Below are 144,179 nucleotides of genomic sequence, written 5' to 3'. Positions count from 1 at the left end.
CAGTAATTTGTGAGATTTTGCCTAAGAACATGTTCTTAAGTAATGATCTTCATAAACAAAATATCACAGAGAGAAAAGATTTCCTTAAATGGTGTAAATACATGCAGTGTCAGTGAAGCAGTGTGGTTCAGTCTCTGAAATCCTTTGAATATTCTTCCCAAAGTTATGTTTCTCCACAGAAACAAAGGCAAACTGTGTCAGAAAATATTTAGAGGTGAAATTCTGTGTATTAGTGTTCTAGGAACCACTTTTGATCCCCAATTAGCCAGAGCCAGTAATAAAAATCAATTTGTTATGTAGGGGTTCATAGTTAAAATGGAAAAGAAGATCTCATTGAACTAAGATTAGGAAGTAATTCTTCCCAAGCAAATTACTTAATGGATTTTCTTTTACCTTTAATTTCCTTCACTTAAGAATGAGTAACAGTATAAGCTATACAGAAAGGCAGTTCACATTCCAGATTCCACTTTTAGATAGGCGTGAAGATTTCAAATACTTTTTTTCAATAAAGCAGCCCAGTCACTGGAAAAAAATTAAATTGAAATATATCTGCCTGTATCAACTCACTACCAACTTATGGTCCATTCAGGGCCAAATAAATCATTAAGGAGCACTCAAGATGCAGCCCTATAAATAACTTTGTTATATGGTAGAATTTATACTTCATTGAACATGATTCTGACTCTGTATCAATAATAATATCTGTAATTATTTCAAGATATCTTAATGTCTTGGCTTTTCTAAAAAGGATTAAAGATTTTTGTGATTTAGGACCTCAAAACATTTTATGGATGCCAAATTCTTTTCTGTTTCTTCACCCATATCTTCCTTTTAGTCAGCACTGCATATCTGAAATGTTAAAATAAATTCTCAGTTGGCCTAACTTCCTCTGGGTTTTTTTTTCCCCTCATGTACCCTTCATGCCATAGCCAGATTAATTTTCCTAAAACACCATTAGATAGAGCAAGGCAAAAGTCCTTACCTTGTGCCTGATATTCTCTAGTCTGATTTTGTCTCTTATAGTTTGTTTTCCACTCCCTACTTTCCATCTCTGTGGGTCTCCTAATGTACCTCAGTCTACCTTGCATATATTACTCATACTCCTGAATTTATCTAAAGGTCATCCTATTCTCTTTCAAGTTCATCTTACCTCTATGAATTGCTTTTGATCCAACTCAAACTGATAAACAAAATGTTGGGTGCAATTTTTCCTGTTCTTAAATTATACCAAAGGCCTAAAGCTGAGAACATTAAGTGCAAAGTAGCCCACCTCTAACTTTCAGAAGCCCTTAAGCCAGCTACCTCCCTGAAGGGCTTGCTAAAGAAGCCAGAACCAGACCTACTGTAACCACCTCTTCACACTGAGTTGATAGAAGAATAGGACTGAAAGGGAGAGAGTTGCCTGCATTTGGAGGAGCACAGTGCTCTTGACCAACATTTGAATACCAATATTAATACATTTCACCTACTGAAAAGTTATGGGATCTGGTCAAGATTCTTTAAGGGAATTGCTAACCATGAATAAAGGAGATGAGAGAGCAGTTACTAGGAAAAAAGGTTATTTATTTATACCCCAATGAAATGAGGCTTCTAAAAACCCAATTTCATATACAAAAAAGGAACTTCTTGGTTTAATTTTTCAAGTTATTTATTTATTGTTTTACATGTGCCAAGCACTATTCCAGGCACAAAAAAAAAAAAAAAATAACAGCTTTGAAAATATTAAGCAAGGTCCCTGCTCTCTAAGAACTTGTAACAGTCTGGGAGTGGCACTCTGTCCACTAGCTCTAAGCACAATGCTCAACTCAATGTCATCAGAAATTGTTTTCTGTATCTTTTCAGGTTTTTCCCTTTTGTATAGACCTAATAAATGGGCAGACTCTTCCATCTTGAAGGCAATGTGATCACCATTGTAGCATTTCTAATAGGAAGAGAATCTGGTTTTTGTAGTCATTCTAACAGAATGTCAGACTATCTCAATGATGGCTTAGGTCAGGTGCACATCTCTAAACCTTAATGGTAAGGTCTCAGTTATTGGTGAGGCCATGATATTTGTGCAGGTTGGTCACTACAAGAGGATAAGCAGGGGTTGAAATCCAGTGTGGAGAATACTTACCAAGCCCCTGCCTGGTGCACAACTATGTCTGCAGGAAAGGGGGCCTTTTTCTAATTCACACTGAGACACTACAGTGGTCTTGGTCATGTGCTTACCCTAGAGCAAATGTCAGATGGGGTATTCTCCACATAAACCAAATGGTCTGGTAGGGGAAGGACACTTGGGGGTGTCATTGCCATAAGAAAGAAAGAAGGATGCTGGGCAGGCAAAAACAAAAGCTATGTACTTTGTTCCTTTAAAACATAGCAAGGCAAGGTGGTAGAGTGGAGAATACTTAAAGTTGGCATCAAAAGGACTGGGTTCTAGGGAGTGCCTGGGTGGCTCAGTCAGTTGAGTGTCCAACTTCAGCTCAAGTCATGATCTCATCGTTCATGGGTTTGAGCCCTGCATCAGGCTCTGTGTGAAAGCTCAGAGCCTGGAGGCTGCTTCAGATTCTGTGTCTCCATGTCTCTCTGCCCCTCCCCTGCTTGTTCTCACCCCCACCCCAAAATATTTTTAAAAATTTTTTTAAAAAGAAGGATGGGTTCTAATCCTGGTTCTGGAAGCCATGAGACATTGGGCAAATCATTTAAACAGTTCCCACAAAGTTTGTTTCCTTTCTTAGAGAAAATTATTGTTCTGCCTCCCTCACAGACTCATTGATAGGGAAAAAATAGGATATTGTATGAGGCTATGGTTTGGACACTTTAAGTTTCCTGCACTTAGAAAGCACTTTTTAAAAAAATTATTGCTGTTGTTGTTGTTGTTATTTGTTATATCCTCCCAGTCAGTACCTTTCCCAGTGCCCTTACACAATGAAGGTGCCAAATCGGTCTTTTTTAATTGGCTGATCCATGGTATGCAAACTCACATTACTCTGATCCTTTTCCAAAATTCTGTAAAAGCAAAATGTTTTGGCAAACTGTTTATTCAACATTAAATTCAACAATTCCAGGAACATATGAAGCAAGCTGCTTTTTGACTTCATTATTCAGGTCATTATTTAAATACTGCTTCCTCAGGGAAAACTTCATGGACCATCCTTAGCTGCCCAGTCAGAGCAGGGCCTACAAGGTATTTCACAACACTGAACACAATTTTAGTCCAACAGTTACATGTGAAACCCTTTGTTTAATGTCTGTATTCCTCAACTGGCTGCGAACTCCATTGTGTAGGCACTAGAGGTGTATTGTTTGCTGTTGCATCCCAGTGAACATGGTACATAGTAGGAAATTAAGAAATACTTGTTTAATGAGTGAGTAAATTTGTGGGATTAAGTGGTAACAAGGTCAAGTGGACTAGGAAACAGGCATATAATTCCCCTTTTCTATTTTCCTAATGTCTTTTTCTAAGCTCTCCAGTGACCATATCCTCATGACTTCTGGAACTTCTACTAAGTAGAGAAAGAATGGGTAGTTACCAAAACATGTCCATTTAAGGACACAATTGATGACAATTTAAAATAAAACCCATTCACTGTGACCTATGTAAGCTACATACAGGACAAACATATTATAGCAATTTCAAGGCCCTGGTAATCATTAATTTATTCTAGAATAATAGTTATAAATTTATACACATGTAAACCCTGGTATGTACTGATATTTTTATCTGCCTGAAAACCATGATAGAGCTAGGCAGTCTGTTCCTGGAAGTGTATACATTACTCCCAGCCAGAAATTTGATTGGAGTGGTTTAGAGCAGAGAAGGAGACTTTAGAGACAAATTATTCCTTCTTCTTACCCCCTCCAACCCGAATTTCATTTACATAATGTAGCTCTTAGTACAAATGAAATGAGTCAGCATCAGGGAAGACAAACTGAAATATGACTTCCACACCAAAGGCAATTATTTTTATTTCTGTCAGTTTCAGTGATAAGTGATCTTCTAAGTAATAGAGAATTTTAAAAATAGAGGTCATTGTCCAGTTAGGTTAAAAATATCTGCTGTGTGCAGGATTTTAGTTTTTTTTTTAATTGTGGCAAAATATGCATAATATAAAATTGACCACCTTAACCATTTTAAGGGTAAAGTTCAGTAGTGTTAAGTACATTCACACTGTTGTACAACCAATCTCCAAACTCTTCATCTTACAAAATTGAAATTCTATATACATTAAACAATAACTCCCTTTCCCCCACTCCTCTTATTCCCTAGCAACCATCATTTTACTTTCTGTATGAATTTGACTACACACCTCATTGAGTTTCCAGAATCATACAGTATTTGTCTTTGTGACAAGTACCCCCAAGGCCCCAGCCCCAGTACAGGCCATGCCTATTACTGAAGGGGCTTAGAGCGGGAGACCCTGCTCTTTCATTCTGTTCCAACTCCAGCAACCTGGAATGGAGGTGGAAGCCACAGCTGGTTCTGAAATTCTCTACATCACCCTCCTCTTTTCAAGATTTAATTCCCTGTGAGGGCTGGGTTGGAATCCAGGAAAAGCAGAGGCCTTTTTATATAATTGACTTTCCACCTTGTGGTGGGAAGCCTTCTCTCTTCCTGCATTGGCATGGTGCATGGTTATCCTTGGCCATTTTTAGCACCAGGCTGATCTTCCAAGGACTCAGAGAGGAGCACCCATAGCTCCCTTTGGCCCTTCTGGCTCTGTCTGTCTTCATACCCTCTGTAGGAGGGATGACTTTTACTCACCCAGTGGCCTCAGAGGCAACTCCCAGCTCCTGTCCTCCCTTTTCCCCAACCTCGTAGCTGCTTCTTATCGAACCGCTTATGATAATGACCCCCCCAAAGGCTGAGGGGGCTGCAGTGAGGTATCCCCGTCATTTTTTTCAGGCTTACCACATTGCTGATCCTTCTCATGCACTGTCCTAGTCTGTTCCAGAAACTTCCAAATATGGTGTAGTCAGTGGTCTCTACATTCACATATACCCCCAAACTCAAGGGGAACAGGAGAGGGATACCTATCAGGATCTCTCAGTGACTCTCCTTAGGTACCCTGCTACAGTGATAGCATTGGGAAAATTCTTCAGGTCCCCAGATGGTAAGTAAGGAAGTGGTATTCCTTTTTGCCTGCCTTTGAAGCCTCCCCCAACTTTCCTCCTCATACTTTCCTCCACTACCTGCTTTGAGTTTCCCCGCCTGAGGATGGGAGGTGGGGGAACTCAAGGCAGGTGGTAGAGGGAAATATAGGGAGGGAAGAAAGTAATATCTCCTCTGGAATTTACAACCAATCACCTGTCTCTTTTTTTCTTTCTCTGCCTTCTCCTCCTTCCTCTTCCTCCTCCTCCTTCTTCCTGTCTTCCCCTTCTCTTTCTCTCCCCCTCCCCAACCTCCCCCTCTTCACTCTCCTCCTCTTCCTTTTCCTTCTTTCTCTTCCTCCTCTTCCTCTTCTTCTTCTCCTCCTCCTCCTACTTCTTCTTTTCCTCTTCCTCCTCCTTCCTCCTCTTCTTCGTCTTCTTCTTCCTCCTTCCCCTCCCCCTCTTCCTCCTCTTCCAGACATGAGACTCCAGATGCAAGGCTAGATCCCACAACTCTGGGATCATGACCTGAGCCAAAATCAAGAGTCAGACACTGAACCAACTGAATCACTGATGCGCCCTGACTTCTTCTTCTTCTTCTTTTTTTTTAATAGAGTGGATGAGGAGGGTAGGGACAGCAGGCTGGGAGTTAGAGTTCAGGGTGCAGGGCCTGTTAGGCTGCCCCTTTGTAACCCTTAATGGCTTTTGTGGCAGAAACTTCCAGTTGCCCATGCAATAGCATTCTCCCTTCTTTCTTGAAAAGAAAGAAAGATCCTATATTATTGGAGATGGCCAAGTGCCCAGATAAAAGAATTACATTTTCCAGCTCCACTGAAGATAAGGAAGGCTCAAAATAAGTATGCAGAAGTTGTATAGCTTTAGTAAAAACATGATAAATAGACATGATTTGGCTTGGAGGTGTGAGCTTTGCTCTCTTCCCCCTTTTCCTTCCTTCTTCCTGGAACACACATACAATGGCTGGAGCTCCAGGCAGCAAGGGTAGAAGGTACATACTAACATTGGAAAACCCAACCTCAATGGGCAGTTGTTCAGAGGAAATTAGATAGCCAATGCAATGTGACTAATATAGGACCTGGCACAGAGTAGATATTTAATGGATGGTCCCTGGTATTAACTGATAAACCTGGGGGAGATCTCAGGAGAGTTCTTATGCCTTTGACCTGTCCCTTCTCCTCCACATTTTTATAAGTTATTGGAAGGGAAAAGGATCTATGAGCCAAATCAAGTTTTGCAACTGGCTTCTTGAGTGAATTTTTCCTTGTTGGGAAAATGAAAAAGAAAACAAAAATCCTACCACAAAGCATGAGCATTATACTGGAATTGCATTTATCTTAATATGTTGTCACTCTCGGGGCACCTGGGTGGCTTAGTCGGTTAAGCGTCCGACTTTCGCTTAGGTCATGATCTCGCGGTTCGTGGGTTCGGGCCCCGCGTCGGGCTCTGTGCTGGCTGCCAGCTCAGGGCCTGGAGCGTGTTTCAGTCTGTGACTCCCTCTCTCTCTGACCCTCCCCTGCTCACGCTGTCTCTCTCTCTCTCTCCTAGAAATACATAAAACATTAAAAAAAATATATGTTGTCACTCTCTATTGTTGACATGTGATACTAATATTCCATTTATGGTAATGACAGAGTTTCTCTTTCAAATAAATTCATTGAAGTGTTAAATAGCAAGTGAAAAACTGGGCAAGAGACTTGAACACATACTTCAAAATAAAGGATATCCAGGTGGCCAATAAGTGTAAGAAAATATGTTAAACATTGTTACTCATCATGGAAATATACTCTATGAAAGATCTACTACATACAAGTCTGAATTATGCAGCATAATCTTTTTAAAAACTAACAATATCAAGTGTCGGTGAGGATATAGAGCAACTCACGTACTATTTTGGAAAATGTAAATTGGTAAAAAAACACTTTGGAAAAAGTATGACACTTTCAACCCAAAAGTGAACAGATGTATTCTTCATGACACAAAAATTCTAGTCTTAGGTATATACCCAATTGATGCACTTATACACAAAAACATGTGCACAAGAATGTTCAAGGTAGCATTTTTCATAATCACTCCCAAACGGAAGCAACCAAATGTCTATTCAACAATACAGTGGATAAAGTGGCACAGTTATACAACAGGATACTATAGAAGAATGAAGACAAACGAACTACAGTTACACTCTGCAACTTGGTCGAATCTTACAAACATAATGTTGATCCAAAGACACCAGATGCCAAAGAATATGTACTGCAAGATTTCACTTATATAAAGTCCAAAACAAACATAACTGTGGTGCCTGGCTGCCTGTCAGAAGAGCATGCAACTCTTCATTTTGGGATTGTGAGTTTGAGCACCTGGGCAGAGAGATTATTTTTAAAAATGAACATAAAAAAGTTATAGATGTTAAGAACGTTACTAGCTCTGAAAGAAGAGGGAATACTAATTGAGATGGATTCCTGGGAACTGACAGAGATCTCTTGACTGGGTTCTGGTTACATTGTGTTTTGTGTACTTTTCCATGTATATGTTCATTTCCAATAAAAAGATTTAAAAAGAGAGAACTGGCATTAAGAAAAATATTTCTCAATAAGGTAGTGTATGGAATTGACAAAATTCACAAAGGCAGTATGTGAATAAATTATGTTTGAGAATTAAGGGATTGGATGATTCATGTATCTTTATAATTTGAAGACTCAGTGAAGTAGTGAATTGGTTGATTTCTGCCTGGTTGACACAGGCAGGAACTACTGTGTAGCTGGTGAATAAAAATAAAGAGAGAGAGGGGCGCCTCGGTGGCTTAGTTGGTTAAGCGTCCGACTTTCGCTTAGGTCATGATCTCGCGGTTTGTGGGTTCGAGCCCTGCTTTTGGCTCTGTGCTGACTGCCTGCTCTGAGCCTGGAGCCTGTTTCAGTCTGTGACTCCCTCTCTCTCTGACCCTCCCCTGCTCACGCTGTGTCTCTCTCCTCTCCTAAAAAAAAAAATAAAAATAAAAATAAAAATAGAGAGAGAGAAGGGAAGGTAGTACTGATGAGTAGCTAAGAGCATGAGCTTTGTAGTTAAAATGCTTGGTTTGGAATTCTTTTTTATTTTTTAAAAAAAAATTTTAAGTGTGCTCTTTGCCCAATATGGGGCTTGAACTCATAACCTCATGATCAAGAGTTGCATGCCCTACTGACCAAACCAGCCAGGTACCCCTCATTTGGAATTCTTGCATCACTGCCTGTTGGATCTGTGACTTTAGGCAAGTTACTTAACCTCTCTCTACTCAATTTCCACATCTTTAAAATGGGAATAATGATGGCACCTATTTCCATGCTGCTCTCCTAGCTTCTGATGATGGCTGGACATCCTTTGCCTTCCTTGGCTTATAGCTGTATCACTCAAATCTCTGCCTCCTCCTCCACATGGTGGTCTTCCTCTGTGTGTCTGTTTTTGGTTTTCATATGGGCACTAGTCATATTGGATTAGGGGCCCCCTAGTGACCTCATCTTAATTGATTATATCTGCAGCGACCCTATTTCCAAATAAAGTGACATCACTGCATCTTAGGTTAGTACTTCCACATATCTTTGTGGGTGACACAATGCATAACATGTAGAAAAATAGAAAAAATAATATGATAAATACCCATATGACTACACCTAGATTCAGTAATTGTTAATATTTTGCCACTCTTTCTTCATGTATCCCCTCAGATTAACATTATTCTCCTGCCTAACCACACTGCCATTCTGTGCCAGTAAAATTAACAATAATTCCCTAATATCAACTAATGAACAGTTGCAGTAGACTGCATTATTGTTCAAAATTACTTATGTTCCTATTTCCTGTGGGAAGATAATACATCCCTGCCCTGCAATCTTTGCACTTGACTATTGTTATACTGCTTTAGCAAATGTAATGTGAGCAGCAAGATGTTCCCTATGGTACAAAAGCCTTTTAAAGCATTGCCTGAGTTTTGGAATAAGAAGACACATAAATCAGAACATCTACCTGGAGCATAGCAGTAGCCAAGCCAGGAATCTATGAGTGACTTGAGCAAGAAATAAATATTTGTTTTGTAAGCCACTAAAATTTAGAGCTGTTTTTGATTGCATGTTTTCCCAGTGAATTTAGAACTACTTTTTAATATTTCTCGGGCCAGTATACATTCCAGGTTTTCACATTGTATATCACTTTTATGTTTCTTAAATCCCTTCTATTCTGAAACAGTGTCCTACCTTTCCCCATCCTTCCTTTCGTTTTTTCTTTTTTTCTTCTTCATGAAATTTATCTTTTTAAGAAGTCAGGTCAGTAATCTTATATAAGATTCTACATTGCGAATTTGTGTGATTATTTTCTCCTGGTGTGTTTTAACCTATTTCTCTAAGTACTTCCTGATCTTGGTTCCAAATTGACATCACCTTGTAATATTATTATACCAGTGTGTATGTATATCCATACCACAAATGGTAGCCATCATGTCTTCTAATGCTCACAATAACTTTAGAGGGTAGCAAGGGAGGAATTGGTGTCTTGAGGGAATCTGAGAAAAAAAGTAACTTATGTTAGGCATATAGTCAGTAGTGGCAGAGCCAGGGCATAAGTCCATTGACATTCACATCCTTCCTTTCTTCATGCTGCCTTGAAACAGTTTGAGAGATTAAATACAGATGTTGATGTTTTTATCTACCCGTGGATGGATATACAAGAAACTAGCAACAGCCATTGTCTGAAGTATAGAGTTAGAAGTCAGTGAGAGGCTTTTACCATATATTCTTTTATATTATTTGAAGAATTTTCTTGAGAATTAAAACATAATGTAAATATGTACTGAATTCAAAAGAGTTTTATAAGTTATAAAGCATCATAAAAAATATTAGGGTTTAATGTTACTATTACCTACCAGCAACAAGAAATAAAAAGTTGGGTCTTTGTGAAAAAGTTGAGTAAATTAATTTAGTAGGCCCATGTGTTAGAATAAGAGCCTATTTTTCTTTTTTAAAATCACCCTTTCGAATATTTGATGACATTGGAATATGCTCAAGGTTTAAGTGGAAAAATACAAAAACTGCATAGGTGTATGATTACAATTGTGTGTTCCCTGTGTACAAATACAAACACAAAGAGAAAAGTGCCTGGAAGAAACCATCCACAATGCTTTGAAGGGAGAGGGGATAAAGGAAGTATCAATTTTCTTATATTTTTCGTATATTCCGCATTTCCTGAAAGTTAATAAATGTTATTTAGAAAGAAAAAATCAAACTAAACCTTCAAACTTGGTCAGAAAGTAATTTTTTACAACCTCGTGAGAGTGACTTACTGCACGACGGAGGAGAAAACCTGACAGCCTTGTGTAGCGTTAAAGTGCTAAAGGAACGGCTGAACGCGTCTCCACGCCCGGAAGTGGACTGAGAACTACAAGGAGAGGCGAGAGAGATACCGACCTCCACTACGGCTAGAGCGGCCAGTAAGAGACACGGGAACTTCCGGTCCGAGGCTTTCTAGGTCCTTCACCTTCCGCGGCGCGAATGTGGTCTTCTTGCAACGTGAAAGTTCGCGATTGCTGGGCCGTCACTTCCGTTACTCTGAGACGGTGCTTGAAATTGGGTGCGGCCATGGCAAAGAGCAAGTTCGAGTACGTGCGGGACTTCGAGGCTGACGACACCTGCCTGGCTCACTGCTGGGTGGTGGTGCGGCTGGACGGCAGGAATTTCCATCGGTGAGCGAGTTTGGACCAGGGCAGCAAGGTGTCCCAGGGCTTCCGGGGAATGGAACGCCGCTGTTGGCGGCCCGCTCTTGGTCACCGGGTAACGCGACAGCCAATGAGCGCGCGGCTTTGAGCCTCGCTCTGCGCGCCGGATACCGTCTGCTTGAACGCTGTCTGGTCTGAGTTAAACGGAGGCCGATTGCCCTCGTGATGAGCAGCTGGGCCCGTGAGCCCAGACCTGTTAGCAGGGACTTGGTGGAAAAAGTCAGTCCCTGGTGCAGTATTTCAGCTCTTCAACCAGTTGCCCGGCTATTTAGTTATCTTTGAGGGCAGACTGTTTAGAGACCTGTTGAGGTCTTGCTGTGGGCAGTACTTTACAATATGTTCTTTGATTATCAGTAACTGGCCGTATTGACTGGACCCGGGGAGGACAAATAAAAAAGGGAGAAATGTAACAGACAGATGCGGAATATAATTCTTAAAAAATGCTGCTTTAATAATGATTCTTATAACTTTTATTGAGCATTTCCAAGGAGCCCGGCATAGTTATGTGTTACCTACCTCTAACCTTCACAACAGTCCTATGAAATAAGTATACTTTATCTCCATTTCGCAGAACAGGGAATGGGAAACTTAGCAATTATGCCCCTTTTTCTCAGTTGGTCAGGGCGAGAAAAAATTAGACTTTTTAAATAAGTCAGGTTGTAAGCTCTCTTCCATTCATGCCCCCTTCCCTCTGTAAAGGTTTGCTGAGAAGCACAACTTTGCAAAACCTAATGACAGCCGTGCTCTCCACCTGATGACCAAATGTGCCCAGACTGTAATGACAGAACTGGAGGATATTGTGATTGCATATGGACAAAGTGATGAGTACAGCTTTGTGTTCAAGCGGAAAAGCAACTGGTTTAAAAGAAGAGCCAGGTAATTCCATGGCCTAGCTCCTTGAGAATATTTCCTGTCAGCATTTGGTTTTTGCTTTTTTTAATTGCTGACTTACAGACTGCAGATGGAATATTGCAACTGCAGAATGTATGTTTCCTGTTTAGACTGTTGTACTTGTGTCTTTTATTTGAGCATCACATAAGCTTCTTTATCTAACTCTTTCTCCTCCATTCCTCATCACCATAGCTTCTAGTTAGATCTGGCCCTGAACATTAAGACTAGAAACAGAGACCAGTAGAATATAATAATATTAATGATTCTTACCTTGACTTTAGCCAAAAACAGTCTATATGTGCTTTACAATATGTGCTTTACAATATTGCTTAAATTTTTAATTAAGAAGGACCTCAAAATAGACAAATTTGATATTTCATTTGGCAGTATATTGAAACTCTCAAAAGAAACAAAGCATATAATGAATTGGTATGGTTCTCTTCCTTCCAAGACCAAAACACACACACACACACAACACACACACACACACACACACACACACACACACACACGCACCTCCTGAACCATAAATTCACATAACATCTTACATAGAAAAATTTAGCATTAGTAAGTTACTTATTGGACTGGAAAGAGAGGTGGGCTGGTTTGTTTTTCTTGGCCCAGCACATTTTATCTCTTGTGTGCTGGACAGTTTGTATAATCATCTCTTTTATCTCTTGCTGGACAGTTTGTATAATCACTCTGTTGCACACACAGGCTCTATCATGGTTTTGAATTAATATGATGTATTTTCTTTTTTGTTCCACCCAATGTGCCTTACTTCTGCAAGTAAGTTCATGACCCACGTGGCTTCCCAGTTTGCCTCCAGCTATGTGTTTTATTGGCGAGATTTCTTTGAGGACCAGCCCCTTCTGTATCCCCCAGGCTTTGATGGAAGAGTCATAGTGTATCCTAACAACCAGACCTTAAAGGACTACCTCAGTTGGCGGCAAGCAGATTGTAAGTGAAACCAAATAGATTTAGTTAAACCACTAGTTGTTCCATACATTAGAGGTGCTGATTTGATACAGGTTTGGCACATGTGTATTTTGTTTAGAATGCAGTATTTCATATTTTTTAATTGGTTGCAAACAGTTAGGACTTTTTGGGGACATAACATAGGGAGATTTATGTAAATATTCCCTATTTCCAGGGAAAAATCAGAAGACCTGGCAATACTAGGTCTCCATTCCCACTTAGTATTAGACATAACCTATGCAGTGACTGCTGCCTTTATACACACACACACACACACACACACACACACACACACACAGAAGCCAATGTGCCATGATCTGTACCATTCTCTCTTGTTCCCCATGGGTCACCCACTCTGCATTTATGTTCATGGTGGCCTCATTGGGTGTTTGAATTGTGACCCCTGCCTTACAAAACTATGATGACATGTTTGTGTGACTTATTCATTTGGTGTATCTTGATTTTGCCAGAAGAACTGGAAAAGAGCTGGGAATAATCTAAATCAAATAACTTTGGAAGTATTCCTAAGTTTAATGTGTAAGTTAATTGGTTTATATAAAGCATAACTGAAATGAGAGAATAAAACTTTTAGGTAACAAGTTTGTTTATACTTGACCACTTCCCCCCATCTTTCCAGTGTATGGTTCCCGGCAAATCACTGAATGTCTCTGAGATCTCTCTTCTTTTGTGGGGAGAGGTGGAATTCTAATGTTCTCCGAAGCGCGAGTATTGCGTAAAGATTATATCTGTATAAACAGTGCAACTCTGTTCTTCTCACAGGTCACGTCAATAATCTGTATAATACAGTTTTCTGGGCACTTGTACAACAGTCTGGACTGACACCAGTACAAGCCCAAGAAAGATTACAGGTATAAGGTCTTAACTGCATTAATACTTACCTGGGGGCGGTTTTCTGTACACTCTCCCATGACATTTTGCATTCTTTTAAAGCTGTCTTTACTGCTTTGTTTTGAAAGGATATAAAGATTATACTAGTAGCAGCCTGTGACCCTGAGCCTCAGTGTCCTCAGCTGGAAAATGGAATTGGTGACACTGGCTCTACATTCCCACGTGGTAGTGCGTGGCTGGGGCTGCATATTAGTGGCCTTCTTTAGACAGCACGTGCTCTTTGTCATCAGCCCACTTGGCATCTTTATCATCGTCATTCCCTGCTGGGAGCATGTATTGTTAAGAGTATAGGCTCTGAGAGTCAAATAATTCTACCTAGGGACTTCTGTTTAATTTTATCTCTCTGCCACAGTTCTTTATAGGTGAAATGTAAAAAATAACAGTTCCTACCACATAGGTTTATTGTGAGTATTAAATGGCATGAAGCACATAAAACCTAATAAACACTGGTGTTCATCATTAGATGACAGTGCTGCTTGTAGGATGACTGACTCTGAAATCAGGTGATGTGTTGTTATGCCTCTTAATACAATGCCTGGTACATTATAATTACACAATAAATGGTTGTCATTAACAGAGAAGGTGAAAATTTACAGAGAGCAATACTTGGCATATTGGTGGATCTATCCAGAGTTTGGAAGAGCTGAGTTTAGATTTCGATTCTTCTTGTAAGAATAAAAGCAGCTTTTGGCCTTAGGCAATTTATATAATCTTCCTAAGCTTCAGAGTTCTGTTCTCTAAAATGGAGATGGTAATGAGGGTCAAATAAGATAACATACATAATGCACATAGTACAGAATAGTACTGTTAGTATTAGTTCCTGTCACCCCATCCCAGCTGTGACTTCTGAAGCCTGTTGTTTGCTGCAGAAAACAGTTTCATGAATTTATACATCTAAAGAAGATTTAAACTGCTCTTAACAGTTGAAACTCATTAGTATCTATAAGATGTTTGGTAAAACCCTTCCACTTTCTTGTTTGTGGGAACTTAGAGGATGGAATGGGTAGGTAGTGTTAGGGCAGAGAGCAGATGTAAAAATATTTTTCTGTCTTTTTATTTTCTCAGGGAACTCTTGCAGCAGACAAGAATGAGATTTTGTTTTCTGAATTCAACATCAACTACAATAATGAGCCGCTGATGTACAGGAAAGGGACTGTGTTGATATGGCAGAAGGTAAGGCTGTTGTGTCCAAATTAAAATGCAGGTCAGAAAGAAGAGAGTCTCTGCCCGTCCCAAACTTTGTGTCACCTACCCCCTGTATGAAGATGTGACTCCATTGATTAACATGAATTAGGTCTTTTTTAAAATGAGATGCTATATATTATTTTGGATGCTAATTTTATCTGTTAGTGCTCTTTGTTGTCTGGAATTTCTCTTTATAAGTAGAATCACAGATTTTGGAATTAGTTCATTTATTTTTCTGTGTCGTAAGCTCTCCAAATCAAATAAAACCCCATAACAAGGTACACTGCAGACAGAAGGATTTTTGCATTCATAGAACATTTAAAAAATACTTTCTTCCACACTGGATAATATCATTAAATGGTCCATCCATCCCTTGACAGCTGTAATATGAGGCATAGGGAAACGTTGTATGTAAGGGTTCTGCCACTTGCAGAATGTTTTTGAGATTCCCCAGATATTCATACTTACCTTAATATCCTATGCCTTTACCTAAATTCCTAATTTTACCAATATTTTCTCTCTGTACTGGCTTCTGAGCATAATGATTTCTCTAAATTTATTTCCTTCCATTTAGTTTTCTTTCCTTTTTTTAATGAATGTTTTCAGGTGTTAAGGGATACCTTAAGAATTAGTCCTCCCCACTGGCAGCTTCAGCTTATTAGTATTTTAAAAGCACATTTGCTCTTTAGCACAGACTTGGATACTTCTTCGTGCAGATGAGAGTAGCAAAAAAGTACCTCTAATTCTATAGTTACTGCTAATAAGGAACATGGAATCACTCCTTTGTTCCTAAGATCTCCCTTCAGAATATAGCAACTTTTTAAAAGTTTTTAATTATAAACAAATTCATGCATGTTGAGATACATGTGTATTTGTATATCTACCTGAAAAATATTTGTCAGAAGTATATAAAATAAAAAAGTCAACTTCCCACATATCCCCCTCTACTCTCCCAAACCCAGTTAACAGTGTTAATGTTTTAACTTTCACGTGTAGGTGGGTGAAGTCATAACAAAAGAAGTCAAGCTGCCAGCAGAAATAGAAGGAAAAAAGATGGCAGTGACTCGGACCCGGATTAAGCCAGTGCCTTTATATTGCGACATTATTGGGGATGCTTTCTGGAAGGAACATCCAGAGATCCTAGATGAAGACAGATGATCTTTGCTTCTCAGTCCTGGCATGCTTAACCATGCAAGCCTCCCTAAGTTTCCTGGCCATAGGTGGCCCTAAGATCCTTACTACCAAGAACAGTGTGCCAGGAATGACGTGACTGGTTGGAAAGGAACCAGGAAAAGAAGGGATGGATGGGGGTGGTTATCTTGTTCTGCTTTAAGTAGAACATTTTTTTGCAGTATTGGAACATGGTTCCTTCTGTGGGAAAAAAAAAAAAAAGTCCTATTTTTATAAAGCAAGAACTGTTTTATGCTTTGCCGAATGAATCATTTTTACATTGTGGCATAAATCTTATAAAAAACTTGTCCACCTCTTTCCACCTATGGTAGAAGATGAACCCAAAATTTACTCGCAGCCACCTGTTCTTAACTACAGAATCCACTGACCTTGAAAGTCTCACCTTTCCTCCCCATGTACTTTGACCTGGAGATAAGTAATGGGTTGATAGCTGCAGATGCCTCTGAATTCAGGAATTCCAGGGAGGATGAGGGTTGTGTGTCAGTTTCCAAGCTGCCAACTTTGGCTGAACAAATGAGTAGTAGTTGGGATGTCTTTATGTAAACATTCCATAGATTGATTTTGAGGAGTTGTCAGCATGAGCGTCGTCTCGCCAGGGCTATTTCCAAGGTCACTGACCTCTTTCTAAGAAGAAAGGGAATTATATGTATATATGAAAAAAAGAAAATGTGTGAGAATAAATGAACAAGAAGGGAGAAGCATTTACTCTCATCTTTTCTAGATAACTTCAGTTTTAAAAGCCCCCTTCCCATTGGATTCCTGAAAAGGATTCTCGTGTAGCCTCTGTGTAATCAGAACACTGGCATTTGAATTGGCAGAGTGGTCAGCACTTCCCTTGGGGTCACAAGTGGCATGTGTCAGAAGACACCTAATAGTTCCACCTCCAGAAGGGCCAGTGGAGATGGGGGAGGAAGAGCAGAGGGCAGCAGCAGTAACTGCAAACACCACCACTAGCGAGGGACCCCTCAAGTGGGGATAGATGGTGAGAGAACCCCGTTGCCTGTTGTCCTGGTTTCGTATATCAGAGGAAGATTATTTGGCTCTAGAGAGAACTCAGCGGCAGCCTACATTTTAGTGCCTGGTCTTGCACTGCAGACTACAGCCACGAAGAAGATGTATTTTTGAAGGCAACGGCTGGTCTCCTCCTCCACTAATTGATACTCCATCTGTCGGAATCCTTTTTTTCCCTTCCTGTACTCACTGCGCAGGAGGAGATATGGTGCATGTTTGGTAATTGATAAAATCTCTGAGAAATAAAGGTTTCAACTCGGCCTAAGTTTCCATTTATTTTTCTCAATAAAATGCAGTGTATGAATCCAGCTTTTGAATATATGTGTCTTTACATAAGCCAGGTAAGCATACCTTCATCGTAGCAGTGGTTCAGACTTCTCCATACAAAAATTTACTTGGAATGCCTGTTTAAGTTCCTCTTCCGGCCCCTCCACTCCCCATGAAGCTTTGAGGTTTGCTCATCTGATTTTTAACCCCAAAGGCTTCTGATGCCTGTGGTGGGTGATCTGTGGCACTTTGGGCAGTAAGGCCCTCAGGATACTGTGATAGGTCAAGTCAGGCAATAAGGTGATGTAACATCTGACTGGCAAATGTAGCAAAGGTAAGTGATAAGTAGGCATGAAAGTACACACCTTCAGGAGAAAACCACCCAAAGAAATGTGCTTCCTGTGGGTGCTATGTGATACTACAAAGGCTTGATTTTGTCACAATTTAGAGGGACGAGCATTTATTTATTGAATTAGCAGCAGTTTACAGCTTTGTTTTTTGTTCTTGGCAAGATGTTTTGAGCAAAGGTATGTATGGTTCATATTCCTGCCATAACCAAACCTGTAGTGCTGCTGGGAGTGCCCTCTGATGGTTTTTCTTTGTTGCCACAAGTGTTTATTCAGCATATATTTCACAGTTGTATGTTAGTTTTCATTTTGCTCTCTAAGGTAGAGAATGTATTCTCTTGGCCTTTGCAAAGCTTAAAGAAATGTTAAGATACACAAAAACAGCTAGTATAGAATTAACACTAGTTGATAGTAGGAAAGTGATTTGTGTGGCCTGTAGGTAACTAGAAACACCTTGGCTGTGCTGGATGAGAGGGTAACACCTGGCCTGTGTAGACTATCACTTTATTTTTTAAATATTTATTTTGAAAGAGCAAGCCTAAATGGGGGAGGGGTAGAGAGAATCCCAAGCAGGCTCTGTGCTAACAGCGGGACTTTGTCTTACTGTGAGATCCTGACACTTAACCCACTAAGCCACCCAGGTGCCCCTAGACTATCATTTAATAGCAAAGTAAATGTTTTTGCTGAACAGAGGCTATAAAAACTGAAGGTTGTTAGACGGGTTTTGGGTGGGGAGTGGGCTAAATGGGCAAGGGGCATTAAGGAGGACACTTGGGATAAGCACCTGGTGTTATATGTAAGTGATGAATCACTAAATTCTATTCTTGAAATTATTACACTATATATTAACTAGCTTGGATGTAAATTAAAAGTAATGAGATAACAAGTACACCCAGGTCTTGGAAATCTTCCATCTTCCTGTCATCCAACAGCTGGATCCTGGTTTCCTCCACTTGCCTAAATAATGCTTAGAAAATCAGTGATGTAATGAAATTTTTTTTAATATTAAGGTGTCTCAAGTGTTAGTGCAATTACTTTTTGCACAGGGTTTAGGAAATGAGGACTGGGATCCATCCATCCTTCATAGCTTCGTTCCAACTGAACCAATACTAGCTGACATAAAGCATTTATATGCTCTCTATGCAGTATCTCTTCATTCTTAGGACAATTCTGTGGGTTAGGTACTAGTTCTATTATATTTCAGGTGAGAATGTTAAGACCCAAAGAAGCTAAATAACTTGAGTCCACGTATGGTAGCCCCCAGTAAGATTCAGCATGCAAAATGGGACTGATTGCCGTCTTCCAGCCTCTTCCCACCAGCTCAAGCTAGGAGCGTACTACAGCTCCTGAGAACAGAGAAACGCCTAGTGAAGCTTGTTAAAATGCTGGTACCAGGATCCACCCCCAGGGAATCTGGAGTATTAATAAACATCCTAAGTGATAATGATATAAATGGGGAAACACTGCATTCAAGCAGATCAACCTGTTAGCCGAGCGCTGAGGCGGTGGCCGGCCCCGCGGCACTGAGAGCAGACAGACACTGCCCTCCAGCGGCCGCGCCGGCGCAGTGCAACCCCAGGCCGCGGCTGCGCAGTGCCGCCCTCTGGCGGCCCCGCTCCTTCTTCCCATCGGCCTCGGCTTGCGGGCCTTTCAAACATGGAGGAGCGGGAGCGGGGGGCGAGGTCGGCTCGCGCCGGGAGCCCGGCGCGCCCGCCCAGCCCGCGGCTGGATGTCAGCTCTGACAGCTTCGACCCGCTGCTGGCCCTGTATGCGCCCCGCCTGCCGCCCATACCCTACCCCAACGCGCCCTGCTTCAACAACCTGGCCGAGTACGAGAGCTTCCTCAGGACCGGGGTCCGGGGCGGCGGGCGCGGGCGGGCGCGGGGCGCGGCCGCAGGCTCAGGGGTCCCCGCCGCCTCTGCCGGGCCCTCGGCCAGAGCCCGCCGCCGCCTGGACGCCCCGGCCCCAGACCCCGAGCGCATCCAGCGCCTCCGTCGCCTCATGGTGGCCAAAGAGGAAGGGGACGGGGCCGCCGGGGCGCGCCGGCGGGGTCCGGGTCGGAGCAGGAAGGCGCCGCGCAACGTGCTCACGCGAATGCCCTGTGAGTCCGGCGGGCGCGGGCGGGGCGGGGCGGGGCGGGCGCGGAGGGCCAGGCCGGCCGCCCGGAAGGTGGCGGCCGAGGGGGCGTTTGCAGGGTGCTAGGGGCTTGGCGCTGGTCTGCTCGCGTTAGGCGGAGGGTCTTGGTGAAGGGTGCAGAGATCAGCGGCGACCGTGAGGGGCTCTCCTTGAATAGTGTGGGCAGTGGGGGCGTGGGGAAGGTCTTCTGGAGCACTGAAGGGTGAGGGAGAGCGACGGGGGGAGAGTGGTGAGGCCGTAGAGGTAACAGGGAGCCGTGGGAGGGTCCCCGCGGGTAACGGGTGTAGGTCCGCAGAGATAATGGGGTCCATGCAAGTGGCTGCAGAGGTGATGAGGAGCCTGCAACCGGGGTCTACGACCGCGAGAGTGATGGGCATCTGGAAGGGGGCTGGGGCCTGGAAACGGGACATCACAGGGAGGAGCTGCAAGGTGATAAGAGGTCTTAGGGACCACAGCCAGAGGGGAGGGGCCCAGCCAGTTTTAAGGAAGGGAGACTGGTGCGTGGGGCTGGGGATGATGGGATGGAGTGTGGGGAGATCTGTTTGTGCAGGTAAAACAGGGGACATAATTTCATAACCCCTGCACATTAAGTGACAGCTCCTTCTGGTGTTGTAGGAGAAAGCTGTGCCGTCTTGATATACATATGCTCGCATTACCAGATCACAAGTGCTGGAATGCAGCAGGCACAAATGCCACCAAAATACAGACAGTTTCCCAGCCCTCCTGCCAGGATGGGTGCAGGACTGTGTCTGTCAGGCTCACATTACCATATGCGCAGGTTATTTTAAGTTCTGAAGGTGTGAATGGCACAAGGGAATCTCTTGGAGCCTAATCGATCCTTAGAGATCTGTAAACAGCAAAGTTGCTAAGGTGGGAGTTAGGTCTTAGACAAATGGAATAAAAACAGCCCAGGGTAATGTCTTTTGTCATCTGGCAAGCAGTTCTGACATCTGCCAGTGAAGACAATGACCTAGTTAGCCATTCAGAGCATCTGTATCTTCATCACTAAACTGTAACATTATTAAATCACTGGCCTTGGAATGGAGGGTTGTGTTAAGCAAGTTGTGTCATTCCTAGAAATGTGTTTATAAAGAGAAACGTCCTGAAAAGCTGTGTGCTGTGAGACGTGTCACTGTCAGATCATTTACTCTGGCAGTGCCAGAGCAGTCTTCACAAGCCAGGGTGCACTCCAGCTTGCTTCCCCAACAAGAACACAAAGATAGAGTGTGCACGTTGCTAAAATAAGAGTAGTTGGGGACTTTATTTTGGCTGGACTTTTTACCACTATCAGATCTTTGAAATGCACTCCAAGTCTCAGATTGTAACATTTATTTCCATTTTGCCAGTTGTCGCTTTGCTACTGATAATGTCAAGGGAAAGACATATTTCTTTTCTTTTCTTTTTTTCTTTTTGAGAGAGAGAGAGAGACAGCATGAGCAGGGGAGGGTCAGAGAGAGAGGGAGACACAGAATCCGAAGCAGGCTCCAGGCTCCGAGCTAGCTGTCAGCACAGAGCCTGATGTGGGGCTCGAACCCACGAACCATGAGATCATGACCCGAGCCGAAGTCGGACGCTCAACCAACTGAGCCACCCGGGTGCCCCAAAAGACATATTTCTATGTGGTGAGTGGTTTTGGCTTTACCTATGGAGTACTCTGTTATATTAAGAGGACAGAGCCTGAAAACCAGCTTTGTTGACTTTCCACGATTAAATATATGCTTGGAATCAAGATCTCAGCATGTGCCATAGGCACTGAACATTTTTATCATACCACTGGAGATGGTTGGGTGTACGTGGTAGAGATGGGTAGACATCACAAAGAACTGGTGAGCTTCAGAAAGCAAGAAGAGTACAGAGTGAAGGTTAAGTTTATTCAGAAAGAGTTCCTATAAAAGGTTGACTTCAGGTCTTGAAATTAATCTAAAGAAAGGCATGCTTGAGGATGACAGTAATTATTTAAAAGTTAGCCACCTGGGTGGCTCAGTCGGTTAAGCGTCTGACTTCGGCTCAGGTCACCATCTAATGGTTCACAAGTTCAAGTCCCGTGTCGGGTTCTGTGCTGAGCGCTTGGAGCCTGGAGCTTGCTTTGGATTCTGTGTCTCCCTCTCTCTCTGCCCCTTCCCTGTTTCTACACTTACTTTCTCTCTCTGAAATAAATAAACATTAAAAAATATTTAAAGTTAGGCTATTGAAGTATAATTTTTATATAGCAAAATTCACCCTTTTAAAGTGAGTTTTGACAAATGTGTAGTCATGAATCACTATCACAGTAAGGATATAGAACAAATCCATCATCCCAAACAGTTCCCTCATGCCTTTTTTAAGTCAAGAGAGAATTTTATTGCTAATTATGGCTACAATTATTTAGTGGTTAAGTGCTATACACTTTACCAAACCTTTTAGATGCATTGTATCTTATTTGCCCTTAGATACTACTTTACAAATGCAGCCTTTGAGTATAACTGCTTGCCCAGGATCACATAGCTAGTATACAGCTGGTTTGTCCAACTCCAGGGCCTAGGTACCAGGGCCATTATGCTAATCTCAAGTGAGGGAAGACGGGAGTACATTGTCATGTTTCCTTGCTTCATTTGGTGGGTGAAGAAAGAGCACCATGTAAGTGAGGCAGACAGTATATGTCTAGAGCAGTGAGAACTGAATTTGGGTGCAGGGAAGGATTTATTGAAACATTTTGAGGACCAAAGAGTTTCCCTTTGACTTTGTTATGATAGGTAGTGGAAACCATGGTGTATATTCTTAAGTACACACTTTTAGGGCAATGTTTCTAATAGCTTAATTTCTAGTAGTAAAATGTATTTGGTAGGGGGCAGTGTATAGACCACAGACGCCAGGGTTCAACTGCTGGCTTTTTTAGTTTTGAACACTAGCTCCTTCACTTTCTAGCTGTTTTATGGTAGGCAAGTCACTTAAACTTGGGGGCCTCAGTTTCATCATCTGTAAAGGGAGGAGAGTAATAGTATCTACCTGTAGTTGTTAGATTTAAATTAGCTAATCCATTCAAAGCCTTTACAACAGTAGCACATAGGGAATTTCTCAGTGATTGTTAAATATCCCTGTGATTATTGTAGGTTGTAGTGGTGGTTATTATTGTTTGAGACTGTCTTAATTAAAAGCTCCAGGTCAGGATATATATATAACCTGCCTGTATTGAGTTTTGGCTCAGCTGTTAGTACTAGGTAAGTAACCTTGAGAAAATAATTTAAAGTAACATTTCTGAACTTAATTTTTCTCATCTAGAAAGTAGGGCAAAATAATAGTGTCTGTGTGTTAAAGTTGTGAGGATTAAATAAAATAACATATGTAAAGCTAAACTTACGTATCCCAGGGCCTGGCTCATAGGGAGTGCTCAGTAATTGGTGATAATGATGGTGACAGTGAGGATGGGAGCGAGGGGACCTAGGAGACTGTTGTAGTGAACCAACCACCCCATAAGGCTCTGGGTTGTATTGGTTGTGGGGAGAGAAAGGAAAGAGCAAGTCTTAGTTATTGAGAATCCATTGTCTGAACTTAATGTGGCCACAAGTAGGGAGAAGAATGGAGTTAAATGGTGGAGGCCTAAGAATAGTGGCAATGAAAAAGGTGATCTGGAAGAATAACTTCAAAGATAAGGCATATCTTTTTTTGTTGTTGTATTAAATTTTAGAAGCCTGGTTCATATTTGGAGTTTGTCATAGAGACTTCTGGGAAGAGATTCAGAATGTGCGTTCCGATTCAGAATTTTTGCCTTGGCAGTTTGCTCTGATAGGTGGTGCTAGTGTTGTATTTTTGATCACACAAGGAGTGAAGTGCTCCCTGGAATTATACCTTATTAATAAATCTTTGGAAGAAAAAAAATCAAGGGAAATGTACAGATATGAGAGTTGAAAGCCCTGAGTTTGTCATTTGTTTAGCTAGAATAAGAAACTGTTTTTAAGCTATGTGCTTGTCTTTTTTCTCTGTTGTGGGGGTTCAGGGGTAGAAGTCATACCTCTATTTTTTTACAAGTTAGAAAAACAATGGGCTTTCCACTGTTTGTGGAAACACATATGGGGATGGGGGGAAGCAGTGAATGTGTATAGGCAAAGAAACTAATCCAGGTTTCTAAAAAGTTGAATTACAGACACGTATTCCTGAAAGTTAACAGGTCAAACCTCGTCTTATGAATGAGGAAAGTCAGACTTGCGGAGAAGAAGTTACTCAGACATTCAAAGAATTTTAAAATATTGCTGGAGGTAGGGTAGATGATGAAGGTCAGACCAAGCTTCTCACATTCCTTTCCAGAGCCTCTGTCTCTGGCACATTGCCTTCAACTGTGCCTTCTTGCTGAATGTTCAATCTGACGTAAGCTCCTACTTCTCATTTGCTAGGTCACTTTCTTCAGAGTATTTTCTTTTATTAATTTATCACTGCTAGGGTGTATAAGCTCACCCAGAGTGAGGGATAAGGAAGTCAAGAGTAACCAGCTTAGTTGTCCCAACCGAAGGACAGGACTCTTGTTCTCTTTCATACCACTAGAAACAAAACAGAGATTTTTTTGTTGTTATTGTTTACTATTGATGGCAAGAATCAATCTCCAAAGAATTATGCCTTGCACACTTGGGAGGGAAAGACTGAGACTATATGCAAGTATGAGTGTAAGTGTGTGTGTGAACATGTGGTTTTCTTTTGGGAGGTTTTGTATAGTATAGCCATCATATTTTGAAGGCTAAGTTAACATGAGGTAATAAAAATAAAATTCATCCCTGTTCCCAGGCTCTGAAAAAAAGAATCCATCATTGTAAAAGCTGCAATTTATAGTCCCAGCATTCTTCCCGTGAATCGTCAGTCTCTCGTTACGTGGTGCTTATCCGCAGTGTCCTAGGAGCCTGCTGCCCAGCAGGTGCCTTTCTAGCAACAAGGCTTGGAATCCAACCAGGTCTCTTCCATCTAGTGTAAAGATCATGTCCATTGGAACACCAGTGGCCCCAGAGAGCTTGGGCTTGGAATATGTCAGATGGGAGGCCAAAAGTCCGTTCTTTCTTTAGAGGACTGCACATGCCTAAGGGCAGATGTGTTACATGGTTTGTTTCCTTTAAACATATGAACAAGGCTTTTGGCTTTTTGAAGAGTCAAGCTGGATATGTGGTTAATCAGAATTATCTTTTAAAAAGTTGTATTAACCAGGCACAGAACTGAGAAGAATTTCATTGCTGATATGTACATTTCATGTGGGATTTTTTTTCCTCCAAAAAACTTTTTAAAATAATGGTGCATCTCAGAATCAACGACATCACAGAACATAGAATATACAATTGGTGAAATATTTGGGTGACAGCCGTATGTGTGTCTTTCCCCACGCTGGTGCAGTGTCATCTTACTTCAGTGTGTTGCCTGTACTAGCCGCACTGCCCAGTGGGTCTTCTTGTTTCCCCAGTGAGGTTGCCACTGCACCATGTGGCCCGGTGTTGCTGGGGATGGTTGGGGGTCTTGGTTGTTAATTCTGGGAATGAAAGCAGACATTTACGGTATGCTGTCTGTTCTTGTCTTGTTTCAGTGCACGAAGGCAGCCCTCTGGGTGAGCTCCATCGTTGTATCCGGGAGGGGGTGAAGGTGAACGTTCACATCCGCACTTTCAAGGGTCTTCGGGGCGTCTGTACAGGCTTTCTCGTCGCATTTGACAAGTTCTGGAATATGGTAATTAAATCTTTTATATGTCTAGGGGCACCTGGGTGGCTCAGCCCGACTTCGGCACAGGTCATGATCTCACTGTTCGTGGGTTCAAGCCCCACGTCGGGCTCTGTGCTAACAGCTCAGAGCCTGGAGCCTGTTTTGTACTCTGTATCTCCCTCTCTCTCTGACCCTCCCCTGCTCACGCTGTCTCTCTCACTCTCTCAGAAATATATAAAAAAATGTAAAAAGAAAAAAAAATCTTTTATATGTCTAAATGACCTGAGTAATTTCATTTAGGAAAACCTATAGATTAACTTCCTAAAAGAACTAGAATTTTTGCGTTCTCTTGACCAACAACAGAAAAGTTCTTTTTATTGCCTCCTTTTCTTTAAAGCATTGGCTTTCAGCCAGGGCAATTAAAACAATTTTTTTAATGGTTATTTATTTTTGAGAGATAGTATGAGTAGGGGAGGGGCAGAGAGAGGGCGACAGAGGATCTGAAGTGGGCTCTGTGCTGACAGCAGTGTCTGGGGACATTTTTTTAATTGTCACAACTGTGGCATGGAGTATTAGTGGTATCTAATGGGTAGCAGCCAGAGGTGCTACAGCACATCCTACAATACACAAAAGAGCCCCCCAGCAACAGAGAATTATCTGATCCAAAATGTCATTAGTGCTATGGTTAAGAAATCCAGCCTTAAGAAATAATTATTTATTTTATCTGTTTAGTAATTCTATATCAATTTTCTACTAACATTCTTTCATTCATTTAAAAATATTTATTGATTTCCCACTTTGGCTGGTACTTTACCCCAGTGCTAGGTACAGAAATTTCAGAAAGGAACTTACCCTTGGTAGCGTTTGGGAAGATAGATAATGATAGAGGGGAAGCAGACATACTAATAAGCAAGGCACTTCGCATGGTATTTCCTTATGAAGGAGTACATGCGCCCCGACACTCCTAGAGGCTTACTGTCTGTTTACTAGACATTTGTAGGAGTGAAGAGATAGATTATGGCACAATTATAATATGACGCAATTAAAATAGGAACCATCAGGCTTTCTGGTGTTTCTTTTTCATGTGGTCTTCTGTCTCTAACTTTTCTTTTTCCTGCGTTTTATACTCCTCCATGCAGTCTCCTGGATGAGTGTAATAGTTGCTATTTATTAAGCACTTCCTATTTGCTCAATAGTATACTAAGGGTTTATAATATAGTATCTCAATGAACAAGGTCTGTTCCTGTTCCATTTTACAAATGAAGAAATTGAGGCTAGAGGTATTGAATGATTGGCCCAGATGACACTGTTAGTAAGTGGAAGTACTAGTACTTTATCTCAGGTCTTTCTGACTCCTAAGACCATCTTTTCAACCACTGTGGAATCAGAAGACCTGGATTTGAATCCTAGCTTTATCAATTGGTAGCTCTGTGACTCTAGGCAAGATGGTTTCTCTGAGGCCCACTTTTCTTATCTCTAAAATGTAGGAAAAATTACTATTATAATTTTACCTTCGAAGAAAAAGTTTTTAAGAGAACATCTTTCATGACAGGCATGATAATAATACTGTCAGCTTATATTTGTAGGGTGAGTCACACTTTTCGAACTGATTTCTCATACCTGAGCTCATTTGACCCTAAATAGCTGTCCTCTGAGGCCTATCACTCAGAAACAAGAATTCCCCAGCAGTTCTGTATGGAACCCTGGTTAATACCTGTTCATTGCTGTTGTAAGACCTAAATCTGAGGAAAGGAAAGAAGCAATAGAATAGTGTTTCTCAAAGTGTGATCTAAGGGCATCCGACATCAGAATCATGGGATTTCTGGTTAAAACAGAAAGTTCCTTGGCTTCATCCCAGACCTGCTGAATCAGAATATCTAGGAAGGGGCCTTGGATTTATATTTTAATAAGCTTCCTAGATATATGTGTGCACTGAAATTTAAGAACCCCTACCATGCATTAGTAAAGGCCCCTTACCAGAGAAGAAACCTATCTTATATGGTGGTAGCAGCTTGGAAATCTTACTCAGAAGGCTCCAGGTATTACCATTTTTTTTTTTTCTGCCCAAGAGCTCAGTCACTTGTTATGTTTATTTCTGGTAAATTAGATGTTTAATCTGCTTTTTAAAATGTTTTCCTAGAAGCTGTAAAAATAATATTTTTAATCCTGCCTTATCTTTTTCCCCTTTGGGCTGTTTCTCTAGGCACTTACCGATGTGGATGAGACCTACCGAAAACCTGTTCTAGGCAAAGCGTATGAACGGGATTCTTCATTGACTCTCACTAGGGTAGGCAGTTTACTCTGACTTCTGAGTGCCCAGGAGGCTTTCCATCTTACACATTGAGATCACTGAGCCCGGTGACCAGGTTTTCCTGGGGGGACACTGCTCAGTTGCTTTCCATACTATATGCCTGGACCAGGGTCTTCATTAGTCTCTTCTCACACATGCAGCTCATCACAAATAAGTCCGTGCTTCTGGCCTGCACCTTATTTGAGTCACAAGTTGCCTCTTATAAGAGTTATAAGACTTATAATAGACTTATAAAAGAATTATAATAAGTCTTTCCATTTTATATCACAGGAAAAAGCAGGCACATTTTCTCTAGACATATTTATTCATTTATCTGAATTATGGGTAAACACAGAAAACTCATTGCTTTTTAAAAACTGCAAAGCAGAGTCCATAAAACCTAATTAAGGAATATGGTGCTTTTTCTATTAATTATTAAAAGAAGGATGTTGAAGGCTACAGAGAAGGCTGATATTTATCATTACTTTCCTTCTAGCTATTTGATCGCCTAAAACTTCAAGATTCCTCCAAAAAGGAAGCAGATTCTCGGTCTGCAGTTGAAGACTCCACTCTGTCCAGATACTCCCAGACATCTACTTGGAAGGTGGCTTCGGTGTGGGGAAGAGGAGACACTGACCGGGGCTCACGCAGGCGTTCCCGCTCCGTCCCTTCTTCCCTGCAGGCATCTGCAAGGGAGGAGTCCAGGTCAGAGATGTCAGGGAGGACTACACGGACAGAAGGGTCAAGTGCAGGAGGTACCTTTTCCAGGGCTACTACCCTTTCCAGGGGTCAGCCCCGTAAGAAAAAGCGAAAGCCCAAAGTGGATTACCAGCAGGTATTCACTCGACACATAAATCAGATTTTCATTCGAGGTGAGAATGTCCTGCTGGTTCATCTTGCACAGTGACCAGCTCGGCCTCTCTTGAGCTTTGGTTTTTAGAAATAAAATGCATGAACCGCTGCTATGCTATATCCTAGTATCCCAGTGTAACTGAGTTGGAATGATTCCCTCTGGTCCTGCATGTGCAGAGCATAGAGCCAGGCTCGGGCCCTCTGGAAGATGAGCTCCTTCAAGGGGACACAGGCCTTAGGAAGGTGGGTGTTTGCATTAATATCAAGGCAAAAGCTCTACAGAGGAAATATGCATCCAATTTGGTGTCATGGTTGACTTTAGACACTCAAACCAAATATCAGATCTTCCATTTGAATTAGGAGTTACAGTATGAATTAAATTCACTGCATATACACTGTAAGGATGGGAAGGAAAAAACCCCTCAAAAAACTCTCATTTCTAAAAGCTAGTGCTCTGAATACTCATGAATTTAATTCTAAGAGTAGCAATATAAATTGCACCCACAACTTGTAACTGACCTTTGAATTTTGCTCTACACCATTCTCTCTCTTTATCAATAAAAGTAATTTATTACCTTTAAATATCTGTAAAACTAAGAAAGCCACTAACTAATGTAAGAGTAAAATTTGGATAGCTGATATGCTTAGAGCAGTCAACAGTGAATACTCTGTTGCTCTCTTTCTCCGTATTGTGTAAAGGGATACAGGACTTCATCAGTCTTCTCCACTTACCAGAGGTAGCTTCTGAGAATGGCATGCCACATGGGACTATACGATGCTCGTGAGGTGGCTTCTTGTCCTTTTCTCTCACTTGTGTGGCATGGTGTAGTGCATGTACCCAGTGTATTGCCCTTCTGTATGTAGTATGAACTGTGCTGTGGGCTTTATGGCAGGAGATTGTGACCTACGTATCTCGCTTCAGAGAGTTCTGCATGAACTCATTAATATGTATGCATCACATGGTTGAGAGTTCCCTTTCTGGGGAGGGCTGGCCTGTGTAGACTAACTTTCAGAATGGTTTTTTCATGAAAGAGGAGTGGTAGTTTATTCCCTCATGGCATGCCAAAGAGGTTCTTACAAAGTACAATGGGTGGCATCTATAAAGAACACTTTACCCACAACCTGGCTTGAGTAATGGGAACACTGTAGTACGCTCTAATACTTCTACTTGAATCATACTATATGCTTTTTCAAGCACCAGTACAAAACAGGCTACATCTTGATGCAGACTGTTAGGCAATATTGATTTTTTGTTTTGTTAGTTTATATTTGGTTTTATTTTATATAACTTATGTTCAAAGTGAGAATAAGAAGTAGCTAACTAGTTAAAATGCTTGAAAAAAAAATTCCCTACTGTATTTTCTGTGTAACTTAGATAAGCCTTCTGAGAAGCAGGGTGAATAATGTTTAGGGAGTTAGGACACACCTGGTCCTTCCGCTAGCTGGGCCACTGACTTGTCATGCAATGAAAGGAGAGCAGACGTAACCCCTCTGTGCCTCAGTTTTTCCCATCAGACACCTACCTCACCAGGGCACTGAGACAGAATTTTAGGAAGGCATTTTAAAGTCTCTAAACATGTTTAAGTGCCATGAGTAATTTTTACTAACTATATTTCATAGCTCGATAAGAGTTCTATGTCTTATGAGCAAGGTAGGTGCTACATAAGAAAGTCATCTCTACAGGTGTCATAATTTTGAACTTGTCATCAGAAGGCAGTGATATCTTCAGGAACTATTTTCGATATTCCATTCCTTTCTCCTAAAGGACAAGGGAAGTTCGAAGAATATCCTCAGTAAAAGAAGAGTAACATTTCTTTGCTGCTTTCCCCCACAAATGCTAGCCCCAACCTTTTTCTGATCATCATCAGAAAGAATTTTCCTGAACTTTTCAAGAGGTTTATATGATATTACCAAAGGGAGAATGCACATCTAAAAATGACACATCACCAAAGGGGAATTTGTGGAACATGTTTTGTTTCATTTCGTTTACTTGTTTTTATTGTAAGATGCATATTAAATATACTCTTTAGAGCCAGATCAGATGCAGTAAACATTTAGAGATGTTCTGTGTTACAGAGTCAAACAATTATCTTTGGAATCTGCTAATCTAAATTGTCTTCTTAATAGTATGTCTATTAATAGAACCTCAGTTCCCCAATTAATAGTTATCTTGTTTAATCATCAGGCACCCCTGCCTCTGCATCTTTACCTGTCTCTCCTGTTAGATGTCCTCACCTGTCTGCCCTACTGCTAGAAGATGCTTAGATTCCAGGTTTTCCCAGTAAAGTAAAAGTTTGGTATCAAAAGGAATATATGACTTTCCATTCATTCTAGTGCCTGACTAAATCTAATGTGATTTATTTTAAACACATGCTGAGTTTTCACGTTTGTATATAATTTTCACATATCAAGATAAGGATTGGTTTACTGCTTCTCTGTCCAACGTAATAATTCTGGCTCTGAAAATAATTTTAAACCCATGTGAGCAATTTATGCGCCCATTTGCCCCCATTTATTGGTTCAGTTTTGGACAGTGATTCTAGGATAAGTACTATTTAGTAAATGTGCTGTATTGTACAAAGCATGCCAATTATTTTATAGGGAAGTCATTTTTTAAATTATTGCCTTTTCTTTATTATTGTAGAAATATTTCAAAAGGAAGAAAAAAGTTGGTCCTAAGAATGTATGTGCTGCTCAAACTATGTCATCATCTAGGGCATTATAATCAGTTACTATGAAAATAACTGAAGTCTTCCTCAGAGGAAAGAGTGAAAAAGAGAAAGTAACAGCCAGAATGGTAGAGTTCTGGAGGCCCCCACAAGCTTACCTGAGGGGTCCCTGTGTTGCTGAAATGCAGCAAAACTGGTTTCTAGCATTCTCCAGGGGTTTAGGCTTAGGACAGTTGGTAGGGGTAGTATTTTTAAACATCCAACTTGGGTTCTTCAAAGTGATCTCTAGATGTGGAAATTCGTTTCAAAGACAGTTAATGGGACACACCTGTGCACTTGTTGAGCTCTTCGACAGAACACCGGACTTGTTAGATGATAACAAGGCATCGAGCAATGGAACATGGGGTTTCACACCCAAAATGATTTCATGTGCCGTTCTTTGTATGTAGAGGCGATTCTGTGGTTCTACCACTAGGAGAATGTGCACATTAGGTTGTTGGTGCTAATACTTGGGAAGTGTTTATGTTTCCTTTCAGATGGTGTGATGTGTGATGTGTGATGGCTAGCCAGTGTTAGCAGTGTCTAAGACAGATGGCTTTAGACCACGTGGTACCTTGCTGTCTGTGCATGGTGCATATACTGTCAGAGCCTAGAAACTATTAGCATTAAAGTCTAGGCGCATCAGAATCCTTGCTCTGAGTTGTTAGTGGATCAGGAGAGGCTTGGCTTATCCTTGTGGTAAAAAGTCCAGGAGTACATTTAGAGGTTGTGAAGACGTGAACTATGGAATGTCTTTACTCCTCAGAAGCCTTACAGAAATCTAGATATGCCACTTTACCCCTTGAGAAAAAAATAGAAACCCAACTTGATGCAGAGGGATTTTTTGGATTTCTTTTTGCACTAATCCTCATAGCTGCTGACATGGGCAGAATAAGGAATTAGAATTGATTCTGTAAATTGTCTCTCATTTTTGCCTTTAGGAATAATCAAAATTATTCAAAGACAACTGTCTGTCACTGGTGCTGCCCCAAAGCTTTCCCATCTTTTGTTTTTTTTATGAATGAAATGGTTGCTGTGGGAAGGCCAGAGTTTATGTAAGTGTATCATGGCATAAATATAATGGTTTAGCAACTGTTTTAATTTTTCTTTTCCTGTGCCAGATTTAGAATATAGTCAACCCTTTCCAGTAGCTTCTGTTCATCAGCCTATGTTTTCCTGGGCAGTAACTCCCAGAATGCTTTTCTTAGTGATTATAAAGCAAGAAAATCTTATCTGGGCCTATGTTGCAAAGGTGGGTGGTCTGTCAGTCATTACTTTCTGGCATATCGAGTTGATGGGTTTTAGATAAGCCTTTGGGGTTCCTGTCACAGTTTCCTGGACTCTGAGGAAGGGTTGTGCCTTTTTTTTCACTTTCAGTGTTTTGAGTATTTTTCAAATGTTTTTAAGTTCTCTTGTGCCCCTCTAATAAAAATGAAAGATACCTGTCAAGGAATGGCTTTGCATGGTTCAGAGATCTAGGGAAAAAGAAATAAGTACACCTGAGACCTTCAGTTGGTCTTTTATTTATTTAGAATAAAAAGTAGTTTGATAAGCTACCAGAGTTAGTGTTGCTTTAAAAACACTCTCTGAAAAGATGGCAACTGTCCCTCAGGAAAGCTATAAAAGCTATTCCCAATACATCGCAATTGCTTTTGATTTTAGTTCTTTGGAGCAAATGTCTGATGCTATGTCTGATGTTATGTTTTTAGAGCTGTGGGGGGAAAATGTCTCAACAGTTTTAGGGGGTATTATTTAAGTGATTATCTGGCTGAATTATGGGTGAGCTAGGTTCTAGGGCAGCTGTCCAGTTCTTTTTCTGTCATCCTGACAGTAACACAGATAGCAAGCCATGTCTTCAAAAGTGATCTGCTCATTTCATACTGACATCTAAAGACATTAGCCTTCTGGTTGGCAACCCTGGGGATACCCCTCTACACCGTGACTTATTAATGCATTTTTTTAGACAAGGCTAAACCTGGTGACCCTCTGTATTTATAGTTTCACTATTCATATATCAGCTGCTAAAAGAAAAACCATAACTTATCATCTTGTCTTGAAATTACTCCTAATTGTGAAGTTCACCTGAATTCTTCATGTTTATGGAGGATTGCTGCTAGTAACGTCAGTTTGCAGTGTTCTGCTGTAGGTATGTGTCATACAGGAGTCTGGAAACTGTAATAAATATGATTGTGTTAATGTACTGACTGCTTTGTCTCTGCTGATTTTGAGGGGCGGTGTAGGGGAGGAGGCAGGGGAGTCTATTTCCAGGTGAAGACATTGACCTAGAAAGTAATGAAAGCATCTCAAGCCTTCTGTTATCTCATTGTTGTAACCTTGTGCCTTTTCTTCACCGAAGCACACACATCTACATCGACTATCCTTGACGTGGCTTTGTTCTTCCATGCTTAGTAGCAGGTCATGCTTAGAAAAGGAACTTGGCCCACATTGTGTATGGTCTCTTCTAATCCCAAACAATGGTTATTGTCCTGTGAATTTATCTTACCTAATAGCTCACTGGAATTAACCCCTCTTCAGGATCTGCTTACTTACTCTTCTCCCTTTGAGAGTTTTATCACATTTGACTAATTGATCCTCACATGGTTCCAGAAATATTTGAATTTGCCACCAGCTTCCCTCTGTGCATGTACAGGAAGTTGAACTGCCCAAAGATTTGCCACATTGATTACTTGAGCTCTGGTTACTTCCAGCACTGAGTCACCTGGGTAAGGGAGAGAAACAAAAAGTCAACACTGATGCTTACAGAGGGAAACCTCAAGTTAACTGTCAAGACCCAATTCCCCACTTTCAAAGAATATTTTGAGCTGGGCTTAGCCAATATGCAAGAAATTTCTGACCACTGCAGTGGTGGAAAAGGAGGCAAGACCTCTAGTTCTTGCTCTAGTTCAACTCCTTGCTTATTTGTTTTATATCTTAAAGACTTCTGATTAAACGAGAATGTCCTCATTAATCAAAATAAAGGCAGAAGAGTCAGCTAGCCTGTACATTTAAAATGTACAGTGACAGTTAAATATTAGCAGGTGAGGGAGGCCAGTGGAATGAGATATATCTATTATCTTTCCCTAAGCTTTCCAGATTTGAGTGGCAAGGACAAAAAAGTTTATTGCCCAACCACGTTCTTCCCTGAATAGAAGTGAAGCACTTTTCAGTCTGCTCAGCTGCCACTAGGTGGCAGTGGATTAAAGAGAACTGCTTAACTAGAGGCTCTAGAAGGACTTGAGTCTCCAGCCCTCCAGTCACTGCTACACTTCATTGTTAAATGCTCCAGTCTGAACAGCGATAATCAAGGAGAAACAAGCTATAATGAACCTAAGTGGCAATATAAACGTTTCTTCCCAATATCTAATGTGCCTAATTTGAAACCTAGGCAACCTGACTGATGGCAATCAGCCAGTGAATGTGCTTGGAGAAGAGTGGTAAACAGAGATATTGCCCAGCATCCACCGTTCAGGGAGTCTCTCACTGTTCTCATGTCTGGGGTTCCTTGTTTTTTCTCAGAGTACAGTCAACTCCACCAGCCTCTTCCCAGCTGCCGGCTAAGGATTACCCCCAGCGAAACTGTCTTGAGGCCCCTATTTCTCAGCATTTGTCTCACATTTAGAAACAATTCAGTTCTACCCAGTGTTGATGCCTGAGAGCCTGCATGTAAGAAAGGTTGCAGCTCTCTCATGATTCCATGACCTGAATTGAGTCTCCATTCCAAGACCAAGCAAATATGCTCCTGAGTCAAAGGAGGTTTTATAATAAACACTGAAAAGTGTGTTGTTTTAGGCTGGACTCTGGGGACAGAAGGGGTGGGAGGGCAGTGGTAGTAAGTCAAGGCCTTCAAAAGACCTTCTCCCCGCTACCTCAAGAAATGATTTCTCAACAGCCTATAGTGAAGAGGAGTATATCATGTGAAATAATAAATATAAGGCCTCCAAATGAGTAACTACAGATAAGATTATAACAAAAAGCTTTATCTCATGCCTTTTTGCACCACGGCAACTTGCACCACAGTTCACTCAACCATGCTATGTGAAGGGGCAGAGGACAGATTAGGCAATAAAGAAATACTGTCATTTTTTAGTATTTCAGCCCTATACCAAACATACATGCAATACCTTATTCGAATACAACCACCATGAGAGAAAGATTTTATCCCTCTTCCATATGTGAGGGAACTAAAAGTACTTGCCATTATCTCTCGCTAATCAATGGCAAATTTGGGAAACTATCTAGATCCGATGGACTCTCAAATTGGAGAGTTGTACTTCAAAAATACTAAACTTCTCAGGCATTGACCAGGAAGCTGACCGAGCTGAGTCACCCCTTCGACTAATCAGAAACCAGAGGTCTGAGTTAAAATATGGTTTGGTTATCTGCTTCAGGCGTCTCTAGCCCCTTCTGATTCATACTGTTCTTTAGCTGGAAGTGGACATGCACATAAGGGCTTCCTGGCTTCCAAAGAAGATGAAGGTGGTGGGCACCACCAGGGCAGCAGGCCCATTGTGGCTCTGGGAATAGTGGCTGCCAAGTGAGCACCAGGAAGTATTTCGTCAACCAGTAAGTTTGGCCCTGGAAGGGTTTTGATCCAATAGTCTTGTTAAAAAATAGATAGAGTGACTTAGTGGTCTTTCCCAGCTCTTCAGGATGCATTGGAAAGTCTGCTGTTCCTATTCTTCCCATGTTCTCCAACACTTGGGAAGAATGCCTTATCTTGGCCTTGACTGTGAATTCATCTTATCGAAGAAACTCTTGTCAGGCCTCCTCTGGAGACCTGAAAAGGGGCACAAGTAGAAAGGTCTATCTACCTTTCAACTTGATAATATGTTTATTTCCAGGATGTAGCAATCCTCAGAGGAGCCTGCTGTCCTAGGCTCTTACACTAGTTACTTCTGAGCCTCAATTTCCTGATCTCTAAAATAGGTTAATACCACTTGGCCCAGACAGTACACCCTCACTCTCTGGTGAGCTTACTTTGTGATGCCCAGCAGCACTCTTCTCTTCCCCATGCTTGCTTTCTATGTACTGAGACCAGGCCTAGAAAACAAATGGACAGAGCAGAATGGTGCTGTCATCCTTTTTCTAGCATACAGGTGTGTGAAAGATTATTCTCCCTGAATTCTCTGTGCTTTCTTATTTGGCTTTCCCTGGGTTAAAACTTCAGAATATCATCAACTTTTCCACTGCTGGGAGAGCTGTGTGCTCCCCCAGGAATGACATTAGGCTCCACGGGACATTCATTAGTTGGGGTTACGAGAGGACCACAGGGCACTGGAATGGTAATTTCCTACATGGGACCCCAGTGACCCAGAGCGAGCTAGCTCAGCTGGTCTGAGCCTGTGGCTAATGAGGGAAGGGTCATGGTTTCACTCCTGTGTGGGCCAATTAGTGTCACGTGGAAAAGCACGCTCCTGGGGTATCAGGCAGCAGCCTTACATGCGTATGGCACTGGTCACCAGGATGGCTCAGTGTGGCCATCATCACTATCAGAAACTCAACCCAAAGCTTACATCCTCTTTCTTTTTGTTAGGTAGCCCATTGTTTCCAAAATGGGCTCATTTGCAGAGCACTTTCATGATTTTTGCCTTATCCTAGGCAGACTACTGCTTACTGATTCAGTATTTTTCTATAAATTGACTTACTTTTTAGCTTACACTTATCAATGGCAAATTGGAACATTTGCCCTAAGTTGAAAGCACACATTAAAATAAATATACAACTATTGAAATTAAAATGTTTGTCTTCAGGGGTGCCTGAGTGGCTCAGTCAGTTAAGTGTACAACTTGGGCTCAGGTCATGATTTGAGCCCCGCCTCAGGCTCTGTGCTCTCAGCCCGGAGCCTGGAGCCTACTTTGGATTCTGTGTCTTCTCTCTCTCTGCTCCTTCCTGCTCATGCTCTCTCTTTCTCAAAAATAAACATAAAAAAATATTTTTAGACCTTTGTCTTCATACTATCAACAAACACCTTCTGAGCCACAAGTGATCAATGTACTGTGTGTTAGTAAATGTTGCATTATATAAGTTTTGTGTGTTTTATAATATACGCACTGCTCTGTAATAAAATGGTCACATCAGCAAAAACTATATTATAAAGCAATTGCTTCAGTGGGAAGAGTTGGAACCAGTAACTGGAGAGTTTCACACTTGAAGTGATGAAATTATTCTTGCAGGAATATCAACACCAAGGGTCTTTCTAAATGCCATAAATGTATAGCTATAAAACCTCAACTCTGAACAAATCCAGGGTTTAATTTACGTCTAGCTTTTGCTCAAAAGTCATGGCTTTTGTTCGCACTCTCTACTGGCACTATCATTAACACTGTGCTTCTTACACATCCTTATCATTATCGCCTGTTTTATGATAAACAAAGCCCAAACATGCAAAGCAGATGTGTTTACTGCACAACACTTTTGTTCCCCTCCAGTCATGAACCAGTTCACACTAACCTGCCTGGTTGGCCAGTTCCTTATAGAGATCAGATTATAACCAATAGTGCTGTTGGTAATAAAAATATTCCCTAATTAATTGAGCATGTTACATCTAATCCAGTTATGAAAATGTGCACTGGAGGACAAATACACATAGAAAGATACACACACACACACACACACACACACACACACACACACACATACACGCCTCTTCAAGGTTGAGAGGGCCCAGCCACTTCCATTATTTGAGGTTCCCAATACATTAAAAAAAATGAAGAAATGTCAAAGCCAAGTTGTAGACTTTGTGATATATTTTAAAAGTTCAAGTTGAATGATAGACTTGATCAATCTTCTCTGTGTATCTGTGAGTGGCTCTGGAGTCTCATTTGGAAACAAAGTCTCAAGTCTTTGTGAATGCAAGGTCTTGGGAATATGAAGCCCAGAAGGTCCTCCCTCTCTGCCCCCATGTCCAGAGATGGGCCCCGCCAGGAAAAAGGACTTATAAAGGGGGATCTTGATTCAAATATACCACAAGGCAGAGTGTAACATTTTAGCATTGTGGAAACACCAAGTCATCCAAGGTATCTTTTTTCCTCCTGTCTCCCTTACCTTGTGGTCCCTTGCTAAAGCCACTTCTGTTATTTTGGTGCTGCTTGGGTTTCACACTTTTATAGCTTCCTCATAATCCTTGGAAAGCCACTGATTGGTAGCAAGAGGGCCTGGTCAGGATAAGTGCCAGAAGACTTACTTAAATCAGAAAATCAAAATATTAAGAAGTAGGGATGCAGTTATAGTTTTCTTCCATTGCATGTGGACCAGATGAGTACTTTAACCGCAAGAACTACTTAATGATTGCACACACATGCATGTGTACACACACACACACACACACACACACAGTACAGAACAAGGGAAGGACTCCATTCCATTAGCATCTACAAAGTTCTCATTGCACGATTCTTGCTGGAATAGTAAGACTGTAATGGGGAGTGTTGTATATGTATTTATGTAAAGCAGTGCAAAAATAGTATTTACTTAAGAGCATCTGTTAGAATTCTGTTTGTGTGACCTTGTTCTAAGATTGATGCATACTTATGATCTTTGCCTCTGAGGGCAGAAAGCAATTAGTTCATTTGGTATTCTGTGTGAGAAATCTTAGGCCTGTGTACAGCCTCCTCCCTACCCTTGCCAGGTCCAATTATTCCTCAGCAAGTCCTCTTACCCCCCTTCTCCCCGTTCTCCAGAGTTCATCTGAGCACATCTGTTGCTCCATGAAAAGTGCTTTGGCAGAAACTTCCCTCTCCTATGCTTGGAGTCATCTATCCTCATTGGCTTGGAATTGTTTTTGCTTACTTATTTAAAAATACATCTGTACACATGCATTTATATACCCTTACATATAAATATATGTGTGTGTGTGTGCGTGTGTGTCATTTTAATAGAGAGACCAATATTATGACATCAAACCAAAAGTAATATGGATTCCAATTACAAAATGGTTGGGAGAAACTGCTTTAATTAAAACCCTCACATGACAGAGGAAGAGCCTGGAAGGATTCAGAATGTTTCCTTCCAGCTCTCACTTCTACTTCAGTCCTTCCCAAATATATCACTTGGTGATCATCATACCTCAGTCATACCAAATCTAGGTTCTTTTTACTGAGTGGGTATTCAAAATTTAATACTAACTCCTCAGGGGCATGATGGTGGCTTAGTTGGTTAAGCACCTAACTTCAGCACAGGTCATGATCTCATGGTTCGTTGACTTCGGGCCCTGCACTGAGCTCTCTGCTGTCAGCACAGAGGCCACTTCAGGTCCTCTGTCTTCCTTTCTCTCTGCCCCTTCTTTGCTTGCTCTCTCTCTTTCAAAAATAAATAAAGATAAATAAACTTTAAAAAAATCCTATCTATTCATATTAAAAAATATTGGCAAGGACCTAGTAGATCTATTTTAGGTCACAGAGATCTTACCAGAAAGTAATATACCTAGGAACACATCCTGCACAGGATTGCCCCAATGGCAAGCCATGGCATCCTGAGTAATATAATTGATGCTTCAGTTCTTGGGGCAGCTGCAAACTCTGGGCCAGTCACCTCCAGCCAGGAACATCAACAGTTTCATCAGGGACCCTTGAGGGTGGCTGAATGGACTAAGGTATGAAGGTATGACCCATTGTCACGTGAACATTGAACCCAATGAGCCTGATGACATCCACATTGTTATGCTCTGTTTTAAGGAGCTGAATACAGAAGCTAAGAAGTTGCTTCATAACTCAAAAGCCAGTGGGGACATATGCCATTGTCACAGCGTAGCTACTACTGGAGGAGTTTGTGCTCCAGGTACCGCAGATGCCAACACCAGCTACATAATTTGCAGGGCCTATTGCAAAATGAAAATGCAGGGCTACTTGCTCAAAACTCATTTCAAGATGCCAGCAACAGAGCATTAAACCAAGAAAAGGCTCCTTCTAAGTGTGGGGTCTTGTATGACAGTACAGGTTGCACACCCATGAAGCTGGCCCTGCAGGAAGCACAGCACCAGGCCAACCTGGAGCCAGTCACAAGTTCAAAAGGGGCAGGGAGAGAGGCAAGGAGGTTCTTGGCAGGCACAGCACTGAATCTGTCTTCACACATTGGATTCTTCCCTCTGTGACTGACATGCCCTTTCAGAGGTGTCTAAGCTGGCTGTGCTTAGTAACTACTCTAACGATGCATGAGTGGCCTATGAATTGAAGCATTTTTTTTATAATCTTGAAATAATTTTGTTTGAGAAAGTTCCCAAAGCTTTGAAATCCAGGCACACAATCTCAAGGAATTTCAGTAGTGCAATTGTCACTGAAAGAAAAAGAACCATGAGATCCTTTAAATAAGTCTCAAATGCTATAAAATTTGAAATGGCTTCAAAAAATGTTTTACTTTCTTGGTAAAAAAAAGTTATTTTTTTCTTATATAATATTAAAGAAAGACTAATGGAGGTTTTTGCCAAGACCCATGTAGATGCCCTAAGTCCCTTTCAGTTTACTCCAATGTATACCTTAAAATATTGTCATTTTCTTTGTGTGTTATGAAGGAAAAGTGTTGAAAGCAGCAATAGAGCCAGCAGCTCTCTCAAGGAGTCTGAAGCAACTCATCTGTTTACACCTACTAATGGTGCCAGAGGCTGTTGGGCTTTGACTTGGGAAATCAAAGCACGACTGAAACAGAATTCAACTGTGATGACAATTAATAGTATTTTATAGAACTGTTGAAATGATTACATGAGATACTGCATGCAAAGTGCTCAGAGCAATGTCTGGAACATGGGAAATACTCAATGGATGGCAATTACTATTACCTGGCACCTTGGATAACTAAGTTGACAAACTCTTTTGAATCTTGTTCACAATGCCTCAGCTCTGTTCTTAACCTCACTTTCCATTCCTCCTGTTCTGTCCCACTATAACTTAGTGTTTTATCACTGCTCATCTGGACAGTTATATTAGTGTTTTAATTTGCTTTACAATTTCCAGTGTCTTCATTTTTGACCCATCTGGTTCAATTAAGATGCTTTGGATGGCAGGTAACAGAATATCTAACTGAAACTTATTCTTTCATATAGTAAGACACCCAAAATGTCCAGAGTTGATTCAGCAACTCAACAATATCAGAGTTCTTAGGTTTAGGGCATGTGTGTGTGTGTGTGTGTGTGTGTGTGTGTGTGTGTGTATGTGTGTGTGTGTGTGTGTGTGTAGTGTTTTGTTTGTTTTGCTTTCCCCTTCATAGTCTCAATATGGCTGCTATAGTGCTAAGAATTACCTTCACTAATGATGATATACAAAATAATGGTGCGAAAGAATGTTCATTTTGTGTGTCTCTTTTTATCAGAGAGGAAGATTCTTCCAGAAATCCTGAGTTCCTCAGAAAACATCCACCATAAACCAATCCACAGGCAAAGGGCAATGGCATTATAATAATTGGTTTAGACTGTTCATCATTTATCCCTGGACCTGGGCCTATATTCCCTAAGCACAGTACTAGTTCTATAGCCTAAGAGAACTGGGATTCTGACAGCCAGGAAAGAACAAAGGCTCTTGGGTAAACAACCAACAACTTCAGCCAGTCCTTCCTACATACTACCAGTAGACTCATCAAGCACTTCCTGCTTGAACAAGGGTTCTCAGCCTGCTGGGTGAAGTCCCTGTCTCTTCACCTGGAAGTAAGTGTTTGGTCCCTAATCTATCAGAGGAGTTCATATTTCACCACCAAAATTCCTTTGGAGCATCATACTTTCCTTCATAGCTCAATATCATCTTTTGTAATTATACATGAATTTAGGGAGATTTATGACTAGTGTCTCTAGTCCCTAAATTCCATTAGGATTATGTCTGTTTTGTTCACCATTATACTCAACACTTAACACAGGTCTTGAACACAGTGGGTATTCATAAATATTTGTTGAGTGAATGAATGTCTATACTTGTCAAAGGGAGCAAGCAGCAATTTCAATAGTTAGATATTTAATCTGGCAAAAGCAGGTTTCTATGTAGCTATCAAAAGAGGTTGAAAGAATTTGGTACCTCAACATCACCAACATTTTGTTAAAGGACTAATTGCCAAGCCCCGTGTACATGTGGGACCATTAGTAATTCTGTAGCTATGCAAATTAAAACAGTGATGTATGATTTATAGCTTTAATAACATTCTGAAGGCTCTTAAATTTTAATCACTTGCAACATCCTTTTTAATATTCAATTACTTTATTAACTAATTAGGTCACTTGCTGAAAAAGCACATAAGGCTGGTGCTATTTTAATATCAGCTGAGCCTCACAAAATACCTTTGAAATGGTGCAAATGGTTTATTTATTTTAAACAGATCATTAAGATGCTATAATTAATAAACCAATTATGAAAAAAAGGCCCGATACTGATAGATGCACAAGTACAATAGCAGTGTCCGATGGATTACTCATTTTTATACACATATATCAAGGGGCAAAACTTAAATGAAAACCCACTGTAAAAAGTGCTTTCCTAAATAATTAATTTGTGCAATGACTGATAACCCTATCACTGCAAACCTAACTTGAGGCTTGTTCATTATGCAAACCTGTAATGTGTACTTTCGTTTCATCTAATGACACTCCGGATGGAAAATCCACAGCATGCTAAACTTGGTGTTCCTTGATTACTTACAAGGGCCTTAATTTGTAGATGGAGCTGGGCACTTCATGACTTATCAGTGCATTGGAGTGAGCCAAACCTCCCAGAGGAGAATCAGAAGGAGACATATACAGGATCGGCAGCATCCCTGCTTATTGATTTCTCAGCACCGTGTTAAGGTCTTCAAAGCAAACAATGTGAACAAAGAAAGCTGAGGCCAAGCCTGTGGGGATTTTTCACCTGATATTCTCAAAGGAGATTGCATCGTAGCACTAAGCCTGCATGGCTAATACACAGATACGATGGGACTCTGGCTGGGGGTGAAGCTCTCAGGCTCAAAATAGAATTTTATTTCTGGGATCAGGGTGAGGAGGAACCAAATCATTTTTGCTGGGCTGGGAAAGAACGCTGTCAGATCCTAGAGGCCTGGTAATTTTTTTTTTTTTTTTTTTGCCACCAACAGTTTAATAATAAAACCATAATAACCACCATTTGCTAAGTGCTTACTATCTAGTGAATAGACATGTATTGAATGCCTGTATCATCTTCCCAGATATTTCAGGGCATCTGTTTCATCAACACTTATTTACTGAGGACCAGGCACCAGGGATACTGGGACGAACAAGCACAGACTAGTTTCCTGCTCTCATGGTGTTAACATTCTACAGGGGAAGCGAGACAAGACCCATAATTCCCAAGGAAACAAAGTAGAAACAACTTCAGACAACGGAGAGGGCCGTGAGAAAGCTCAAACAGGAGGCTGGGAGGGTGAAGGGAAGGTCTCTCAGAGGAAAGCAGCATTTGCAAATGGACAGGAGGGTCTGGAACAACCTAAGAGTTTGTTCTTCCTCCAGGGTCACCCGTTGTTTTCTGTTTAGTGTCCTTTCCATGGTAGTGGGGGTGAGTGGGGAAGGCAATAAGGGAGGGGACGGCAGAGTAGGGGTGAGAGTGGCAGGCAACAAAGATGGAAAGAAAGCGCAAGATGGCATTACTATGCTGCTGTCATTATCATTACCATTCTTTGCAAGGGCAGGCACTTTCCTGTACTCTGCCTCTGATATGAACTTGTGTGGGTCCAGCCATTGGTTACGGGTGCTGGTAGGTGAAAACTGCAGAGAGAACTCTTTCTCATCCCTGTCTCCTTCCTGCCACTGTCATGCTCCGCAAGTGGTTACAGCTCTAGCGTATATACTACCACTCTGTTTTAGCACCTCCATGATGTGTTGACGGAACTTTAAAATATTCATACATTTCCACGTTGTCCCAGGGATGTTAGGTTCTTTGGGAAGAGCAACCTAGCCCAAACAACAAATCTGATGTGGATACTGTTCAAAAGTGTGGGAAAAAATATCATTCCGGCTGGGTCCCTAAGGGAAAATATCAGAAAAGTTCCCCATAGTCTCTGTCAATTGTGAACTAAATAGTATTCTAGCAAAGTGTGCCCCTCCCTTCCGGGGCCCTTGGGACTTTTTATTACACCCATGGGACCAAGGTATATCCAATTCCCAGCACTACCTGAATGATCTCTGAGAGGTATGTTAAAAACATCCTTTTTGAATGAGACAAGAAAAGATTAATTATAAGCAGACCTCTATATAATGAATACCTACTTTGGTGGATGAACTTCTTTCCCCTCTTCACTGGCCCAAAATAGACCCTACTCATGAATGTATGAGAAAAGAGTGTACTAATGATACGTTGGTATTGAAGAGGAGAAGAGCTGTGAGTTTAGCGGAGAACCTGGGCAAGAAAAATCTGGTTCTGCGCATCTTTCATGTCCTGGAAGCAGACTAGAGGACCTTTTCAAAGTGTTCACAAAAGTCTCCATTTCTCACTCTTGTGGCTTCCCTGACAGTTCAACATTTTGTTCCATGTAATCACTAGCATTGTGACAGCATTATAATCTATACATTGTCTTTGCAACTGTTTCTGCCACACTGAGTATTAAATAAATCTTTGCTAAGAAAATGAATGATTGTGAACTGTTTTTACAGAGAGATAAATTCTGAGTTATAAATGAAGAGTAAGAAAATTTGGAAACAAAGTCCATTTATGGCCTGGGTCTTTCCTTTTCTTTTTTTTAAATTTGGACCTGGAACAAGATGGTTGGGTTTTGTGATTTCCAAAGGGCTATAAAAATGATTCCTCCCATGTGAGGGTGACCTCTGGGACACACATCTTTTCCTCCAGAGTGGGTTCTTCAGCCTCCTGCCTGCCTCAGGAATAGAGTCAGAGAGAGCAACTGTGCCTAGCACAACAGACTGCAATCACACCAAAGATGCCCAGCCTGAGATTTTCTATTGTTTCCTGATGTGATAGTAATGAATTCTTCTGACTAAACATCCAATTTGTAAAATGGTGTTTAGTGTTTGACCCCTAAGTGTGTATACTTATAAAATAGGTATCTGTTCTGTCAGTGTGCATTGGTCATTAGTAAAATTTATTTTCCTATATTTTATTTTATTTTTTTTCACTGAAATTATTTTCTTTTATTAACAAAATACTGACAGTCATTTCAGACTATCAAAACTTGAATGTCTTCTATTGTATACACCAAATCTGATTTGCTAACAATGAACTTCTTGCAATACAAAAAGATAACAGATAATTAAAATATTTGCTTTATAATACAACCAATCCATATAATACATCCCTTCCTTAATTGTCTAAAATGATTAGAAATTGTGGCACTTTCTTTTGCATAAAACCCTTTCCTCTTCATAAAACCCTGAGGTGAAAGGTTATTAATGTAATAAAACTGGAACCACAATTCTTGTATCTGTATTAGACTGCAGCCATAGGTTTTAAAATTTTTATAAAGAAATGTGGCAACTTGTAAAGCTGCTCTGTACAGTTAACAAAACACTTCCAGATCAATTTAGCCAAAAGGGCCTAGAATGACCCTGTAAAAATATCGTCCTTTTAATACTTGTTAGTGTCGAGATGAACGCCATTTTCCATCTCTACTACTGTCTCTTCTGTCTTCTTAGTCGTGGCTCCAGCCATCAGGATTTCTTTCTTCATGGAAGTAGTCATCTCTGCTTCCTCTGTAGTGATGGTCAGACCCATGGTCAGTGTAACGCTGTTCACGGCTGTAATGCCTATCCAGGGCGTAGGGATGAGCATTCTGTCTGACTTTACGTTGTGATGACGGCGTCTCCTGGCGCCACTGGGAGCTTGAAGACTGGTTAAACGTAGGATTGTGTGACTGAACCGATGGGGAAAATCCTGACTGATCCAGATGTGGAGAACCAAATTTCCCACCATATGAATCTGTCTCAAAATACTGTTCATCACTGCTTGTCTCTGAAAATTTTCCGGAGTAGAGAAAGACCTCTGAATTATCTGTGTTGATGAAATCATGTTATCCGCAGTCCTTTCATACCTGCTAGGAGATGTAGAGGTAGGGCTTGAGTTCCCAATATGATGTTGGGGATATGACAAACTGACATCCTGTGAGGCGTGGCTACTTCCTGATCTAAATTGAATTTTGATGGGCCTCCCAAAAAGTTTGATTCCATTAAGTAGATTCATCGCATAAGGAACAGACGCTTCATGTTTGAAATTCACAAATGCAAACTGCTTTGGTTTACCATCCTTAATCTTTTGGAATTTTCACTTTTATTACTGGCCCAGCCTGGTGGAAAAGCTTGAAAAGGAGCTCCTCGGTCACTTTTGTTTCAAGGTTGCCCACCAAAAGCGTGCGATCCGCTTCCTCCGCCACCACCCCCATCGCAACGTCGCTCCCTCCCTAAAAAGGCCGAAGGGTCGTCACCTCCGCGCTCTATTTTCCTATATTTTAGATAAAATAAATACAAATAGACATTTTACCCATGACATGCCATGGCAGATCCTCTGGCGTTCTCCCAGGGCCTGGGTGAACCTTCTCTTGATGATCACCACTCTGAGCAATTGAGGTGACTTAAGATAGATGTGGTTTCTTGCAGAAACATATCCCATGTTGACGGGGAACAGACCTACTGCTAGGAGCATGTTAAGAGCATCTTAAGAGCTAGATTCTTACATATGAATCAAGATGGAAAATGCATTAAACAGGGGCGCCTGGGTGGCTCAGTCGGTTAAGTGACTGACTTCGGCTCAGGTCATGATCTCGTGGTCTGTGAGATCAAGCCCCACGTTGGGCTCTGTGCTGACGGGGAGGAGGCTGCTTGGGATTCTCTCTCTCCTTTTCTGTCCCCAACCCCCTCCCCCCATGTTCTGTCTCTCTTTCTCAAAACAAACAAATAAATAATTAATTAAAAAACAAAAAAGAAAATGTATTAAATAAAACATTCTGGCCTTTGGCCTTCTGTGGAGCTTCTCTGGGGACCATGGGTCAAAGCATTCAAAGAGAGGTTCCATCATGTCATATACGAGTGTTTCCCCAAGCTCTGCCCTTCTCATATTACTCTGTGCTTCATCATAGTACTATGGTATTGTTACTTTAGAAACATTTTCTTTAAATTTTCTCATTTTCACTTAAATTAATATATTTAAAAGATTCTTTATATCACCACCATAAATGGAATGCCAACCACCCTTGCCATAAATTAAAAGAAATTAAAAGCCTATGTGCGTAATTATTAAAAGACCACAATGAGATATCACCTCATACCTGTTATAATGGCTGTCATCAAACAGACAAGAGATAAGCCTGAGCCTGAGCCTCAAGACCTTGAAGTGACAGCAACTGCACCAGTGACTCCGAGCAGGAGGAGGAGATGGACAAGGGAAAAGCCAAGTGATGCCGATCTTCCTCTGAAATTGTCACAGAAGGGAGAAGGAAAAAGCCTTCAACTTCTGAGTTCCCTAAGATAGCCAAGATGTTAAATGCAAAACCAGAGGTTGATCATGTTCAGCCACCACTGTCCAAACTCAGAAGGGACCTCCCTTTGCAAGGGGAAAATAAAAACTAATTCCTTTTAATTAAAAAAAAAAAAAAAAAGACAAGAGGCAAGTGTTGGTGGGATAAAAATTGTTACTGTCGCTATGGAAAATAGTATGAAGGTCTCTCAAAAAATTAAAAATAGAGTTACCATATGATCCAGCAATTCCACTTCTGGTTATGCATCCAAAAGAAATGAAGGCAAGATGTTGAAAAAATATCTGCACTCCCAGTTTCACTGCACCATTATTCACAATAGCCAAGATCAGGAAACAGCCTATGTGTCTGTCAGTGGATGAATGAATAAAGAATATGGGGTGTACATATATCCTATGGAATATTATTCACCCACCACTGCGAAGGAAATCCTTCCACTTGTGACAACATAGATGCACCTTGGGAGCATTATGCTAAGTGAAATAAACTAGACCAAGGAAGACAAATACAGCATGGTATCACCTATACGTGGATTTTTTTAAAAAGTTAAAGTCATAGAAACAAGGAGTAGAAAAGTGGTTGTCAGGAGGTGGGGGTGAGGGAGGGATTGGCAAAAGAATACAAACTTTCAGCTATAAGATGAATAAGGTCTGAGGATCTAATATAAAACATGGGGACTGTAATTGATAGATAACACTTGCTTAATTGAAAGTTACTAAGAGAGAACTTAAATGGTCTCACGAAGGAGGAGGAGAAGAAGGAGAAGGAGAAGAAAGGAAGAAAGAAAAGTATGTGTGTGGGATGGATGTATTAATGAACTAGATAGGGGAGGATCTTTCATAATATATATATGAATATATCAAATCACCACAATGTACACTTTAAATATCTTACAATTTTATTTGTCAGATATACTTCAATAAAACTGAAAAAAGCCTTTAAAAATGCCCCCCAAATTCTTCCATATGCTCCCCCAAATCACCAAATCAACCCAAACAAGCAAAAAACCCAAAGCACCACACATTGGGAACTATTGCCTTAAGTTATTTAAAATTAATACAGTACTTGCTAGGTCTTCCTTTCATGGTTTTCTCTGGCTGTCTTGACACCTGTAATCAAGCAATAGGTTATATCATCAGCTCCATCACATACTTTCCTTTTCCATTTAAAGTCAATAAAATTTACAGAGTAAAGTCCTCCCTGCCAGGGCTTTCGGGCTTGGGGCCTAGCTCTCCCAGTGATGGACTCACTGAGTGAAGCAGGGCCTCAGTTTCCCCCTCCCCACCCCCCTCTTCCCATGTCACAGATTTGTTTTGTGTTAAGAAAAATGACCTAATTTGGTGTTGGTGGCAGTAAATATTTGAGACATTACTTTTATGTTTTCTGGAAATATTTAGTCTCAGTTTTTCTCCTGGTTCTCTCAACAGTTATAGGACTGCAGTTTCTTGTTCTGGAAAAAAAAGTTAACACACTATTTGGCCTAGTGTAACTGAAGCATGTTGGGCAGAAAGAGTCCTGAGTCCTGTACTTTTCTCTCCCTCCCTCCCTCCCTCCCTCCCTTCCTTCCTTCCCTCCTTCCCTCCTTCCCCCTTCCCTCCTTTCCTCCTTCCCCCTTCCCTCCTTCCACCCTTCCTAGGTAAAAGTGCTGCATGATGAAAGACGAACCAATCTGTGTAACACCCAGACAGGCATGACTTCTGACAGCCAGTCCTAGTTCGCTCACCAGGTGTGTCCCATGCACAGTGTAGCTCCAGAAGCTTTCTGTCAAGATTTGAGCACAATTCAAGTTAGTGTGTGGTAAGTGCCCTTGGAGCAGACCTGGAAGGGGCCACACTCCATGCCTTCAGAAGGTTAGTTAACAGCATGGAGTCAGAGGGACCAGATGTCAGTTCCTTCCACCCCACGGAGCCCCAGTTTGCTCCTAATCTGTAAAATGGGGCCTACGCTGTGGCTTATGCCATTTCAGTAGCAGGCAAAAGAATGTAGTCCCCTCTGTGACTCCTTCTTCATTTTCTTTTGTCCCAGAGGTAATGCGGGGGGACCCAAGTCTTCAGTTTCCTTGAGTGGGTTCAGTTTCCACCTGCCCTCATTAATGTGAACTTCAAGTGCATCCTGGTGTTTACATACTCAGCACCATGCAATTGTACTCTACTTAGATATATTTTATTATATGTTGTACACAACTCTGTATGTATACATCTATATTGTGTATGTTTCTGTACATAACACCGTATGTAATTTAAAAGGTATTCAAGAGCAATTCTGACCTTACCCCATATCTGCTATATTCCTCCTTCTACAATCAAGCCCCAAGAGAAGCTGTAACTTCATTGTAATACCAGCTCGCAGATCATCATGAGACTTCAATGGGAAAATGTACGTAAACTTCTTAGCATAGTGCCCGGCACAGTGCTGACAATGAAAGTTAATATAACCATGATAATTAGGGTACTATTATTGTTTTCCATGTAGGGTGGGAACTATCAGTTGTAAGAGCCTACTCTATGGTTATTATGAATATAATCATCCTAGAAAAGAGAGACAGAGAGAGAGTACTTCTCCTGGGGTTACTCACTCTTCACAGAGAAGAATGGGCATTTCACATGATAGCCCTGGGTCCAGGTGAAAGCCCTCAGGGCCCTGGTACCAGGATTGGCCTGGCACAATGTTAGGGGAGAAGAAACAGACACTTGCGTATGCCAGCACTGGGGAGTGGTCTCCTTTGGTCGGCACATGGGAGAGGAGCCAGGCATAAAAGTCTGAAAGGGTAGCTCGTGGTTAGATGGCCCTGAATACCTGGACATGATTCAGCCGGGAATGGGGAGCCACTGGTGGTATATGAACCAAGGAGAAATGAAAAAGACATTTGAAGTCAAGGAGAGCCTAGAAATATAGAAACCAATTAGAAGGATGTTACAAGACATTTCTGAGCTCAAACAAGAGTGGTGGCCAAAGAATGGAAAAGATACTAGCTGATTTAGAGCAATGACAATCCTGTATGGTGTCAGAGCAGATCTCAGATAATTTTTTGTTCTTTTTTGCTACATTATGTATTCCATCTTTTTAAAAGTTTTACCATTCAACAACAAATTTTAAAAATCCTTTTCAAGTATAAAACATGGAATTCTGAAGGTACAACTAATTGTAATTTGAATAATGACTTACCCTTACTGAAGGATTTTTATGAACCACAGCACTGATGGCTGAATCCTAAGAAACCAACTGTTATGGGAAGCCCATGGAAAAATGCCCAGTGTGGGGTCTGGGACCCACCCACACTTGTTTTAGAACAATCAAAATCTACAACCTTGGCAGAGAAAAACAACATCACCTTAGACTACATTCTTGAATGAAATGAACGGAAACTATCATCTGCCCCAAATAGCCTGGAAATGTGCTGAAGTCAAGGGAAAAAAGAAGAACTGAAGAATAAAGGGAGGCTGTCTTACAAATATGTTATGAAGGGTGAATAAATACTACTATTTACATCACTTGAGTTTAAGTCATTGATTGGCAATTAAGATATGCATATCTATGTATATACAGGATGCATAATGAGTTGTTAAAGAAATTTTTTTCTCAGAAAAGAAAACTTTATTTTGCTATCATACTTGGACTGAAAATGTTAGGGGATTGTATCTGCCTGATAAGTGTCTGTGTGATAATGGCACTAGAATTCTTTCAAATGTCTCCCCACCTGCTCAGTGTTAGAGAATATTACTGCATATCCAAATATGACTTCCTAGGCCCTGGACAGTCAAAGAGCCTTCTTTAATACAGCAGTGCTCACAGGTGCAGAGTGCATAACAAGCTTTTAAAACTAACAAGAGACAGAAAGCTAGCCAAAAATGACGAAATGGAAGAACTCTCCCCTAAAGAAATTCCAGGAAGAAATGACAGCTAAAGAACTGTTCAAAACAGATATAAGCAACATAACTGAACAAGAATTTAGAACAGTAGTCATAAAATCAATCACTGGGCTGAAAAAGGCATGGAAGATGTCAGAGAAACTATTGCTACAAAGACTATGGAGCTTAAAAAATAGTTGTGATGAATTAAAAAATGCTATAAAATGGAGGCGTCCAATGCACAGATTGAAGAGGCAGAGAGAATAGGTGAATTAGAAGACACAACTATAGAAAAAGAGGAAGCCGAGAAAAAGAGAGATAACCTGATCTAGGAACACGAGAGTTCAAGAGCTGAGCAATATAATCAAATGGAACAATATCCATATCATAGGAATTCCAGAAGAGGAAGAAAGAGGGAAAGGCGCTGAAGGAGTCCTTGAACAAATTATAGCAGAGAACTTCCCCAATCTGGGGAAGGAAACAGACACTGAAATCCAAGAGGCACAGAGAACTCCCCTCAGACGTAAATTGAATCCATCTTCTGCATGACGTATCATAGTGAAACTGGCAAAATATAAGGACAAAGAGAGAATTCTGAAAGCATCTAGGGATTAAAGGGCCCTAACATACAAATATGACTTCCTACTGGATTGTGGTATAGGACTTTGTCATATTTACATGACCAGTACAACCTGTCCTTCCCTACCAAACCACTTTCCTCCGTCACTGAACCAACCCATCATTGAAGCTTATAGTGTTTGCTTGGCTTTCCACTTATAATATGAACATATTAGATGGGTTGGTAGTTGTGGTGGTAATTTTTATATGGATTTGGGGGGAAATGAATCTTACATTCCCATGAATAAGATGATAATTTCTGTGTAGGAATTCAGAGTGATGCTTTATTTAATAAAAGAGTCACTCCCACAACTCAGAGATTACAGGGTTTTACATACGTTTTTGATGCTATGGGCTTTTTTAAAAAAACATAATTTGGGGCGCCTGGGTGGTTTGAGCATCCAACTGTTGATCTCACCTCAGGTCATGATCTCATGGTTCGTGGGATCAAGCCCTGTGTTGGGTTCTATGCTGACAGCCCAGAGCCTGCTTGGGATTCTCTCTCTCCCTCTTTCTCTGCCACTCTCAAAATAAATAAACAAACTTAAAGAAAACAACCACCATAATTCTCAGCTTTTGATAGAACATCACGTTTGCGATGTCATAGGGAGTGGGTGGGGCTTAATTCACTTCACCTTTTTTTTTTTTAAACTTGTTCCTGTGGTGTGCATTTTCATTTATTTTCCAGGCATGAAATTAGAAACCAAAATAACAAAAAGAATAAGCTCAAGGTTGTATTGGTTTCTTTCTTCAAAAAGCCCAAGACGAGAAAATGGAACCTGATCAAAGGCCTATGTCAAGGAAAAGAAAACAGAAATCCAAAATGAGCCAAATGGCACTTCCTCAAAAATTAAACAGAGTCACTACATGATCCAGCTCTTCCACTTCCAGATACGTGCCCCAAAGACTTGAAAGCAGGGAATTGAATAGATATTTGTGCACTCATGTTTATAGCAGCATTATTTATAATGACCAAGAGGTGGAAACAATGTAAGTGTCCAACAGATGAACAGATAAACCAAATGTGGTATCTATACACTAGGGAATCTTTTTCAGCCTTAAAAGGAATGAAATTCTGACATATTCTATGATACAGACAAACCATGAGACGTATTAACTGGAATAAGTCAGACACAAAAGGACAAATACTGTATAATGGCACTTTGTGAGGTAAATAGAGTAGTCAGATTCATGGTAAAATGATTGCTGCCAAGGGCTGAGGAGAGTGGGGAATGGGGGGTTAGTGTTTCATGGGTACAGAGTTTCAGGTAGGAAAGATGAAAAGTTCTAGAGATGGAGGGTGGTTAATAGTTGTGCAACAATGTGAATGTACCTAATACCACTAAAAAATACACTTAAAATGGAAAATTTTATGTTATTTTACCTCACTTATACACATAAATTTACATTATACACATAAAATATGCATATTTTACCACAATTTAAAGAGAGAATATGAAATAGAAAAGGTAGTTGAATTTACAAGAATTAAACTTCTGGGGGCACCTGAGTGGCTCAGTTGTTTGAGAGTCAAACTTCAGTTCAGGTCGTGATCTCATGGTTTGTGAGTTCGAGCTCTGAATCGGCCTTCTGCTGTTAGCACAGAGCCTGCTTTGGATCCTCTGTCTCCTTTGTCTGCCCCTCCCCTCCTGGTTCTCTTTCTCACTCTCTCAAAATAAATAAATAAAGTTAAAAAAATTTTTTTGGGGGGGCGCCTGGGTGGCTTAGTTGGTTAGGCGTCTGACTTCAGCTCAGGGCATGAACTCACAGTTCTTGAGCTCGAGCCTTGTGTGAGGCTCTGTGCTGATAGCTCAGAGCCTGGAGCCTGCTTTGGATTCTGTGTCTCCCTCTCTTTCTGCCTCTTCCCCAATTGTACTCTGTCTTTCAAAAATAAACATTAAATTTTTTTTTAAAAAAAGGAGCTAAACTTCCACCTTTTCTTCTTGCCCTTAATATCACCCCAAAACATACATGTGAGCACCTTGATGAGAATAGAGTGACGAGTCTGTTTGGCTGTGAAAAATGTTCTTCTTGGTATAATCTCTTCTTCACCAGGATAATAACCTCAGTCAAGGCTTCTGTGAATATGTCCCTCAAGAAATCTCAGCCACCAAACTGGGCAAGTATGGTCTTAATCACACACTGTTAGGTTGGTGTTCCGTGTTCCACTTACTTTAGGGTCTCATAGAGACCAGTTTTTGAGGCCTGAATTGCTGCCTCCACTGGGGGGAGGGGTTCCCTCAGGAGGACCCAACAATTCCCAAGTTACCTGCACATACATACACGTTTTCTTCTAAATATTTTCCAGTTCACTGGAAGTCCATCTTGCACCAATTTGACCCTGATACTAACTGCCTTTCTTACCTGGAAGTGACTCCTTTGTTTCAAAGTGTCTTGGCAAATGCGTGGTTTAGTGGAACAAAATGGAAGGGATTTTTGAAACACAGACGTTGTCGGCCTCAAACCAGGCAATCAGGGGCAAGAAGTTGTACATCAGGAGCATGGCCACCAGTTCAGGAAGAGTGTTAGCATAAGTGTAGAGCTACAAAGACATGAGTAGCTAACGGTCGATTGTTAACCTCCCAAACTCGATTCAATGTGACAGTGACAGTTCACAGCACATTGCATCCAATCTCATTTGAAGCTGACAAAGATTGTTTCTGCTTTACATCTATTGGTTTATTAATGGTCTACAGCCTCTTAAGCAGATGCATATTCATTAGGTAGCCAGCTGTTAGGAGGTTCCCAGATGTCGAATGTAACTCTGTCTTGGAACATTTTTTTTTTCCTTATCATGAAACAAAGTAATTGAGGCCTTATTAAAGAAGCAGTTAATTACTAAAGCGGTACCTTATGGCACCCTTTTTATCATTCAAATCTGAGAACTCTTGGGACATCTAAAAAATTTGGTGAAGAGACAGTATTTAAGAGCCAACCTTTAATAGATATTTATATGGAGAGACAGGTACTGTATGTGTGGACCATACATACACACACTTCTATGTTGGAGGAATTAAAAGTATGTGAAAAGTTCTCAAAAACTGAAAAGTTACAGTATCCTTTCTTTGGTTCATTACGGGAATTAGGTCCAAAAGACAGCACTGATAATCCTAGTATATTCATTAAAATTCAGGGTATTTTAATTTTCTTTTATTTAATCTTATCACTTTCCTGTGAAAGATGACTTGAAAAATGTTTTTTCAACCACTTAACCATCTCAACTTAGTGCAACTTCTGTCTCAAATTTCATTTGATAGGTTTCATTAAAGTTAGTATTTTTTCCCTATCAAAAATAAGACAACTCAGCTATTGGCAAACAAACTAGTTTTGAAATTGCCACGTATTTCTAAATGCCCTTTAAAAAAAATGAAACCTAGTTAAAATAAACTTGAGAAATATAAAAAAGTAAATAAATAAGAACCTTATTCTAAAGATGTCAATTCAAATATTCCCTTAAGAACACCTTAAATCTAGAAATTCCATTTGTACTTTCATTTGATAGCTGGGCATCTCAATTCTATTTCTCAAATGCAAGAATCACAGGAGCAAATAGAAAATTGTAAAAAGCACACAATCTTTAAAAGGCATTGCTGTGCACTTTTTGAAATGGATTCCTTAAACAAGCAATCCAAGGCCGTCCACCTTTCCTGCAGTTTGCTCTCAACATATCTTCTGAGCCCTTGAGGAGCCTTCGTGTTATGCTCCAAACCTGCTGGAATTTTCTGCCTCCGATCTGGCTAATGTCTTATGCTAAGTTACATCACCATTTCTTCAAAACAAACAAAAGATTCACTCTTCAGAAGAGATCAGTTTTTATTTGTTCTGTGGCTCATCTCCTGCTGGTCGTGACCTTTAGAAAATGCAACAAGATTTCATAAACATTCAGTGCTTGCTTAAAAAGCGTACTATTTAACAAGCATCTCCTGGCTACTCTGTGTGGACCCTGACAAGGCACCTGGGACAACGTGGTCAGAGATCAGGAATATGCAAGAAAAATCTGAATTTATCTGAATGGCAGGTACAATCTCTAAATTAAGAGGTCTGAAATATTAATAGAGGAGAAATGAGGGATAGTAGAATAAAACTGGACTTGGATTCCAAAGACCCGTACTAGGAGACCTGGTTTCACTAACTACACTTTGCCTTCTGGAAGCTGGTTTCCTCGTACACAACAAGGGGATAATACCTGTCTCTGTAAACTATAATAGACAAATGCGTGTTATTACTTCTTGAAATACTGTTTGTATCTATAAATGACCCCTTTGTATCTTTCACATATGTGTCAACCATTAACATATTTCAAGTTCGACAGTAAACATCAAACTATGGTCACACAATTTTTCACTCAAGTTTTTTACAGTCCACGACAAGTTTTTCCAAGTGAGCTCGGTGAAAATCATGGCAGTGAAAGCACACGGGGCCTTCAGAATATACCATCTTTGATGGTCATGATCCCCTAAGGAACTTTTGAGGAGAGTGGAGTAATTATATACCTCAGCATCCTCAACGTCAGCGATTACCATATCCTTGCCGATCTCAACTCTCTTGCTACATTGAGCTGCAGCCACACCCAGTAAGTTTCTGATGGTTCTTTTTCCACTTGGGGTTTTGACATGTGTGCTTCATCGTTCTTCTGATCTCTGTATAAAAGCTCCCTTTTTGGAGAGGCTTCCTGAGTTACTCTACCTAAATTAGCCCTCTCCTGTTTTTTAAAAGTTTATTTATTTACTTTGAGAGAGAGAGCTGGGGAGGGACAGAGAGAGGGAGAAAGAAAGAGAATCCAAGCAGGCTCCACACTGCTAGCTTGGAGCCCGACACAGGGCTCGATCTCAGGAACTGTGAGATCATGACCTGAGCTGAAATCCAGAGCTGGACGCTTCACTGACTGAGCCACCCAGGCTCCTCTCTCCTATTTTCCTGTAACAGCCACTCAACTATCTCCTTCAGAACACTCACACGTGCACACACTTCCATATGGTGATCTGATGGATAGGTTTCTTGTTGCCGTCACCATAGCACAGACCTTGAGGTAGTGCGGGCAGTAGGCACATACACAGTATGAATCAAGAAGACTCAGGTAATGGCCCATTGCCACAATGCAGCCTTGTTTCCTAGCTATGAGGGTTTGGACTTTCTACATTTTTATCATGACTGTTTGGGTATTCCTCTTGATTCAATTTTTGGTAACTGAGAAGTGAAAATATAATGAAAAATAGGAATGCTGGGACCCAGTCTACTACCTAATATTTTGGCTGCATTTTAGAAAATAGGTTTAATAAAATGGGTTTATAAGTCACCAGACACAAAACATCGCATCTTCAACACTTCATTATCAGAAGCGGATTCTGTGCCCATTACATACTAATTTCCCAAATGAAGCTCTTCTGAGAGGAGGGGGAGTCCTGCTTCAGATTTCCTTCCTCTTTTAATGGCAAAAACTCTGCCAGACTTACTACCTGAAGGCTGACCTTGCTGATCAGTTACTGAAAATTGACGGTCTTGGAGGACCCTGCATAACAATCTTTATAAAGCTACTTTTGACTAGTTTCGGATGCCCCTGCTTCATATCTAGCAGAGGGAGATCATTGTTCCACAGGTTATGAGAATGAGGGGGAGTTGATGTACATCGGGTGAAGGTGCCCAGCACAGAACTTGCTCCTGCCATTCCATGAATGGATGGAAACCTTGCCAGATTCCTCCACCTTCGGGGCTCAAAATTTATCTAGGTTCGTGAGGAACACTATGAATGTGGATGCACTACTTCGATAGCCATATGCTTCTGTCAAGTGTCTGGGAGAGAACACAGTACACGAAGCTGCCAGGCTGCCTTGCAGACAAGTCAGAAGTCTTCAGGTTTGAGCCATTTTGCTCTCTCTTCTCAACGGACAGAAAGAGATGTTTGAAAGGCTCACAACTCACCAAGTACTCGACACCCAGTCTCACAGTCTAAGCTTTTATTAAAAAAATCAAAATGGATAAGAAACTCACTTCTTCATATTATAAAAGTTGGAAAATATGCACTAGGTATCAGAAGGAAATGGAGCAAACTCGGAGCAAACACGATGATGCCACAAATTTCTAGTCTCCAGAGAGTAATTTCCTGTGGCAGTCATTTTGCTGGTGACTGAGTGAAAGGCAAAACTAAATGCTTTGTACCTCAAGCAGATCATCTTATAAACAGAATAAAACAGTTACTACGCAATAATCTTAATTGTTCTTAATACTATAGTGGGGGGCACCTGGGTGGCTCAGTCAGACTTCAGCTCAGGTCATGGTCTCATGGCTCGTGGGTTCGAGCCCCATATCGGGCTCTGGGCTGACAGCTTCGAGCTTGGAGTCTGCTTAGGATTCCGCATCTCCCTCTCTCTCTCTGCCTTTCCCCTGCTTACACTCTTTCGCTCTCTCTCTCAAAAATAAACATTAAAAACCTTTTTTAATAAATAAAATAAATAAAATACTATAGCAGTGTGGCCTGTGGATCACTGGGGAGCCCTGAGACCTGTCTGGGGCACCTGCAGGTTCCCACCCTTTCCAACCTCATATCCCTGAGGCCAGACCTTTTTCATGTACGTCCACCAAAACACTGCACAGTGGACTGAATGCCAGAGCAGATGAGAGAATCCAGCAATAAGCTAGGTAATAAAGAGATTTTCAAAAATGTGAAACACTGCCACTCTTCTCAAATTTTTATTTTAGAATTTTAAAAATAAAATTTTATTTTGACAGGTAATGGGGTTTGTTACTATAAAATCAATTAGTATTTTTAAAGTTGCTCAGTTTTTATTTCAAGTACAGCATATATCAATAGATATGACCCACAAAAACACAAGCTCTTCGGGGTTCTCAATAAACTAAGGTGTAAAGGGGGTTCTGAGACCTAACTGTTCCATATACAACTCGAAGCACTATTCTCTCATAATAAAATGGCAGAGTGTGCGTGGGGCACTTAAAGAACACAGCTGCAAGATATATATTTAAGAAAGATAAATGGTAAAGAAATGCAGGGTTTCAGAGTCCAGGAAGCAGTTATTTAAAGTAATGACATTTACCTTAAAGAATAACAAATAAAACCCATGTTTGCCCATCAGGACTTTCAAATCCCTCCCAAATCCTTGGGAAGCTAAATATGTGAAACGGCTGCACACTGATTCCCCTCCCCATTGGGGTGAGCAAGGGCAGTGTGAAGGGGTGCCAGGAGCCACTCATGGTGTCTGCAAGGAACAATGAACGAGCAAGGCTGCTGTTATTAAAAAGGCACACGAGAATCAAGGTCATAATGAGTAAAAGTTAAAAAAAAACCTTCATGGATTTTTTTTTTTAGTCTTTATATCTGATTGCTTATCCGGATATAAGAATAACAAGATCTTAGTCAACAAAACTGCAAGAAGTCAATAGAAAAATTGAGATCTCTACTGCTGCTAAAAGCTGAGAACATTCTAATGAGGGTTACTTGTGTGGCAAATCCGATACCAAGCGTTTACTTTCAGAGTTCTCTCCCTCACATCTGCACTAATGTGGTAAACAGAAGTCAGTCAATATATTCACAAAATAGCTCATTTACAACTTCCTTGTCTATTATAGGAACAAAGTGGAAGTAAACTCCGGCAGAAAAATCCTGTTAGAAATCAACTTAGAAGCCTCTAAGGCTTTCTTAACTACACTGCTTTTAGGAATACCAGGAAAATGAACTTTTACGTTTGTTGTGTAAATGGCATGCATGCCAAGTGTCTAGCAGTGACTGGCACATAGAAGTTCTTGTAACATAAGCACATTTACATGAAATAAAAATGGGAGGCAGAGAAATATTTATTTTTTTTTGCTGCTTTATCTTGCATCTCTTTTTTTTTTTTTTTTCAAATAGTTTATTGTCAAATTAGTTTCTACATAACACTCAGTGCTCATCCCCAAAGTGCCCTCCTCCATGCCCATCCCCCCCTCCCCCCCACACCCATCAGTCCTCAGTTTTTGTCAGCATTCAAGAGTCTCTCATGGTTTGCCTCTCTCCCTTTCCCCCACCATTTCCCCCCTTCTTCTCCCCCATGGTCCTCCGTCAAGTTCCTCCTAATCCTCCTATACGTGCAAACATATGATATTTGTCCTGGCAGAGAAATATTTAGTGTACTTATGTCAGTGCCAGTGGGTCTCAGTCATCATTATTTATCCGTTTCCAGATTTAAGTTCATTTCAGGAAAAAATATATTAGGGCCCAGAGAAGTCAGGTACATTGATCAAGGTATCACACAGGTAAGGCATGGTTGAAATGGGATTAGATCTCTTTCCGAGTCCATGCTTTCCACAACGCAATGCCATCTCCCGGGAGAGTTCAAACCCACAGCCAGTTCATTTCAGAAATCTATTTCCTATAAGATGTGCTCTGTGCTTAGGACAGTTAGCTTTATTTTACTAACGTGCTTCAAAAATATTTGAGAGAAAAAGCATTACCCCTTCCCTCCCAATAGAACTATAGACCTCAACTTATTGACCCCCAAACCAGCAGCATTATGGTTATCATTCAGGCAATTTGTTACAGACAACAAAGGAAACATCCCAAGTACCGTACAAGTACACCGTGCACATGTGTGGTTCCTGAAGACTGTATCAGAGAGGTAGAAATAGATGTTCAAAAGAGAAAAAAATGAATCTGGATGGGCAGTGGAGATTCACTTGTAAATCTTGTGAACAGTAACTACTTCCCTCTCCCCAGCAAAAAAACCCAAACAATAACAACAAAAAAATCCACCAAAAAAACTCCCAAAACATTAGGCAGAAGCTCGAAAAGGTAAAGGGGTATATGACAGGCAGAAGGGGGTCCACGGCTATTTAAAGAAGAACGTCTTCTTGTCAAGTCCAAATCACTTGGGGGTATTCAGACTTTTCTTTCAAGTATCATTTAATGACCCCTTCAGAAACAAAGTGTTAAACTGGATGGACCCCTAACAAGGCAATTCTTTCCTTTCATGGGCTCTGAAACAAAAAATACCTGTAAGACAGCAAACTGTACGTTGAGGTGCAATAACCTATGTGATGGGGGCTCCCTTTGGTCTTCAGAGATATAATACAGGAAGGAGGCATCATACAGGAAATGCTTTAGAGATGTATCTTAATTTTATTAGAAAAGCATCTTTAAACACAAAAGTTTGGAAACAAAATATTTACCCCAAGAATCGTACTCATCTGAAAAGGTGACGCTATACCTCTCTGTTTAATGAAAACATTCATTGAAGATTACGGGTTTTAAGTATGAGTGAAGATCTCCATGCTGCCACCAGAGCCTGGCTTGATTGCTCTGAAGTAACAACACTTGAAAGCTCCTATTTTTTGAAACTAATTTAAACACATTGAATTGTTGAAAGATTAAAAACCACAGTCAGCTAATTACACTCTCTCTCATCTCTTATTCAGCAAATGAATCACTTTTCATTACCACTTAGCTGAAGTACATGAATTTCTGCCTAATTAGAAATGTTGTAGATGGAACATTAGCAAGAATGGAGCGGGTCAGGATATCTTTGCTGCTTCATTTTTAATTCCTAACAGTAGAGTCTGAGAGGAAAGAATAGAGAAGTCATTAAATAATTTTAAATTATTTATAAAAATTACTTTGCCCAAATTATAATTATTTTTTCCCCAAACGGTCTCAAATGTCTAACAGAATGAAAGAAAAAGCAGTTCAACATTGATTTTAATGAACATTTTAATGTTATGAAGAACAGAACATTATGAATACAATGGAAACAAAGTTTTATCAATAAAAAAAAATTTAAACACAAAGTGGGGAGGTAATAACTTGATACCTATATTATAGTATTTATTTTTAAAAATATTCCCAGCTTGAGGGTGAAACAATTAATTTTGCATTCCAAACTCTAGAATCATGATTTTCATGTGATCTTAATGCAGAATTACAGCAGGAAAACAAAAACACTTTAATTAATTTCCTTTATTTGCCATTAAATCAATAAAATCTTTGACTGCTACAGGTCTCCTTTAATAATATATATTTAACTCCTCTCTATTGGAACCATATTGCTAATGCCATATTATATACACTCAAAACCAAAACAAAACAAATACTGTATAAAATATCTAAAAGCCAACATTGTTGAATTCTAACATTTATATTTAACATAAGGTTTTTAATGAATTTTTACCTTTTCAAGTTTTTGAAAAGACACACACACAAAAAAATAAAAATAAATATTTTTCTCCTTTGACTGTTCCTGGCTGATAAATGGTGCCTACAGGGGTAAACACGGAAGGAGCCTCATCAAATTAACCACTGCAAATTGTAAATAATGGCTGCTAAAAACAAACAAAAACTCTGGAGGTTTTATTTCTTTCTTTTAAAGGAAACCATAGAGCAGTCCTGAAAAAAATATTTTTCCTAGTTCTGCAAAGGATAATTATAGCAGAAGATATGGGAAAAGTCCCATAGCTATCACCAATTGCTTAAAGAGGTTTCATTACAATAAAAATTTGGATAGTATAATAGTAATAGCAGTGTTGCTGGAACATTAGCAAAAGTATATACATTCCAGTTACCTTTGATTTAGCCATAATCACATATGTATGCCTTTTTTGGACAAAAATATATATTTTTATAAAAAACTGATCATCCAACTTTAATGATTTCATTTATGGACTCAAGAGTGGTAGTAAAAGGAACAGACCCAATTATGACAAGGTGATTCAGGGACAGAAAAATCAAGTTCCTCAGGAAAAGAAAAGTATAAAATTAGAGATTCAAACACATTTATTCAGCCTTATTCCAGACTTCCCACAAATCATGTTAAAATGGGCTCTTCGATTTATAAAGGCTTTCAAGGTCTCACTACCCCCACCTGTGGTATCTTCTCACTGGGAAAAATGATTTTGACGGCCTCATCTGAAGTGCCCCTGCCTGGCCATCTGAAATACTAGATACTTCACTTTTATAAAACAGCCTTTTTTGGTTCTTTAAGTAGGTTTATTTTAATTAATTGATAAAAGAAAGGGGAGTTGATTAGCATTTTCCATCCCAACATCACCTATCTTCACTGCTAAAAATCCTTCATTCAATCTGCTCCTTTACAATCTCTCATTTGCTAAAGTTGGCAAAATTTGCAAAGGCATCTTGCTTGGGTTGCACAGTTCCAGAAGCCATGGCTAAGTTGGGCATGCCCATTCCCATTGTGCCTGTCAGGCCCATCCCAGCAGCTGGCATCCCTATGTTCATGTTCATGCCCATCATGCTCTGGTTCATCATTGGAGTATTTCCAAGAGGGGCCATTCCCATGGTGCCAGTCATAACACCGGGCATGCTCATTGGCATGTGTCCCCCCATCAAAGGGTTAGTTTGGGGCCGGACAGGAAGTATGTTTGATGGAGAACTGAGGTTCACAGCTCCAAAACTTTGGGTCATCACATTCATAGGTTGTTGCATATCTACCAGAAGCAAAGAGATAAAAGAACTTTACATTAGATTCATCAAGCAGAATGGGGCGCCTGCGTGGCTCAGTTGGTTAAGTGTCTGACTTCGGCTCAGGTCATGATCTCACAGTTCGTGGGTTAGAGCCTCATGTCGGGCTCTGTGCTGACAGCTAGCTCAGAGGCTAGAGCCTAGACTCTGTTTCGGATGGTCTCTCTCTCTCTGACCCTCCTCTGCTCACGCTGCCCCTCTCTCTCTCAGAATAAAACATTAAAAAAAAAAAAAAAGATTCATCAAGCAGAAGAATACAGCAATCTTTCTGACCATCAACACTTGTAACCCCTAATGAAATTCCTTTTTTAAAAATGTTTTATTTATTTCTGAGAGAGAGAGAGGCAGCATGAGCAGGGGAGGGTCAGAGAGAGGGGGAGATACAGAATCTGAAGCAGGGTCCAGGCTCTGAGCTAGCTGTTAGCACAGAGCCCAATGCAGGGGCTCAGACTCACAAACCATGAGATCATGACCCGAGCCAAAGTCAGACGCTTAACCAACTGAGCCACCCAGGGTGATTTTACAAGATAAGTCAATTAACTTGGCTCTATTTGCTCTAGAAAAATACTTTGTGGCTTTAACACTGGTTTCCCAAAGATGCAGAAACAGTTAAGAGTGGGCTGGGGGAAAACACAAGGCACTTTAAAATCATTCTGACAAAATATACTGTTGACTCCAACCTGATGTAAAAATTCGTCAGGAGCTATTGTGTATCAAAAGCCTTAAAAAAGTTTATACCCTTTAACTCATTCTATCTTTAGAACATTACATTAAGGAAGAAAAACCTAAGTACAAAGATTTATATAAAATCATGGAGTTATTTATAATAGTAAAAAGCTAGAAACAACGGAAATAACCAACAATAAAGAAATTGTACACTGGTATGATGCATAACTATAAATATCTAATATGTTTTCCTAAAAACATTAAATACAGGAAAAATAATTTAATGCTGAATGACAACTGCAAGAAACAAAACAATATACACAAAGTGATTACGAGTATTAAACATATGGTTAGAAAAGATAGAAATAAATATGAATTAATGGCGATTACCCCTGGATTATGAAGTTGGGATGATTTTTTGTTTCCTGGCCATATTTACTTATATTTAAAACATTTTCTACAAAAAATATTTTTATTTTAGTAATCAGACTCCCAAAACTCACCATAAGACACACATAATGTTGTTACCATGGCAAGAGCAGAACACAAAGTAATTCAAATGTGCCAGGATGTACATTAATCAAGTACTATAGGAAAAAAATCCTAAGTGATACACAGTTTGCCTTTAGTACAATCTGTGTCATGTATTTTTTTATTTCATGACTTACACTAGTCCTGGCATAAGGGTAAAGACTGCAAGCACACAAAGAAGCAAGCTGTCTCAGGGTAACTTACTTTGCTGTTGAATCATTGTATTGAGCGATGGCTGCTGGGGTTTGGAAGGCTGCATACCAGGTAGTAAGTTGTCTAGGCTGATGTTCACACTGGGATCAGACCAAGTAGAGGGCAGGGTTTTGCTGACTGACTTCTGGACCATATCTGTATTCTGATTATAGAGAGGATTAGGCTTCTGCAGCACTGTGCTAACATTTTGCAAAGGCTGGAAAATAGAAAAATGCTCTAAAGATTAAACATTTGCTCAATAAAGGATATCAAATGGTAATTTAATCACAATAGTTCCAGATATACACTAGACTTTGTAATAAACTTTTGAAACCAAAAAGAACCACAAATGTTCTAGGCTAAATTCTTCAAAGTGAATCACTAGCTTCCCCAAAATGTCCCTGAATCCCAAATCATGTTTGGGGTGAAAAACAACAACAACATATTTATAGGAACAATTACCCTCCCATCAGCCAAAGTCTAGAAGCCACCACCCAGGGCGATTATGAACTTCAGGTTAGTACAGCTTTAAGGAAATATACAAGTGGAAATTTATTCTTAGAAGATGAAATTCAGGATATGATTTCTCGTGTTATAAAAGCAAAACCATCAAAGCGGCAAATTATATTGCATAAATCCTGACCAACAGTTTCCTGCTCCATGTACACTTCTACCGCCTAAAGGGAGCAACTTGATCTATGTGGACCAGTTCAGGAGAAAGGAGAAATTCAGGAGAAAGAAGCAGGGATGCCTTGTAGTTACTAAGGATAACTATGAAAAGGAGAGACAAAGGAAAATGAAAAAAAATAGGAAAAATAATTTAAAAGGTACCAATGCAAAGAATTACAACAGTTGCAATTAAGACTGAAAAGTAGACTGGCCTTACATTTATATCACATGAAAGAATCTCAAAGAATTATGGCTTGGGCTTATTTGGTGGTGCAACGTTCAATTTAATGGTATTGGTGAGCCCTTCATGTCCTTGTTCTTAATATTAGGTCCAGCTTGTTATATACAACAGTCCCCTTTCTGCTGCTTTTTTCTCTTCCTCCATCCTAACACCCGAAAGAGAAGAATCTACACATTAAAATGAGTAATTAGCATCATAAAAAATATTCTAAATTGCTCGAATCAAAAATATCAAGCTCCTGGTGCAACTCAGGCACATATATTCTAACCCTGTGTTTGTCTGAATTCTAAGTTAGTACTAGGTAATTTAGATTTAACTGTAAAAAAATTAATTAAAAAGTTCCCATTTAGTGGTTTTCCTTTATGAAAATGAACACTGAAAGAATGAAAGTTGAAAGAAATATTATATAATGTAGAGCAAGCCCAAAATAGAGAAGAGCATTTGTCATTTTAAGAATGACCTCCTATATTAGTAATGATTGCCTACAGCCAGTGAGTGACACTTCTTTAAGGATCAGAAGTTTTAAAATTTAAGGATCAGAAGTTTTAAAATCTGAGTGAATACGGGCCACGGGTGAACCAATAGCTCTTCTTCTTCTTAAAAACAGTTTTTTTTTAAACCTTTATATTAAATACCAAATTGTTTATTAATTCAATACATTTTTATCCAGTGTCTCCTCTGTGCAAGGCATCATGCTTGGCTTTGCATGGCCTACAAGATGGGGGAGATGGCTTTGCCCACTAGAACCCAAAGGACTATACCAGGGGGAAAAAAGGTAAGGTAAATGCAATGTGCAAAAACATCTATGTATGGCTTATTTTTTTGTTTCATGTTAGTTTATCATTACATCAGTTATGGAATCTCAAAGATTAGGAATCTGCAAGGGATGCAGACAACTTACCTGTGATCTTGACATGGGCAGCCCCAGGCCTACAGTATTAGTGCTCATCATGGAGAAATTCATACTCTGGGAAGATGTCATGGTTGCCTGGGACGAGCCCATGAGATCAAACAGGTCTGAAGAATTTGAGGCAGCTGCAGGTGGGCCTAAAGCTGGTTGTGAGCCACCGGCCAGTTCTACAGCTGGCTGCGAGGCACTGCCGAAGAGCTCACCACTGGAGGCAACAGGGCCTGATGGGGCTTGGTTGAAGGCACTCCAGTCACCAAAGTCTCCGTTCCCACTTGTCGCTGTAACCGAGAAAGAAAGGACAACAGGGGTAAAAAATTTTCTGAAATGCCCAGAACAAATATAACAGTCTACGAACTGAAACAAATTAGAGCTGATCTGTGTCCACCCAAATTAACATCTGCAGGTACCATCTCCATCTGGATGTTCTTCTTTCCCATGAATATTCCACAAATGTTAACAAGGTGGCAAAGGAAAAAAAATCCACATGTAAAGGAATATCCACCTCTTAGCATGTCTGGGGTGATATGCAGAAATTACAATCAAAACTTTCTTCAACCTGAGTTTGCAGATTAAATATGCTGCCAGCTCAACAAACATGAAAAGCAAGAAGAAAACTTACCTGGTAAAACTTTTTCTGGGGAGATCAAGAATCCTCATGTGAAGAGACAATCAAATCAGTGAATTCAACTCATTTCACCCATTCATTATTTGGAAAAGTTCAAAGAGAAATCAAACTATGACTTATATGGTCTCATGTAAATAAAAACCCAAATTCATAACATTAAATTTATTTAAAAAATGAAAAAGAAAAGCATGGAGAAAATCACTCAGTAAAATTAAGGGTAGGGTTAGTAAATTTCTGCAAGAAGCTCTCACCCTTTTGGCCATGCTTCCACTGACAACATAAGGGCGATAGATAGCCATGGTATAACCTTAGCACAGTACTTGCTTCAAATGGGATCTATCTATCTATCTATCTATCATCTACCTACTCATCTAATCTAATCTATCTCTCCATTTATTTAAAAATTTTAAAAGTTTATTTATTTATTTTGAGATAGAGCAAGCTGGGGAGGGGCAGACAGAGCATCCCAAGTGGGCTTCATGCTATACAGTGGAGTCTGATGTGGGGCTCAAACTCACCAACCGTGAGATCATGACCTGAGTCAACACTAAGAGTCTGATGCTTAACCAGCTGAGCCATCTAGGCGCCGCTAAATTTATTTATTTAAATAAAGCAGGGTATGGTCTTAAAAGGGGAACTCAATGTTAATATTTAAAAAAAAAAGGAAAAGAAACCTCAATACTACAAAGATAATTATAACAAGATTTAATGCATTCAATAATGTAAAAAAGTGTTAATAGGGTAATTAATGGATGGGCTACAATGCTTAACAGCATGGATTTTGTACCTTACTACCTGAGTGACCTTGAGGAAGCTACATGACCCTCTCTGTGTCTCACTTTTTAAAAAATCTAAGTTGTAAAGATTAAATAATTTAATACAGGGTAAGTGCCATTTTTACAGTTTGTTATGGTTACTACGGATTAATTGTGAAAACACAGAAGAGGACCAAAGTTACCACACTCTCTTTTGTTTAGATATGCCAGAAAAAAGTATAAGTCATGCTTCTATAAATTCTCCAATACATATACTATGTGGAACACAATAAATATAAAGGCAACTGATACCTAAAAAAATGTTCTTTTAAAGTATGCATGATTCTAAGTAAATAAGCCTTTCCTTAAGAAACGGACAAATAGATAAATAAGAATTAATGGAAGTTGAAAAAGTAAAGGTGAAGAGTTACACATAAACTGTCATCTGAAAGAGAACAGTATACATATTTCCAAGTTAAAAACACTGTCACTCTGTACTCCATGTTCACTTACAACTTGGAAATACATTTTATCTAGCCTAAAACGTAACCAGCCACTACAACACTGTGTTTCATTATGCTAAATATCTAAAGAGAATGATAACATTGTCTTTAAAATGATTTTCTTCTATTACCATATTAAAATGTAAGCCCCTTCAAAAGATAAGAACTCACTTAGAAAATCCACACTCTACCAAGAATTTAATATAAGAACTGGGCTAATATTCTTTTTTTACTATAAAACATGTCTTTGATCTTCTTTACAAAAGAGACTGACTTAAGAGTTTTACAATTAGTTCTATATATTAAACAATTTAAACTAATTTAAGAAAGACTGTTGGATAAAGGTACTTTATGCTGATTTTCTATTTGCTTGATCTATAAAACAGAGTAAGAATGGAAACTGGGGCAAAATGTGTTGCCCCATCTGAAAACTTTATCTGAGATGATTAATCATAGGAGGAAGAGATTTCTAGTGGGGCATATATTGTTCAGAAATGATTAATCATTGTTGCAACAATTTCAGCCCCTTGCGTAATGGTGATCAGGTTATATTAATCACATGCATACAGATGAAGAGATGTATCACTTAGCAACATTAACATATTCGAATTATTTGCATAGTAGGCAACTTTATATACATAAAAACTTTGAGAATTATACAGGCAGTCTGTAAAATTAGGGCAATGTTTATCTTCCACTTGACTTGCCTAAAGTAAGGTATTAACCCTTAAAGGGTATAACCATGCTTCTGAAATGAAGTTAATTACTCCACAATTCTGACTTCTGGGAAATACTCAGAATTTACACAAGTAGGCTATCAAAATAATCCCAGATAATTAAAAACCTATGCATCTTTCTTCCTAAATCCTCACAAATCTCAGACATTAGTAAATATAAATTAAAAAAAATTTTTTAATGTTTTATTTATTTCTGAGAGAGAGAGAGAGACAGCGTGAACAGGGGAGAGTCAGAGAGAGAGGGAGACACAGAATCCGTAACAGGCTCCAGGCTCTGAGCTGTCAGCACAGAGGCCGATGCAGGGCTCGAACCCACGAACCATGAGATCATGACCTGAGCCGAAGTTGGACACTCAACCAACTGAGCCACTTAGGCACCCCTAGTAAATATAAATTTTAATTGCATTAATCTAATGGCTAACTCTACCTGAAATGAGGAAGACTAATTCAGCTAAATTACACCTTTTCTCCCTGCTTCACTTTATGTTTAAAATTTATAACTAAATTTTCATATTCTCTCTCAAACTTTAGACTGACAAGATTTTATTTAAAAAAACCCTATAGCCAACTCTTTTACAACTTAAAGAAGAAAGGTTACTTAATGAACTTAGTCCCTCTTCTATATACTTTTATAGACATTACTCTATTCTTATAAAGACCATGTCAAGTGATGTTCCTGATTGTAAAGCTGGAGGTCAGAAGCTTTCCCAAAGTCAAAGAGCTACCACAGTATATGGCAGGGGCAGTAAGGTAAAAATATTAATAAAGAAAGGGGGGGGGAGGAGACAAGTGCTTCATCTCAATCCCTGATGTTTAATTACTTTTAAATATTGTTAGTTGTAAGTATACAACACAAAGATTTGATATCTGAATATACTGCAAAATGATCACTACAAAGTCTAGGGCATTTTAAAAATTTCTAATCTAACATGAAGAGAAGTTCTGCCTGAGGCTCAATTGCTCACTATTTCAGGATGTGTCAAAATGAAGTTTAGCTATTTTTTTACAGAAATCCTCTTAATATATTTAAATCACAAATAAATTTTATTAAGATAGTCTGCCTAATCCCATCCTTGGGCTCATATCATATAAGCTAACCATAAACCATAATACTCATCCTGCTAAACTGAGATTATTTACATTTATCTACACTCCCCACCCACACTGCCTCCCCACTTCAGAGCTAAACAAGAGTCACTTCTGAATAAGGGCAATTTTATTAGGTGTGCCTGCCTGAGGAGTCTGCAACCACATCAACTCATTTGACACATTTGAGACACTGACCAAGTAAAATACTTTTGTGAATAAATTCTTTAGGATTTAAAAATATTATAAATACTATAAGGAGTAAAATACCAAAAGGAAGCTGATTTGGTGGAGAAGGGAGTTATTTGGTTTTGATAACCTTTTCACTGCCCCTAGATTTCTGGTCAAACTGTATCATACCTTGGGAAGGGAAATTGCCTGATGCAGGAGCTGAGCCAAAATCAGCAAATCCTCCAAATAAATCAGCTGATCCTCCTAGAAATTAAGCATGAAGAAAAGTTAAGCTGATAAAACCACAGAACCACTAACAGCAATTTCAGGAAGCCATTTTAGCCCCACACTTAAAAATCTCCCAGTATCAGAGGCTCCAGACCCATTAGAAAATCCAGTTTGTTATCTAGGCTTTCATGTCACCATGTTCCTTTTAAGCTACCAGAACTCTTACATTCCTCAGTTCTTTATCTTGTAAATAATTGACACTACATTTGTGGTTAAAGTTATCCCTTACTTGCATTGCCTGAACACAGTGTGAACCTGTGGTTTACCCAATTATGCTCTTTATAAGAATCTTCAGCGGATGCTAAAACCTGGGTAAAGTGCTGCTAGGGAATAAGATACAAAATTGCTAACCATCACCCCACAGACTACTTAGTAAATACAAAGGAATGAAGCTACTTTTATAATGAACAAATTGGATGGACATCACCCTAAACAACTGATTAAATTTAATGCCACTAATAATCAGACAAAATAGTATTCATGGGCCTTCTAATGCAAAGGAACTGAAAAGGAGATCATCACCCATGTTAAGAATTCCTGCCAAAAATATTTAACCTGAATGTAATCATAAGGAATGAATCAAATTACAAAGTGAGTGACATTTTGCAAAACAACTCTCAAGATTCTTCAGAAAATGTCAACATCATAAAAGACAAAAAAGGCTGGGATTGCTACAGATTAGGAGTCTAAGAAAACATGACAAGGACATGAAATGCATGATCCCTGATTGGATTATGGTTCTTTAAAAACTGTGCTATCCTCAAATGACATAATTGAGACATCAGAGAAATTTGAATATGGTCTGTGTACTAGACAATACTGTTTAAATGTTAAATTTCCCAAGTATGATAACTGTATTGTAATTATTATAAAGAAGAATGTCCCTGTTGTAAGAAGATAAATGCTGAGGTATCCTGGGGGCAGAATGCTGTGGTATTCCAATTTTCTCTCATATGGTACACAATAAACAATGGCATGCAGCAAATGAATAACAGAAAAGATCTAGAAAGAGGTAAAGAAAATGTGGGAAATTTTCTGTAGGCTTGAAATTTTTTTATATAAAAAGGGAAAAATTGAGACTGATTTGCATAAAAATCAGCCTTAATAGCTATATAGGAAGAAAAATTAATGCAATGATTTTGATGGTTACTCCATGAACAACAAATACTTGCATTTTTAATATACGAAAAAATAATAGCTCTTTGCTACTTCTAGACTGGTGTTTTTAAAGAGGTGAGATCCAAAGGCTGCAAATCAATCTCTGTGTGCATAACATTACATCCTCAGACAAATTTTTATCTGTAAATACTGTGTGGTTAAGAATATTTACTTTCACCTATAATTTGAAGAGTAATATTACACTCAATCTTAATATTCCATTTCTGTCCAATTCATTTATTAATGGAACAGCAATAGTCAAAGGATTTAAAACGTTAAGTACCCGTCTTTATTTTTCTTTGTCCTTAAAGATTTCACCTCTTAAGAGTCACAACCTTAGAAGTTTAGAGCGGCAGCTCAATTATGGTGCTTTTAGTGTTATGTGAACATTATATAGGTTACATCACAGCTGCTTAGCCTGCAGTGCTTAGAAACTAGCCAGGTGGGACTGGAACATCTGGGCTGCACTCAAATACTACCAGGGACAGCTTCCAACATCTGGTGCCATTTCTGAATTGTCTTATCGCTGCAAGACATTCTGCCCCATCTGCTACACTCAACTGGGTTAATTAAACTAGAACCATCTCCCCTTCCTAACAAATGGCCAGCAGTAATAAAAGGAACAAACCAGTTTCTGATACATGTGTACTTGGTATTTCTTTTTAATGGACATTTACTGTAGGCAACTATCAGCAGGCATAACAAATTTCTCATTTCTTAACCTCATCACAGACGCACATATTCACATATATCCTTACTCACCATGAACTAACCCCTACCAAGGCCAAGGTTCTCCACTCTTACCAACACTACAGCCCATCTGGCTACTTTTGCTTTATCCAAAGGATACTAATAAAGTGATTTTTCTCTTCTTTGAAGATACAATACATTGTAATAAAATGTGGGGAGGGGCATAAAAAATCCATGAGCTTTATTTTTAAACTATATAAAAAAGCACATATATTAATAAAAGCCAGCAAGGAAATGAATGTTGCAAGCGGCTGCTGCTTTATATTAATAAATTTGTCTTCTGTATTGTTCCTTCATGTTAAAAATATTGATCAAAGCATACTGTTAGGTAACAGAATGACAGTTAATCATTTATGGTAACATTAAGGCATTTGAAAACTGGAGATTATTTTAATTTGCTTCATCCGGCAGTGAATAAACATCAATATGTAATTTATTATGGTAAGAAAGTTAGGGATTTTCAAATCTTTTCCAGTCTGGACTACAAAGAAAATGCACGATGCGGAAAAAGGCATATGAATACTACAGGACCATAACTTCAGACTGGGTAGATGTTTTATTTTTGTCATATTCTAATTTAATATTTGAGATAATTACCTACTTTGGTTATTCCACGGTCCTACATTCTAACATCTAAACTGAAATTATACTGTTCTTACAACATATCTATAGCAAATATTCTACCTCTTCATACTACAGGGAGTCTGATTTCAACATAACCAATTTATGAACACTGCAAGTAAAGAATGGAAACACACATAAGTCACTTTTCTTGAGAAGAACTTAAGTTTCCTCTAATGTTTTGAAGTGCCACAAATTATGGTTCTACGTAGGTTTTACACAATGTGATCTTCAACTCTGAAAATTATCTCAACAATTCAAAATCTCTTTCTTTTAGGAAAAGTTTCTCTCTCCTAGGGGAACTGTCCTTACCTATATGTATGATGTTATTCATATCAATACCTTAAATTCAACACAAATTTTCTATACTGAAGCTTCCCAGATAACTTCTATCTAAGGGAATTTAAATAAAAGAGTGTACCAAAAATTGCTGCATGTGGAAGATTGCTAAATTTCACAAGAGCTATCCTTCAAGATTCCCACATGAGAGCTGTCATTATAAATGAACCATTTCCATCTGCCTTTTCAGGACAGCAAGGAGGTTATTTACAATCACCAGCTGGGAACACGTATTTTCCAAAGCAATACTGCGAACAGGAAAAATATAGCTGAATTAGACAGTGCTTAAGCTACAAATGGAAATTTTCCTCAACAAAGAATTTAATCTAGATTACATTATAAAAAACAAACTTCTGCAAGAAGAATTCTAGGTAAGTACAAAATTAAAAGGACAAAATGCAAAAAATTATAAATGTATGACAAAGCTTAATATATATCTGTAAAAATCTTAGTTTAAATATAAAACAGTAAGGATAAACACTCCCACTCAAAGAAATGGACAAAGGAATATGAATACACAGGTTACAATTAGCCTATAAAAACATGGAAAGTTTTCAAACTCAGTTACCAAATGCAAAATTAAATTAAATGCTATTTTCTCCTTACCAAACTGGATGGTTCTGAAAGAAACTATTCCACTACTACAATAAAGAAAACTTTGGAACACCCCCAAAACCTAATACTCCCAAAATAAGAAACTGACCAGTTAAATAAATTACAGTATATCCATACAATATTACGACATAAGGCAGTTAAAAATCTGTAAAAGAATACCAACGATCATAGGGAAATGGTCATGAGATTTCAGGTGAAATGCAGTTTACAGAGGAAAAAAAAAAACCCTTATCAAAAGCCTGAAAAAGATGTGTCACATAATAAATGCTTAAAGAAATAACACTGACTGCCTATACAGAAAGTGTATTTTAAAAAAGTATTCACATGGGGCGCCTGGGTGGCTTAGTCGGTTAAGCGTCCGACTTTCGCTTAGGTCATGATCTCGCAGTTCGTGGGTTCGAGCCCCGCGTCGGGCTCTGTGCTGCCAGCTCAGAGCCTGGAGCCTGTTTCAGAGTCTGTGACTCCCTCTCTCTCTGACCCTCCCCTGCTCACGCTGTCTCTCTCTCTCTTCTAGAAATAAATAAAACATTAAAAACAAATTTAAAAAAGTATTCACCCAAATTATTAACAGTTTATGCATCCAAGTCATGGCACATCACTTGTTTTCCCTCAAATTTCTAAAATGATCATGCATTACTTTTAGTTACTGAAGAGAATGTTAAAAATTTTTATTTTCAGTAAACTTGGCTTAAACTACAGACGACTCTCATGGAAATTCTAATACATGTGAATATCCTCAACTAACTTTTGTAATTACTGGGTACAAGGCAACAGGGTCAAATACAAATGTAATAAAAATTTTCAATTTGATATACTTCAATCTTAAAAAAATTTTAATTTTAAACTGAAAAAAAAGATTCAAAACACATTGCAAGTCATGTAATGTCTTTCTATTTGTACTGACTGTGGTGTATTTACTCTTCAATCTCATTTATTAACTTACAGAATAGTACGTTAATTGAGACCTAAATTCCTTAATTAGAAAGGGACAAAGGAGACAATGTGGACTTTTAAAGAAGCGAGATATACTAAAAAATGAAACGGGATGTATCTGGCATTCTAGTTCTAATTGGCTTATTTTCTAAATACTTTGAATTATTCATTTTTTAAAATGTTTACTTAGAAATGTACTATATGTAAAAGCTACCAAAATATCCTTTGAGTACATTTTTTAAAAAAGAACATCACCATAGTGGGATATTTATCAAGATAGTTTCAAATAAATCTTGGTGAATGGGTTTCACATGTATATTTTAAAACTTGGTAGATATTCTACAATGATTTTACCACACATGCTTCTGAAGATGTTAACAAAAAGGATATAGTAACACATAAAAAACAAAGAGAACCTGAGCATATTCTCAGAGGAGATATTTATCTGGTGAGAGGTACAGATGCTGCTGTATCTGCTTAGGTTTATAGTTCATGCCCATATTACTTGCATGACGGTAATACTCTTAAGTATCGGCACATCTGGTAAATGACATCCAAATGGCATACCAAAATAGCAATGCTAATATCGTGGATTCTTAGACTTTTTCATATGTAGGTACTAAAGATTTAATATCCAATTTTTTTTCACTGCTGAATTCAATTTAAAATACATTACTAAAGGGGCACCTGGGTGGTTCAGCGCCCAATTCTTGATATAAGCTCAGGTCATAATCTCACATTCATGAGACTGAGCCCCGCGTCGGGCCCTGTGCAGATGGTGCAGAGCCTACTTGGGATTCTCTTTCTCCTTCTCTCTCTGTGCCTCCCCCATTTGCATGTGCACATGTGCAAGCTCTCTCTCTCAAAATAAATAAACTTAAAAACAAAACAAAAATAAATTACTGAAGCATTTAAATAGAGATTTGGAGTAACAAAATTTGCTGACTGGAGAGGAGTCTACAAACTGGTTAAACATACAGTTTCGAACAGAAGATAACTTTATTATTAAAAAAAATTTTTTTTTAATGTTTTTATTTTTGAGACAGAGAGTACAAGCTGGGGAGGGGCAGACAGAGAGGGAGACACAGAATCTGAAGCAGGCTCCAGGCTCTGAGTTGTCAGCACAGAGCCCATGCGGGGCTTGAACTCACAAACTGTGAGATCATGACCTGAGCTGAAGACAGGCACTTAACCGACTGAGCCACCTATGTGCCCCAACAGAAGGTAACTTTAAAAAATAATTCTGATGTCAACCAACAGTCAGCTTGCTTTTAGAGAATACTATGATAAAACAAACATTTAAGGCAAGAAGCTGTCCAGATTTCATTCAGATTTTGTCTCAATTACTGCATTAATATTAATCGCTACCTCTATTTAATTAGTCAATCTATTGTTTGCACTGGAGAAGAAAAACCACTCAACAGTTTCTTGCCAAGCAAAGGAAGCATGTTGGTATTTAATAATTCTCTCTGTTCAAAGCAATCTTGGTATCACAGAGGAAAAAAGTTACATCACTCATCTGACCTTCCTGGTTAATTTTTCTCTGATTGCTCCATTAAAACTTTCCACAAATGCATGAAAGGGGCTCCTTAATATTTCATGCCAGGGAGTCCAAAATAGTTGATATTCTGTGACACTATCTGAATTATGACTACATACTAACAATTAATACTACACTTAAAATTTTAAACATACAAAAAGACAGCACATAAATTGTTAAATAATGTAGTTCTTTTCAACTTTTGGCATGACAGTTCAATAGAGTTTACAAGACAATTTTAGGAAGAGTCAGAATTATAGAAAAAAGGGAACAGGAACTGAAAAGGCTCAGAAATTTGGTTGAACCAGCTGCCCCATGAAGTTCTCTCTTGGTCCAAGAATTTTATGATAATGGACAAGGAGGAGGAGGTAATAACAGAAGACTTTCTATTAATTACATGTACTTAACTATCAATGAAAAGTAATTTCCATCACAGACCTCCACTCAAACACTAATAACGTAAATTTCAAAACAATTCAGTTTTGAAAAATCACCACACATACACATGTCAAAAACAATAGATTTACTTTGCACATTGCTTACACACCAATCTTGCCAGCTACATTCCAATGTGAAATAAACTTTAAACAGATTGGGAAAGATGGTCTTTAAACAAAAGTTGTATTTCTTAAGCTGTTTTGACTTACAACATAGGACTTTATTAAAACTATATAATCATTAAAGCAACCTAAAATATCAATTTTCTTGAAAACAATATATAGGGAATTACTCAAAATCTGGCATTTACTAACTGAAAAAATCACTAATCCTATCTCTAAGAAAATCTTAGTAAAAAAAAGTATTCTTTTGCTACAGCTCCCTTAACATATGTCAGGTAGGTAGTTAATCTACTTTCATAGAATGCCCCTTCCCTCCAAAGCTCTCAGCAAGCTTATCACTAGGTAACTATGTGTGACTCTTTGATTAATGACTACTTCCTCCACCTGACCTTCCAATGAGGGCAAGAACTTTGTTTCACTAAACATTATACCTCAAGCACACAGACCAATGTCTGGTTCAATAAATACTTGTTGCATAATTGAATGAAAAGTTGAAATGAACTACCATAGCTGATGTTGAGAGCCAGAATTAAGATAAAAGAGAGTAAAATGGGCAGAGCACAGTACATTTCACTTAAGGAGAAGCAAAGGACCCCAAATACTCAGCACTAAGAAATTAAGGAGACATATGTTACTGAATTATTGGTCAAATATTTAAGCATACTTCTCTATTGTAGGCAAATGGACAATTTACCCCCAAATAATGCTCAGGGCCCACTAATCTCACATTAAAAATAAATCCATTGCAGAATTTATTTTTCATTCTATCATTTATATGGCATTTTGAAAAATTATTCTGAAAGCGGGATTACTAAGAAGAAAAAAGCCAACGTGGAAGCTTACCTGTTGACTGGCTTGTGCCATCAAACAGATCAACAAGGTCACCAGATGACTTGCTGCTAGGCACTGAAGTCTGAAAACACATACAGAACTTACTAAGCTTAGAAAACAAATTTACACTATTTATCCTTAATCTGCTGTACTCATCTCTAATTCTGTAACACCTATAATATCTTAATAAAGGTACATTTAGTTTTCTGAAGAAAGAGAAGTGACCTTGAATCCTTATGAAGAGATAGTTATTTTTAAGTAATTCTATCCTCAGCGCCATAAAATCTCTAACCTCCACACAGTTTTCCCTAACTCATTTTTCTTACTGTATTTCACTATGGAAAACATACCTTTCAGACCGCACCGAAATCTTAAATGCTATATATCAGAATCATTTAAGAAGCATTAAAAAATACTTATGGTCCAGCCCATCATAGCATATTGAGTCATAACTGGCCAGGGTAGGATCTTGGCTCATATAGTCTGACAAAGCTCCCTTGAAAATTCCAAGGCATAAGAAGGTCTGAGATCCACTATCTTAGAGACCAAAATCCTACCAAGCTCTAAAATTCTATGATTTTATGATTCTATAATTCTTTGATTACTGTTTTGTACACCATACGAGTCATTCTATGTTATTTAATATACCTTCACATCTAATTGCTTCACATTTAGTTCCCAAACTAAAATGTGCGGCTGGAGTTTATAATACTATTTTTCTTTTCTCCATAGTCCTAAGCACCATGATGCATATGTCCTGTGTGTTCAATACATATATGATAAATTAGAACAGAACTGCCAGGCAATAGGGAAACACTGTAAGTTCCTAGGCATGTTAATTTGAGCCCTGAAGATGAAAATACTATATGCTGGTTCAAAAAGGTTCTGAGATTAAAAGAGATCCAAGCAGCTGACTAACTTTCCAAAAAGTCTGGCCTTCTGGACATTCTTTTGTATTTAAAAAAAAAAATCACAAAGCTTACACTATTAATACAAAATATTTCTGGCAAAGTGACATGTATTTAGGGTATACTACAAACTGATATTTAAAATCCTTTAAGATGCAAAAGTCTTAATTTATCATTTAAAAAGTTACACAGTTTGGATGATTTTCCCCACGCAGGCTCACATGAATTTTCCTTGTAATAGCCGTTATGTATTCGGGTTTTAATTATGATGACCTACCACATCCTGAATATAGCCATCAGTAAGCTCACTATATCCACAGTAGGGGAAAGGACCACAAAGGACTAAAAGGGCCATTTCCCCTCTTTAACTACAACTAAAGTTGAGTTTTAATACTGAGATTTTCATCGAAACTAAAAAGATGGGTGAAATTATACAAAGAAGAAATTTGACAAAAGCTGAGTTGACTACAATTTGCAGGATACATTAGAAAAATGTCTTCTCTAGCTTTTAGCTACTTCTGATGCAAAGCCAGGTAAACACTAGCGAGGAGAGATGGACAAAACACTAGCTTGTAGCGAGGTATCTAGTAAGCAGATTTCATTTTCTGACTGAATAAAAAATAAATGAAAAGGTAGAAGAAGGCAGTGCTTCTCCTAATCAGCCAAATAAGCCTCCCTTTATAGGCAATGACTCTATATTAAATGGGACTATTTCCTCTATATATCTACTTGGGCCTCTTTTGTCATTTCTTACAACTTCTAAATATTCCCGTTTCCTTAGTGAATCTTACTGTGTTTGGCAACCAGTGATGTTCTTAGAAAGGAACAAATGCACTATATTCTGATTGACTACCCTTCCCAAACAAACCAAAAGTGTCATTTCTACTTTCACAGAACTTGCACAGATAATCATTCAGCAACTGGACAGGTTTTTTCCCCAAAGAGATATCTTCTTATTGACTCTGAGCAATACAGGCCAAATGATCTATAATTAATATGACTGCCTACAAATGCCCAACCCCACTAATGCGGTAATTCTAAAAGTAATTTATAAGAATAAAACTGTGTTCAGTGTGCACACTCATGCCATTCCCACCTTCAGTGAAGACTGAGGTGTATGAGTTGAAGTATTCTGATCTGGACTTGCTTTGTCCCCTGTGTAATGTGCTGCTGCTCCAAGATCAATGGTTTTGGAAGGATTTGCTGTGCGTTTGTGTCTGGTTGTGGTGGTCTCTGTGGCTTGTGTGATATGGATATGCTTTGTCGTCACAGTCTCCTCTTCATCTTTGAATTCACCTTTGGGAGATCTGCCTCTTCTTGCTTTCTTTTCCTCATCACTGTCGCTAAAAGACATTAAAAATGAAGCAAAATAATAAGACTAGGGATTATTTTAAAATGGAGCCCTCAGTGATTTGAGCTAAAGAATTTCAAATACAGTAACTCCAAAATTCCATACTTTGACTATTTGACAGGGATCAACAGAATGTTACCTAAGCTATTTGAATAATGGTACGTGTGTGTTGGGGAGGGGAAAGGGGAGCCCGCTCAATTCCGTAAGTAAGTCTAAAACACTGCTACAGAAACATATTTACATAAATGCATACAAATAAAAAAAGTCTGAAATTATTTAAGTGTTTATGTATTACAGATTTAAAGCTTAATTAAAAAATAAAATGGCAGGATTATTATCATAACAGAATCAACTGATGAGACCCTGAGAGCTTAAGCATCTGCATTTGACAACCATTTTCTTGAAATGGATTGTGTGCAAACTACAGTCCCATTTAAATAACAATTCTGTCACTGACTCTTAAATACTAATACATAATAAATTGTTACAATTTCAATTAATACCTTTTCAACCAGTATCCTTACTATATTCAAATGATTACATTCTTATCTGTAAATGCAAAAAATATATAAGGTATTACACTGTACAACAGTGCTCTATTTAATATAGCATGAGGAAATACTTTTACGGGACTATGAAAACTGCATTAGAGAAAACAAGTATATTTAAAATGTTTTGAAACAATTTTTTTAGGCATACTCACAATGATTTCTTTTTCTATTTTAATAGGGCAAAAGAAAAATACACAGTAAGAAAAAAACGGTATTTTCATATGCCATGAATTAAAAACATCAACACTAATCTATTCTTCAGTAATAAAGCAATTGGGTTTTTTCCTTGGTGCAAGCAGGACAGAAAGGAATCACCTGAAATATGTTCCATTATCTACATTACTTAATTTTAGAGGAGATGGTTTAATTTAGAAATATTCTGAAATAACACTTAAAATTCTCCTTAAAACCATACTGATTTAACCCACACAAATCAAAAGCAATTACTACTTAAGTATAAACCAATTTGGAACCTGTAAAATCAAGGATCAAGAACAGCTTCTCACAAAGAGTACAAGCATTAACTGTATTTTTACCTATAAGCATTTTAAGGAATCTACATGTTCTGATTAAGTGTTCAAAAGCCCCTGCCCCTTATTAATTTCTCTCAGCAACAAATGACCTAAAGATTCCCACTAAAATTTCTTACCTTTCTGGATGTCCAATTTGACTTCAGCGGAAGGTATACATTAAAAATATAAAACTGACTAGCACCCAATGAAATGGAAACTTAATATCTGATCAGTGTTCAAGAATTCCTGAATTTAATAATGAACCAATAAGTCTGACATTCTGGCAACATGCCAGAGAGGTCACATGCAACTTTGTCTAAAAATCTACTCTTCCATCACAAATACTCAAACATGTAAAGTCCCTGGTGTGCTCCTCAGTTACTATGATAAATATTACGGTATATTTTTACTCTTTTAAACCCAAATACTCTATATTAAAGATTTAGGGACTCTAGCAGATCCTGTCTTAGATGCAACATTAAAAAAAAAAAAATCAAGGGAGAAGAAAAAAAACAAAAAACAAAAAGACAAAGCAAACAAAGAAAAACTGAGAGTGGAAGGGCAAAGGAGAGAAAGTAACAGCACAAGAATGCACAGTCAGATCTCTAACCAGCATACCTGCCTAATCTCACCATCTCTTTAGGAAATAGCAACTGAATATATGGCCACTATGTTTTCTAAACCAAACTAAAAATGTATATACAGAGGCCATGAGAACGTTAATGAGAGAAAAAAGAATATTCACAGACTATTAGAATAGGCACAGTTTTCCAAATTTAATATTTATTATTATCATATACATATTCTTCAGTATAAAAGAGCTAGGAATGTAGTTGCAAAATAGATATACTTAAAGTACTAAAAGTAAATTCTGGCTCTTCAAGATCATATTCCAGAAACAGTCTTGAAAAAGACAGGCATTTCAGAGATTTAATAAACACACTGAAGACACTAAATTAATATTTCAAAATTATACTTTTATATTTACTTCTTTTTAATGACACCTAAATCTGAACTACTAAGATTTTTTTTTTAAGGAAAAAAAAAAGTGATGGTATTTAGTTATAGGTAATCACTTGAATGAATAGTTCCATCATGAACTATTACTTAAGGCCAAGTTCCATATAGTCTGATTAGGCCTCAGGTTTTACTTCTAAAAAATAAAGGTAAAATTCTTGACCTAGCCTATCTAACAGAAATACTGTAGGGCACAAATGAGAAAGAATTCTTAAAACTTGCTTTGCAAGTGAAGTGCTACATACATTACCCTTTTAACTTTGATAGAGTTTACAGCTATACTGGCAGGTAAGAACAAAAAGTGAATGTTGAAAAGTTGCAAATATTGTTCTACATAAAAATAAATACAAACACCCTGCTATCAGAAAATGTAGTTCAAAACATTTTAGCCTAAAAATTTGGATTTTTTTTCCTGTATATACTGGCATGGAATCCTAATAAAATGTCACAGTTATATTTCAAACACTTTAACTTTTGTTTAAACTTAATATAATAAGCTTCATTATCCCTCAGCAGTAACTTAGATGGCTGGGTCATCTAATGCCCAAATGCAAAATAAACTGTAAAACCTCATACTGGGGAAAAGAATTTCAATAAATAGCCTGAAAAAAAACATACAGAAAATGTGAACAACTTTAGAAATAAATAGACACAGACAACACAGAAAGTGTATCAATACTAATTACAAATGTTTGACCTAGCGTCTGAAAAACAGCTGCACAGCGCTGGCATCAGCAGCAAATGTACTAAAACTGAAAGAGTACAGAGAAGATTATCATGGCCTCTGTGCAGGAATGACATGCAAATTCACGAATCGTTCCGTTTTTTACACAGGGCATTTTTAGGGCAGTGAAAGTAGCCTGTATGGTTCAATAACAGTAGATATTATGCATTTCTCAACTACACACCACAGTGAACTCTAATGCAAACAACAGATTTTAGTTAATAATAGTATATCAACATTGGTTTTCAACTGTTAATAAATGTACCACACTAATACAAGATGTTAGTAATAAGAGAAACTGTGTTTGTGTGTCTGTGTGTGCACGTGTGTGTGCAATATGGGAGTTAGCACAGCAACCCTGCTACTTCATGTATACTTTTTCTGTGAACCTAAAAGTGCTCTAAAAAATAAAATCTTTTAAGAGAAAAAAAAAGCTAAACTTCAGATAAACAAAATCCCAGCTATATAAATTTAGGACCCTTTCCAAGAGACCCAGGAGACAAAGTGCTACTACCTGCATCTTTCTGGAGAGTCTTCTCTATCTTTCCTCCGGAATTTGCTGATGGTGTCATCAATTGTGCTTCCAATTTTATCACTCAGTTCACCTAATTTATCACTGAATGGAAAAGCACTCTTGTTTTTATCCCACTCTTCATCCCATTTTGATTTGGGTTCAGGATCATATCTTTCACCTATATAAAGCATTAAAAAGAAAGGCAACTCTAAGGACATTAAATTCAAAAGGTATCTATAGTCCTTATTTCTGAAGCTTTTCCTCATAATAAAATAGTTTTCAAAGGAAAACAGAAAGCTCCCACAGTGCTGAATCAACACAATTACAGCAAGGCACAGCATGTAGTGCCAGTCATTAAGTGGCAGGAATGCAGATTCAAAAGCTTTTGTTTATGAAAACTTACACAACCTTAATGCACAGCACAGCATATCAGGAAGTTCTTAAAACAGTAGAGAAAAACACAAAAACCAACACAGGCTATATAAGCCAAAGAGAAATGGATATCTTTTTGTTTTTACAAAAGTCACATAATACATTAGATTTCATTCCTGTCTCTTAATGGTTCTTCAATTATTAGAAAAAGTATTGGACACCAATAGTCTCTTAAAAAATACTAACTCTAAGAGACACCCCTCTGAATGCTACATATCCCAATATGCTGTAAATATGCTGAAAATAACTGTCAATCTTTAGTGTCAAACTAGAAAAATAACTCCATAGATTTCACGGCATGGGAAACCATCTTTTAATTACTGTAAAGAGAAAAGAATATTCTAAGTATCCAAGAGTACACAGAGGAGAATCATGAAATATGCTCAAGCAATTCAGAACAGCGATGATCTACTCAAACACCAAGTCCAAACATATGCTGGGACTGGTAAAACCTGGGAAGACTCTGTGTGAATTTAAGAATGAAAATAGATCATGGCAGTGAGCAAAGCCCCACCCCGCCCCCCACCAAAATGTCAAGATTTGTTTCAGTCCTTGACCATGGGGGCCTAACACACAGAGAAGGATTGTAATCACTAAATAGAACCTCTCCATTTCTGTGTCCAAACTCAACTAAAAAGGCAAGAGCAGAAGGTACAGAGAAATCACATGAGGTTAAAAAGAAGAAAACAATGAAAATTAAGGCAGTGCAATGAAAAATAAGAAAATAACCAAAAGGTGCCCGAGCCTTTATGCTAACCTTTGGTGAACAAGTTCTTATGGCAAAAGAGCCCTTTGGAGATTGAACAAAACCATTTTGCGGAACTGCTTATTAAAACCACAAAGCCAAAATTTTCTCTATGAGGATTTAAAAATATGTCTACTAGACCTGAAAGTGACCACCAACTTAAAGAGAACACAACAAAATTTTAACCAGATGGCTTTATAAAAATGAGTGGTTTTCTAATAATGTGAATGTACATTTCAATGAAAATGTGATAAACAAGACTCTGAAAAGACAAATTTACAGGAAAAATTAAAGTAGACAAACTAAACTGATTAATGTGATGGACACCCTGTTGAATGAGTACCAAAGATACTGGATTATTGGCAAGACACCCCGTAAGGTTGGAATGGTAAGACATAAAATAGTTAACGTTGATCACTTAAGTCTTTGAATAATATATGTAACATTAAAAATAATTTTACAAGAATGTGATCCAAATACACAGGATGTTCAAATCTCTAATGCAGATGCTGCAATTAGTTCACAGTGACTGAGTCTGAGAACTTATTCAATTTTCTAAATTTATCTAATTACATATTATGCTGGTAAAAAAAAGGTTACAAGCAATAGAAATGAGAAAATGAGTTGCAAATAGCAATTTCTCCTCAAAAAACACATTACATTTCTCCAGCTACTTTGAAAAAGCTAAAGAATAAAATAAATAATCCAAAAACTTCTTATCCCCTAAACAAATAAAAACTCCAAAACATATTTAACATTAAGAGAAATATTTTTGCTTAATTCAAAATTTGACTTTTCTGTGATGCTTAGACATAAAAGAATTTTCCTGTTAAAAAGATCCTTTATAGTTAATTAAGTACATACAGTATTTTTCCTTTGAGAACAAGGAAGCAAAGAAGCAAAAGGGTGAAGGTATTTATTATTTTGTAATAATCACAAGGTAAGAAATAGAAAATCTTTACACGATTCCAGTGAAGGAGTTCTGAGATCCCAGTATAATCCAAATATAAACCACCTCAGATATGGGTTGGGGGAACTGGGGAGCCCCCACATGTAGCTAAGTACACATAGCACTAGCCGGTCTGTGTATACACAAAATGACCAGGGGATAGTCAGAGCTTAGAGATGACAGAATGAGTCCGAAGGGACACGTCTGTAACAGAGAGTTCTTATTTCCTGTGCCTATTTCAAGTACCTAGTGATCTATTTTAGGGAAACTATATTATTACATTAAAAATAAACATGAGTGAGCAATGTTCTAGCTGCTCTTAAATGTGTTAAAAACAATAAAGTGATAGGCGTAGGGGAAAAACTGACGGTATTATTAGTCACCTTTTTCTATGTCAAATTGAAGTATTGCTTTATTATGGGAAGAGACTGAGGCAGGACTTAGAGGAAGCTTACCTATTTTTGGCCCAAAGTAGAGCTAATTTGGTTTCAAACTAGGAAGATGAAACTCTTTATCAAACTTTATATCTTTATGTTCTAAATGGTGAGGTAGAGAAATCCTTTTTTCTTTTCAAAAATGGTAATTCCAAGAGGGAAGGGTATATGTGTTTTATTCTCTGTATGTCAACTCAAAGTTCGTAGTCACTTAATTAATGATTAATGGTTCAAATCATATTAACAGAAAAGATGATTCCTAATATCCATATAATAGGAGTCAAAATGAGTACTTCATATACTTTAGCATTCTACTTCTGGGGAAAAAAATGGTATTTTGTTCTTTGGTATTTCAGTGATTCTTAAAATACACCCAGGAAGCTAAACTGATGCCTAGGTGTCAGTTTGTCTTTGATACTCACTGTATCTGAATCCTCCAACACTGTCTGAGGAAACCCCAACATATTTGTCTTTGTTCTTCTTTGCTTTCTTTCGCTCTTCACGAAGCCTGTCGTCATCCTGGGCAAATTCAACCAATTCTTTCACCTTCTGGCGAATATTTATACCTTGATCCTTGCCATGCTCATCTGTGAGGACAGTGAGGGAGAAACAAAACCTTAAGAATTCAGTTAATAAATATCAACCCTTTAACACAAAAAACAGACATGAAAATTTCCATATAAAAAACCAACTTTAATATTTAAGATTTTTAAAAAGAGACAATGCTACTAAATTTTGTCATTTTCTCATCAGCAAATTCTAAGTCTTGAGATTCAGTTCTGGCTTGTAAGAGCACGTAAAGATGAATCAACAAGGACCACACGTGTTGGTGCTATGCACGACCAATGAAAGGTGTAGTAAAAAGCATTACTAATGTTGACCATACAAAAAAGACTTCTATCCATAAATGTTTTCTTTTCCTACAGTATTTTTACAACAACAACAACAACAAAACCACTTTAATATTTTAATGACTAAAATGCACCCAAACACTTTGGTTTCCCCAATACAAGTTTGGATACACTAATTACCAGGATTTAGTGTAGCTGAAAAACTGAATTTTTAAAGTGCTTTCAACTGGGGTACACTACAAAATGAAATGTGGCTTATTCTGTATCCTCGTTCACATTCAAAACACACTCTGGCCTTGCTGCCTTTGCACAGTAAATATTATTTGGTGGGAGGAAAAAAAAAAACCCAGCTTCAAACAGATGTGTGTGTTTTGGAGCTCTAACCTTTTCTTCCCATATGATTAAAGCTATTCCTTTATGGACACCACAGGGGACCAGTCTCCAGTGCATATTTTAATATAAACCCGAACACTCATGTTGTGTTGGTTCTGTTGTTATTAGCCAGTCTTTTCTGCAAGTTCTTGTCTTCACTAATTAATACTCTAGGGCCCCACGTCTTGGATTCTGCACTCGTCACACAACTAGCAATAGTCACATTCTAATTAGAGCGGAGAAGCTTCTAAGCTGGTTCAGGTGACTGACAACTCCAACTACTGTTTTAATTTGCTTATAAGGTTTTTCTATTGCTCACCTACAAAGTGGTAATTTTCCAGGGATCGCAAATCATAAATGTGTTCTCTGGCACTTGTAACCACACGCTCTGATCCATTTCTTATGAGGTAAGCTAGAAGCAGCAATGACTGTAAAAATACAAAGCACCAAATGATTTAACAAAATAAATTCTGGTAGAGGTTTGGTAAATGGTTAAAAAAATAATTCCAACATTAGCAAATAAATAATCATTGTGGGGGTAGGGGAGAGGCAGGGAGAGTCTCTTTACCTTACACGGAACTTTAAATACATAGTCTAAAACTTGTATTATAAGTTTGAAATTCCTCTTATAATCAAACATAGTACATAATTACAAACTGTCCATTGGACACCATGTGTCAAAAGATTTAAAAAAATAGTTCTGATGTCAAGAAATACCTGAATGTATGATACAAAAGAACATTAAGCTTTTAGAAAGCTGGCTCAGCTTTCACTTTTCATTTGTGCAGTATGGAACTGTAAATTGTTAGAAACATTAGTTTAAACAGTACAATTATTTGGTAATCATATGATCCTATAGCATTTTCTCCAGATAAAATTAAATCTGGAAGTTAAGGATGTGACTTTTATTTCAAAAACTTGCTGCCAACATATAGTAGGAAAAAAAACATTTAAGGGGTTTCTTTTTGGGGTGATGAAAACGTTCTGGTATTAAGTAGTGGTGACTGACATACACCTTTGTGAATACACTAAAAGCCCCTGAATTAATGCATTTTGAACTTAACCTTTGCTTGGAACAAACCTCACATAAAGAAATACTGACTATTTCATCACAAATATTATACAAGCTGAGGGAATGACAGTGAATGTTTTCAGAAACATCAAAACCACAGAAATAAATACAGCATTGCTCTTCAGTCCTGAAAGCTAAAAGGCTTTCAAAGTCTCAAATATAAATATTATATGCCATTTTGAAAGCACGAAAAAACTTACTCCAATAGCAAGAAAATACAGTGAGTTTGGAAAACAGAGGACTACCTTGCTTTAAAATTCTACATTGTATGATGAAATCAGAACTAAGTAAAAAGAATCTGGTAAAAAAGTACATATTTGGGAATTTAAAATGTTAGAATTTTAATGTTTTGGAATTTCTAATTATGTTTTAAAGTAACATTTTTGGTGCAGTGGTATTAATACTATTATAAATTAAGCAAATTTTTATGTAGAGATGAGAAAACATAATGGACTGTGGTTTTCATTTTAATTACTCATACACTAAATATGCATCCAACTGTAGATTCATTACTTTTGATATGCACAAATACAGGTTTAGCAGGAAAAATCTTAACAATAAAATTAAAATATTTAGGTATTATTTATATTAAACATTTTAGATTCAGAATAGTTGTTTATGGTGACTAGAAAACAACACAAGTAGCAAATCTACTTCTTCCATCTGTTTTAAGAATATTCTATTCTGGGATTTAATGTTCTTCATAACCACTTATGTACATATACCTTAAAATTTTAAGCATTTGTTTTCAACATGTCAAATAATAAAAACTGATGGCCATTACCTTATAAACTCTTCTCCAGTTTTTTTTGTTGTCTTTTAACATTCGTGACCAAAGCATGTTCATAAGTTCGGGAAATTGTTCATACATAAATGTAGCCCTGAAAAAAGGAATAATTTTCCTCAAGACTTTGCAATACATTAATTTGGACAGTAGATGGCATGCTTGTTCTAAGTTACTATGTTTTCTCAAAGAGCTTAAAAAATATAAGCTTAATTCAAAAAATTTAGATATGCTTTCATAAAAATATTTTTCTCATAATCTGTGTTAATATCTAGCACGTGTGTAAACCCCACTAATTAATATCTTTTACAAGCCTTTAACAGGATAGTGGTTGAGATGCTCATCAAAAAAAAATTTTCCTAACTTTATTTCAAGTTATTTTATACACATTTGTCAAAATTTTACGATAAGGTACACAAGTCTCTAGACTTCACTGAAAAATAGTTTTGCTTTTGTGAGCTGATTTTTAAGGGGAAATGGACTGTGCATAGAACTTCCTCCACTGGTATCTGAATGATTATGTAGAATTTCTGTCTGGCAGCTAAACTGTTTAAAACTGAAAGCAAATTTCATATTTCTATGTAAAGATAGTTGGATTCTTTCTGCACTGCTGAGTCAAATTATCACTTACTTGGCAATCTCTCCCATGAGTTGCCCAGAAGGTCCCCAAGGATCGTCATTCGTTGCTTCTCGAACCTTAGACTCGATCTCTGAATAATTCATAACCACATTGGTGCTGCAGAGAAAAAAACGCACGCACATACACAAAAAGATTAGCATCAAAACTGAGAAACACATGAAAACTTAATAATGACACTACTGGGTGTCCTAATGAGATACCTCTACAGGGTGGAAAAGAAAACATCTTTTGTGCACAAGCTACTTCGAGGATACTATATAGCACATTTAAGTTATCTTTAAGAAAATTTTACTATCCCATTAGCCTTACAGAAAACAGATGAGAGACTGATTACATTAGAGCTGGCCTAAGTCCAGCAAAAAATGGCTTTGAGTCAAATTAAAAATGAAACTGAACACACTAGAGTCTATTATAAAACTAAGTTGTCAGCTTACTAACCAGATCTAGTATACATGCACTCGTTTCCTTACAGAATTTCTGTAAATTAATCAGCAAAATTATAGGAGCTAAACATTATTTATATTGCATTTTTTAAAAAGCAATGACAAACCAAAGGCAACATTAAGAATGTTATCACTATGAACATTTAAACTGTAATCCCTTGGTCTCTTTTCACTTATTACATCATATAGGTTCTCTGGGTCACTAGTTACCATAACACTTACTCTTGATGGCTACATAATATTCCATCAGGAGTCTGTATGATGTATCTTTAACCTTCACTAAGACTTCAGCAGTGGTCAAGAACATGGGTTCTAAGAATCAGAAAGATTTGACTTCAATTACTTTGTGGCTTTTAGCAAAATTATTGTCTTCATTTTAGTTTCCTCAAATGCAAAATGGGAGTAAGAAAGAAGATCACCTTAAAAGCGTAGCATCTCAAATGTTATCTATTAGTACAATGTCTGACACACATAAATTGCTCAATATAGGCCAGCTGTCATTATTATTATGACAGATAATAATCACTTATTAGGAGGACTTAAAAATACTAAGTAATATTTTTATAAGAAAGAACTTTGAGAAGAATCCATTAACAGATAGCAAAATGTTTGGTCACTAAACTAGAATTTCCATACTCACATGGATTTAAGAATTCAAAGACATTCTGAGAAAGAAATACTATGAAAATGTGACAAACTATACTAGTATCCATTTGACACCTAAAGCTCCAATTATTACTGAACAATTGTTATAACAGATGGATGCCTATGAATATGATCATTCTAATCTTTCACTTAAAATCAAGCCTTAGAAGTAGGAAAACTAGAATTTGAGAACAATTACTTCCATACACCTCACTCTTGCTGTACGGTTTTTCAGTTATCAAAAAGTTCTATTTTTTAAAGGAAGGAAGGTATGGTCATAATCTGTATTCAAATCTGTTTCTCAAATATAAGGAAATATAAATTTCAAATTCATTGCAAACCTTTCCCTTTCTTTACTTAAGAAAAAAAGACTAATAAATGGTTTGGGGTCAAATTTGAAAGGGGCCATTACACATATATGATTTGCCTAACCACAGAATTAATTTGGCTTCTAGATTTACATTCAGAATACTGTTCTACTAAGGAAGGATAGTGAAATCCTATTACTTTCTTTCAAATCTTGGAGAAAGCTGCCTCCTAAAATATCAACTAGTTTGATAACCTAACTACAAATTATTTCCCTGGGACATAATTTCCAATGTCTCCTTTAACAATTGAGATTATTAATGAATGAATTTTCCTAAAAACCCTAATGATCCTCTTGACAATAATTTTATGTATAAATACAAAGAAGTAATTTTTTTTCTAATTTTTTCAACAATGAAAACAAAATAAAATCAAGGCAGTCAATGACAGATTTGCAATTTAAGATGCCATTAAATGATGGATTTCAAAATGCTTTTGTTTATCCCAGTGGCTGAAGAATGCGTGGCTTAGGCAGTTATAAGTGTCAACATGCAGCTGTGGGAATGAACAATAGCAATTAGGATTATAATTCACCCAAGCATTTCATTAGCAAGAATGCACTTAAAATCTGTTTGCATTGTTTAATTTCTAGAGAACAAGATGAAAGGAGTTAATCTCTAGTCCATGCACATGAAATATTTTTACTAGAGCCTTCATAAATGCTGTAGCTTTCAGAACACTACTTTCCTTGTTCAAGCTACAAAAGCCCATGGGTCAAATGAGAAAGGTCCTGTTTCTCTAACCCTTCACAAGATTTTTAGCTGAAGGCTTGTGTGTTTGAGTGCTGTGTGTTTACAGGAAGAGGTGGCAGACAGCCAATAACTTAAGAATCTCCTTGTTTCCTTGGTTGAAAAACAATGGGAACTATGTAAAATGACAATTTACCATTACAACATACTTACAATATAGTTACAAAGTATACAAAGTACCTCCACAAAACAATATGGCAACAATAACAAAAAATAAAGTTAGAATACTTTCATGAAGAGAATCAGGCTCTGTCTTAAAGCCATTTTCTAGTTAAACTGTTAACTTTCAGAAACTGCAAAGAACTCTGAAGATGAGATCCGAGGACTATAAAGAATTCCAAAATAAGGTATTTTTAAGCTGCACCTAATTCAGAAACAAATGTAAACTAAAATAAAACAACATGCCACTGTATAGTTTGGCCTTACTCCAGGTCATTTAAAAATAACTATTTCTAAAAAGGTAGAAATGGCATTTTGATCCTTCCTTTCCCATGTTTTTAGCTGCCCTCAATCCACACCCTACCCATAATTCCAGTGACCTTTTTTAAAAAGGAAAATAACCTCTTCCCTCCCCCCACAAAAAAAAAATAGTTAAAAAGAAATTACATCCAGATGTGAAAGGAAAAATAGCTAGTTTAATTCTTAAAACTTCCTATGATTTACAAAAATGTGTTAAGAATGGACAATTCAGACACTAGAGGGGGCTCTCTCAACAGTTTTTTAAAACACAAAATTCAGACAAAGGTTTGGGATGTGTTCTGTAAACAAAATTATAGGAAATTACCACAAAATAATAACCAAAGAGTGAACAATAGTAAGAATCTTCTCATGTTCTGAAGATTTTACTTTAAAGCAATAGAGAACCACAGCCTTTTTCAAGGATAAAATCTACAATTAAAATCATGATTGTTTGCATCAGTTAAGACTTCCCTGCGCGTCTACAGTCTTTTTCATGCGTTCACATTTGCTCCTCACAACACTCCAATAGGCACTAGGAGATCCAGTGAGAGTACTTAACTCTGGACAACCCAGCACCACTCACTCATTGGATCTTTAATGCCAAAGGTAAAAGTTACTGCTCTCAACTTCTGTACCCATACTTCAGTGGCCAATGTTCAATTATTCAAGGGTTGACTATTCAATTTGTAAATTATTAGTGCTCATTTGGCTCTCTTTATTCCTCATTTTCTGTTTACTGCACTGCTCACTACTGATAAAATACCAAGTTACTTAATAACAGTTTGGGTACAGGTTTTAGAGGCAAGATTGGTTTAAAGTACAAGCTAACATGGGGCTTTTACTTATAGATGATCAATGCTTCTTATCTGCATTAAGAATAATCAGTAAAATAATTCACAAGAAAAATTTGAATAGTTCTTATTGATATGTTTTCCTGTCAAAAGTTCAAGAATATACTTTGTTAAAACAAAATATATAGCAAGAGAAAAGGTAAAGCTTAGGTCTTTATAATTCAGTCCTAACTAACAGCAAAGGAATAAGGAAATTGAAACAGACTGATAGTTTTTCCCAGCTTGTCCTTTTAATTTTACTTTCTTTTAAAAAAAGTCCTATTTTTCATGTTTTCTTCTTTTTGTTTTAAACTTATCAGAAAGCCTTCATTCACTGAGATCAAGAAAGTATTTAGCAGTATTTTCCCTGAGACCTTTAAATTTGTGTTTTAATGTATGCATGCACACATACATCCACACTTATAGAGTCCCAAAGTCAGCAAGAAGACAGACACAACATTCAAAGGAATGGTTTTAAATAATAGTATTTTTTCTTTATACTTTCTTATATTTTCCAAATTTCCTCCCATGAACTATAACCAAGGGAAAACTATTAAATGCCATTAAAAATAGAAATCAAGTACAGTATCATCATTAGCAACCTTTTAACTTTTCATCAGCTAATAAGCATCATGGTAGCCCACATAAGTATTATTTGTGCTTCCAATGTCTTTTTATCAGGCTAATAAGAGCAGCAAACTAGTAAGCTAAGTATATGTATACATACTAAATAAAATATGTATACCAAGTGCTGTATGTGTAAAACTATAGGGAACAATTTAAGTACCTAATATTACCTTAAAAAGAGTTTTTAAGAAATCCTCTTTTAGGAAAGAATGATTCCTGAATTTTAAAACTTACACTAAAAATTCACCTCTTAATCTCAATGCCACAAAGATTTCAGAAGATACTTTTATGACACCGATAAAAGGATTATGCTTTTTTTAAAGTATCAATCTTTAAATAACGTTTTGAAAATAACAAAACACCCATAAAATAAAGACTAAAAGTTTTCTCAGGTAACAAGTTCTTTTTTTTAATGCTTGTTCCTTTTTTTTTTTTTTTTAATGCTTCTGGACAAAACATTAGGAAAATAAATAGTTTTAAGAATACTTGCTCTAACAGTTTGTAACAGACCATTGGATATTCATTTTTCATCAGGGGACCACCTTTACCACATTACCCTTATTTGCAAGCTGAATATTTTATAGGTTCAACACTCATTTTATTTATTTTATTTTTTAATGTTTTATTTATTTCTAGGAGAGAGAGAGACAGCGTGAGCAGGGGTGGGTCAGAGAGAGAGGGAGTCACAGACTCTGAAACAGGCTCCAGGCTCTGAGCTGGCAGTCAGCACAGAGCCCGATGCGGGGCCCGAACCCACGAACCACGAGATCATGACCTAAGCGAAAGTTGGACGCTTAACCGACTAAGCCACCCAGGCGCCCCTGTTCAACACTCATTTTAAAACCTAGTACATGGTATTACAATCCTGTGAATAGAATCATATTTAGGATCAACAACCAAGAAGTCTCCTACTTCTAAATTCAACAATACATAACTTTCATTGTTAGCAGAAAATCTGAGGCTGTATAGAAATGGTGTGGAGAGGTGGAAAAACAGATTCATCTACTTGGCTGGATATTTGTTACCAATGGGGGAGGGGGGAGTATTTTTTTGATCTGGAAGTAACACACAAAGCAATGAGAAATGTCTTTTTAAAAAAAAAATTAATGTTCATTTTTGAGAAAGGGAGACAGCATGAGCAGGAAAAGAGCAGAGAGACAGAGAGGGTGACACAGAATCTGAAGCAGGCTGTAGGCTCCAAGCTCCGAGCTGTTACCACAGAGCCGAATGTGGGGCTCGAACTCATGAACCATGAGATCACGACCTGAGTCGCTTAAAGGACTGAGCCACCCAGCTGCCCTGAAAAATGTCCTAACAAAAGCAATGGTTCAGTAGAATTAATATTACTAAAGCAAATATTATCATATTTGATTACATAGTATCTTAGTTATAAAACAGCTACAGTGCTAATAAGGAATAAACTACAGTGCTCCCTCCACACCAGAAGAAAACTAATATAAGAAACAAAACAGGGGTGCCTGTTAAGGGGTGGCTCGGTCGGTTAAGTATCGGACTTCAGCTCAGGTCATGCATGATCTCACGGTTCGTGGTTTCAAGCCCTGTGTCAGGCTCTGTGCTGACAGTTCGAGCCTGGAGCCTGCTTCAGATTCTGTGCCTCCTTCTCTCTCTCTCTCTCTCTGCCCCTCCCCTGCTGACACTCTGTCTCACTCTGTCCCTCAAAAATAAATAAATGTAAAAAAAATAATAAAAAAAAAAGAAGAAACAAATACAACACACCTAATGCTGGCCACTTTCTCTCTAGGGCTGCCTTGCTGTCATTAGCAGCAGCGGCCCCTTCTACCAAACAGAAAGAAAATGAGTGAGCAGAGAGGAAAACTATATTTAACAGCAACTCCTTGGTAGAGAAGTTAAATAAACTGACTTGTATCATCACATGACTAGTAAGCAATTGATGTTCAAATTCTGCCGGGTTTTCTAAATGCAAAGCCCATGATCTATTACAGAGAATTAGAAATATCATCTGACCTAAAAGAAAGTTTACTAGTTAATAAATTAAGATGACATCACAAACTGTGCTACTAAAAGAAATGCCGTTAATCTTTAAAGAAATACATTCCCAGTCATGGAAATTACATTTTCTTTGGTTTCAGTAAATATTAAATAATGAACTATCCAATTGGAAAGGAGGAAACCAATGTACTCCTCCCCATCTTAAACACAAATATTCTTAAGAGCAAGATAAAAAAAATAGTTTGAGTAGGGAAAAACTGAAATTGAAAACATCTAAAATCTCAGGCTCTCTTATCCATTCTTCTGCAGTAACAAGATTTCAGAACCTGGTTATTTAAAAAGTTACATACCTTATTTCAATCTATATCATAAATACGTGGGATGCTCATGTGCATATTACTTATGACTTCACCTATTTGCACAAAGGACTATGCTGGATTATGTACCTTCTGTTTTCCTCTTTACTTTTCAAAAGGGAACATTATATTACTAAGCGCTGAAACAGGAGACTTTCTGCTTTTTAAAATAACCATCAAGAATTTGCACTGAAATACTATGCTTTATGCTTTAGCTATCATAGTAAAAAAAAAATTAACACCAAATAAATATTAAAGAACAGTTTACTGCCAGGTTTTACTGAGGGAGGAGAGGACTTCACTATAGTTTGTTTTAAAACTCCTACTTTTAAAATAATTTTGGATACTGAGGGGCACCTGGGTGGCTTAGTCGGTTAAGCGTCCGACTTTCACTTAGGTCATGATCTCGCGGTTCATGGGTTCGAGTCCCACGTCGGGCTCTGTGCTGACTGCCAGCTCAGAGCCTGGAGCCTGTTTCAGTCTGTGACTCCCTCTCTCTCTGACCCTCCCCTGCTCATGCTGTCTCTCTCTCTCTCCTAGAAATAAATAAACCTTTAAAAAAAAAAAAAAACAACCAAAAGTGTTTCGGCATGTCAATTTTAAAAAAAAAAATAAAATAAAATAATTTTGGATACTGAAAGATCCAGTTAGATACAACTGGATACCTAAAACATTTTAAAAATATAGTACAGACAGAAAAACTGCTAAAGTCCAAACAAAAGCTGCCTGCTTACGACATGAAAACCACAGAAAATGTATTAATATTCAAAAACCCCACTTCAATTGTTCCTTCCCCACATGATATGACAATAGAAAAGCACCTCTAGCTGATGTAATTCTAAATGAAATTCTAATTGTTTTAAGATGTAAGAAAATTAAGGTCTATCTACTCTTTTCTAAGCTGAAAGCTATTCTTCCATCATACTACTACCAAATTCTTTGATCCATTCTGATTGATGTTGGCCTTCGATTTCAGTAATAGTAATAGTTTAGTCCAGTATAATCATGAGGCTGGAGAATTGGGAATACAAAATTTAATCACTCAATGTTTTCCTATTACTAAACACTGCTGATTAACATGGTTCATATTCTCAATATTCAAAACTTAAGACTGTGTTCGTGCTATTTACAGATATAGTAGAAAGATAAATTCTATAAAAAATGTTTTAAGTATTTTACGGGGGACAATGGGAAACAAATTAAACACTGAACATATGACTAAGAATAAACCTCTAACATTCATGAATAACAGAAACTCTTTGTTTATCTTCAAAATTATAAAAACAAAAATGTCTGTACAGACTTCTGACCATCTCCCAGATTCGATCAAGAGTTTAAAGTATCCTGTACTTGCTATACATCCCCAACACAGGGAACTATTTAGATTCGTCAAGTTTTTCTTTCTTAGGTAGGAAACTTATGCACAGCAGAACACTTTTCATAGTTTTTTTTTTAGTGATTCTGTATGATTTGATTGTGTCATTAATCCAAGGTACTATCAAACCCAATGTTTTCTTCTCTAAATACACTTTGTAAAGCTACCATTTTCTGTTAATCATCATTTTTTCAGGCTCTGCCACATTCACTACCAGTACTAAAGGCCGGCTTTCTTGATTTGTTGTTCACAAAGAAATTAAATTTACAACAGTCCCAGAATTGTAACATAACAAAGCCAAACTGCCCAGTAGATACCAGTGAATGGCTTAGCTAAGTGACCTGTCCCCAGAGATGCAAATCAGATTTGGATCATAATAAAATTATACATTGTTTCCTGTTAACAAACCTAGATCTGTTTTATAAAGTCAAAATTGAACAGAGAAATCTATCAAGAATCTACTACATTTCAGAAAGCAGATGGTTACACAGTAGGAAATGTAATGCAAAAAATATTTAATCTAAGAACTTTCATCAGTGACTGACATTAACCTATTTATCACATATTTTCTCTTCTAATCTCTAATTACAGATTATTGGTACTCCAAATTATATCATGTAAAGATTTCAAGCTTAAAAACTAGCAATCCAAATATACAGTTTCAAATTGTGCATTAAATAGTTTAGTCTCTTGCTTATGGAAGAGTTTACCTAACATTCCAGGAGAATTTCTAGTATTGATTCAGTATCAGTTCACATGAGCCCAAACTAACAACTTACATCTAAAATTTCTGAGATCTCTAACAAGTGATATGTTCATCACTTAAGTATAAAGTTGTTCTAAAATGTAATTTAGCAGAAGTAATGTCTTACCTACTCCCCCCCCCCAAAAAAAAAACCCCAAACCCAAGAAAATCATTAATTTACGGTTTATGTAGAATTCAAGGTCAGGAAAGGTTACACAAAATGAGTAAGTCTTAAAGAAGTCATTAGTTTCTCATGGCAAACTATATACCAGATTAGGATGTATACATAAATTGATCACTAAAAGATAAAAACTTATGGAAGCAATGACTAAAATACCTTTTTATATAAAAAGTCATTAAATGTTTATAGTCCAACATAAAGTCTTCAGGGAAACATTAGAAGCCACACATAATTATTCCAATACTTCAAAAAGTTTAGGAATTGATCCAAACCAAAAAATACTTAAACCAGGATGGTAGTTGGATTTCTGCCACTCAAAGTCTGTCATTTAATTCTTTTTTCCAAAAGTTACCGACCTCTTGATCACTATTAAGTGTGACTTAAACTGGCAATCTTTCAAGGAAATAGTTTAGTAATTTATGTAACAGATGTGCAAAAAAAATTACATGAATGAGATAAGCCAAGAAAAACATCCTGATGTCCACAACTAAATTATGACCTGTGGGAGGAAGAAACTATAAAACGATTTCCCTTTCCTTACAACTTCAGTGGTTAGCAATATGAAATAAAATAACCCGTTTGATAGCAACCCATTTTCAAACATTTAAAATGGGCCCTGACTCCAGGGCTGTTCCAAATGCAAGGCCACCCTAAAGGAAAATACTGCAAATTTATGTATTTTCATAATCTGCTTCATCTTTTATGGCAATTTTGTAGGAAAGCAAAGTAATATGTACATTAACTGACCAATAATTAGAGATTAATAGGGCCTAAATTTTGTCACAGATTCCTGGACAAATCAACCACTCTGTATCTCAAGTTTCCTCATCTGAAAGACAGTTCCCATGTATAACATAGATTAAATGAAATGGTAAATGTACCATTTAGCACACATGGTTACTTTTCTGCCAGTATTTATTGTTTTTAGTTTGAAGATATTCTTTACATGGCCCCTTAGAGTACACTGACATAATTCTTATTACTTACTCACATCTCATTCATTGTTGCAGAACTTCATAGTTATGGTAACTAGCAGCCCATCTGACCCACAGTGTAGATGTTGAAATGAAGATTTTGAGGACATAGGATATAGGCAAGGTAAAAAAAAAAAAAAAAAAAACAACAAAAAAACCCCTCTATTATTAAGAAGTGGCCAAAGAGCTGGAAATGAGTATTGCTAAGAGATTATTAACACTAATAATACAATATGATAATACTAATAATGTAGTATCGCAATAGTAATACTATTAATACAAGCCCTGGCAGAGAACAGCTGCTATTTTATGCTTAATAGAGTTTTTATTTTGAAGTTTACTCTCCTTATTAATCTTGAGGTACAGTTTTATTTTACATAAAGTAGCAATTTCTCCTTTAGTGGTAACTTGACATCACTTGATAAAATTTTTTAAGTCCATTTTTTTGGGTTCACTAAACTCATTGAAACCTACTGATGGAGCTGCATGTCCCAAAGCAAAATTATACCAAAAACAAAGACTTTTAACCTATTATAATATGAAGGGAAATTATCTAGCATTATCAGAAACTGCAGAATTCTGAGTTTTCAAAATGCCAAAAGTAAGGTCATATAATTCACTCCACGAGGTGGCTGGCTGAACAAAGCATTTTAGAAGGGCCATAATAACTGGTTTCTATATCCTGTTTTCTCTGCAAGAGTACAAATCATTAGACGACGAAATGTCTGGATGTTCATGGATCTTGATGGTTTATGTAGAAACCCTTCTACTCTCCCTCCAGCACCGGTGCTGTTGCTACCATGAGCTGGGCAACAGATGACAACAGAAAAAAAGCTGTCCCAACCATTGACTAGTCCCATTATGCTAAGAGTTACTTATCTTCCAGAAAAATATTCTGATGCCAGTAAGATTTGGGGAAGGGATGTTCTATGGCTGGCAAAAGAAAAGGTATTTGTTATTTGGTTCAGGAAAGCAGGACAAAAAGTTACTTCTAAAATGTGGCAGCAATGGTACATGGAACAATATAGCAATGAAACAGGCAGAGGCTACAAATTCTTTTCCTTTCACTGCCTTAGAAAAACAGCTCCCACAATACAAATCCGATGAACGTTAACCACTATCAACTATATAAAAACAAACTGGCATGTGGACAAAACCTAGAAAGAAAAAAATAACCATGAAAAACAGCGTGTGGGCAGGGACACATTTGTTTACAATTTTATTTGTACAATGAAAAAAACAATCACTTTTTTTTAAAGGAAAGAAAAACAGCATTTGTATATAAAACTTCTCTTCACTTGCTAGGGCAGTATCCCATGGCTGAGCTGATTTAATTTAGCGGAGGATCAGTTTCCACCCTCCTGGCTCAGCAGACTATGTTATATCAGTGCCGTGCGCACAGAGAAAAGGTTTCTGAAGACAGCTCTGGATGGAGGACCAGAGGTAAGGGTGTCAAGTTGCCCTCTACTCTCGGCTAGCCGCAAAAGTGCTGGAGACTATTCCGTAGGAATGCCAGCCCCAACCCAAATCTATTTTCTACTTCCAGCTGATTTTTTCTTTTTTATCATCTATCTCTGTAACTTTAAGGTTTCTATTTTTATTTTCTTCTAAAGCAGTACTCTAGTATTTTGTGAAACATGGTAAGATTTGGGAAATGTTATGAAAAACTAAGACAATTTTATTACTACAGCACTTCTCAGAGACTATATTCTAACATGGTTTAAGAGTCTCAAAGAGGGGACTATATTAAACACTGCTAAAATTTTGGTGATAAACATACCTTCTCCCTGGAGCATTTTCTAAGTATCCCCAAAAAACTCATTTTGGGGTTTTTTTACACTATTTTTAAAAACCGCCCTTCATATTAGACTCCCCAAAATGTCTATACCTTTCATCTTACCATTCTTGTTTTTTGTATCTGTTATTTCTTATTCTTTTTTAATGGATAGCTTTTCCTTTAACCTTTATGTTTTTAAATTCTTATCTGATGACTGGTTTTAGGACTTTCATCTAGCTTTATATCTCATTTATTTTTAACCTATTAAAAAAGACCTCTTGATTGATCTTTACTATTGATTTCAGTTTCCTATCTTGTTTAAGTTCATCAGTTTTACCTGTTAGGCCCCTTTTTTCCACTGAGTTTTTATTTTTATTTTTTTAAAATTTTTTTAATGTTTTATTTATTTCTGAGAGAGAGAGAGACAGTGTGACCAGGGGAGGCTCAGAGAGAGAGGGAGATACAGATTATGAAACAGTCTCCAGGCTCTGAGCTGTCAGCACAGAGCCCCACATGGGGCTCGAACCCAGAACCGTGAGATCATGACCTGAGCCAAAGTCGGATGCTTAACCGACTGAGCCACCCAGGCACCCCTCCACTGAGTTTTTAAAAACTTATAAACTTTATTCCAGTCTCTTCAAAGTTCTCTATTTTTAGCTTTAAGTTCTCAGTCCTTTACATTTTATAACATCACTGAATGAACAGAAACAGGACAAAGAACTCAAGAAAAGAGAGGAATTGCCGGTTCTCATAGCCCCTTACTCTCATACTTACTGCAGCTTTTCTGCCCCCTCCCCCTCGCCCAGGGGTGACATTTTTCACAAAGAGCAATGAAACAAGTATATGAGATACTCAAAAAGAGATTAGCTTTATCAAGCCCCAAGGGTGATAAAATTCTTCTTTCAGATTAGAGCTGCTTTTTAACAATAAAATATTAGTTTTCATGTATTTAAGAAGGAGCAACATTAAGGCAGCTTCACGGTTTCTCACCCTGAAACATGACCTGCAGGGCACATCAAGGCCAGGTAGGCTGCATGCAGGTGCTGGAGGTTTGCAGTCATCGTTTGAGCCTTTTCCCTCAGCGTCTACTTCCCATTAATTTCCAAGACCTGTTTGTGCTGCATTAAAAATACAAAGCACTCATCTCTAGCCTAGGCTCCAACAATAGCCATTTAACAATGTCTCCATTTGGGGTGTATTCTTCCTTTATTCAGCTTCCTAATATTTACTGTTCACCATGTGGTCCAACACAAATTCATCACCACTTTCTCCAAGTATTTTCCTCTTTGTATTACCAGTGGACAGTACCATCCAGAGTTATGGCTTCAATATTATAATTCATTACTTCCCTCCTCCTATCCAGCATCAAATCATTTCCTGGCCTTTTCTACTCTGTCTCCTTTCCTAAGTGTCTCTAATGTGTCCATCTACTTCTTCCTAGCCACACTGCCACTACCTTAGAGCAGGGTCACAACCATTTCCCACCAAGATTATTGCCAACAATCTTGTAACTAGTGTCTCTGCTTCTCTTATCTCCCACCAGACTAGAGCCAAAGTGAACTCCTGCTGAAATACAAATCCCATGTAAATGAACCCCCATTTTAAATCCAACAAAGGCTTCCTTATTACCTTCAAGATGAAAACCAAATTCTTTACCGTGACAAAAAAGTCCTTCATGTGAGGGATCAGTTTATTCTTTCAGTCCCACCACCATCATTCTTTTTTTTTTTTTAATTTATTTATTTATTTATTTTTTACAAATAGTTTATTGTCAAATTAGTTTCTACATAACACTCAGTGCTCATCCCCAAAGTGCCCTCCTCCATGCCCATCCCCCCCTCCCCCCCACATCCATCAGTCCTCAGTTTTTGTCAGCATTCAAGAGTCTCTCATGGTTTGCCTCTCTCCCTTTCCCACACCATTTCCGCCCTTCTTCTCCCCCTTGTTCCTCCGTCAAGTTCCTCCTAATCCTCCTATACATGCAAACATATGTTATTTGTCCTTCTCTGCCTGACTTATTTCGCTCAGCATAACACCCTCAAGGTCCATCCATGTTGCTACACATGGCCAGATTTCATTGTTTCTCATTGCCATGTAGTATTCCATGGTACAGATAAACCACATCTTCTTGATCCATTCATCTGTTGATGGACACTTAGGCTCTTTCCATGTTTTAGCTATTGTGGAGAGTGCTGCTATGAACATTGGGGTACATGTGCTCCTATGCCTCAGCATTTCTGTATCCCTTGGGTAAATTCCTAGCAGTGCTATTGCTGGGTCATAAGGGAGTTCTATTGTTAGTTTCCTGAGGAACCTCCACACTGTTTTCCAGAGGGGCTGTACCAGTTTACATTCCCACCAACAGTGTAGGAGGGTGCCCGTTTCTCCACATCCTCGCCAGCATCTCAAGTTCTCTGATTTGCTCATTTTAGCCACTCTGACTGGCGTGAGGTGGTATCTCAGTGTGGTTTTGATTTGTATTTCCCTGATGAGGAGGGATGCTGAGCATCGTTTCATGTGTCTGTTGGCCATCTGGATGTCCTCTTTGGAGAAGTGTCTGTTCATGTCTTCTGCCCATTTCTTCACTGGGTTGTTTGTTTTTCGGGCGTGTAGTTTGGTGAGTTCCTTATAGATTCTGGATATTAACCCTTTATCTGATATGTCATTTGCAACTATCTTTTCCCATTCCGTTGGCTGCCTATTAATTTTCTGGGTTGTTTCCTTGGCTGTGCAGAAGCTTTTAATCTTGATGAGGTCCCAACAGTTTATTTTTGCTCTTGATTCCCTTGCTTTTGGGGATGTGTCAAGTAAGAAGTTGCTGCGGTGGAGGTCAAGGAGGTTGTTTCCTGCTTTCTCCTCTAGGGTGTTGATAGTTTCCTGTCTCACGTTCAGGTCCTTTATCCATTTTGAGTTGATTTTTGTGCATGGTGTGAGATAATGATCTAGTTTCATTCTTCTGCATGTTGCTGTCCAGTTCTCCCAACACCATCTGTTAAAAAGGCTGTCTTTTTTCCATTGGATATTCTTTCCTCCTTTGTCAAAGATCAGTTGGCTGTATACTTTTGGGTCCACTTCTGAGTCCTCAATTCTGTTCCATTGGTCTATGTGTCTGTTTTTGTGCCAATACCATACTGTCTTGATGATGACAGCTTTGTAGTAGAGGCTTATGTCTGGGATGGTGATTCCTCCCGTTTTGGTTTTATTTTTCAGTATTACTTTGGCTATTCGGGGTCTTTTGTGGTTCCATACAAATTTTTGGATAGTTTGTTCTAGTTTTGAGAAGTATGCTCCACCACCATCATTCTTACCTCAAGGCCTTTGCATGAATGTTCCTGTCTGCAAGTCTTCCTACCCACCCAGTCATTCCCTGGCCTCACTCCACCTTATCATCAGGGTTTAATTTAAATGCCACTTCCTCCAAGAAATCTTCCTTTAACTCTGGGGATCTGCCTATCTGCTCTTCATAGCACCCTGCTCTTTATCCTGAACTAAAACTAGAACCAGTGTATTATAACAGGCACGTTTGATTTCTTGTCTGTCTCCCGCTCTGGACTGAAAACATCCAGAGGACACAAGTCGTCTCTATTTCTTTTTAATTTTTTTAAGTTTATTTATTTTGAGAGAGAGAGAGCACGAGCAGGGGAGGGGCAGAGAGACAGACAGTATCCCAAGCAGGCCTATGCTGTCAGTACAGAGCCCGATGTGTGGCTCGATCTCACAAACTGTGAGATCATGGTCTGAGCTGAAATAATGAGTCAGATACTTAACTAATTAAGACACTCAGGCAACCCTGTCTCTCACTTTAAAGATCCCCAGTGCCTGTAACAGGCTTGGTGATAGCAGATGTTTAATAATATTTATTGAGCAACTAAACAAATAATTAAATAACCTCTTTCCTTTGACTCAAAAAGTTCTGGTGATCAGGACCTACCTGATCTGGCCTCAATCTACCTGCCTAGCCTTTCTTCCCACTGCATTTCATTTCCTTTATGGGTTAACAACTGAAATTTAAACATGCCCTTTCTTACCTCAGTAACTGTTCACTCCCATAATTATCTTTTAGTAAAACTCAAACCTAGTTTTTTAACAAATATGCAAAAGTAAAGTCCTCTTGATTCCTGCCCATAACCTCCCCTTCCTATGGTAAAATAAACATTATAACTTTTATGAATTATATTGTACCCTATATAATAGTATGTATGAATGTATCTTAATTCCCCCTTAAAACATTCTGAGTTTTTAAAAAACAAGTACAGTTGATCCTCCTTATTTGAGGATGCTGTATTTGTGAATTTGCTCACTAAAATGTTTTTGTTAACACTAAAATCAATATTCACAGCACTTTTATGGTCATTTGTGAATATGTGCAGAGCAGTGAAAATTTGAGTCATCTATTGTGCACATTCCCAGGTGAGGTCAAAAAGGCGATGCTCTGCCTTGTTTTAGTTTTCCTGCTATAAACAAGTATCTGTTCCCTGGTCTATGCAATGGCATTATTTTTCACATCTTTGTGCTTTTTGTTGGTGATTTCACTGTTTAATAACCTCCAAGCCTGGTGCTGAAGTGCTGTCTAGAGTTCCTATGTGTAAGAAGGCTGTTAATATGCCTCACAGCAAAAAATACCTATGTCAGATAAGCTTTGTAACAATGATGTTGGCCCTGTGCTCAGTGTCACTGAATCAACAATATATATGTATTAAGTGAGACATCTTCATACAAAAACAGACATAAAACATGGTTATGCACTGACTGGATGATGAAAATGTGACTAGAGGCCCACAGGAACCTAGCCCAGGAACAATGGTTCAGTGCTTGCTAATTCAGTTTTTGTGGTGACTTTGTAGAACCTATGCACCTCAAATAACAAGAACTGACTACAGCATATATTATGCATTTTTATTTCCCTCTTAGTACGTAACCATGAATGTCTCATATAAAATGGGTATTTAATAACTGACCAGTGAATTCATAAATGAAATCTATAAACTCTTGGTTACAGAGAGGGCAATGGAAGACAAAAAAACAGATTAATATATGAACAGAGGGGACTAAAATAAACAATCTCTGACCAACAAATATACAAAGAGAATGACGTGAGAAGTATCACCCTCACAAACAATTTTTTAAAAGCTATCATGGTGGGGCATGTGGCTATCTCAGTCAGTCAAGCTTGCAACTGGATCTCATGAGTTCAAGCCCCATGTTGGGTGTGGAGCCTACTTAAAAATAAAGAAAAAAAGAAAAAATGAGGCTATCCTGGAATAATGCTGCAATCTCAGGTCTTCTGAGGCATGCCCAGAAAGATTTCTTCATTTGCTATATCCCCTAAAATTAACTTCCTGGTCCCTAGCAAAGACTTAAAACGTTACGACACATTGACAGAAGAATTCTGTGTCCACAGAAACATGTGTAAAGCTAAAACATTGAAATCTAAGGCTAAAAAAAATACTTCAAAACCTTTAAATCATTAACTTATGCTCAGTGTCAACTACAGATTTGGGAGTCATCAAGGGTCTCCCTTCCACAGATGCTGTAGTTCTCATAAAAGCAGCCCTCGTTTTGCATGGTGCCCTGTTAACTGAATCAGTACATACTGATACCATGTCTTCACTTTGCACAATCTGTTATTACAGAAGAGTTGTGCAAAGGAGACTGCACAGCAGTAATTCCTGTGTATTCTTTCCAAAGTAAGGTAAATAGCAGAAGCAACTGAGCACATTTTATTGCCCACTTGACATTTGATTCCATAAGATGGCCTTATTTATTGGTTTTTAAACACTTACCTGGTTCTATGGGCCAATGTCCTAAGCCTTTTACAAACAATTCATCTGATCTATCAACTTTATGAGGCAGTTAACATTATTATTCCCATTTTGTAGATGAGAAAACTGAGGCACAAAGAGGTTAAGTATCTTGCTCAAGGCCATACAATCATTAAGTGGTATGCTTAGGATTTCAATGTAGGTAGTATGAATCCAGAGATAAAAGAGGTATGCTTAGAATTTCAACCTAGTAGTCTGAATCCACAAATAAAGGTTCAGAGATTCTGCTGCTAACCTCTTATGTTATAATCACCATTTTAACCACTGCCTCTTTCTACTTGTTCCCCTCTGATCCATCATCCAACTCAGCACCAAGAGTAACTATTTAAGTGGTGGAATCATTTCACATTCTTTATTCTTGCTTATCAAAATTCCTCACAAGCTTTTTTTTATGCTTAAAATAAATCCAAATTCCATGCAACAGCCAAACATTCCCCGAGACTACCTTCTTCCATGATCTTGCCATACCGCTCTCCTTCTCACCAGCTCTTTCTCCACTTTGCTTGTTCCATGATACCTTCTCTCTGGAATACCCTTACCTTTATTCTCTGTGCTATACTTTAAAATCTTTTAAGTCTAACATAAATGCCATGTCCTCAGAAAGGTCTTCTTCTCCAATCCTACTTAAAATAGTCCCATTCATCATTCTCCTACTTCAGCCCCTTTTCTTCATAACACTTAAAAAATGTTTATTTATCTCTCCCCACCAAAACTTGTTTATAACTACACTTTGAGTATCTGAAAGAGTTCCAAATAATCAATAAATACTCATGAAATGATAAACTAGGTTATCCTGTGGCTCCCTGCGATCCTTAGTACAACACCTTATTTATTCTCTGTCATTTGGCCTTTGGCCATCTGACATGAGAAGCATGCCTATAATTTCAGGTTTTTTTTATTAGAGATTATATAAACATTAAGAATATAACTTAATTCATTCACTAAAAGATGATTACCATCATATATTCTAAAAAAAGCTCTATCTGAAAAACGTTATCAGTCTAAAAAGAATGTGAATATGTTATTTTCAGATTACTCCCTACAAATTCCAACATGGCCAAAGGGATGTAACCTATGTTGAAGCCAAACACCAGTGTTGTATCTCCATCAATTTTCTCAAACTCTTCTACTCAATGTGAAAATCATTTGTATCTGTTTTAATTGTTTAAAATTATGTAATTTTGCTGCTTAATACACACACATTATACACATAATTATTTTTCTAATTGATGGGAAAATGCCACTCTCAACATACAGCTAATTCTTTCCAATTTAAGTTAAAAGGATTTCATATTCCAAATGAATTATGTATTTGGTTTGCAGACAAAGTAAGCATAAGTCTATACTAAAGATACACATCCTAAGATTATCTACAGAAAATTAATCCTCAATACTTACTTCTACAAATGTCACACAGGCATTTTTACACTTGTTTGCTAAATGAAGTACCAACACCCACCATATTCTAATTAGAATAGTGCCAGCATAATTGAGACTTAAACTACTCAGTAATCAGCAGCTAGCATAAACAATTCAAAATCCAAACAAAAGTTATAATACGACAGAAGTATATGAATTACAGGTAGATGGCTCTAACAGGAAATAACACTGGAAGAATACATTCTATGGGAGCATTTTACTGACATAATCAGATTATCTACAATATATACACTTGTAAGGCACATGCTTTAATTTTTGTCTTTTCATATTTAATTGATTTATGAAAGCAAATTACATTGCCGTTAAGTGGGAAAAGCAGGGAGAGAACGGCAATTCTCTTAGTTTCCCAGTATGAAAACAAAACCTTAATTATCCAAGAGAAAATCACCACACTTCAAAAAAGCTCTTTGTCTCATGTGCCAACTCTTTGTACTATAGGTGTTTCTACATACTAAGAAATTCTAGCAACATCTTAATTATGACAAAAACCTCTCTATATAATCAACCATATAATCTTTATTTTACAATTATGCCTCACCACTAAAAGTAATCAAAACCAAGGATCCTTGGAGAAATGGCTGATTCCAGGGATGAAGATGTGTAAGTACAGGATAAGGTTCAAACACCTTGTGCCGGAAAGTGAGAAAGTGCTTTAAAAAAAAAAAGTCAAAAGGTCCCAAGCCAGCTTTACAAGGCTCCCGTTGACCAAATCTGTGACAATTTTGAGTACTGCAATAAGTGACAGTAGGGATTACAAGGCACTGAATAAAATGAAAATCCACAAAGGAGGGATATAGGGAAGGAGGGGGGAAAACGAGAGCTCTTCCTTACTACAGTAAACTGATTAAGTCAGTTGAAGCATGGACTGTGGGGGAAGGTGGTCGAAGGGGGAGGAGTCACCATTTGTAACCATCACACTAAAGATGGTTCAAGCAAGAAGCATCAGTAGATACTAAATCCAGGGCTGAGTTTGATGAGGAGAGATCTTACAGAGTCTTTCCCCCCAGTTTACTTATTAGTTGCAACAAGAAAAACATAACTACATGATAGAGAAACCAGACAACAACTTGACTGAGTGCTCAAAATTAAAAGAGCATACACACTTGTTTTCCCCCTGAAAAGGTCACATTATTACTTAATACAATATCCCAGCTCAGAAAACACACCTGAGGAAACATCAGCTAACCTTAAATTGAGGAATATTTTATAAAATAATTGGCCTATAAACTTCAAAAACACCAATATCATGAAAAGCAAAGAAAGATTAAAGAACTCTTCATTAAAGGAGACTATAAAGAGTCATGACAATTAAATACATGATTCTGGACAGAATTGTGCACTGGAATGAGACAAGTGATACAATTAGAATATGGACTACAAAGCGATAAAATTATTGTTTTAATGATAAACTTTCCAAGCCTAAGAGCCATACTGTGGCTAAGAAAATAATTGTTTTTCTTAGGAAATGTGCACTGAAATCTTGAGGTAAAGGGGGCATGTAAACTTACTTTTAAACAGATCAGAAAAGTGTGTGAGTGAGTCTGTGTGCGCATGTGTGTGTGTAGACAGCGGAAGAGGAACAAAAGAGAGAATGTCAAGCAAATAAGGCAAACTCTTAAAAGTTGGTGAATCTGGATAAAGGATATATAGGTGTTTTCCGTACTACTGTTAAAATTTTAATTTCAGAATAAAAGGTTATTTAAAAATCTGTCTAATTGCACAATATCTTGAATATACTTAAATGCCACTGAACTCAGCATTTTACAATGGCTAATGTTATGTGGCTCTTACCTCAATCATTTTTTTTTTTAATTTGTCTCTCTAGGTAACATACATAACTCTAAACAAAGTCAAACTTTACGAAAATGATTGGTTGGGCTTATTTCCTTTTCATTTTGAGCTATCATTTTCCTGATTCTACAATTTGAAGATCATTTATTTCAGTCTTGAAGTAGGCAAGAACTAGCTTTCTCAAGTGCAGTCACTCTCCCATTAAAGCATCAAAGAGTTTAGATGTAGAGGGTCCATTATGGTTTTAGATACAAAATGCATTAAGTTTAATTGTTATAGTTTATCAGAGTTAAAACACATGTGAAACTGAGGCTTACCTGATTTTTATAATTGTCATTTTATATTTAAGTTATACTAAAGAACACTTAGTAATAAGTTATACAAATCTTATCCATTAGGTACACCATACACCACATCTCCTGCCCCAAACCATGTTAGCATGTCAAGCAGTCTTAAGTATTTATATGAGTAACAAATCCTCACAAACATTTTACTCAACTAGTAAAGAGGACAAAAACACCCTCAATAAAACTCTTAGGACTGTTCTAATTCCAAAGTTTCCATGTATGATAGTAACCTATTACCATATTTAATGGCAAGTTAATAAAAGCTAGCAAAATGTTATATTTGGATATAATAGTAATAGAATATTCATGACTCTAAATAACTAGGACACCCATTCCCACTTGCTAGAAAAACTTTTAGTCAAATATTTAGCATAAAATATTTATTTGAAAGTTTTGGAAATACCAGTCATAACAATTCCAACTGTATATCCTGTGGTACACATTATCAATTCAAGAACAAGTTCCTCAAGTGTAATTTCTAATAAATTTTAAAAGCCTAAGCTCCCAATGTAGTAAAATTTAAAAGCCTAATATCTCAAGGTCTTTTTTTTTTTAAACTATGGAATATTATTGCTATTCAACAACCTAAACTACTCCTACTCTGTATTTAAAGAAATTTAGACTTGCATTGTTTTGTGTGTTAATGGTGAGACAATCTTTCCCTACTGATGAACAGTTGTTTAAGGCCTCTTACACAGGCTAATAAGTAAATAAAAAAAATTTATAAAGAAAGGACAGTGTGATGTTCTTCTTGTCAGGAGCTATCATATGGTTTCACAAATCAAATATTCAAGATAATGAAAAATAAGTTTAGTGTTAAGAATTTTATTTGTGTTCTAGTTTTTACAGGTATGGATAGAATAGCCACTAAAATCATTTTAATAGTAAAAATTTTACTGTTAAAGGGGTTTAAAAGTTTATTAAAAAATTTCTGCCAACTTTTAAATTTCTATTAATAAGGAAGACACTGTTAGAACTAAATAAATTCTAATAGGACAGTCTTTGTTCATCTTTATCTTTTAATTTTGGGTTATCATTTTTTAAAGTGTCTCATAATGACAAAACTAAAACAAAATGAAAGCAATAAATAAGAACGTACTGAAAACCCAATGCATTTGTACATTAACTCATTTAATTCTCTTAACGGTCTTGGAAGGTTGACCTCCTGTTTTATACAGAAGTGGACAAAATCTGTTAATTTATCAAGTCTCCCTTCAATACCCCTTTTATCCCTCATTTAAAAATAAAAGTGAGGGGTGCCTGGGTGACTCGGTCTGACCACACCTCAGATCACGATCTCACAGTTCGTGGGTTTGGGCCCTGTGTTGGGCTCTGTGCTGAAAGCTTGGGGCCTGGAGCTTACTTTGGATTCTGTGTCTTCCTCTCTCTCTGCCCCTCCCCTGCTCATTCTCTGTCACTCAAAAATAAACAAACATTAAAAATTTAGTTTAGAAAGTTTAGAAACAGTGACAAATATCAAACACTAACCAAAAGTATGTAACTAAAAAAATCCTATCAATAATGCTAAAATGGGAAATCCTACACCCACCTCAACAGTGATAAATTTGTAAAACTCTCTATATGACATGTGACATTTCATTTAAATAGTTTCTTTTTTTTTTTTTTACCCATGAGTGATTAAACATGGATTTATCCAAATGCACTTCCAAGTCCTGAAAACTAGACTTAACTTTTCTGATATAAAGGAAAATACTTCCAGAACCTATCAAAATGTTGAAACCTTCATAATTTATATCCCCTCAAGTTGTAAAAAACCCCAAATATCTATACTTCAAATTCCTTAATGTGGACTAGTTGATTGGAATAAAAAGGGGACTGCCTTTTGCAATGGAACATCTTCTCAGAGAGTATTCACTGATGTCACCCTATGCTCTGAACCATTTGGGAGCAGGTTCTTATCAATGAGTCCGTATCATCATTTGACCTGTTTCAGATTTTGTACTTCATGTTTGATACCTTATTCGGCCTCATCTGCCTTTCAGACAAATATACTTAAAAAAAAAAAAAAAAAAGCGGGGCACGTGTGTGGCTCAGTCGGTTAAGTATCTGACTTCAGCTCAGGTCATATCATGGTTTGTCAGTTGGAGCCCCACATTGGGCTCTGTGCTGACAGCTAAGAGCCTGGAGCCTGCTTCAGATTCTGTGTCTCCCCCTCTCTCTGCCCCTCCCCTGCCCACACTCTGCCTCTCTCAAAAGTTAACACTTAAAAAAAAAGTATCTCAGGATGTATCTCTTTCATGAATTTTCACTCAGTCCTGTTCTTTTTATTCTCTGAATTTCAACAATATTTACATCGTGTACCTTAAATTCAAATATCATACCATTTTGCATTATTCTCTATTTCTTTTTCATTTGCTTTTCATGTGCATCTGCTTGACGGAGTCATAAGCTGCCGCTGGAACCATAAGGTCTTTCTCTCACAGCACTCTGCAGGGCTCATGGTACATGTTTAATGAGCACTCATTGAAGGACCTTTATGAGGTATGGCCAAGATTAGTAAGGATATCAGTAACATATTTTCAGTTACTGCATAGTATTTAAATACTTACAAACTATGCCAAAAACACAGTCCTTGGATAAGTACATAACAGACTAAGGAAAATTATTCCTAAATGCTCAGTCTGAAGAAAAATGGGGAAAAGTTGGGGATAAATTACAGATTAATATGACACAGTACTATGGGCACAGCAAAGACCACAATCAAAGGACTATGTGAAACTTTAAAAATTGTGGAAGCTGGTTACAGGGGACTACTAAATCTGAAGCACATAATACAGTTTGAAAATGTCACATTTAAAAAAAATTTTTTTTCTTTTACTTTTTGAGAGAGAGAGAGAAAGCACAAGCAGGGGAGGAGCAGAGAGTGGAGGCCAGAGGACCCAAAGCAGGCTCTGTCAGTGAGCCCAATGCAGGGCTCAAATTCACTAACTGTGAGGTCATAATCTGAGCCGAAGTCTAACTGACTGAGCCACCTAGGTGCTCCATAAATGTCACAAATTTTAGGATTAAGTAGTGAACACCTTCACTACAATAAAGATTTTCTTTTGCACCTACACAAACATGTTTGCTTCCCTTCTGTTGAGGGACATCTTACTTACAGATATTATTCAAAGTACAGCAAGAGTCTAGAAAATTTTTCTTTTATGACAGGTACATAGAGACGGGGGAAAAAGAATACTCACTGAATTTGGTGCAGAAACTTTAAGTATTATAAATTTTTTCCAAGTAATTTTTAGTGTAAGGTATACAGTAGCAGCTCACTTTTATTATAGTAAAATATTTTTTTAAAGTAATGTCTTATAAAAGTTAGCAAAAACTTAAATATAGGTTCTGAAAGTAAACATCTATACTTAAATCTAGACTCTATTTTCTAGATGTGCTACTTTCAGCCAGTTCCTGGACTTCTCTGTGGCCCATTTACTCATCAATAAATTGAAGATGATAATAATGTTGCCATTATTATTATTGGCACATGGCAGATACTAAATAACTATTAGCTTCTATTAGAAATATCTTAAAAGATTTCTTCAGTAATATACATCAGCTTATCAAACAACATATTCAAAGATATTTATTGAACACCTACTATACGTCATATACCATTCTAAGAGTTAGTAATACAGCAGTAAACAAAACAAAGTCCCTGCCTTCACAGAGTTCACATCCTAGAGGTAAGAGCACAATGCATGTAAATAAAGGAAGCAGAGGGGGAAAAGAATGACTTAGGTGGATGCATGCTATTTTATACAGAAAGTGAACAGAAAATCATGGAGTGATGGAAGATGAGGTCAGAGGGGGCAGCAGAGAGCCAGATCAAGTACAGGCTGAGAGCAGGGAGATGAAAAGTGACTGAAAAGCTGAGACAGATCTGATTTACTATTTCTCAAGAATCAATCATTGCTGTGTGGAGAGCAGATTGCAGGGTTAAAATTTTTATTTGGCTTCATGAGAAATGAGCCACAATTCAAAACCCATTCAGTACCAAACTTCTAAATATAAGCCAAACACATCCAACTAAGGACGTTACTTAACCATTGTGGTTTAACTGCGAATAAAAAGCTTCAATCATACAACCTTAAGTTGAGGAACAAATATGAGAAAAATCAATAGAAAAAAATTCTCAGTGTATTTATTTGTACTGTTCTTTAATGATCTACTAAAAATACATGAAAACAAAGGGCAAGGAAAACAAGAAACTGAATTTTCAATGCACGTATTTTTGCTATTTTAAAAATCTAAGGCAAATCTGGATGAGACTTTTTGAGGGAATGATTTCAAAAGCATGCATACACATTTACCACCGAATGGTGAATGATGAATTTATATGAAAATTTAAAAAACTTATTGATAATTGAATTATGTAGAACTCAAATACTCAAGAATTTAGAAACTAAACAAAATTCGCATGTCAAAAGACATTCTAAAACAATTGGCAAACTCACTAAAATACAAAACATGCCTATTGGTGCACATTAACAAAATTACTCCTATCTAATAATTCATTAGCTAACTCTATCCACAAATCATAATTAGCTATAAATCAGTTCCAACATGGGAATACATTATGTATGTTCTTTTACCTGTGTTTAATCTTCAGGCTAAAGAGTTCTCATAAGCCAAAAGAATTTCTTGCATACTTAGGAGAATGGGCTGAATAACTGGAAAGCTCTTTCTGTAACGTTCTTTCCCTGTATATACTGCTCATCTATTGTCAGAGATCACAAATGTGATATATTTTAGAGGGTTGTTTTTCTTGATACTGTTCAGTTTCTTTAAGAATTAGGAGGTGTTTGGTTGGTTCAGTCAGTTAAGTGTCTGACTCCTGGTCTCAGCTCAGGTCATGAACTCGTGGTTCATAAGATCAAGCCCCACATCGGGCTCCACGATGACAGCATGAAGCCTGCTTGGGATTCTCTCCCCCTCTCTGTCCTCCCCACCACTGCATGCATGCTCTCTCTCAAAATACATAAACTTAAAAAAAGAAGAATTAACTATCAAGTTCAATTTGTCTTCAAAAAATAAATCTTTTTACATTTTAGGAGAACGTTTTACATTAGCACTATCATTAATAACGAGATAATACAAAACAAATTAAACAAAAATGAGCAGAATGGAAATTGCAATATGTCTCCCCAAAGACTTTATTCCTCAACATATCTTTTTAAAGAATTACTTCTGTAACATGGTTTTCAATATTAAAGTATTTATGACTTGGTGAAAATACATGGCACACACACTGGAAATATTTATATGAGTTTTCCTATATGTAGGTTAAGAAAGTCCATTCAGGTGAAGAGTTTTATGAGGGTGCTCACTGAAAATAATGATTCATGGATTAAGACACAGTCCTTACATACCTGTAAATAATCTAGTCTAACAGCAATATTTTCTTTATTCTTTTAAACACTATATTCCTTTGTTTTCTCTGTTATAAATTATTTTCTGCATTACATAATAATAATAGGTGTTTCAAGAATTTATGTCAGGTAATATGCTAAGTGTTTCGCATGAACTTAATCCTCACAAGAACCCTGTAAAATAAATATCAGCTCCATTTTCTATACAGAAAAATTTAAGAGATATTATTCCAATGTCCAAGACCACTGTTTCTTCATAGTAGACCTAGGATTTTGATCCAGTTCTGATGTCTGAACCAAACTGCTTCCCAGAGTCATTAAGTATCATCTGGAGATACAGGAGGATAACGTGTTTTGCTAGCAAATTATGATAAAAACATATAAACACACATAATTATACCAAACAAGGAAAGCTCATGAAGCGACACTTTAAAAAAGTATAAAAGAGGGGCACCCGGGTGGCTCAGTAAGTTAAGCATCCGACTTCGGCTCAGGTCATGATCTCACAGTTCATGGGTTCGAGCCCCATGTCAGGCTCTGTGCTGACAGCTCAGAGCTTGGAGCCTGCTTCAGATTCTGTGTCACTGTCTCTCTCTGCCCCTCCCTTGCTTGTGTTCTCTTTCTCTCTCTCTCTCAAAAATAAGTAAACATTTAAAAAAACTTCAGAAAAAAAAAGCTGCCTATACTCTTTCTTAAAAGAAATACTAAGTAAACACTAGAAATAAGTAAGAAGGGCGCCTGGGGGGCTCAGTTGAGAGTCTGACTCTTGATTTCAGCTCAGGTCATGATCTCATGGTTCCCGGGATCAAGCCCCAAGTTGAGGCCTGTGCTGACAGCAGGGAGCCTCCTTGGGTTTCTCCCACTCCTTCTCTCAAAATAAATATTAAAAAATAATTTGTTAAGAAAATAATACAAAAGCACAGAAAAAGGTTCAACTGTGGAGTCATTCTGTAAAAACAAGTATTAACGAAATAAGTGGTACTTAAAATTAGAAAAAACAAACAAGTACTTTTAGTGGATATATCAGTAAACAAATGAAAAACTACTTGTAAACTAACAGTACAGGGCACAGAAAAACATAAGAGGCAACTAAGTGATTTTAAAAAGTATTTTGACAGTAGTACTAAATAGGCTAATTTGAACTACAGAAATACTGGCAGAAGATAAATTAAACTCTTCTTTCTTTGGAATTAAATTCTTAACATCTTCTTATATCCACTTACTAGAAGAGAGGGAGGATAATTAATTATTTCAGCAATAACAATTAACTATAATTGGTTCCCATAAAAGTTGATATGGGAAGACTAAAAAACTGACAATCATATCTACTTTCAAATTCTTAGAAGCAAACGGAACAAAGATTTACTGGTAAGATAGGGAAAATAAGGGGGAAACCATCTGGTGACTAAAAAGCAAAACTGACGATAAGTTCAAATTGTAGCATATTTATACTGGCAAGTTTCTTGAAGGCAGGGTACTGTATTATACTTTTCAAGTTCAGAAAATACAGTACTCCTCCAACAAAAAAAAGTATCATCTGTTGAAATAACTGAATGAACTATATTTTTAAAAAATAAAAGATTCTCCTTCTGGGGTCTAGACTAGGCAACAGTAGTTTCTATAGCTCTACAAACATTTAGGAGGTAAAAACCCATGTTAACACCAACAAAAATCAACTTATAAGGTAAAACACAAACCATGCTTAAGAAAATAACTTAAAAGGACTACCTATAGGAGTTGCCCACCTATAGTAGTTGGCCAGCACTATTTGAATCACAGTCATAAAAAGAGTAAGGGCCACTGATGAAATAGATTCACCGCTAGTATTACTCCCTGCGATGAAAGAGAAGGGTTAACTGGGCTTGAATAAGTAGCAGTTTTGATCTACCACTATCTGTCATGTTCACTAAATTCCTAAAGTTTGGAGAAAAAACAGAACAGAGCTGCAGCAACTTTTAATTTGTACCTCGTTAGGGATAACAAAATATCAGTGTATCTAACTTTATTACAAGAAGGCAGGTCACAAGATGATAACTGTCAAGCTAGTCCTAGTTGGTGGGAGTGGTGCCACTTATCCTTTCCTGCCACAGCTGTCTTTTATGCAACTTGAGTACAAGTGGGAGGAAACTGGTACTCTAAGCTCTGGCTGGCCCATGACTTTATCTGCTTTTCCTCAGTTTCACAGTATTCTGCACAACAAGCCATTGAATACTACCAGGAGGTCAACAATTGTGGAAAATATCTCCTCACCCTCCATGTCTTCAAGCTTTCAAAAGCCAGTATTTGAAATACATCAATATACTTCAGAACTGCCACCATACTTGCAGCTCGAGGGAACACATTTTGAAAGAAAACATTTTTTCTCAAGTAAACCTCACTGGATAGGGATATATGCTAAATAATAGTCCTAGTTTTCCTGAGTCATTGGTTGCATGTATTTACTGCATAAAGCATTTAAATATAACAATTATTGATTACCACTTCTAAAAAGTTCCCCTTTCAGCCGAAACTGTCTCTGGAGGAGGACTTTCCAAAATGTAGTGCTATGAAATACTAGTTCCACATCTCCCCCCAATCTCCCACCCCACAATGGAAATTCATGTCTCCAAATAGCCAGTAAAGTTGAAAACAGACTTTGTCTACCCTCATCCCATCATTTTACAGATACAGAATCTATCATTTGGAGATTTACGTAATTCTCTCCAAAATTATACATATGGCTAGCTTAAAAGGCAGTATTGGAATCTGAACTTGGGTCTCCAAAACCCCTAACTGGTGCCCTTCCCAATATGTAAGAACTCGTTCTATTAATCCAAACTCTCTGAGCAGTCCTTAATCACTTCGTCGTTCCTGCATTTCCAAGTTTCCTCAATACCTTACTCCCCTAATAATCAAACTGGCCATTCTATGGATTGGTTTCTCCTCCATTAAGGCATTTTAAGGTGAAGAATCTAACTGAACACAGTGCCACAGGTACTAGTTCTGTAAGATGGTTACATTTTGAAGGAAGAATTTTCTTCTCTCCTGCTAGTGAAAGATAAAATTAAATCCTGAGTATTCAGTAAAATAACCTCACATTCTAACCTTAATATCATGTGTCAGACACCCACAAAAGCTTTAAAAAGTCCTTGGTGGCAGAATTCTTACATGTTCCTGAATAACTTGGCTCAAGTCTCCATTTTAAGTTGGGTAGTAAAAAGGAAGATAGAAGTTCTTTTTCAGCAACAGTTCTTCCATTAGATGACTTGAAAACTCCTTATGTAGCAAATTTAATCTGAACACCTGAAGATTAGTAACACAGGTGATGAAAACAACAGCAAACATAAAGCAGCAGCAGGAACATTGCCTTGATCTGTCTCCTGAAAAACGTATATAGCTTCTGCAAATTTGTGAGTACCACACACTTAGTCTTCCAAGATAACAAGGCTTTCCTTAGTGTATTTCTCTTGCTGTTCTCTGGCTTAGAAATAGAGAGTTTTGTAGAGACTTTTGGACTTTCAAATCTATGTAAGCTAGTATCCAAGTCTTTATACCATATATTAAAAAAACAACCAATGATCCAACAGGGCATGCACAGTGCCCATAGGAAAAAAATTTAAAAATACATAAAAACAACTAATGAACCTGGATCTGGAAAAGAACCACAATTTTATCGTTAGGAAGCAAAGGGATATAAGTAGCAAGATAAACACAAAATAAATGTCTGAGGACTCAATGGTCAAATGAATAGCTGATAAAGGAAAATTACTAAAGCTAACCATTTTTCAAACACGGAGTTTCTCTTTTAATGTTTATCTCACTTTCAATGCAGAACATCTGCTACCGTTATCCAAAGTATACTGGTCTAAGTATACGGTGTCAAGGGCTTTATATGTAAAGGCCTTAGCCCTTAAGCTTTACAACAACGCTATAAGGTAGGTAACTATCATTATTTTCATACAGCACCTAAAAAAACTGGGGCCCCTAAAGGTTAACTTGCCAAGGTTTCAGAGCTTGAACCCAGCTCTGCAGGCTCTGAAACCCGTGTTCCTTTGGTGCTCTACTGCCTTCTTAGTAGCACAACAAATTGGAAAATACAGCCAAACTCTAAGTACCATCTGATGATTATCCAAGCCACTTCAATTGTGAGTTTTGTTTTGTGTTTTTCTGGTGTCAAGAAAAACTCAATAGTTTGCCATGAACACTTCCTGATTTTAGGTTGGGTTGGTGTCACCAATGTTGCTGTCACCACACATATTGCACAATCTCTAGTAGCCAAAAGGAAGAGGACTGGTTAAATTCTTACACTTTGTTTCCTGCTGGCCTAGAAGTCCTCACTTAATGTTATGTCTGTTCAGTGTTAAGGTTTTTCTGGTGTAGTGAGACACTAAAGTTATAACCTAACTCTTAAAGGAAATCACCTACGTATTAGTCATTTCACCTGTCAGGGAAGTTAAAAGTAGATCAATAGGATATAAACCTGGGTTGTTTCCTTCTTTAGGGTGTATTTCTTAACGACTTGTTAATTGAGCCCAATGGAACAAGTGACCCTCCAAAAATGAAGTGGAAAAGGAAACAGAGGAAAAAGAAGAATCACAATAAGTCCTGAGGTGATCTACTTTCACTAGTATTAGAAAAGCAAAGGATGAATCCCCTCTTGAGCAACTTCAGCCTGACCACAATGGCCACTTGTTACACCTACCACCCACTCCAACACTTCGGGTTCATTAGGAATTAAAAGAAACCCAGTAAGCAACCCGGCCAGGCCTATGTCTCCGCACCACACCCTGAGAACACAGAGAGTCAATGCATTGCGTCCCCCTCTTCCAAGCCTTCCCCGCTGCCCTGGAGGCAAAGCCCTCAGCCTGGGGCCAAGACAGTCCTCAGGCCAGGGCAGTGACCCAGCTCCGGACAACCCCGCCCCCTCCCCTGACCAAAGGGACTGTGCCTAGAGGGATGGGGGTGGGAGCAAGGTGAGGAAGGCCTGCACCGGAGAGGAGGGGGCTAACAGGGTGTTTTGAAACGAGGAAGGGTCCCTTCTCACCCTCGCCGGTCGGGACCAGCTCCAGCCCGGAGGGACAGCCGGCCGCCGCCATGATGGGACTGGCCGAGCCGGGGGGCGTGACGCGGGCAGCCCCGGGCGCAGGGCCAGCTCCCCTTCCCCCTTCCTCCCCTCCTCTGCGTGGGCCTTAGCCACAACTGACCCCCGATACTCACGCTTTGTCCACCAGCTCCCGCACCTTCCACATGTTCAACATCGTGCCCCGCGCGGGCCGAGCCGCCGGCTCCCTCCCCTGCTCCCCACAGACCCCGGAACACTTCCGCGCCGGGGCAGATCCAGGCCGGGGTCACCGCCGCCGTCCGCCGCCTCGAACTCCCCCAGTTAGGTCCTTCTCTTGCCACAGCCGCGGCGCCGCCGGTGACACGTCGAGACGCGGGGGCAGAGGCGCTGCGTGGAGCGGAAGTGCCCGACTTTCCGCCCTCTGCGCGCGGGGCACGCCGGGACTTGTAGTTCTCCTCCGGGCTAGCGGAAAGTTTAAGCTAAGAGTTAGTGTGGTAAACTTGGTACTATTTCTGTTAGATTCTCCAATTCTGCGCACTATTCCCCATGCCTCTGACCTTCGAAACCAGAAACTCTGGGGTGGGGACCAGGAATCTGTGCTTTAAGGAATCCTCCATGCTCAAGTGTTGGAAGCACTCGTGTAGGATCCAGCAGCCCTCAGACACATTTTTCAAATAGTAAGTATTGTTTCTCCCCCCAAACAGTCCTAAATATGTAACAAGTACCACAGCAGCTATGATTTTGAAACTTCGAATTCCTCATTGAAAGGATTTTCTTGTAAAATAAGTCTTGTTAAAAAAAATTACCTGAGATAGGAAAGACCCACTGTCTTTCTCATGTCCTCCTCAAAAGGGAGAAACCGAGAGCTTTCTCTCTAGGTCAGGGACACCACAGGGTTGTACACTCTCGCCACTCTTATTTGACATAGTGTTGGAAGTCCTAGCCTCAGCAATCAGATAACACAAAGAAATAAAAGGCATCCAAATCGGCAAGGAGGAAGTCAAGCCTTCGCGTTTTGCAGACAACATGATACTCTATGTGGAAAACCCAAAAAATTCCACCAAACAGCTGCTACAGCTGATCCATGAATTCAGCAAAGTCACAATATATAAAATCAGTGCACAAAAATCAGATTCATTTCTATGCAATAATGAAGCAGCAGAAAGAAAAATCAAGGAATCAATCCCACTTACAATTGCAACAAAAACCATAAAATACCTAGGAATAAACCTAACCAAAGAGATGAAAAATCTATACACTGAAAACTATAGAAAGCTTATGAGAGAAATTAAAGACAAAAAAATGGAAAAATATTCCATGCTTCTGGATTGGAAGAACAAATATTGTTAAAATGTCGATAATACCCAAAGTGATCTCCATATTCAATTCAATCCCTATCAAAAAATAACACCAGAAATCTTTACAGAGCTAGGACAAACAATCCTAAAATTTGTATGGAACTACAAAAGACCCTGAATAGCCAAAGCAGTCCTGAAAAAGAACACCAAATTTGGAGGCATCACAATTCCAGACTTCAGTATGTATTACAAAGCTGTCATCATCAAAACAGTATGGTACTGGCACAAAAACAGACACATAGATCAATGGAACAGAATAGATAACCCAGAAATGGACCTACAAACATATGGCCAACTAATCTTTGACAAAGCAGGAAAGAATATCCAGTGGAATAAAGACAGTTCATCAAACTGAACACCCAAAAAACAAATAATCCAGTGAAGAAATAGGCAAAAGATGTGAATAGACACTTTTCCAAAGAAAACATCCAGATTACTAATAGACACATGAAAAGATGCTCAACATCACTCATCGTCAGGGAAATACAAATCAAAACCACAATGAGAATACCACCTCACACCTGTCAGAATGGCTAAAATGAACAACTCAGGCAAGAAACAGACGTTGGCAAAGATGCAGAGAAAAACAAACCCTTTTGCACTGCTGGTGGGAATGCAAATTGGTGCAGTCACTCTGCAAAACAGTATGGAGGTTCATCAAAAAAATTAAAAATAGAATATCCTATGACCCAGCAATTGCACTACGAGGTATTTGTCTAAAGGATACAGGTATGCTGTTTCAAAGGGGCGTATGCACCCCAATGTATTTATAGCAGCACTATCAACAATAGCCGAAGTATGGAAAGAGACCAAATGTCCATTGATGGATGATTGGATAAAGATGATGTGATACACACACACCCCCCCCAGAGTATTACTCAGCAATCAAAAAGAATGAAATCTTGCCATTTGCAGCAATGTGGATGGAACTGGAGTGTATTATACTAAGTGAAATTAGTCAAAGACATATCATGACTTCACTTATATGTGGAATTTAAGATACAAAACAGTGAACATAAGGGAAGGGAAGCAAAAATAATATAAAAACAGACAGGGCAACAAAACATGAGAATCTTAAATATGTAGAACAAACTGAGAGTTGCTGGAGACGTTGTGGGTAGGGGGATGGGCTAAATGGGCAAGAGGCATTAAGGAAGACACTTGTTGGGATGAGCACCGGATGTTAGATGTAGGGGATAAATTACTGGATTCTACTCTGAAATCATCATTGCACTATATGCTAAATAACTTGGATGTGAATTTTAAAATAAATAAGTAAATAAAAATATGGGAAGGATGGGTGAGGTAAGGATACCCAGACATCTAAGACCTATGGTGAGCTAAGCAAAACCATCAAAAAGCAGAACAAAAGAAAGAACAAATATTGTTCAGGGTGTGCTGAGGCACAGTTTCAAGCAATAAATAAGATCCACTGGGTGCTTTGATGTAATAAGCAGTTGAGCACTGTCTCTTTTTGTGTCTAAGAATTGATTTTAAAGGAAGACAGTTTCTGTAATAGTGGTTGAAATCATGAGGAAAAAAGCTGCCTTTTGTGTGAATAATGATGTGCTCCAGGGGGAAATAACTATTGAGAATTTACTACTTCATTCATTTATTTATTTTATTTAAACATACAAATAGCAGTCACTAAATATTAGTAATACTTTTGTGTTTTATGCTCAGGAAAGAAAAAACAAATAAACTCTTTATGACTTACAAAAAAATTACCTAAGAAAATACAGAATAAATCATGTGGGAATAGTATAGGAAAAAAAAAAAGAGAGAGAGAGAGAAAGAGATAAATATAAAGTATTGCTATGTTATTAATAATGATTATACAGAAACATGGTTACCATATGTATTTGTATCCCTCAATGACAGAAGCATCACTGTATTTGGTTTCAAATGTCCAAATACACTTCCTTCTTGGGACTTTAGTTTCTATACCTGTAAATTTAAGAGGTTGCATTCTAAAACCTATTCCACTGATGAATGGATAAAGAAGATGTGATATATGTAATGGAATGTTACTCAGCCATCAAAAAGAATGAAATCTTGCCATTTGCAAGGATGTGGATGGAACTACAGGGTATTATGCTAAGCGAAAGTAAGTGAAAGACAAATACCATATGATTTCACTCATATGTGGAATTTAAGAAATAAAACAGATGAACATTTGGGAGGGGTGAAAAAATGAAGGAAACAAACCATAAGAGACTCTTAAAGATAGAGAACAAACTAAGGGTTGATGGTGAGAGGTGGGTGAAGGATGGACTAGATGGGTGATGGGCATTAGGAGGGCACTTGTAATAGCACTGGGTGTTGTATGTAACTGATGAATCACTGATTTCTACTCCTGAAACCAATATTGCACTGTATGGTAACTAAGTAGAATTTAAATTAAAAATTAAAAAGAAAAAAAAACATTTCACTCTAATTCTGTGATACAGTGATTTTATATTTAGACAGCTACCTAATATCCTCCTTAGATACTTTATCTTAAAGCTCAGAAACTTAGTTCTACTCTTGGGAACTAGGAAGACAACACTGTAACAGTCCAAGAACTTGGCAGGTTTATAATCTTAAGCATAAGTACAAACACACACTGTACTCAGTGTTTTATTACAATTGTTGCTGTCACTTCATTTTTTACTCATTCATTTTTAACAATGGTCATGTTAGAAGTGCAAAAGAAACCTTAAAATTCATTTGGTCCAACTGCTTGAATTTTACAGTGCTTTTCATTCTATGCATATTTATTGAGCAGAAATCTTCTGTGTGCCAGGAGTAGGGAATACAACTGGACACAAGACCACCAAGGCCTCAGCTCTCTTAGGTCTTACAGGTCTTTGGAGCAAATATAATAATCAGGGAAACATTTAAGGTAATTGCAGATTCAAAGTTGTTGAAGAAAACAGAAGCTAATGTTACAGAAAATGGTGTTAGAGGAAAATAACAGTAGGGAGTATTTAGGGCCTCTTTGAGGACACTAAAATCAAGCTAAAACTTGAATGATGGAAAAGAGCTGGCCATTAAAAAAAAGAATGATCTGTGAGAAAAAATACCTGGTGGAGGGAACAGATGAAGACTCTGATTCACAAGGGAAAAGTGAAATTGATTGCTGCTAGTTGCGAAGCTTGTTAACAATGGTCCTAAATCAAGAGCCCAGAACTTTTGACCCCAAGTTCCTCAGGTCAAGTCGCCTCTTCACATTGCATACACTTAATTATTAGAAGCATTTTCAAAACGGTTTCAATACAGCTTTGGGGATTAAGGTCTGAGAGAAGCAAGTTGAAAGAATTGCCAGATAGAAAAATACAAAAAGCAAAAATCGGGACAAAGGTATCTCAAAGCTTTGTCAAGATAGGAATGCTTAGGCAGACATAAAGTGAATTGGACTGGTAGGTGAGGAGAGGCAGGGAAAGATGAGCAGAGATAGAGAAATGGTGCTTTCAGATGAGAAGTTTGTTTCCTGTTGAAAAGACTGTCCAGTCCAAGATTCAAAGGATGGAATGTGGCCAGAGAAGATAAGAAAGAGAAACTGCCTTGCATAAATAAGAGCTCAGCAAGTTAAGTTTCAAACAAGCAGGTCCAGGGTACACCAGCAGAATGTGCCTGGCATAAAAAGAACCACCTTTCTCTGCCCTGGCCCTGTTGGCACATTCATAGCAATTCATAGTCAGCCTTACCAGAATTAACCAGAGAGTACAAAGTCCTTGTCTACTTTGATTGTTTCAACACCAACTTTGGAAGTGTCTAGACTTATTCCAGAGTTGTCATGCCAGGGGCATCTAAAATGTAACACCAAAAAACTGCCTGTCTACCTTTGATTCTAATGGACTCAGAAGAACCAGACAAGAAGAGTGTGTTAAAAAGTGGTCTCCAAAGACTAACGGTTTGCATGTCAACAAAGTGTTCCATTTTTACCTTTTATCTTGCAAGTTTCGGAGCAGTTTCCATAGTTACTTCTTTGTGGCACTTTAAATGTGTCCATTGTAGAAAAATAAATGAGAAAACATCCCACTCACCCCTCTTCAAGAAAACATATATTTTTCATTAAATGAGCTGACACTTTTAGTAAGGCCAAACCAACACAAGGTTTGAAAGCAAATGTACTCAGATGTGTGAAGTGCTGTTGTAGACCCCGACTGCTTATCTTCTGTGGTTGGCTCCTTGGTGTTTCCTTCTGAGGATTTCATTCATGATACATATGAATGGCAGCCATGGGAAGGCACAGCCTAAGTCTCTCTTCAGGAGAAGCAGTTGCAAGGAGTGTGGATAGCTGATAGCTTGCAGCAGCCACTCCTAAGGGATCAACCACAGCACTGACACCAAAGCCATGCTCTCACTAGGCTACTCTAAGGCAGTGATTGAGCATGTTGGAACCAGGCCATTTGTCCCCAGTGCAAGACTTCTCTACTGAGCAAGCATTGCCCTGGGCTCCCCATCAGCCTCGCCCAGATTACCTCCAAGTTTCAAGTTTTGTTGCAACCAGGCGGTCTTCCTACCCAATCTTCCTTCTCTCTCTCTCCCTTAACAGGTGTCAGAACTTCTTGTGGTCTGAGGCTGTCTCCACCTACTGTTGTTCTCTCTTTCCTTTATTCTTCATAATGTTTCCCCCAGTAAATCTCTTACATTTCTAATTCCGTTTTGGCTTGTGCTTCCTGTAGTAACCAAACTGACACAACAAGCAAACAGTTGTATCTTCGTTTCAGTATTTGGCCCAATGCATTCTGTTTTTGATCACAGTTGACTATTCATCTCTAGAAGTTGAGATACTTGGTTTCTAACCATATTATGTGAGTTCCCACAAAGCCATTCCTACTATATATTGCATAAAACAAGGGGCACCATTTATATGGACCACCATGAACTGCCAGGTAGTTAACCACAGAGAAGTATAAAGTAGTGGTTAAAGAGAGTGGATTCAGTAGATTCTGGACTCAGACAACCTAGGCTCAAACACTGCATCTGCTATTCAGTGGTTTGGTCATTGTGGATATATTAATTAAACCAGTATAAGTCCGTGGTTATGAACTGGACTCTGGAGCCAGATTACCTGGGTTTGAATCTTAATTTTGCTACTTATTAGCTGTGTGACTTTGGGGAAATTATTTGACACCCCTGTGACTCAGTTTTCTCATCATAATGAGGAGTAATAGAAACCTACCTTAAAGGCTTTTTCAGACAATTAAATAAGGTAATGTTTAAAAAGAATCTAGGGATGATGGGCATGGAGGAGGGTACTTGTTGGGATAAGCACTGGGTGTTATATGGAAACCAACTTGACAATAAACTGTGAAAGAAAAAATAAATAAAATGAATCTATAACAGTACTTAAACTCAGTAAATGTTAGCAATGCTGCTACTACTACTATTATTACTACTACTAGTACTAGTAATTGCATTAATCTGTAAAATGTATTCAATAGTCAACAAGTCTTTAGTAAGCTCCTGCTATGTTCCAGGTACTATGCTAGGTGGTGAATATATAACTGTAGAGAAAACCAACAGAATATACAGCAAATAGATGTGGTAGACACAGTAAAGTCAAAGCAAAATGCTGAGGAACAAATGAAATCATATATTTGACTCACTTCACATTGGGTCCCACATGTATTAAGTGCTCACTAAATTCTACCACATTGTTATTATCAAAGCACTTATCTTATGTGGATCTCAGCTTTTTTCCATATAAACTGATAGGCTGTTCTATCAGAGTATCCTAAATCTACCCATGCATCAGAAATTCCTGGACATCTTTAAAAATATCAGGTTTTTTCATCCTGCCACATGAGTCCCTGATTCACTAGTATATTATCTTCTACACTTTTGGTCACAAGTTACAGGAACTCAAAACTAGCTTAATCAGAACAAGGGAAATTTTTTTGACCCAAGAGACTGGGGAATTCTGATAAAATTTGCCTCAGAAACTTAGCATATACTGTCAGAACTCTCTCTGATTCTCATTTTCCTTTATTGCAGATAGGTTTCTCTTAGTTGGCAGGAACTAGGGCTACTACTTTGTGGAGAATGGGTTTTATTTTTTTCAATTAGGCAATGAAAAGGGAAGAGACACTTCTGTCTTTTATCCGATGACTCTGAGAACATAGGGAAGGACTCTGACTGCCCCAGTTTGGATCATGTACCTATTGTGGGGCCAGTCATCTCTAGAGAGGTGAATATTACAGAATCGATGGCCTAGGAGAGCCACATGGAGTGGGGACAAAGACAGTGCTCTGAAGACACCTTGAAGAGCGCCATGCCTTGGCAGACAAAAGTAACAGTTGTTTACAACTGTAGATCTAAAGTAGGGTATATGAATCTCTATTTTAAAACACAAAAACAAAAACAACCTCTTAAATGATTTTGCCAGGGTTTGGGATGCCCTGAGGTAGATGACGTCCTTTGTAACTCTGACACCTTCCCCCCCTCCTCTTTTTTTAAGGTCTAAATTATATAAAGTTGAATTGGGAACAGCAAAAGAGCAAAGAATACCATGGGCAATAACAGGAAAAAGAAGCAATGAAGAAGGAAGGAGTTAAGTGGATTGCTGCATTGTGTAGCAGGTAAGCTGGTGGCAGGACACCTCTTGCTAACTCTCTGTTCTACTGAAAGTTGGTCTCTTTTTGGCTGAAATTCAGTCTCCTTTCAAAGCTGTCAGCAGGGCTCAGGTGGGCCTACTCAGAAAGCCTGGTAGGGGCTCCAAAGGGCTAATACATTTGCAGTCCTTTTGCAAGAACATGCAGGCACCGGCAGGAGGTGAGGTGGAGGTAGAAGAGCTTTGGAATCATCTCCCCGTCTCCTGGGATGCTCTGTCTCCTTCCGTGTCTGGACCATAGGCAAGTTCAGAGGGGATGTGCTGCTTCCAGTGCCTAGGTTTCTGAAAACTCTATTCACAAGAAGCCAAGGTACAGTCACTGAAGCAATGAGGCAGGTTGTGACCGTGGGAACTGATCTCCTGCTTTGTAATGTCACATTCAGGGGTGAGTGGTGCAGATGTCAGAAAGGATGTGCTGGCGGGTTTCTGAGGCAGGGTTTTTCTGGATAAGGTCAAGTGTCTTGGGAAAGCCCACAGGTGTCCAGAGTTCACACAGAGGCTCTGCTAGTCCTTGAACTTCATCAGTTCATCAAAAGAATTGTGCTCTAGGGGAAGAGCTCACTGCAGTGGACATCAAAGATGTCTGATGGAGAGACCACTGCTTTTCAATAAGCAAAATGAATGTGACTAAAGACTGGGGAGGGGGAGAGGTCTGTCAGCACAAGGCATGTTTTCTTGGTGAGAAAGAGTCAGCATTCAACATTTGTTGGGCACCTGCAATGTGGAGTATGGTTAAATAGATGACTAAACCCTATTCTTACCCACAGAATATATAGTCTAATATGGAAGATAGACATATAAACAAAGAAAAATCACAGCAAGATATTTAAGGAAGCAGTGTAACATGGGGGAGAGGTCAGAGCTCTGGCTGTGGTATCAGCAGGACCTTGGTTCATACCATGTAGCTCTGGGACTTTGGCTAAATTACCGGACCTCTCAGGTCTTGGCTCCCTCGTGGGGAAAATGGGGTTGATAAGAGTCCCTGACTCATAGCATTGCTTTGAAGAATGAATGAGATGATGCACTAAATTGCTTGACATGTAACAAGGACCCATTAAATAAGATCTATTATTATTCACAAATCATGGGTGATATAGCATAGGGTGTTAGAACAGGTTCATTAAATCTTTCAAGAAGTATATATTTGGACAGTTACCCCAATGCCAAGAATTGTACTGTAAAAAATGGACACAATTCCTGTTCTCATGAAGTTTGCAGCCTGAGGGAGGAGATGGATGTACAGCAAATAAGACTTCACAAATCTATCGTTTCAAACTATGATGAAAGCTATAAGAAGGAAAGAATGGGGTGCTATGGGAGAATGTGGCTGTGGTATTTCATTCATATTTCATTCCTGGGAAAGGCCTCTCTGGGAAAGTGACATTTAAGGTGAAGGTAGAAAGATTCTGAGTTAATGAGGTAGGAGAGAGGAAGAGTGTTCCAGATAGAAAGAACATTCTGTGCCAAGGCCTAAGGTAAGATGCAGCTTGGTATGTTTCGGGCCATGAAAGAAGGCCCAGTGAGGCTGGAGGGAGATGAGGACAATGATCAGAGATGAGGGGGGAAGTGAACAAGGATGAGCCTATTTCCTGCTTTGTCCATTCCCCATCCTGCTCTGCCTTGCTCTGTGCCTCCTAACCTACCTCTGTGGACCCCATTACCTACATCCTCATGCTTCTGGCTTCTGATTGGGTTCCACCAGTGTTGTGAGGGCAGAGCAGAAAGTGATGGAGACATAGGTCCTAATATTATTTCTTTCTCCTTTCTTCCTGCTTCAACAATATGGTTCTGGCAGTAGCCTAGTCCCTCTGTGAGCACTGCGAGTGTCATGGGGTGACTTGGATGTTCAGTTAAGGACCTGATATTCGAGATTTTCATTTGAAGGGCAGTAAGAAGCTACAAACATGCAATAGTTACTTTCTTGTCATATCATCCTCTTACAGCTGCAACCCACTTCTCATCTCCGCTTGACAGGAAGGCTGTCTTCTTAACAAACAGCCTCCTTTTCATTACTTCTCAAGCCACAGTTGACCAATTCTTCCTTCTCAAAACTCCCTGCTCCCTTAGCTTTCATGACACCACAGGCTTCTTGTCTTTTCCTACATTGTAGGTTCATTAGAAAACTTTTGTTCCTCTCCCCAGCTTATGGATATTGTGGGGCTCTCTAGAACTTACTTTTCTCATTTTCCACTGCCAATGCCAACCATAATCATCTCTCATATGAACTAAATGTTTCCTAATTTGTCCCTCCATTATCTTTTCAAATAATAAATTGGACCATGTTACTACTCACACAAAATACTTCAATGTCTTTTCATGACAGTTAAAATCCAAACTTAACCCATCAGAGGTCCATCCCTGGTCCAAACAGCTGTTATCCTGGAGGAAGACTGATACAGTCACCCTCATATGGGTTATGACACAAGGCTAGTTTCGAGAAAAAAGGGAGGTGGGGTGGCCATGGGCCTGGCAAGTACCCCTAAAATCCATCATTGGAAACATTGCAGTACTTTTTCTTTTAGCATTTAAAAATATAAGTGTATTCCAGCCAATGCTTCCTAAGGATAGGTCTTCATGGTAGTAGGTAGATTGTTGTAGCATCTTGGACTTTCAGTTTAGATCTGGAAGTGACTAAGGTTTGGTTCACAATTTATTTATAAACCCTTTCCTTGTGTTGTGGTTACTTCTACTACTCTCATTGTTGATATGTTGATTTGATTAGTTTCAGAACACACTCCTTTTTCTTCTTTTTAATGAGAAATATCTATTCTGGTGATACCTTGTTATAGAAAAGAAGTGTCATGAGTTTTCTTTTGTTTTGTTTGCAAATGGTTTCCAACTGTGGAAGCTGCCTTTTCTTTGTGTTAGCAATTTTCTTGAATTAACACGTGAGTTTTATGGTTTCTGGTGGGTGGTATCTAAACATGGTTCTTGTTGTTGGTTTTTAAAATTTATTTGTTGTTGTTGTTGTTTTTGAGAGAGAGAGACAGAATGTGAGCAGAGGAGGTGCAGAGAGAGAAAGGGAGACACAGAATCTGAAGTAGGTTCCAGACTCTGAGGTGTTAGCATAGAGCCCAATGCGGGGCTCCAATTTACAAGCCCTGAGATCCTAATCTGAGTCAAAGTCAGAAGCTTAACCAACTGGGTTACCCAGGTGCCCCTCTAAACACAGTTCTTGTTGGGCAGGTATAACATTAGAATTTCCCCATCTTTGATGATTCACCCCGAAGAATAATGGGTCACTGACCCGGCCTGGGAAACCTAAGATCTGATAGACCCAAATACTTATTGGGAGGGAAGAGTGGAAAAAGTAGCAAGTATTATTATCTTTTTAAGATACAGAAGCAGGGGCACCTGGGTGGCTCAGTCAGTTAAGCGTCTGACTTCGGCTCAGGTCATGATCTCACGGTTCGTGGGTTTGAGCCCCGCGTCAGGCTCTGTGCTGACAGCTAGCTTAGAGCCTGGAGCCTGTTTCAGATTCTGTGTCTCCCTCTTTCTCTGACCCTCCCCTGCTCACGCTGTCTCTCTCAGAAATAAATAAAACATTAAAAAAAAGATACAGATTTATTCTCTTTCTTCAAGGTTTTTTGAAATAGTTTTATTAGTTTTTTTTTATTACAAAAGTAAAATACTTTCATACATCCTCATGTATCTATCCCTTGACCCAGCAATTCAACTCCCAGATAATTATCCAAGAGAAATGGAAATTATGTCAAAATTATTGTGCAAGAATGTTCTTAGCAGCTTTATTTACAATAACCAAAATATAGAAAGAATCCAAGTGTCCATCAATAGGATATGAACAAGCAAGTTGTGATGTGTCATTTGAATACAATATGATTTAGTGATAGAAGAGAATGATCTATGAGTATATACAACAGCCTGGATGAATCTCACAGACATAACAGCAAATGAAAGAAACAAGGCACAGAAAGTTATGACTCCATTTATATAAAATCCTAGAACAAGCAAAATTAATCAAAAGTTGTCGCTTGAAGAGGAAGAAGGGGGTGGGAACAGGAGTATTAAAGACAAAAGTTACAAGTACTCATTTTAACAAGTGAAGCAATCCAAAAATGCATAAAGAAAAGTTAATCCTTTCCCATTTATTTTCACACTATGGTAATCCTGTTAAAAGTCTGATATGTCCTTTTTCATACAGTCTCTTTGCTTACAATATAAACAATTACATGTGAATACATGCAGGTTTTGCTCTAGGATCATGCTATACACAATACTTGCTTTTTAAAATACCTGCTTAATAATACATCATGGATATCCCTCCAGCTCAATAAATACAGATCTAACTCATTATTTTAAGTACTGGTATAATTCCTTAATTGAATGCATGAAAATTTATTGAACCATTTTCCTGGTGATGTGTAGTTAGGTTGTTTCTATTTTTTGTTTTTGCCATTGTAAACAATGTTACAATAAAATATATCTTTGTACATCTATTTTTACATAGGTGTTTAGAATAGAGTCTCAAAAGTGGGAACAGGGGGTACAGTCAGTTGAGCCTCTGACTCTTGATTTCAGCTCAGGTTGTGATCTCAAGGTTCTATGAATTGGAGCCCTGCATTGTGTTCTGAGCTGACGGTGTGGGCCCTGCTTAGGATTCTCTCTCTCTCCCTCTCTCTCTGCCCCTCTCCTTCATGCACTCTCTCTCTAAGAATGAAACAAACTAAAAAAAAGTGGAAGTAGGGAAACATAAGTATCTTTTTAATTTAATTGGATATTGGCAGATTGTATACCAGAGAGGTTATCGCAGTTCTCACCAAGCAACATATTGAAAAGTCAACATATTGAAAAGGATTTTGTCACATCCTCATAGCATGAGATGCTGTTGCTCCTTTGAATGTTTGCCCATTAGACTGATAAAAACATGTTGCCTTAATTTCAAAGCAGTTCTAACTGAGGTCAACCTATGCTTTCATAGCTTCTGTAAAAGTCTGTTTTAAAATCTCCGATTTTTCAGTTTTGTTTTTCTAGGTCAGTATGGCTCACATCTCTCAAAACTGCACTTTCAAGTATATTGGGAGATAGAAGCCAGGCATGGCCAAGAGTGCTATTCTCATTGTTTGTTTTCCTACTTAAAACATTCAGCCTAATAGGAAGAATTCCCTATTCTGTCATCCCCTTTCACAGCAGGCTGCTTATTTTCATCTTGGTACCAACAAGAATCTGTGATTGTCTATTTATTTACTTGCATTAGGCAGGCCACAGAACTTAGAACAGAAGAGAGCTTAACTGGAAAAGGTTTAATGGAAAAGAATGAAGTGAATAGACCATTTATGGAGTCAAGATCAGGGTTAAGTGTATTAATAAGGATGTCGAAGCACTTGGAACTTGCAGTGGTGAGGAGCCATTACCATCAGTTTCAATTATTTATTGCCATGTAACAAATTGCCACACAATTTAGTGTCTTAAAAAAACAACCACTGTCTGCTTGCTCATACTTCTTCAATTTGCACAGGGCTTGGTGGAAATGGCTTATCCCCACTCTGCATTTAGTGGAGTTTGCTGGTGAAACTCAAGGGGTACTGGGTGAGGATCCAGGATAGGTTCACTTACACAGCGGTACCTTTGCTGGAGTGACTGGAATTGCACAGGGGAGCTAGGCGTGGCTCTTTTTCCATGTGGTCTCTCATTTCGTAAGTTAGCCTGAGCTGTTAATAGGTGGCTAGATCCCAAGAAAGTAAAAATGGAAGCTACCAGGCCTTTTAAGAACTCGACCAAACATTCCATGTGCCACATTCTACTTGGTCAAAGCAAGTCATGAGGCAAATGCAACTTCAAGGGGAGGTGAAATAGATATTACATTTTAAGGGGAGGAGAACTTGTGCCTGTAGAGTTGAGAGGAATCATTAGCAGCTGTCTTTGCAGATAATCTACTACATATGCTTCAGTACAAAAAGACAAAGAGACAGGAAACTAACAATAGAACTCCCCTATGACCCAGCAGTAGCACTGCTAGGAATTTACCCAAGGGATACAGAAATGCTGATGCATAGGTGCACATGTACCCCAATTTTCATAGCAGCACTCTCTACAATAGCTAAAACATGGAAAGAGCCTAAGTGTCCATCAACTGATGAATGGATCAAGAAGATGTGGTTTATCTATACCATGGAATACTACATGGCAATGAGAAATAATGAAATCTGGCCATGTGTAGCAACATGGATGGACCTTGAGGGTTTTATGCTGAGCAAAATAAGTCAGGCAGAAAAGGACAAATATCATATGTTTGCACGTATAGGAGGATTGGGAGGAACTTAACAGAGGACCATGGAGGAGAAGAAGGGGAGAAATGGTGGGAGAAAGGGAGAGAGGCAAACCATGAGAGACTCTTGAATGCTGAGAACAAACTGAGGACTCATGGGTGTGGGGGGGGAAGGCGGAGATGGGCATGGAGGAGGGCACGTGTGGGGATGAGCATCGGGTGTTATATGGAAACCAACCTCACAATAAACTATTTGTAAAAAAAAAAAAAAAAAAGAAAAAAAAAAGGCAAATAAAAAATAGAATTTCTAATGACGTCTGGCACTGTGGAGAAAGATCTGTCCTACAGGAGATGCAGTAATTGAAATATACTGCCAGAACTGTGGGGCTGAGGCAGGGGAGAAGGATGGAAGAAATACCTTGATCTCTTTCTTCCTGCTTCCTGATTTCCTGCCGGTACATGGCAGCCTGGTTAAGGTAATTCAGAGGTCAACCCCACCTCTCCAGAAACCAAAGTAGGTCAGAAAAGACCACTTGAGTGGATTAGAAATGGATTGGACCACTGAAGAAGAACTAGCATATTTTTAATTATCTGTTTTTCATACTAGAATTTAAATCTCATCAAGGGAGGGGAACATCCATCCTGATCACAGCAGATCAGGGGCTAGCAAGTGTCTAGCACTTCCCAGGTACTCAATAAAATGTTTTAAATTGACGTGAGTTCAGTTCTCTGAGGAAGAGTCATAAACTTGACCTCCCTTCTTTCTAATATTAAAGAAGAAGCATCTGAAAGATGGCAAGATGGAGGTTAAGTGACAAATGAGATCAGCTTGATCTTAAGGCCACAGTTGCACTTTGGGGCTAGTCAAAGCATGAAGCATGAATGCAAATTCCCTAGAGACTGACATGGAGTGCTACTAGAATATGTTCAGAGTCATAACACCCTATCTGATCTCCCTGGTGACTTTCTGAGCATTGTTCTTTTCTCAGTTGGCTCCCTAATGATGGGCTTAGGTGCCCTGAATTAAGTGATTTGTTTCCTTTAATGTAGTACCATGAGAAGCTAGAAGTTATGCTTTTTTTTAAAAAAAGTTGACATATAACTCACATACTATGTATCCATTTTTTTTAAAGTGTGAATTCAGTGATTTTTCATAAATTCACAAGGAATGCAAACAGCCCACTATCTAATTTCGGAACATTAACATCAGCCCCTCCCCCCACCCCAAACTCATATTCATTAGCACTCACTTACCTTTGCCATCTCCTTCTAGCTCCTGCAACCACTAATGTACTTTTTCCTCTCTAGAGATTTGTCTATTATGGACATTTAATACAAATAGAATCATATAATATGTGGCCTTCTGTGTCTGCTTCTTAAGCTAAGCATGATGTTTTCAAGGTTCATCCATTTATAGCAATATTAGTATTTCATTCCTCTTTTATGACTGAATATTATCCCACTGTATGGATATACCATATTTTGCTTATCCATGAATCAATTGATGTACATTGTTTCCACTTTTTGACTGCTTTGAGTAATGTTGCTATAAACATTTGTGTACAAAGTTCTGTGTGACATATGTTTTCAGTTTTCTTGAGTGAACTCTCTAGGAGTGGAGTTATGGGGTCATATGGTAATTCTATGTTTAATTTTTAGAGGAAGTGCCAGAGTGTCTTCCAAAGTGGTTGCACCATTTTACATTCCCACCAGCTATATATGAGGGTTCAAATTTCTTCATATCCTTGTTAGCATTTGATTACAGCCATTCCAATAGGTATGTAGTGTTATCTCATTGTGGCTTTGATCTGTGTTTCCCTGATGGCTAATGATGTTGAACATCTTTTTTTAAGTGCTTTTATGCCATTCATATATCTTCTTTGGGAATTGTCTATTCATGTCATATTTTAATTGAATCATCTTTTTATTATTGAGTTGAAAGAGTTCTTTATATATTTTGTTTATGTCTCTTATCAGGTAAATGATTTGCAATTATTTTCTCCTGTGATTTGTCTTTTCATTTTTTTGATAGTGCTCTTTGAAGCACAAAAATTTTTGATTTTGATGAAGTCCAATTTGTCATTTTTTCTTTGGTTACTTGTGGTTTTTGTGTTATATCTAAGTTAATAATAATGACTAGGATTATTGCTGGCTCCTGGTTTACATGAAGAATTTTTGTCTCCTTCCCTTTGAGCACTTTTGTTTCAGAGATCATTCCAGTGTCTCACACTTGTATTCTTGATTAACCCAACACTGATCCCACCTAAGGAGGTGGCAGAGGGAGGATGATGGTGTAATTCCCAGTTTCAGAGTTCAAGTCTGAAGCCCCGAGATCCAGGAAGGAGTGCTGGTGTCCAAGGGCAGGATAAAATGGATTTCACAGCTTACAGGGAGGAAGAGTAAATCTGTTCTTTTTCCACCTTTTTATTCTATTTGGGCCCTCAATGGATTAGAGAATGCCCACTCACATTGGGGAGGGCCATCTGCTTTACCCATTCACCAATTTGAATGCTAATCTCTTCGGGAAACATCCTCACAAAAACACCCAGAAATAGTGTTTTACCAGCTGTGGTGGGCAACTTTTAGCCCAGTCAGGTTAACACATAAAATTAAATTATAATTAAAGTAACACAGGGATTAAATGAGTTTAAAAAGATACCTATAGAACTACAGGAGGAATAACTGTAAAATACTTTACAGATACAAAGAAGGCAAATGCCAATGCTTTGGCAAGAGTTGGACTAGGTTGTCAGGAAGCAAGCTTTGCTCTGTGATTAATTAGCTGGGTGACCTTGCCCAGTCACTTAAACTCACAAGTCTCAATTTCCTGGTCTATTGTATGTAGGTAATCAAGCCAAATCTAACAACCTTTGTGCGATATTGTGAGATTGAAACAACGTAGTGGGTATAAACCTGCTTTGAAGAACTTAACTGGTTATTCTGGGCATTGGGAGCAATTCACAGAGAATTGCTTGCTTTCATTGTAAAAACTTACTTTGAATAGTTTATAGTACTGATTTATCCCTTTGCTTGGGGCCAGCTCCAAGTAATGTTTACCATAATGAAACATTAACATGAGATTTCTCACCGCTTAGCTGGGTGAGGGCCATGCCCTGGTACTTGGCTCAAAGAGAATCGTTATACAGTGTTTAATAACAGCCAGGCCCTCAGGGAACTCTCAGTGAATGTTTTTGGTACTAGGGTAAAATGTGACCAAAGGCTATCAACCACAGTCTTTTATTGGTCACTTAGAATGTAGAGGAAGTGTGTTAAAAAAGACAACCTTATTGACTTTGTGGTGGAGCTGAAAGACCTTAGTCTTTGTACCCTCACCCACTCACTATCTCCCCCAGGCATTTATGCCCCAGGGAACCCAATTTGAGCAGAGGAGGTCAGTGAACCAAAACATAGTAATCTAAAGCACTGACTCCATTGCTGAGAAAGATGCATTTGTAAATTATGAAGTGTTTAGGGATAATGCTGTATATACCTATGAGTTGGTTTAGACTTAACTGCTCCTGAAAATTAATGCCAATCTTTGGAAGATATAAGTGGATACAATAGTTATTGACAGGCCAAGTAGAATAAAGATCTTTAACTGTCGCCTGTTGTGTCAGAGAGACACCAAAGAGGACAGGACACTTGGAGTACCAACAACTCCCCCCTCTACTACCCACCTCTGGACAAATTTCTGAGTGTTATTCTAGACTGAGTAATTCAGACTTTGAGATATTTCACCTATGGTGAACTCATCACCTGGTTGGGGAAGAGGGATGGCCCTGAGGCAAGAGTAGCCCTTGTGAGAAAGAGTGAAATTTTCCAGAGTAAAATAGAGAGAAAGACAGTGCTCTCATATGAGAATATAGAGATCCAGAAGCAAGGCGAGGATCTGGGAGCTTCCAGAAAGGAAGCTCTCTTTATGAAGGACCTAACCTTGTAGGTACTTTTCCCTTTAACCACAAAAAGCCATTCTTAGTATATATAGTTTTACACTATTTTCCTCATACTCTTTAATTTCCTTTTGCTTCTTCTAACCTTCAGTAAAATCTGATACACAGCTAGTTATCAACTGTGCCTTAATTTTCTTATTATTAAATGAAGATAATACCTACTTCATGGGTGAGGATTAAAAGAATTAGTACATATTAATTAATGTGCTAGTTAATGTGAGTTAAATTAGGACATCTGGCAGTGCCTATAGCACATAAATGTGCTCAGTATATGTTAACTGTTGTTGCAACTATTATTACCACACCTTCGCTTCCTGTTTCCCTTCTTAAGGCCTTTCAAACATCATGGGACGCCAGGCCCACTTTAATTTTATGAGGCCACTGGTGTATTAAAAAATAAGGAAATTACAAAATATGTTTTGCAAAATATTGTGGTATGCTTTAAACATTTACATATAACAAATTAATGCTTTGCAACACACACAAATATGAGCAATAAAACTGTGCTCTTCACAGGGTAATTACACAGTACATATATTGCACACTCTGGACACTGTACCTCAGAGATTAGGATGCAAGCCTAAATCTGCAAGGCAAGCATCAATATCTTTTAGTCCTGCCAGCCTATCTTTCTGTCTTTATAGATTACCTCATTTGGAAATAACTTTAAAGACAAATTTTAGTCCATTCATGAATGGGAGACCAAATCAAAAGGCCCTTTTGCACCCCACTATCCCCAATTCTTTGGGCTTTAGGTGGATTCATAAAGGGAAGTAAGGGCCCCTCTCTAGACCTCCTCCCACCACCTTTGTGGAGAGAGAAGTGGCCAGAGAACAAGCAACTTGAAGAAGCAGTGTCAAGAGGGTGATTCCAAAAGCAAATCACTATTGCCCACCTCAGCTCTTTTCCTGATATTCAGAGAGAGTTAAAAAATCTGGGGGGAGAGAGGAGCTGACATTCTAGTAGCTTGAGTAATTCCTAGTTATATATCATCACATGCAAGCCAGCCTTCAGCTTCATGGGCTGAACCTTTTTTTTTTAGTTTTTATTCTAATGCCAGTTAGTTAATGTACAATGTAATATTAGTTTCAGGTGTAGAATATAACAATTCAACACTTCTATACAATACCCACTGCTAATCACGGCAAGTGCTTCCTTAATCCTATGACCTATTTAACCCATTCCCCACCCCCCTCCCCTCTGAAAACCATCAGTTTATTCTCTATGGTTAAGAGTCTGTTTCTTGTGAACCTTTAATTTTTATCTGTCTTGATGGAAATCTTTCTAAAATGGAGTCTACCTCCCCACATTATTAAGAAGAGTGCAATAAAAATAAAAAATGGAAATAAAACCTCTTCAAATGAAAAAGGTGGATGCAATTTTGTTTGAGATACTGTGCATGTGAGTCACATTTGAAGAGTATCATTTTGCCATGGAGGAATACCTGAAACTCACAGCAGAAGATAAATAGTGTAGGAGTATTTTCCCACACGATCTCTGTTTCCTTCATATTCTCCTTGTTGTTGTCATAGTCCAAACTATGTCATCATGGGCATAATGTAGAAGTGAAGAAATGTGCAAGCATGAAGAAATGTGCAAGGCTGCAAGCATTTAGGTTAGATAAGGACCATTTTAAATACTTAAAAAAAAATAGCACTAATAGAGGACAAAGCAAGGTAAACTGTTAAAACAACTTTCCTTAAGAACAAAGAAAGAAAATTCTATGGACTCAAGTGGCTGTCTTTCTTTCATTTTGTTTGGACCCTAGAAGCAGAGTAGGATCAATGGTAAGGGAAGAGTGCAACCAGCTGTAGCCCAAAGTCCTTGGGCACTGGTTTGTCTCAGGTTCTCACCAGCTTGTGGTTTCAGGCATCTTTGAGTCTTAAGTTCTCTATTTGTGAAATGACCCAATTTTCCTCCTGCTTCACATATGTTATAAAGATGAAAAGCAGTCGAGATTTGTGATTTTACACACAGACAGGTAATGTTTCTTTTGTGGAGTCTAGCTGATGGTCTACAAAGGATAGCTGCTGTTGTTCATTAACCATATTTTATTTCCAATTGCTTCCTTTAGTACATTAGTCTGACCTGTTTTCATCCCAGTTGGTTTGCTCTTGCCCAGTGGGATGCCTGGCATGACCACATATCCATTGGTTCATTTATTTCTTTTTATTTTGGAAAACTTCAAACATACACAAAAGAGAGAGCATAATATAATAAAGCCCAGTGTATCTACCACCCAGATATAATCATTAACTCCTGCCACTCTCGTTTCATCTATACTCTGTTAGCCTCCTTTTCCACTGGATTATTTTGAAATAAATTCCTGATATCACATCACCGATTTGTAAGTACTTCAATACATATCTCTAAAAGACAAAGATTGTTTTAAAAACCATACCCACAATACTATCATCACACCTAAAAATAACAATAATTTCTTAATATTATAAAAATATTTAGAATCAGTCAATGTTCAAATTTCCCAATTATCTCATAAATATGTCTTTAAAAAGTTGTTAGGATCCATATGACGTGCATAGACAGCTTTGGTTCATAATTTCTTAAGTGTTTGGTAATCTATAGGTAACTCCCTTCCCTCTTTTTTCTCTCTCTCTCTTTCCTTTCCTTTCCTTTCCTTTTCTTTCCTTTTCTTTTCTTTTCTTTTCTTTTCTTTTCTTTTCTTTTCTTTTCTTTTCTTTTCTTTTCTTTTCTTTCTGAGGGAGAGAGAATGTGAGCAGGGGAGAATCAGAGAGAGAGAGAGATACAGAATCTGAAGCAGGCTCCAGGCTCTGAGCTGTCAGCACAGAGCCCAATGCGGGGCTTGAACCCACGAACTGTGAGATCATGACCTGAGCCAAAGTTGGATGCTTAACTGACTGAGTGACCCAGGCACCCCTCTTTCTGTCTTTCTTTAATGTTTATTTACTTAGGAGAGAGAGACACAGAGAAAGACACAGAGAGACACAGAGAGAGAGAGAGACAGAGTGCAAGTGGGGGGCGGGCAGAGAGAGAGGGAGACATAGAATCTGAAGCAGGGTCCAGGCTTTGAGCTGTGGGCCCAGAGCCTGAGGCGGAACTCGAACTCACAAACTGTGAAATCATGACCTGAGCTGAAGTCAGATGCTTATTGGACTGGGCCACCCAGAAACCTNTTTTTTTTTTTTTTTTTTGAGTTTATTTCTTTATTTTGAGAGAGAGAGAGAAGGGGAAGGGCAGAGAGAGAGAGAGAGAGAGAGAATCCCAAGCAGTTTGCACTCTCAGCATGGAGCCCTACCTGTAGCTCCATCCCACAAACTGTAAGATCATGACTTGAGCGGAAATCAAGAGTTGGTTGCTTAACTGACTGCGCCATTCAGGCACTCCCCACTTTCTTTTCGTTTTTACAGTTTATTTTCTGTAGAAATGCATCAGTCAATTGTCTGGAAAGTTTGGAATTTTCCAAATTCTGATTTTTGCTGATTGCGTTTTTATTGTGTTGTGTGACATGTTTCTCTTCTTCCTGTGTTCCCCTGTAAACTGATACTTAGTTCTGGAGACTCTAGTTTTTGGCAAGAATATTTAATGCGTGATATTATGAGCTAAACTGTGTCTCCCTCAAATCCCTCTGTGGAAGTCATAGTCCCCAGTATCTCAGAATGTGACTGTATTTGGATACAGTTTCTCTAAAGAGATAATTTATTTAAAATGAGGCTATCAGGATGGGCACTACCCCAATATGACTGGTGTCCCTGTAAGAGGAGGAAATTTGGACACAGTTATGGAGGAAAGGCCATGTGAAGATATAAGAAGATGGCTATCTATAAGCCAAGATGAGAGAGAGGTTAGAAGAAACCAAACCTGCTGACACGGCAATTTCACCCTTCTAACCTCTAGTTTCTGTTTTTAAGCCAGCCAGTTTGTGGTACTTTGTTTTGGCAGCCCTGAGCAACTAATACAGGTGGTGCTGGGAATTTCCACTGGGAGGCATATAGTGAGAAGTTGCTTTCTTCCATGGCGATATTAGCTGCCATTGATGATTATTGCCTAGATCCATTATTTCATTTAGGGTTGGCAAAGATGGTCATGCTTGAATTCTATCATTCTTTCTCCATTTAGCTGGAATTCTTTTCTAAAGAGAAATTTTTCTCTCATCAATTATTTGGAAAGTCTGAGAACAAGAATAGATGCTTGATACTCCCTCTATTCACCAGTCATGAGAATAAGTTCATTCCCTAGCATCTGACAAAAATAGGCAGTTTTAAAAATTTTTGTTGTTGTTATTAATGTGTATTTATTTTTGAGAGAGACAGAGACAGAGTGCGAGTGGGGGAGAAACAGAGAAAGGGAGACAGAATCTGAAGCAGGCTCCAGGCTCCAAGCTGTCAGCACAGAGCCTGATGCAGGGCTTAAACCCACGAACCACAAGATCATGACCTGAGCCGGAGTTGGACACTCAACTGACTGAGCAACCCAGACACTGCCCCCCCCCCCTTTCTTTTTAAATTTAAAAAGAAACTCCTGGAGTTTAATACATTTGCCTTATTTTAATCAGTTACTATAATTACCATTCATTTTGATGTTCAAATCATCCCAGCTTTGGCCACGGGGAG

At 38.3% G+C, this 144,179-nt stretch overlaps 3 protein-coding genes, 1 non-coding gene and 1 pseudogene across 8 annotated transcripts; 3 read left to right on the top strand and 2 right to left on the bottom strand.

Annotated features, from left to right (window-relative positions):
• The first annotated feature begins 10,538 nt into the window (after nt 1–10,538).
• THG1L (tRNA-histidine guanylyltransferase 1 like) lies at nt 10,539–17,250 on the top strand. Of its 4 annotated transcripts, none has more exons than XM_039249458.1 (6): nt 10,539–10,792; nt 11,525–11,701; nt 12,507–12,676; nt 13,475–13,563; nt 14,669–14,776; nt 15,785–17,250. In XM_039249458.1, exons 1-6 carry the CDS (start codon nt 10,602–10,604, stop codon nt 15,944–15,946), a joined length of 897 nt encoding a protein of 298 aa, XP_039105389.1. In that variant the 5' UTR covers nt 10,539–10,601; the 3' UTR covers nt 15,947–17,250. The 4 variants fall into 4 exon arrangements, with proteins under 4 accessions (XP_039105389.1, XP_039105390.1, XP_039105392.1 ...); XM_039249459.1 differs by lacking the exon at nt 10,539–10,792 and adding an exon at nt 10,944–11,055; XM_039249461.1 differs by lacking the exon at nt 10,539–10,792 and having other exon boundaries at nt 11,635–11,701; nt 12,602–12,676.
• A 2,009-nt stretch (nt 17,251–19,259) lies between these two features.
• LSM11 (LSM11, U7 small nuclear RNA associated) lies at nt 19,260–33,436 on the top strand. Its single transcript, XM_039249478.1, has 4 exons — nt 19,260–19,705; nt 25,274–25,413; nt 27,590–27,673; nt 28,173–33,436. Exons 1-4 carry the CDS (start codon nt 19,261–19,263, stop codon nt 28,581–28,583), a joined length of 1,080 nt encoding a protein of 359 aa, XP_039105409.1. The 5' UTR covers nt 19,260; the 3' UTR covers nt 28,584–33,436.
• An 11,960-nt stretch (nt 33,437–45,396) lies between these two features.
• On the bottom strand, nt 45,397–46,545 carry LOC120243335 (annotated as a pseudogene).
• A 15,693-nt stretch (nt 46,546–62,238) lies between these two features.
• Nucleotides 62,239–121,821, bottom strand: CLINT1 (clathrin interactor 1). 2 transcript variants are annotated; one of them, XM_039249466.1, is made up of 12 exons: nt 121,608–121,821; nt 90,127–90,231; nt 89,496–89,592; nt 87,959–88,067; nt 86,839–87,003; nt 83,857–84,034; nt 80,284–80,530; nt 78,292–78,361; nt 70,834–70,908; nt 66,759–67,045; nt 64,960–65,164; nt 62,239–63,524 (listed from the first exon to the last, which is right to left on the bottom strand). In XM_039249466.1, exons 1-12 carry the CDS (start codon nt 121,646–121,648, stop codon nt 63,178–63,180), a joined length of 1,926 nt encoding a protein of 641 aa, XP_039105397.1. In that variant the 5' UTR covers nt 121,649–121,821; the 3' UTR covers nt 62,239–63,177. The 2 variants fall into 2 exon arrangements, with proteins under 2 accessions (XP_039105397.1, XP_039105398.1); XM_039249467.1 differs by having other exon boundaries at nt 64,960–65,110.
• LOC120243343 lies at nt 83,345–83,447 on the top strand. The gene has a single exon (XR_005531273.1). It is a non-coding gene; the product is annotated as a U6 spliceosomal RNA (small nuclear RNA).
• Nucleotides 121,822–144,179: the final 22,358 nt, after the last annotated feature.

The sequence above is a fragment of the Hyaena hyaena genome, unplaced genomic scaffold, assembly GCF_003009895.1.
Source record: "Hyaena hyaena isolate Hyena2069 unplaced genomic scaffold, ASM300989v1 scaffold_336, whole genome shotgun sequence".
Lineage (NCBI taxonomy): Eukaryota > Metazoa > Chordata > Mammalia > Carnivora > Hyaenidae > Hyaena > Hyaena hyaena.
Note: the sequence above shows the minus strand (reverse complement) of the source record. Positions and strands in the feature narration are given on the sequence as shown.

Coding starts and splice junctions, on each gene's coding strand:
- THG1L (XM_039249458.1), top strand. CDS start 10,602: ATGTGGTCTTCTTGCAACGTGAAAGTTCGCGATTGCTGGGCCGTCACT. Junction 10,793..11,524: donor GACGGCAGGAATTTCCATCG/GTGAGCGAGTTT, acceptor CCCTCTGTAAAG/GTTTGCTGAGAAGCACAACT. Junction 12,677..13,474: donor CAGTTGGCGGCAAGCAGATT/GTAAGTGAAACC, acceptor TTCTTCTCACAG/GTCACGTCAATAATCTGTAT.
- LSM11 (XM_039249478.1), top strand. CDS start 19,261: ATGGAGGAGCGGGAGCGGGGGGCGAGGTCGGCTCGCGCCGGGAGCCCG. Junction 19,706..25,273: donor CGTGCTCACGCGAATGCCCT/GTGAGTCCGGCG, acceptor GTCTTGTTTCAG/TGCACGAAGGCAGCCCTCTG. Junction 27,674..28,172: donor CTTCATTGACTCTCACTAGG/GTAGGCAGTTTA, acceptor CTTTCCTTCTAG/CTATTTGATCGCCTAAAACT.
- CLINT1 (XM_039249466.1), bottom strand. CDS start 121,648: ATGTTGAACATGTGGAAGGTGCGGGAGCTGGTGGACAAAGC. Junction 88,068..89,495: donor ACTGGAGAAGAGTTTATAAG/GTAATGGCCATC, acceptor GTATTTTTACAG/TCATTGCTGCTTCTAGCTTA. Junction 70,909..78,291: donor TGGCACAAGCCAGTCAACAG/GTAAGCTTCCAC, acceptor CTTAATTTCTAG/GAGGATCAGCTGATTTATTT.